The 103,298-nt window shown below is 42.8% G+C and overlaps 5 protein-coding genes and 1 non-coding gene across 37 annotated transcripts; 3 read left to right on the top strand and 3 right to left on the bottom strand.

The window, feature by feature from the left end:
• Positions 1 to 3,597: 3,597 nt before the first annotated feature.
• CEP95 (centrosomal protein 95) lies at positions 3,598 to 35,221 on the bottom strand. Of its 2 annotated transcripts, none has more exons than XM_055256930.2 (20): positions 34,841 to 35,221; positions 33,248 to 33,376; positions 31,734 to 31,841; positions 27,651 to 27,761; positions 25,211 to 25,316; positions 22,608 to 22,723; positions 20,507 to 20,632; positions 19,148 to 19,341; positions 16,167 to 16,279; positions 15,849 to 15,978; positions 14,785 to 14,938; positions 12,622 to 12,761; positions 11,047 to 11,139; positions 10,066 to 10,198; positions 8,840 to 9,009; positions 8,658 to 8,732; positions 7,117 to 7,269; positions 4,797 to 4,943; positions 4,431 to 4,502; positions 3,598 to 3,942 (listed from the first exon to the last, which is right to left on the bottom strand). In XM_055256930.2, exons 1-20 carry the CDS (start codon positions 34,857 to 34,859, stop codon positions 3,766 to 3,768), a joined length of 2,466 nt encoding a protein of 821 aa, XP_055112905.1. In that variant the 5' UTR covers positions 34,860 to 35,221; the 3' UTR covers positions 3,598 to 3,765. The 2 variants fall into 2 exon arrangements, with proteins under 2 accessions (XP_055112905.1, XP_055112906.1); XM_055256931.2 differs by having other exon boundaries at positions 19,148 to 19,338; positions 34,841 to 35,209.
• Positions 11,192 to 11,265, top strand: TRNAT-AGU (transfer RNA threonine (anticodon AGU)). Its single transcript has one exon. It is a non-coding gene; the product is annotated as a tRNA-Thr (tRNA).
• Positions 35,044 to 42,354, top strand: DDX5 (DEAD-box helicase 5). 4 transcript variants are annotated; one of them, XM_055256939.2, is made up of 14 exons: positions 35,052 to 35,375; positions 35,718 to 35,904; positions 37,134 to 37,299; positions 37,649 to 37,745; positions 37,853 to 37,986; positions 38,101 to 38,166; positions 38,402 to 38,543; positions 38,625 to 38,785; positions 38,874 to 39,046; positions 39,422 to 39,532; positions 39,751 to 39,812; positions 39,906 to 39,965; positions 41,202 to 41,426; positions 41,648 to 42,354. In XM_055256939.2, the coding sequence occupies exons 2-14, from the start codon at positions 35,861 to 35,863 to the stop codon at positions 42,049 to 42,051; spliced, it is 1,845 nt and encodes a 614-aa protein (XP_055112914.1). In that variant the 5' UTR covers positions 35,052 to 35,375; positions 35,718 to 35,860; the 3' UTR covers positions 42,052 to 42,354. The 4 variants fall into 4 exon arrangements, with proteins under 4 accessions (XP_063485427.1, XP_055112914.1, XP_055112911.1 ...); XM_055256936.2 differs by having other exon boundaries at positions 35,306 to 35,466; XM_063629357.1 differs by lacking the exon at positions 41,202 to 41,426 and having other exon boundaries at positions 35,044 to 35,375.
• Positions 42,355 to 43,908: 1,554 nt separating this feature from the next.
• On the top strand, positions 43,909 to 65,221 carry POLG2 (DNA polymerase gamma 2, accessory subunit). Of its 3 annotated transcripts, XM_055256941.2 has the most exons (8): positions 43,909 to 45,582; positions 49,033 to 49,159; positions 49,282 to 49,387; positions 51,073 to 51,246; positions 56,431 to 56,571; positions 59,630 to 59,710; positions 62,524 to 62,624; positions 64,941 to 65,221. In XM_055256941.2, the coding sequence occupies exons 1-8, from the start codon at positions 45,021 to 45,023 to the stop codon at positions 65,104 to 65,106; spliced, it is 1,458 nt and encodes a 485-aa protein (XP_055112916.1). In that variant the 5' UTR covers positions 43,909 to 45,020; the 3' UTR covers positions 65,107 to 65,221. The 3 variants fall into 3 exon arrangements, with proteins under 3 accessions (XP_055112916.1, XP_055112918.1, XP_055112917.1); XM_055256943.2 differs by lacking the exon at positions 62,524 to 62,624; XM_055256942.2 differs by lacking the exons at positions 62,524 to 62,624; positions 64,941 to 65,221 and adding an exon at positions 60,314 to 61,969.
• LOC129469833 (ATP synthase subunit f, mitochondrial-like) lies at positions 50,234 to 50,518 on the bottom strand. Of its 2 annotated transcripts, XM_055256965.1 has the most exons (2): positions 50,396 to 50,518; positions 50,253 to 50,281 (listed from the first exon to the last, which is right to left on the bottom strand). In XM_055256965.1, the coding sequence occupies exons 1-2, from the start codon at positions 50,514 to 50,516 to the stop codon at positions 50,253 to 50,255; spliced, it is 150 nt and encodes a 49-aa protein (XP_055112940.1). In that variant the 5' UTR covers positions 50,517 to 50,518. The 2 variants fall into 2 exon arrangements, with proteins under 2 accessions (XP_055112939.1, XP_055112940.1); XM_055256964.2 differs by having other exon boundaries at positions 50,234 to 50,518.
• Positions 65,222 to 68,896: 3,675 nt separating the features above from the next.
• Positions 68,897 to 101,354, bottom strand: MILR1 (mast cell immunoglobulin like receptor 1). Of its 25 annotated transcripts, none has more exons than XM_063629373.1 (11): positions 101,132 to 101,323; positions 100,998 to 101,039; positions 97,447 to 97,716; positions 92,307 to 92,591; positions 89,013 to 89,144; positions 88,743 to 88,853; positions 84,141 to 84,230; positions 83,186 to 83,242; positions 83,022 to 83,090; positions 81,987 to 82,067; positions 68,897 to 69,500 (listed from the first exon to the last, which is right to left on the bottom strand). In XM_063629373.1, the coding sequence occupies exons 1-10, from the start codon at positions 101,184 to 101,186 to the stop codon at positions 82,015 to 82,017; spliced, it is 1,164 nt and encodes a 387-aa protein (XP_063485443.1). In that variant the 5' UTR covers positions 101,187 to 101,323; the 3' UTR covers positions 68,897 to 69,500; positions 81,987 to 82,014. The 25 variants fall into 25 exon arrangements, with proteins under 25 accessions (XP_063485443.1, XP_063485447.1, XP_063485448.1 ...); XM_063629367.1 differs by lacking the exons at positions 68,897 to 69,500; positions 81,987 to 82,067 and adding exons at positions 70,616 to 71,611; positions 99,030 to 99,146 and having other exon boundaries at positions 101,132 to 101,319; XM_063629368.1 differs by lacking the exons at positions 68,897 to 69,500; positions 81,987 to 82,067 and adding exons at positions 70,616 to 71,611; positions 99,030 to 99,150 and having other exon boundaries at positions 101,132 to 101,184.
• Between the last annotated feature and the right edge of the window lie 1,944 nt (positions 101,355 to 103,298).

Here is a 103,298-nt window from a genome sequence, read left to right as displayed (position 1 = left end):
TTATATTCTTTTGAATATTTTTGTCTTGCTTTGTCCCTCATTGCTGTGTTTACTGGTTTTATCTAAAATTTATAAAGTTTTAGTACATTAAAGATTTTTGGCCGGGTGCAGTGGCCATGCCTGTAATCCCAGCACTCTGGGAGGCCAAGATGGGCGGATCACGACGTCAGGAGTTCGAGACCAGCCTGGCCAACATGGTGAAACCCCGTCTCTTTACTAAAAATACAAAAATTAGCCGGGTGTGGTAGCGGACGGCTGTAATCCCAGCTACTCGGGAGGCTGAGGCAGGAGAATCGCTTGAACCCAGGAGGCAGAGGTTGCAGTGAGCTAAAATCGTGCCACTGCATTCCAGCCTGGACAACAGAGCAAGACTGTCTCAGGGAAAAAAAAAAAAAAAATTTAGGCTGGGTGCTGTGGCTTGCGCTTGTAATCCCAGCACTTTGGGAAGCCAAAGCAGGTCAATCTCTTGAGCCTAGCTTGAGACCAGCCTGGGCAACATGGCGAAACCCCATCTCTACAAACAATATAAAAACTAGTGGGGGGCATAGTGGCACATGCCTGATAGTCCCAGCTACTGGGGGGGGGACCATTTGAGCCCTGGAGGCTGAGGCTGCAGTGAGCCATGATTGAGCCACCGTACTCCAACCTGGGCAACAGACTGAAACCCTGTCTCAAAAACAAATTTTTATTTGTTTTTTAGTATTATAATAGTCTACAAATTATCCAAAAGTTTGATTTGACTAATGATCAGAAGTTTAACCTGAAAAGTTTGTCCCTTCATTGTAATGAAGGTTAACCATGTTACCTACTGTATTGATTTGTACTTTATATACCAAATGCTTACAATACATATATATACAATAGGATATATGCAACAGAACAAGAGCCTAATAACAGGATAGAGGAGGTAATCACACAGGCAAAGTGTTACTTTACATTCCTGTGTTAACATTTGTAGCAAACTAGAAATACCTGATTTTAAATTTTACTTAAAAGGTATCTGCCCTAAATGTGACTTGTCTGCTGCTCATTCAACAAATATTTACTGTGCTCCTGACTACATGCCAGGCTCTGTACTAGCTGATAGCCATATAGCTTTGCATGGTGGTTAGAAAGTGAACATCTAAAGTAATGCTTCTAGCCTGTGTCTCACCGTGGGCCAAGTTCAAACTTAAGCGCTCAAAACTCAATTTATGTACAGCAAAGAAGTCAGTCATGATGGGAGCACATGAGTAAATAAATTTCCCACCTCAGCAAGGCCCTGAATCCGACTTGGGTGTGTGTTTGTGGTCTGTGTTGCCCAGGCTGGAGTGCAGTAGCTATTTCACAGGCGCAGTCATGGTGCACTGTAGCCTCAAACTCTTGGGCTCACGTTGATCCTCCTATGCCAGCCTCCCAAGTGGCAGGGACTACAGGTGGGCACCACCACGCTGTGGTGCAGTCTATGGGATGGGCAAGGGAACCTAAGATGTTTCTCCTCCCCACTTGAGTATTCTTAATTTTTTTTTTTTTTTTTTTTGGTAGGAGTCTTGCTCTGTTGCCCAGGCTGGAGTGCAGTGGTACAATTTCAGCTCACTGCAATCTCCACCTCCCAGGTTCAAGCGATTCTCATGCCTCAGCCTCCCAAGTAGCTGGGATTACAGGGTATTTACCACCATGCCCGGCTAATTTTTGTATTTTTAGTAGAGATGGGGTTTCCCTATGTTGGCCGGGCTGGGCTTTTCATTAATTTTAAATATTGTCTGGTTAGTCCCTTATGATAGATGAGGCATTTAGTTCTAATACCAAGCACCTCACTCTGTTACACCCCCCACAGGACTTTCCAAATGGATGATTGTGATGAACCTTTCCTGGGCTGCTCCAAGCTGACTGGCTTGATGCACACGATCCACAGCACTTGAATCGCACCATCCTCTGCTTGCTAAGCTCATCTGGTGAAGTGATCTTTATTTGCTTTTGACTTTTCAAAAATATGTTGTCTCCTATTTTCTGATCTTTGCTGAGCAATCCTATTCCTTTCCTGACCAATTCTCTCATAAATTCTTTTTTTTGTTGTTTATTCCTGGTTACTTTTTAGCTTTGTAAAGAGCACCAGTTCCCACCAATCACCAGAACTAGCAACTTCAGTCTTCCTATAATATTTTACATTTAAAAAAAATCATAATAAAAGCATTGTTAGGCTTGTGCTGACAGATCTAATGGTATATAATCTACCCCTCAAAGTCACACCTGCTATGCTTCTGGATCTTTTCTATGTCATATTTATATTGCATCATATGTATAATACCCGCTCATACCATGGTTTTTTCTATAAAACTGCATATTTTGTAGCCTAAAATTTTTTTATGCAGTATTTTATAGCTATCTAGATCTACTTTATCCTCTGCTTAACATTTTTTAGAACTTATGTTCCAGCTCTTATCTAGCCTCATCTTGTGCATTTCCTGTCCTTTCCATTCACCTGTGCTTGCGGAATTGTCACAACATATCACAGGTGTCTGCATGTCATTTACCATGCTCCAAACACACCCAGTCCATCAAGCCTTTCCCCGCTGGAAGCTCTCGCCTGCTTGGTTGCCCACCCTTCTGCCAGTTTCCATTCCAAGAGCTCAGCACTTGGAATCACAGCAGTTGATCCAGATGTCTCTTCTCTCTAGGTCAGTTTTCACTGCTTCATGCCTCCTGGCCTCTCATCATACATATACTCATCCCCACAGCACTCTCTATGCTCTAACGGAAGCCTCTCTCTGCCACTCCCTGGCTTCCAAGTCCCCACATCCTCAACTGCTCTGAGACTTCCTCTAGCTTAAGTGTAGCCTTTCCTCTTCATTGACGATGCCACCGCCAAGCGGGTTTTTTTTCCTCGTATTCCTCCATACCAGAGATGAGGCTGGTGCACTCTTGCCCACTTGAAGCCCATCATGCCTCCTTCTCACCTGCAGTCACTAATGTGTCTTTGAATGATAGCCTGGCTTTCCACCCTTTATCTCTTCTCACTGCTATCTTCTGCCAACCAACAGAAACCATAATGCATTTTTTATTTTTTATTTTTTTGAGAAAGAGTCTCACTTTTGTTGCCCAGGCTGGAGTGCAGTGGTGCAATCTCGGCTCACTGCAACCTCCGCCTCCCAAGTTCAAGCGATTCTCATGCCTCAGCTGAGTGCCACCATGCCTAATTTTTGTATTTTTAGTACAGACAGGGTTTCACCATGTTGACCAGGCTGGTTTCGAACTCCTGACCTCAAGTGATCCGCCCGCCTCAGCCTCCCAAAGTGCTGGGATTATAGGCATGAGCCTCCGCACCCAACCACCATAATGCATATTCTCTCATCTTCCAGCCATGTTATGGAAAGTCTACACAGACATGGTACTGTCAAGGTTCTCTGAGGCCCACCTCTGATAACCACCCACCTTTCTTCTCTAATGAATCAGAAATATGGTTTTTTTGTCCTCAAGTGCTAATTCTTAATTATTTTTGTTAAAGCAACAAACTTCAGGAGCTGGCTGCTCACACAAGGCTTGTTAATTGCTTTGGCACAAATACGACTAATGAAGATTTCCCCCTTTTCAGATGTTAGGTCATAAATTCAAAAGCAGTAAGCTTTTAGAAAAAATTTTTATTTAAAAAATCACTAAAAGTACTAGAATGAAAATACAAGTAAAGCATTTGAAAATTATTTTTCTGGCTTAGACTGTTTACTGGCTCAATTCTAGCTCTGTCCTGGTAAAGGCCTCCAGAACCTTCACCTATTATCAAGTCTGGCCTCACAGGGAGGGACTTTTACTGTACTGAAAGGAAGCCAGCTGAAGCCGAGATCTGAAGCGCTCAGCTTCCAGTTCCCGGAAGAAAACATCATCATCATTCTGTGTTATCATGTCCTGCAGCTGCTGAATTTCCTTCTCCATCTTAGATCTCAGCTCCCTCTTCACCTTATGTAATGTCTGAAAAAAGAAGGCATGTCATCCTGCTGTTCACAGCATTTATCCAGGCCCTCATCTATTGTTCCCTCTCCATCTTCAGCTAATCAAACCCCTCCAAAATTTTCAATAATCTAGCAGCAGCAGCTCTTACAGAGACCTAACTAAAGTTAAAATCATAGGACAAAAATGTCTTGCGTCATACATGGATTGCCTTATTAGTCTTCTCTCCATTCCCTTTATAGGTATAATACATTTGGTTTTCTACTTCCTAAAAATGTAAATTAGTCATGTGTCACTTAATGTGGAGATATGTTCCAAGAAATGCATCAAGTGATTTTGTTATTGTGCAAAATGTCAGTGTACTTACACAAACCTAGATGGTACAGTCTGCTGCATACCGGGGCTATATGGTACAGCCTATTGCTCCAACCACCAATGTACGAGGTCCCTTGCTGAAAGAAACATTGCCATGCAGTGCATGACTTGGCTTCTATCTTGTTAATTATTACCTGGGCCTGAGATTTCTCTCTGGCTTTAAGTTCTTGATGTTCCTGTGATATGGCTTCTGCCAGCAATGAAAACTGTTTATAGGAAGAAAAAACCAAATATTGTATTTAATGTTTGTAGTCCAAATGTAACATTTCTTAATGTTCACAGGCATAAAATCATTTTAATGGAAATAATAGGGCAATATACTGTACTATGGTCAGGTATTATTTGATCTTAAATTTCAATCTTGAAATGGGGTCCTCTAATCTGTAGAGTGCAAACTTTAGTTAACACAAGGTTTATTGTCAACAGACTAAGCAAGTTTTGCCACGAGGGCAAGTGGTCAGGACTAAGCACGACAGCGTAAGCAAGTGCCAGGAGCCCACCTGGTCCTTATAGTAGTTCTCCATGGAGTCCAGTTCATCCTGGTGGTGTCTCCTCTGTTCATCTCGCTTTTCTTTGGCATAGTTTCTTAGGTCTCGTAATCTTTGCTTTTGAATGTTTAAACCTTCTTCAAACAGTTTCTTAAATATCTGTCAGTTATTTAATCGTAAAAATAAAGTCATTGAGGAATATAATCATTTTGGCCAACTAGAGGTATATACTGATTGTATTTCACAAAGTTTTTTTTTTTGGAAATACTAGTTCTATTCGGAAATTTTGACATACCATAAAATTTACCTCCTTTTTCTGAGACAGGTTATGGTTCTGTCACCCAGGCTGGAGTGTACTGGGGCAGTCACAACTCACTGCAGCCTTGACCTCCCAGGCTCAAGCAATTCTCCCACCTTGGCTACCCAAGTAGCTGGGACTATAGGCATGTGCCACCACGCCTGGCTAAATTTTTAATTTTTTGGAGAGATGACATCTCACTATGTTGCCCAGGCTGGTCCCAAGCAATCCTTGCACCTCAGCTTCCCAAAGTGCTGGGATTACAGGCGTGAGCCACTGAGCCCAGCCTTACCCTTTTAAAATAAATAATTCAGTATGTTTTATTATACTCAGTTGTGCAACCACCACCACTACATAACATTTTTACCATCCCAAAAAGAAACCATATACTGACTAGTGCTCATTCCCCCGTCCCATCCTTAGCAGTCACCAGTCTGTCTACTTTCTGTCTCCATGGATTTGCATATTCTGGACACCTCCTAAAAATGGAATCATGTAATTCGTGGCCTTTCATATTTGGTTTCTTTCACTCCGCATGTTTTTGTTTTTTTTTTTTTTGAGACGGAGTCTCGCTCTGTGGCCCAGGCTGGAGTGCAGTGGCGCAATCTCGGCTCACTGCAAGCTCCGCCTCCTGGGTTCACGCCATTCTCCTGCCTCAGCCTCTCCGAGTAGCTGGGACTACAGGCGCCCGCCACCACGCCCGGCTAATTTTTTTGTATTTTTAGTAGAGACGGGGTTTCACTGTGGTCTCGATCTCCTGACCTCGTGATCCGCCCGCCTCGGCCTCCCAAAGTGCTGGGATTACAAGCGTGAGCCACCGCGCCCGGCCACTCCGCATGTTTTCAAGGTTCATCTATACTGCAGTATGTATGAATACTTCCTTTTTATTGCCAAGTAACATCCTACTGTATGAATGAATGCACACTATCCATTCATTAACTGATGGACACTTTGGGTTGTTTCCCCTTTTAGGCTATTACAAGTAATGCTATGAACATTTGTGTTTTTTGTGTGATTATATAGCTAGGAGTGAAATTGCTGGGTCATAGGGTAGCTCTGTATGACCTTTTGGTAACCTTCTGAGGAACTGCTGGATTCTTTTCCAAAGCAGCTGCACCATTTTACAGCCCCAAGGTCTCCACATCCTTGCCAACACTTGTCCTCTCACTGTGGTTCTGAGTCGTATTTCCCTAATGACTAAGGTGTTCATTATCTTTTCATGTATCACAGAGATTCTTTAGAGCCTTCAGAAAAGCAACATCAAGCAGCCATGTACACATAGGGAAAGAACGCCAAGAGCAGAAACATGCCACACCTACACATGTACATCACTGAGGAGGGGGAGTGATCATTTGGGGAGGCCACCAGAAAACCCACTGTTCAAAGGGCTTCGATATTCCCACTTGTCCTCCCTTCATCAGTGTAAATTCTGGATAGAAAAACTGGTTCTGATGGTGACGCACTCATAAGCTATAGAAAAGTTACTTACCCTCTCCTCAAAGCCTTACAAGTATCTTCCTCTAGAAATATGTCCAAGTCTTTAGTTAACTATAATTACTAAAATATTTTACAAACAAAATTTATTGCTAGCTTGGGATCTCAAAAGGTTAATCATTTCAGCCTGATTAGAATGACATAGCAAATACCTTGTGGAAAACCCCTCACAGCACAGCTGGACACTATTCCTGATTTTATGTGGAATGCGAGGTCATGTTATCACACTAAATTTCTGTCTCTCACATGTTCCCAAACCTCTAAAGTAGTTTTACTGGAGAAGTACCTGTTATGTGTAGGAGGCAGGGAGGAAGTAAGACTTCACATTAAGATGAGGGACACGGAGACTGAGAATGGACGGGAATGCACAATGGAGTAAGAAAAGAAAGTGTGGCCAAGCAGAACTCAGGGCCAGCACTATAGGACTTCGATTTAGATTTTGGATTCAAATTTGGACAAGAGTCACGAACAAAGAAGGTGGTCCTGAAAGGTAACAAAGTTCACCTTCTTAACAGGGCTGGACAGAAAAGTCAGACTTACCATTTCTTCCCGGGTCCTCATTCTCATCATTTTTGCACACAACTGAACTCTATAATCATCGTAATATTTTCGAGCACGAACAATTTGCTGTCGATTTTCTTTTATCTTTGATTGGGTCAACCTTTGCCTACGAATGCAGTCCTTGAAGTCTTGCTAAGAAAGGGAAAGGGGAAGGAAGAGAAGAGTAAGGACAAGAGGAATGCAGATTCCAGCGTTCTCATCTGCCCCACTCCCCATCACGATGTCTTCAGGCAGTATGCCACGTGTTGGGGGCCAGTGGCCTCAGAAGCCCTTCAGCCTTTGACAGCTTCATCACCTCAATCTGAAGAGCAGCTCCAATAACCTCCCGCTGCAGCAGAGGGCAGCAGTGATCCTGGGCACTCCTGTGGAACTGAGGGCTCACTTCCCATGCCACCAGGAGGCTAGGCTGGCCCAGATGCCACCTCACAAGGAGTAGGCAAATGGCACACCCAGACTTTCAAGCAGAGCCTGAGCTGCCAGGAGTATTTAATTAGGCAAAAACTAAGGAAATTAGACAATATCTGACAAAGGAGTGAAGATAAAATGGGGTCATGTATATAAAGCCTCTTACGTAGGTGTTTCAGATACTAGTGTTTTTTCCCCCATAGGAAAGTACCATCTGCAGTTCCTGAGATGTCTTTCTGGAACTGTTTAGTACTACAGTTCTCATGGCTTATCTCTACTCCACACTCAGGCAAAGGTTTTCAAATCTCTCCCTTTGGCAGATTGTTTCTGACCTCCATCCTCTCCCTTCATAATTCTCTAAGTACAATTCCTAGTCAAAATTATAACGGAGGCTGATAAATCCTGGAGCTCTCTACTTGGGACCTGAGAAGGATGGGAGAGGGCAAACAGCACTAAGTTCAGCTACTTGGCACCTAGATGGGTCCATGGAGTCCACAGACAGAACTGGATTAAAATCTCAGCTGTGTCCCTTGCTTATCAGTGAGACCCAGGGCAAGTTACTTAGTATCTCAAAGCTTCAGGGTTTTCATTTCATAGAAAACATCTCTAATACATTACTATAAAGACTAACTGAAACTGTGTATATAAAGTACCTAGCTCTTCCTCCTGCCTATTTTGGGTTTGTGTGTTTTGTTGTTGTTGAGACAGGGTCTCACTCTGGCACCCAGGCTGGAGTGCAGTGGCAAGATCATAGCTCACTGCAGCCTCACCCTCCCACGCTCAAGTGATCCTCCCACTTCAGCCTCCCAAGTAGCTGGGACCACAGGCAAATGCCACCATGCCAGGCTCATTTTTTCCACACCCATATATATATTTTTAAAGACAGGGTCCCACTATGTTGCTGAGGCTGGTCTCAAGTGATCCTCTCACCTCAGCCTCCCAAAGTGCCAGGATTACAGGCATGGGCTATCAATTTTGGTTGAAGACCTAGGCAACACTTCCACATGCAGGTGTTAGAGGTTAAGGGTCTGTGCGACTGTTGCCCAGCTAGCACAGATAAAGGCAATGAATATAACAAATTCAGAATTATAATACCCAACTTGCTCTTGACATACCAGTCTCTTGTTATGTTCATATTCTTTCTTGACAAGGGTAGTAAGGAGGTCATGCCTTCTTAGGGCTTCGTCTATCTTGAAGGGGGACATGAAGTTAAGGTTAATAATGCTGTTCACTCAATTCTCAAGGATAAGCTCTTCTCTCATTTAAATTCCTATGCTTAAGACTGACAGTAACTTACTTCATCTTGGAGTTTCTTCTTTGATTGATTTTCTCTACATGCCTCTTTCTTAAGCTGTTCAACCTGTGCAATTTGCTGTTTCCACATTTTGCTTAGTGTTGGGCCAGAAACATAGAGAAACGGAAACTGCTCCAGCATAAGGGGAAGGAGACTGTGTTCACTTACTTTCACTGCAAGGTAAAATAAGACGTTCTTAATTTGAGACTTGTGGACAAGAACTGTCATCCCCATCCTGGCTAACACGGTGAAACCCCGTCTCTACTAAAAATACAAAAAAAAATTAGCCAGGCGTGGTGGCGGGCGCCTGCAGTCCCAGCTACTCGGGAGGCTGAGGCAGGAGAATGGCGTGAACCCGGGAGGTAGAGCTTGCAGTGAGCCAAGATCACGCCACTGCACTCCAGCCTGGACGACAGAGCGAGACTCTGTCTCAAAAAAATGTCATCCAACATCCCTGGTAGATCAAAGCTTATGTAAGTGATGTGGTTTTGATCCTGAAAAGAACAATTCTAAATGTACTTATAATAATTTGCATTCCTCATCTGATTGGAGTAAGCCAACTACTGGTAAGGATAAAAATAAGCTCAATAGTTCTGAATTGATGCCATGCTGGTCCTGGGAAGTCCATCCTAATTGCTCAGCTGCTTCAGTGCCTGCAGGTAGATTCTCTATGTATGGTAAAACAGAAGACTCCTCAACCCTCCTGGTAGGTAAGTGCTTAGAAGAAAAAGTTTCTGGTCTAAAGGATATAGTAGGAGGGCCAGCAGTCTTTGGGTATAACAGGAAGCCTGGCATTTCTCATGACTTTGTTTCCTTGTAACAAGACTCTACACTCATTGGCACTGTCAATATATAGGAGGTGGACAGGCCATCTGCTTGCCTTGGAGCATCCCTTTCATTCTACCAACTTCCCAGAAATAGACAAAAAGGCAGTCAAAGTGAGTAAGCACAGGAGTGAGGCTAACGCTGGAGCAGCAGGTGGCAGTCCTGGCATTCCTTGGGTGCCAATATATATAGGCCTCCCTAAAGTACTCCCTTATTGAAGAGTTCTAGTCCTCTACGGAAAACCAGCCACATGGCAATGATTAAAAAAAAAAAAAAAAAAAAAAAAAAAACTTTCTTCGGCTGACTGTTGGTGGATGTTAGCTTTCAGTGCTGTGTCCTTGGAATACTGCACATGCTTTCAAAGGCTGCCAGTTTTCCATAAAGTACAATTCTGTGCTTCTTACTTGGAACTGCTTTATTTGGCTTTGGGAGGCCACCTCGTGGACTCTGAGTTGTGGTTTTTCTAGAGTAAATCTTCCAGGGCTGACTACATTCTGGAGTTCCTTTACGAACTGCTTCTCCTCTGTATATTTTTTCCTTAGAAGCAGATATAAAACAGAATAAAAATAAAAGGTCTAATAGTTCTTTCATACATCATCTTAAATATTACATATTGACAAAAACAGCTAACTACTCCCCAGCCAAACCACCTTACTTCAAATTTGTAAAATCTGGTTAATATTCATTTACTCTAAGTTAAAGGCATCTTTTGGCCTCTGGCATTCCCTGGAATTTGAAAAAGTACTGAATCTTTTTCAAGTTTCAGTCACCATAGTCCCACACCCTAAATACAACCCCTATTAATCTTTTTCTTAACTATTAATGTTTCGATGTACTTCTCTTTTTCCATGTAGATTAAAAAAATTCTCAGGCAACTATGCAGTATGCTTAATTGTAACCATACTGTACTTTATATCCTGTTTTGTTCATGAATATTTTAGCATAAGCATTTTCCCCATGATTTCACTTAGTTTCTGTAACCATTCTTTTGAAAGGCAGTGAAAACTTCTGTTTTGGGTTTCTTACAACCAGGTCTAGAGCAACTAGGATGTTCTGTCTTCTCTTACTCTTCTTTAATTTTGTCAGCCTAGACTAGTTTTTAAGCCCTTGGTGAACTGCTAAGTCAAATAAACCCTTAAAAACTGATGGAAAGTTTTAAGTAGGGGAAAAACACTAGTTTTCTTTGGTACCATGTCTTGTCATATTTTAGCAACCTGAATGCCTTATTAATAAGCAAGTCCTGTATCATGACATAAAATCCTGCCTTTTCCTAAAAAGCTCATGATTAAGGCCCTGTTGGCATCTTCTTCTTTTAAAAAGATCATCTTTGTACTTCTCATTCATCTGATCAAATGGCATTTATTACAATGGAGACTTTTACCCACTGTTTCCTCCTCCTTCTCATATATTCTTAGAGGTCCAATATTCTCTTGAACTTTATGTCTTCTTAGTTCCCTTTCAAATGCTTCAGTAAACGCCTAAAGGGGAAAAGGTCATATATTACAGTTATTAAAAACATACACAACGGGCAGCACCATGGCTTAGTTGGTTAAAGCACCTGTCTAGTAAACAGGAGATCCTGAGTTTGAATCCCAGTGGTGCCTCAACCGAGCATCCAAGCTCTTAGCCGCGTGCAGTGAGGCTGAGACAGGTGGATCACCTGAGGTCGGGAGTTCAAGACCAGCCTGACCAACATGGAGAAACCCCATCTCTACTACAAGTACAAAATTAGCCGGGCGTGGTGGCACATGCCTGTAATCCCAGCTACTCAGGAGGCTGAGGTAGGAGAATAGCTTAAACCCGGGAAGCGGAGGTTGAGGTAAGCCAAGATTGTGCCATTGTACTCCAGCCTGGGTGGCAAAAGTGAAACTCCGCCTTGAGAAAAAAAAAAAAAAAAAAAGGAAAAAAATTCACCTAGGATACCTGCCACCCCTAAAATATCAAGCTCACTTTTTAAAAAATTCCTTTCAGACTCTGTATCACAAATGTACGGTTTTTTTGTTTTTTGAGACAGAGTCTCACTCTTGCCCAGGCTGGAGGCAGTGGCACAAACTCGGATCACTGCAACCTCCACTTCCCGAGTTCAAGTGATTCTCCTGCCTCAGCCTCCCAAGTAGCTGGGACTACAGGTGTGCACTGCCATGTGTGGCTAATTTTTGTATTTTTAGTAGAGATGGGGTTTCACCATGTTGGCCAGGCTGGTCTCGAACTCCCGACCTCAGGTGGTCCACTTGTCTCAGCCTTCCGAAGTGCAGGGCCACTGCACCTGGCTCACAAATCTACATTACTTTAACATATATAATTGGGACATAAAATGAAATTTTACATCATCCGTTTTTTCTGTTCTCAAGTTTTTGCAATCATTTTGATACTCTCGAGTGGAAGTTACATGCTGAGTTACAAATGAGTGTAAGACGTCTGAATTAGTTTTAGTTTTTCACCATTATAAATCCTACTGCATTATAAAACCTACTACTGCAAATAAGTGTTCTAAATCCATGCTACATTTCAAAATCCACATTCCACAGTGGAAAGTCTTCCTAGGTAATCATACCAGTCTCTTTGTTGTTGAATCCCAACCACCTCCTCTCATTCCTGTCTTGGGTACTTGATCTTATCTTCTCTGTAACTCAAGTGGCCTGTCACGTTTAATCCACCTCAAATTCCCCTCATCTCTGAAGCTCACTCTGAAAATAACAACTCACACTGATCTCCTCTTTCTTAATCTACTGGAACACCAAGCTATGTCCGGCCAGGTTATTTTTTTTAAAGAGTTTCATGAGCATAATTTTATGCTAATGGGGACATAAGCTATGTCACATAGCTCTCTATCATCCACTCCGCTCAAGAATATTAAATGTATTTTAAGCCTTAAATCAACAGTATGTTCATGGTAGCATGTGGCTGAGGGGAAATGGTACTGGCTGCTGCTTAATGGTAGTCAAGAGATGGGGAAGAACCTGTGCTCGGAGTTGGCGGATATCTGTTTCTCTTGGCTTGCGCTGCCTTTTTCTCTCCACGTGGAACTGTTTGTGTTTGTTAACTGGAGATGGAGAGAGCGAATGGGATCTGTAGGGTGGCTTTCTACGCATGTAAAGTCCTGCAACAGAGAAAAGACATATAACATTAGTTCCGGATAGCCAGAATGTTATGCTGGAAACCAAAGTTGGTTTTTACTAAATCCAAAGAGACTGACGAGTGAATGTGCTAAAGGGACTCTCTCCTGTAACTAACTTGTATTGGTATGATAACACCAAGTAAACAGACAAATGCATACAAATGTGTACTGTCTCAAATACTTAGCTTCTACATTCAACTCTGGATATTCAACATGTGGAATGCTCCTATGCACAAAGGACTATGGAGAGTGCTCTTGGTGATAGGGGGAGATGCGAAGAGAGAAAAGGCAAATTATCTGAGCCACGCATCTGCTATCCTTTTACTCTATCTGGGTCCTGAGGAGGTGGGATGTAAGCATACATATCTATCTTATTATATATGCTTATAGGCAAAGTTAATGTATTAAGTATTGTCTAAGCAGTCTCAATTTTTCCCTACTTAGCTATCTAGCCCTCCTAATTGCACACTGCCAAAGAGATCTAATAAACCATTTCTTTCTACAAACCTTTTTATCCCATTGTCTATAGGTGTGTCTGGGGATCTGCGAGTTGTGAAGAGGGTGACTCCGGTGGGAAAAGCACTTCAAGATAGCCTTAAGACCAAGGAAGCTAGTTTAGTACCTTTATAAATAAATTTTCCGAGCTTGTTCTTTTTTTCACATGCTTTTCATTCAAATCTTTCACATTTCAAATTCTAAGATGTATTTTTAAAAACTGACTTGCATAATCTATTTTAAATGATAGCTGCTCATGATGTATTTTTCTCTAGAAACTGAAGACACGCCTGAAATAATAATTTATAACCTGTTTTCACAAGAGGATACCATGTGTATGTACATAATAAGGAAAAGGAAGAGGTTCCTGGATGAGGGTACCTAGAAATTAGCTGAGTCCTTTTAAAGGGAAGAGAGAGGAAATAATCAAGAGAAGGAAAAAGCATTCTTGAAGGAGTAAAAAACAACTAAAAAAGTTAAGGAAGTTGGGTCAGAAAAAGACTATTTCTGAAGAAACAATGGATGACCAAAGTAGATAAAACTAAATGTAAAATATGCAGGATTTCAGTTGGTGGAACACAGGATAATTGGATTTGAACAATGGCATATCAAACAGTAGGAAGTGGCAAACCAGAAACTGCTGATATGAGTATAAAGCAGTGCAATCACTTTGGTGGGCAAGTTGGCAGTGGTGAAGAAATGTAGGCCCTATGATCCAGCAATCCTACTAGATGGAAATACCACAGAAACTCTTGCACATATTATAGGCTGTTCATTGCAGAATTTTTATAGTAATGAAAACTGGAAACAATCAACATGTCCAGCAATAGGGGAAATAGATAGTGCTATATACACACACACACACACACACACACACACACACACATATATACACACACACACACACACATATATATACATATCTCCACACATAAGTGGCACACTGTAAGAACTCAGTCATGTCCAGCAGTAGGGGAAATGGATACTGCTATATATATACCCACACAAAAGTGACACACTGTAAGAACTCAGTTACACTGCAGTTAAAATGAATGAGCTGGATCTGTAAGTATCAACATAAACAGATTTCTAAGACAATGTCAGAAAAAAATGCAAGTTGCAGAATAATATAGGATGTAAATTTTTAAACAACATAAAACAATACTATGTTTAGACAAGTAATGCATGAGCTGTTAAAGTATAAAAACAAGGATCAGAAGAAAAGATGCCAACTTTAAGACAGTGGTTGCACTGAGGGTGGGGAAAAGAGATCTGTGGGGAGAGCAGAAGGGGTTTCTACTGTTTTATTTCTTAAACACAAAGGGGCTAAAGCAAATATAATTGTTAACACCTGCTACTTCTAGTTGGGTAAGATCCAGGTGTTTGATATTACTTTTGATCCTTTTATTTCTCAACTATTTAAAATTAGAATATAAGTTATTAAGAACAGATGGAACTGCCTAAGTAGTTCACATGGATGTCCCCTTCTCAGTCTCTCCGGGGTAAGTACCTGGCCTTGAGTTCTTTGGCCCATACTCCACGATGCCATCACTGTGCTGAGACAGTGTCTCCTCAGTTCCATCCTCTACCTCTTCATTTCCAATATTTTCTTCTTTATGGTCAGTCTTTTCTTTAATCCGATCACCCAGGGCACTTTTTAACATCTATTGAGAAAATTCTTTTCAACATCTTTCACTGATTTCAGCAGAACGTAAATTCGTAGGAGTAGGCAGACCTTTAAAAAAGCTTCCTTTGACAGTCACTAATAACAAGTTTTCAGACGCTTATGCATGTTTAATTATTTACTTTTATTTTAAGACAGGATCTCACTCTGTCACCCAGGCTGGAGTGCAGTGGTGCCAGCTGGGCTCACTGCAACCTCTGCCTGCTGGGTTCAAGTGATCCTCCCATCTCAGCCACTTGAGTAGCTGGGATTACAGGCATATGCCACCAAGCCCAGCTAATCTTTCATTTTTTGTAGAGATGGGGTTTCGCCATGTTGCCCAGGCTGGTCTTAAACTCCTGGGCTTAAGTGATCTGCCTGCCTCAGCCTCTCAAAGTGTTGGAATTATAGTTGTGAGCCACTGCACCTGGCATACATGTTTAGTTTTAAAAAGGTGTATATCAGTGCTATGGATCACTAAGTTTCAATAAACTTTAGACTAAGTCACATAGGGATTTAAAACATTCATTCAATGATACCTTAAAACTGTAATATTGTATTTTGTGAGAATCAGTGATCCATCCAATTTTATACCAGATCTGTCTTTAGTGGCAAAGGGGAACTATAAAGACATATTTAAAGAAAAATGGCTTAACATAATCGTTTATGTTAAATAATTTTGTTTTCATCAGAATTCAATACAATTTGGATAAATCTGCACCAAATTTAGTTAGATCATGAAAGGCTGAGAGATCACTTCCTGTTCTACCTGCTTGACTTACGGAACATTTTCACAGTATCTATTAATAAGACACAACTAATTTTCTAATACCTCACTTTCAATTGAGAGATTACTTAAATGCTCACTTAACCCATGGGAATCTCAATATAGATGAAAAAACAAGACTTGCCCAATCTAGTTCAGAGAGCCGCTGAGAGAGTTCTTCTGATACATCATGTAATTCTTGTTCTGTTAATCTCTTTCTTGGCCTCTGGGGGAAAGGTGAATTGCAGGATGAGGCTGTAGCTCTGTTTTCATTTCTGTAATAAAAGTGACCGTTTGACAGTAAAATAGCTAGGTGTCTATTATTTAGTTTAAAATAACTGTAATACATACTTTAACAAATATTTCATTCTGGTCTTCACAGCTAAATTTGGAGACCATGCCCCTGCATTTTCAAATTCCTTTGCAAACAGACTGTAAACACTGAAGTCTGCAGTAATGTTACCTTTTTCCTTTGGGAGACTTCCTTGTCCTAGGCCCTTGGACCTGAGCTGGATATACTTCCCGTTTGCTGTCTTTAGGCAACTTGGAAATTAAGAAAACTCTATCATCTAGATCCTATTAAAAACAGAAAAAAAGTTGATTTGAATAAACTACAAATAAGAAACATGAACTTTCTGGGGGTGAGGAAGGGAGGAACTGTGGCACAAAGCTACGTGCCTTCAATCTCCCTGTTTTGAAGTGCATTTGTCAAAAGACCCTATTGACACCCAATGCACCAAAGGACTGGCGCAATGTCTAGAAACTTGTGCTCAGAGAACAAGTGTGGCTCAGGATGCCTTTCAAATAAAAACACAGGCCAGGTGTTCTCTAAATATGCAATTTCAGGGATTACCACTACCTGGGCAACCAAAAAATTATCACTAGTACAAAGTATTCAAGTGGTTATCTTTTGTATTGATGTCAATAAAGGCTGTCCAAAATTGAAACAGTTAAAACAAAGACAACACCTCCCAAAATATGAATATAAACCCTTAACATTTTAAATTTCTTTTTTTTTTTTTTTAGACAGAGTTTCGCTCTGTTGCCTAGGCTAGAGTGCAATGGCTCGTTCCGCCTCCCAGGTTCAAGCGATTCTCCTGCCTCAGCCTCCCTAGCAGCTGGGATTACAGGCATGTGCCACAACACCCGGCTAATTTTTTTGTGTATTTTTAGTAAAGACGGTGTTTCGCATGTTGGCCAGGCTGGTCTCGAACTCCTGACCTCCGGTGATCCACCCGCCTCAGCCTCTCAAAGTGCTGGGATTACACGCATGACCTACCGTGTCTGGCTAAATTTATTTCTTGGTCTTAGAGATAATCTTTTAGAAAATACTTCTTGTGATGAAGAAACATTTAATGTGTTTTTGTTTTTTGGGATGGAGTCTTACTCTGTCACCCAGGCTGGAGTGCAGTGGTGCAATCTCGGCTCACTGCAACCTCCTCCTCCTGGGTTCAAGCGATTCTCCTGCCTCAGCCTCCAAAGTAGCTGGGATTACAGGCACCTGCCACCACGCCTGGCTAATTTTTGTATTTTCAGTAGAGACAGGGTTTCACCATCTTGGCCAGGCTGGTCTTGAACTCCTGACCTCGTGATCCACCCACCTCAGCCTCTCAAAGTGCTGGGATTACAGGCGTGAGCCACCGCACCCGGCCATTTATTTAATGTTTAATGATATCTTTACTTTCACTTCATTATTTTTCTATTAAAGTAAAATTAAATACCTTTTAGTAGGCTGGGTGTGATGATTCATGCCTATAATCTCAGCACTCTGGGAGGCAGAGGCAGGCGGATGAGGCCAGGAGTTTGAGACTAGCCTGGCCAACGTGGCAAAACCCTGTCTCTACTAAAAATATTAAAAAAAAAAATCAGCCAGGTGTGGTGGCATGTGTGCCTGTAGTCCCAGCTAGTTGGGAGGCTGAGGCAGGAGAATCACTTGCCTAGGAGGTGGAGGTTGCAGTGGGTGCAGACTGCACCACTACACTCCAGCCTGGGCGACAGAACGACACTCTGTCTCAAAAAAAAAAACAACAACAACAAAAAAAAAACAACCTTTTACTAAATAGCAACTAAAATATAATCATATTTTTATAAAACTTTTAAAATAAAGTATTTCTAGCTCAATGAATTATTTGAAAATAAACACTCCCCTTTAACTGCCACCCAGGTCAAGCAACAGAATATTACCAATTCAGAACCATCTCCAAAACCCCCACTGTGATTCCCCCAAAAGTAAACATTATCTTATGACTCCATTTTAACACCTCTTTTTATCTAATCAGTCTCCTGTTTAGATGCATAGAATGTTAAGAATGTGGTCACCTAATGTTAATAATGCTTATTTCATCTCTGTACTTTTAATGCATTGCTTGAATGTTTACATAATGAGAATGTATCACTGTTTATATATCTACCCTGTGTACATACCTGCCTGTTGTTTTTCTTATTTTTTTCTTTTAGAGACAGGGTCTTGCTCCGCTGCCCAGGCTGGAATGCAGTGGTGTGGTCACAGCTCACTGCAGCTCCTGGGCTCAAGTGATCCTCCTGCCTCAGCCTACTAAGTAGCTAAGATCACAGGCATGCACCACCACTCCAGGCTAATTTTCTATTTTTAGTAGAGACAAAGTCTCACTATGTTTCCCAGGGTGGTCTCAAACTCTGGCACTCACGTGAGCCTCCCAAAGTGCTGGGATTATGGGTGTGAACCACTGAACCCAGTCCTGTTCTTTTTAGAAAGATAAGGACAGGATGACTATATAAAAAGGGTTTTTTCTTTCTTTTTTTTTTTTTTGAGATGAAGTCTCACTCTGTCACCCAGGCTGGAGTGCAATGGCACGATCTGCAACTGAAGCAAATAGGCCAATATGTTAACAGTGGTTCATGCTGGATAATGAGAATATGCATGGATGGTTATTTTCTTTTCCACTCTGTGTTTTCTAAATTTGAAATTATTAAATTACGGACACAATATGGACTCTGAAGCCAGAATGCCCAAGTTCAAATCCTGACTCTGTAATTGCTGTGTAACCCTGCCCTCTCTACATCAACTTCCCAACAATAAAATATAGTAGCTACTCCAGAGTTGTTTATGGGCAGTAAATTATTCAACACCCCTAAAGTATCCAGAACTGCGCCTGGCACAAAATAAACATTCACTATGTGTTGGCTCTTATTATTTCCCTTTATATGCATTCGTTTTTCTTCCTAGAAGAAGAATGTGCAGGTGTATACAGAGGCAAATTTTTAAGGAGTGCAATGCTTTGACTAGTGCAATATGCTTGATAATTCTAGCAGAGACTTCTTTAAATACAGGGGCTTCCTTGACAAAGAATAAAGACTTCACCAATACACATACACACACACAGGCTTCTAATCAATTACCAACACACACACAGACACACATACATGTGTACTTCTAGCCAACTGAAAGTAAGCCTTTCCACTTACCCCAGAAAATTCCGTATGCTCTCCAGTAGAATTTACGGCTGGGGAGCAGTGACTTGAATGCAAGTATTCTTTTCCTATGGGGCAGGGTGCTCGAGGCTCTGAAGGGTGGTAGGGTGGATGTAAAGGAATAGCTGCTCGGATAGGCTCCCCTAGCTTCCTAGCATTTGGAATCCCACTCACAGAAAGGGTTTCTGCTAGTAAGACAAATTAAAATGGATATTACGATGCAATTCTAAGAAATAAACCATTTTATATACATACATACATACCTATATAAACATGTTCACATACATCAGAAATATTTTTTAAACTTAAGACAAAGCACGTAAGAAAATAATTAAACCACGGATGTAGCCTCAGCACACAGGGATCTAATTAAATTAGGATGTAATTTTTTTTTTAATTTTTTAATTTTTTAAAAAAGTAGAGATGAGGTCTCGCTATGTTGCCTCATCTCGAACTGGTCTCGAACTCCTAGGCTCAAGTGATCCTCCTGCCTCAGCCTCCCAAAGTGCTGGGATTACAAGTGTGAGCTACCATGCCTGGCCCCAGATGTAATTTTAATGTTATTATCATAAAACTGTTTCCTGAAAGTTACTTTAAAATAAAAAACTGGAAGCAACTTAAATGGCTTGAAGAATGTTATGTTATGTGAATTATAGTTCATCCACGTTACAAAACTAGTTAGGCAGAAATATTTTTATGTATTACTACCATATGAAAATTCCAGAGATGATAATAAGAAACAAGAATGATTCTTCCAGGCCGGGTGTGGTAGCTCACGCTTGTAATCTCAGCACTTTGGGAGGCTGAGGCAGGCGGATCACGAGGACAAGAGTTCGAGACCAGCCTGGCCAACATGGTGAAACCCCGTCTCTACTAAAAATACAAAAATTAGCTGGGCATGGTGGCAAGCGCCTATAATCCCAGCTACTTGGGAGGCTGAGGCAGGAGAATCGCTTGAACCCAGGAGGCAGAGGTTGCAGTGAGCTGAGCTAGACTCTGTCTCAAAACAACAAAAAAAGAATGTTTTTCCAGTTACTATACTTTGTTATTTACCAATAATGTGAAGACCACCAATAGATGTACTAATGTATCAGAAACTCTGCCTCATTTAAAAAAAAAAAAGGTGAGTGGTGAGAATTTAGATAATAAAATAGTGGATGCAAAAATATGCAACCAAAGACCATGTTAAGCAGAATTCAGATATCATAATTAATAACAAACATTTACAAGTAAGATCATGTAAGACCAAAAAGGATCTCATATACAGCAATAAAAGTAAAAAGGCTAATAGCAACAACAATTGCCCCAACAATGATCATCAGCAGTAAAGAACTAACATCCATTACAACTCACTGTCTTCAAGAAAGGATGTCCTATTCTTGGACAAAACACTAGGAGGGTACAACATATCTTCATGTGATTTAGAACTTGGTGAGGCTAAGGCGTTTTTAGACAGCATTTCATTAGGACATTGAGCACCTAGGAAAGAAAATATTAACGGTAAAATTTTTAACTATCAAAATAGTTTGCTGAACATTATACTAAAAGCCAAGAGTTTTGTACTCAGGAAATAGAAATATTAAATAATGTTGAAAGAAATAATGTTGGTCCAACTGCTCAAAATACCAATTATCATTATTATTTTTTTCAGACAGCGTTTCCCTCGTCGCCAGGCTGGAGTCCAATGGCGCGATTTCGCTGCACTGCAAACCTCCACCTTCCAGGTTCAAGCAATTCTCCTGCCTCAGCCTCCAGAGTAGCTGGGACTACAGGCACCCGCCACCATGCCTGGCTAATTTTTTGTACTGTTAGTAGTGACAGGGTTTCACTATGTGGGCCAGGCTGGTCTGGAACTCCTGACGTCAGGTGATCCGCCCACCTCAGCCTCCCAAAGTACTGGGATTACAGGCGTGAGCCACTGTGACCGGCTGTAATATCAATTATTTTTAATTGCTATCAAAAAGTAAGATGCCATTTTGTAACCCAGAATCATTTATATAATTTAAGAGCAAAGTTTCATACAATGTTTCATTATTTTGCTTTAGAAAAATAGATGCCAGGGTTATGGAAATGCTGGCTGTTTTATGGGCATGTCTTGGTATGAATAGACACCAGAGTTAGGGTCTTAGCTAGTACCTGAAACATGGACTCATGGTCCAGGCCAGGCGCAGTGGCTCATACCTGTAATCTCAGTATTTTGAGAGGCCAAGGCAGGCAGATCACTTGAGGTTAGAAGTTCGAGACCAGCTTAGCCAACATGGCGAAACCCCATCTCTACTAAAAATACAAAAATCAGCCGGGCATGTGGCACATACTTGTAATCACAGCTGCTTGAGAGGCTGAGGCAGAGGTTGCAGTGAGCCGAGATTGCGCCACCGCACTCCACCCTGGGTGACAGAGCAAGACCTGGTGTCAAAAAAAAAAAAAAAAAAAAAGACTATGGTCCATATATTGAAGCTTAAATTAGATGCCTGTGAATGTATATGATAGTTATCTGACACTTTAAATCTCAATATAAAAGGAAGCTGCCATAAGCCCTTTTATCACATCAAACCCAAACACCTTGGCCAGGCATCTCTCTGAATCTTTTTTCCTTTGCTTTAATTGCATTACTCTTAAACACAATTCCCCTCTCTACTTATAATGCTAAAATAACTAATTCATTTTACAGTAACATCTTTTTTACATAGCACTTGACATCACAGAACCTGTTTCTGCAATCACCATCCCTTCCATTCCCAATCAATCCATCTGACTCTCTTCAAGAAACATTCTTGTAATATCCACACTTGACTCTGGTCCTTCTGTTTCTGCACCTATCCCAATGGCAAGCATAGCTTTTTGGTCTACTGGAGGGTGAGTTTGCCAGGAACCGAAAGTAAGGGAGAACATTCCAAGACTTATGGTCCATATACTGGTTTAGTAATTTATGAAGCCAAGGTGGGCAGGATGGAGTAGGATGATTGGAGGAGGGCAAGGTTGGAGGCTCAAAATTGGGGCTTGAAAGATATCCAGGTCTACTATGTGTGCAAGCAATAGGCTGTTGGAAATCTGGCCTGAAGCCTAGAAGAAAAATTGCCACTGCATATACGAACTTATTGGTGAAACAATGAAAAAAGTGAGTCAATCACTAGTTCAGGAAACTACAATTAAGGAATACCCTGAAAGCGTGACCAGACTATAAGCAGCATCCATAATTCTCTTCCCATGGTATCAGGAACCACAAATTGCCTGATAACCTTGCATACACTTATTTGCCTTGGACTTATCTGCCCATATGCCTGTGACTTCAGATAAGTGTTCATATTTAATGGGTAGTGGGATATTCTGGAATTTCAAATCCCATGTCCAGTTAGCGCTCTATCCTTCTCAATTTTAAACACTCCTACATGCCATTTACATTTTTATAGTTGTAGGTTGAATAATAACTGATACTTAAGGTTTAACTACTCACCATTACTTCTTAGAGAAAAGGTGTGTGCTGTGTCTCCAAGTCTAATGATTTCACCAGTGGATTCTGCTTCATCTCCATCCCAAGGGGGGCCCAACGTCTCAGAAGACAAGGAGCACCTGAAAAAGTTCCCTCCTTCACTCGGGGCCCAGCCTGACCAGAGGGCCCTTCCCCTGAGGACCTGGAGAGCTGCTGGGTGCAGAAAAAGGAAAAGACTCTCCCTTTTGCTGCTTAGCATGTCTTGCTGCTTATGTTTTGTTTTGACTGATATATGAATGGTAGAAATAGCTGTATATAAAGTGTCAACGATTAAATGTATAGGAGAACAGCAAATACTGGTGACTCTACGGTGTGGGAGTGAAGGGGGTGGGATGCTAATTTTGCATTAAATATCCTTCAATTGTTTCACTTTTGCGCTTATTTTGTTACTTTAAAAATCTTATGGAAAGAAGTTCATCAGGCCGGGCATGGTAGCTCACGCCTGTAATCCCAGCACTTTGGGAGTCAGACATAGGTGGATTGCCTGAGGTCAGGAGTTCGCGACCAGCCTGGCCAACATAGTGAAACCCCGTCTCTACTAAAAATACAAAAAATTAGCTGGACGTGGTGGCAGGCGCCTGTAATCCCAGCTACTTTGGAGGCTGAGGCAGAAGAACCACTTGAACCTGGGAGGCAGAGGTTGCAGAGAGCCGAGATTGCAACACTGCACTCCAGCCTGGGCAACAAGAGCAAAACTCTGTCTCAAAAAAAAAAAAAAAAGATGTTCATCTTATGATGGTCTCCTCTGAGACACATTTTTTACAATGTACTATACCTAAAAAATAAGGCATTGCCTGTGCTCTTCGAACCATGAAGACATAGCATTATGTTCAACCTCTAGTTAGCAAGAAGTGCAATCAAACCTGTCATGACAATACATTTTTCTCTATGAAAGAAGCACAAGTTTAAAAACTGTGAAAATGATCAATGATATTGGCTCATGAGGGTCCTGTAACCCAGCATTTCTATACTGTTGGTAAATGTACGGTCATGGCCTTTTTGGAAAACAGTCTGGCAACTTTTATTAGCCTTAAAACATTTATACTGTCTTACTCTGAATCTAGCCTCAAGATATAAGGAGGAAAAAAAGAATAAACATTAAGTATCACATTTTTGACAATATTAAAAAAAACTCTCTACTTTAGAGGAATGGCTTAGTAATTTATGAAGCATCCACATGAATGATGTTATACAGTGATTACAAATTATTACAAAGAATTTAACAACTTGAGGCCGGGTGCAGTGGCTCTTGCCTGTAATCCCACCACTTTGGGAGGCTGAGGCGGGCGGATCACTTGAGGTCAGGAGTTCAAGACCAGCCTTGCCAACACGGTGAAACCTCATCTTTACTAAAGATACAAGAATTAGCCAGCCGTGGCGGCGTACACCTGTAGTCCCACCTTGAACTCAGGAGGCTGAGGCACAAGAATCACTTGAAACCGGGAGGCAGAGGTTGCAGTAAGCTGAGATTGTGCCACTGCACACTCCAGCCTGTGTGACACAGCAAGACTCTGTCTCAAAAAAAAAAATTTAACAACTTGAGAACACTTAATGTTAAGTTTAAAAATGCAGGAAACGAGCCTGGTGAGGTGGGTCATGCCTATAATCCCAGCAATCTGGGAGGTTGCAGCAGTAGGATCGCTTGAGGCCAGGAATTCAAGACCAGCCTGGTCAACATAGCAAGATGCCATCTCTGTTAAAAAAAAAAAAAGAGAAAAATTAGCCAGGTGTGGTGGCACACACCTGTGGTCCCAGCTACTTGGGCTTAAGCCCAGGAGTTCAAGGCTACAGTGAACTCTGATCATGCCACTGTACTCCACCATGGGTGTCAGAGCAAGACCCTGTCTCTTTATTAAAAAAGCAGGGGTGAGGGGTAGGCAACAAAATTATACAGACATATGACTAAATCCAAAAAAGAAAAAAACATAGTAAAAAGGACTAAAAAATTTAACAAAATGTTAACAGCAGTTATTTAGTTAGGAATAGATTTTTTTCCTTTTTCTATTTTGCAAGTTTTTTGCAAAGATGATGACCTACTTTAACGATTAAGAGAAAAACAGGGACCAGGCACGGTGGCTTGTGCCTGTAGTCCCAGCACTTTGGGAGGCCAAGGCAGGTGTATCACCTGAGGTCAGGAGTTCGAGACCAGCCTGACCAACATGGTGAAACCCCATCTCTACTAAAAATATAAAAATTAGCCGGCCATGGTGGTGCGTGCCTGTAATCCCAGCTACTCAGGAGGCTGAGGCAGGAGAATTGCTTGAACCCGGGAAGCAGTTTGCAGTGAGCCGAGATCATGCCACTGCACTCCAGCCTGGGCGACAGAATGAGACTCCATCTCAAAAAAGAAAAATATAAAAATGAGCAGGTAGTTGATACTAAGACTTAGGTATTATATGTAACTCAAGGTTCTTAAAACTCCCCCAGGAAAGTTTAAAATATGAGAAGTTAGTAGAAGTTTCACATTAGCTTTTTTTGGTGCCATCTTGGTATATTATGTGCGATTTTAATTCTTAGTCCAAAAAGCGTAACTTATTTTCATTAAATTCAGAGACACTCAGTGCTACCTCCCAAAAGAAACTCTTTTCCATGATGATTTAGATTCTTTAGTACTTTCTGGCTCTTCCAAACGTTCTCCTCGATCGGATTCTTTAAAATACTGTTCAGTTTCACCTGTTCAGAACAGATAAAAACAATACCAAAAAACCCCTAAGTGAATACTACTTTTTCTTTATAAGAGGCAGGGAGAGGTAAGGACAGTGAGGCACCCCTAACTTGCCATGGTAAACAGGGTTCTTGTGAAAGTGAAATCAGAAAGAATCAAATCTTCACCTGTAATGAGCATGTATTATTCGAGTAACAAAGAAACAAGAATGTTGCTTTAAAAACAGAGTCTACAGTTGTATGAGCAATGTTTTATTTTTTAAGTTAGTGGCAGGTCCATTTAATATTTTCATACCTCTCCATCTGTAAAGGATGTCTGAGGTATATCAAGATGACAGAAAACATGATTGTGTCAACGTAATGCAAGCTCCAAGATAATCATGCCTTAGGCTGAGTCAGGCTGCATCAGGGCTTGGGTGAAATTTTTCTTAAGACCATCAGTCTTTTTTCCACCCCACCATACTTGAAGAATACATACTTTCACCAGTAGCTATAACTCACTAGGGAAATGATTTCAAAATATACGCAGGTGAAACCTCCCATGATTCAGATTTACCCCTTTGGATATTCTCATGCCCATGTCTAGAGATTCACTATTCAAACACCCACCTTCATTTTTTTCTATTTCCATATTCACCAAGCAACATTTCAATAACATCAATTAACATTTATTATGCATTTACTCTGAGCTAGGCTGGGTGCTCAACTGTTTACACATATCTACTTACTTAACTTTCACAACAACCATGAAAGAATTTCAGATGAGAAAACAGGCTTAAGAGAGCTGCCGTCATATAGTGAGAGGCAGAACCCAGCACTGAACCCATGGTCTTCCTTCGAACCCCTCCTTCTTCAGTGGTAAATGATAATGCTAGCTCAGGTCCCAGGTAGAAGCTGCCCTGCACAGCTGATATGATTAGTGATAATAAAGATTTGTTTCCCATTACTGTTAACTGGCATTTTGAAGAATCTGATCAGCTCTAGGTAATACTGCCAGGTAAGTATATATTAGACCTGCAAAGATGAGAAGCAGACTGTAAGAAAATGCTGTCCAGCTAAAGTACTGTCATATAGGGAAGCCTATCTGAGCAACTTCCCCAGTAGCTCACCACATACTGCTGATCTCCCCTGCGAATATCCTTCAGTCTTTCACCACCACCAGACTCACATAAAAGTATCTCTCAGTTGCCCCCTCCTCTCTTCATCCCCACTGCCATATCATTAGCCAGGCACTACCATCCCTCCCCTTCCTGCCAGCAAGCACTAAACTGTAAAAAACTGCTGCTCTCTTTACATTTCAAATTAATCTCAATCTCTTTACTTAGAGGTTGTTTTCTACCTCTTAACCCTGTTACTAAAAAGACTGAAAAGGTACACAGCATACAAATACCTACTGGTAGCCTTGAATTAGGTGAGTTCCACCTGTCAATACTCTCCCCTAGTTCTAATTTCCCCTTTATGCTTTTATTGTATGTATTTATGGCTGTCTCCCTGACTCAAGTACAGGTGTGAGAGCATCAACATGACAAGCAGCTTGGAATCCTTCCAGAGTACCCAGACGCGTATAAAACACTCAATTTTTGAAACAAAGAAATGTCCAGTGTGGCAGACTTTTCAATTTTCCCTCCCAGCTTTTAAACAGTTTAGTAACAATGATTAAAGGTAGGAAACTATCTCTAACTAAAGACTTTAAGATTAATTTCAAATGTTATAATCACGGGTCTCACTATAAACAAAGTGAGAATGGAGGATGAGCCTACCCCAATTTTTTGTCTTAATTTGTATTCGAATTTATGTAAATTGTAGTTGCTGAAAATTTATTTTTGATAACTTTTCAACATAAGAACAGGTAATATATTATTCCATTCACGACCAACAGCATTATTTACTTAATCTCAAATTATTAAGACAGTTAAGTTCTTTTACTTTTTGCAATGACAAATATTTAGGCTGTCACAAATGTTAAGTGCAGGCTAAAGACACAAATGCACCAATTCTTCCTGTTGATGCCTCAGTAACATCCAAATATTTACCATAAATGGCAGTTCTGAAACACAAAATTTTGGAGTAAGAAATTTTATGCAATCATAGGACAATAAATAATTTAGCCAGAAATTTACCTTTCTAGCATAAATTAGTTTTAAAGTAATTTATAAGCAACATCCAAGTTGATAAAGAACATGATGACAATCTAAGACAGTTTCCAACCAGCTGGAACAATAAGAATTTGAAATTTACAACTATGAATCTGATTCCTATGAAGAAAAATACACAAAAAGATAAAAGGCAAAAGGGGCATATCATAAAAGGTAAACCAAACCAAATATCCATTCTTAAACTTACTTTTCTCATGAGATGTTTCACTGATGCGTTCTGTAAGATACTCCAACAAACCATCAAATATTTCCAGGAGATTCTTAATAGATTCTTTATCTCCTTTCACTATATTTTCTCCTGGAGACAGAATATAGAGCTATTAAAAAATTTAACCATGAAATCTGAAAGCTTCATAATCTTGAAACTTGGATATAACATTGTGAAAATGCCATTTAAGAATACAGGCAACATATACCAACTTACAGCTCCTTGGAGATTAAATAAAAAAAAAAAAGAACACAGGTGAAACAACTATAAATATTAAAAACACCAATTTCCTGCTGCCTGATTATATTTGGAGAAAAAAAGGGGGAAGCTTTAAATATGGTGTCTAACAATTCACTGGCATATTCCTTCCTTTTCTGGAGAAGCAAAATAATTGGACTTAAGAAAACACCTCTAGTAAGATTTATACCAAAATATATTACAGCTAAACAGAACTTCACCAGATTGGTGGGAAAAAGTGGCAGGAGAGAACAGTTTCAGATTGTGGTATCCTATTCTAAACGGTGGTTTGTTCAGAAGATTATAGCAGCAGAGTAACATCAAAACAACAACAAAAAAAAACAATCAACTTGTTGGGATACTTTCATCGGGAATTCCTGAATTCTCCACCATAACCCCCCATATTTGTTAACTCCTCATTTTGTGTAGATCATACCATTTTTCTGATTAAAATCCTTTCCCTGGCTCCCTTTCTGAAATATAAGCCCTGCATATAAAACCTTTTTAAATCTCACCCCATCTTCAGTGTCTCCAGCTACATCTCCTACCATATCCACTTCATACTCATAACTTACACTCATAGATTATAGCACAGTCCCTAGCACAGTACCTGCTCCATAAGAGATTTTTAATATAAATGTTTAGGTTGAAATGTTGAATAGAAATGGGTTGGCAAAAAGCATGGAAACTTGACATATTTAATGTCACCTGAAATGGACTCCAAATCAACCTCAAGTATAGATAGTACTTAACTCTTGTGATACTGATTGTCCTTTGGGAGATCATGCCTGGCATTCTCATGAGTTCACACCAATATGGGAAAAGCAGTGTAGAAATTTGACATTTGGGAGAATCCAGCCATTCGTAACCTCAGCCATGATGCAAAACAAACCTAAACCAGAAATTTGACGTTTTATACTGCTACTAGTAATGACAACGTTTGACAGTTTTTTCGTTTAAAACAATGAACCAGAACTCTTGGTTTTGGACATGTTTTTCTGGCTTAAAAATACCTAAGTATATCCCAAGAGCATCCTCAAAACTTTTCAGTTTCTAGGATGGGGAGTATACTGACAACCTAGCAACTAAGACTGCCAGCCAGAATGCAGTGCTTCATGCTGCAGGAGAAACTGTTTTACAATTTTTCATGGGGTGGGTGTAATCTGTCAAAAACAGCTCTGCATTAAAGAGTTTTACAAACATATATGTTTATAACCCTGCTATAATATGTTTAACAAGCACAAATACCAGAACTTGTCCTACTTGGGTGATAAAGCAATTACAAATTGAAAAAAAAGAAAAAAGAGGGAAACTATGGGAGTATCCCTCAAATTATCTCCAAACTGATTTACCCATTGACTCACCTAGAACTGCATTAAAAAACTTAAGACAGAAGAGCATTTTATTCTCTTCGCAAAAATTTGTTCTTGTCAGTCTCAAATTAAGAGATGTAAATCAGGACTTATCCTGATTAACATTTATCTCCTTTTACAACTATCAAAGAATAAATCAACAGTATAAATCCTCTTTTTGTGATTATAGTTTCACATCGTCAATATTCCCTCTATTCATAAGCTTGAAATAACTTACTGGAATAATCTTTCATTTCTAAACATAAATGAAATACACATAATATAGTGATTTATAAATATATTTGGTATGCTTGGTTTTAGAATACAGCATAGTATACTTTATTTTGGAGATTTAATTACAGTAAAAAATTTCTGAGTAGATATGGCTCAAAATTCAGAAAGTACAAAAAGTATACAGTGAAAGTTCTTGTCCCTTTGTCCTGCAACCCTGAGGTTCCCTTTCTTGGAGGCAATCAGTATTAAGAGTTTCTTGTATATGCTTCTAGAGTTCTTCTGATTGCAAACAACTGCAAATATCTTCTGCACACCTTTGTTTTTACAAACACTAGCATACTACCCTGCACATTACCATTATAATTGTACTACATTTTTCTCGCATCACATATGCTAAAGAGTGTTCCCCTAACACGGAACATTGTGCAAAAAGAGCATATTCAATCATCTTTTACAGCCACAGAGCAGTCCACTGTATGCAGCTATCATGATTTATTTAACCAACCCCTACTAATGGACATTTAGGTGCTTCTAATTTTTAGCTATCACAAACAAATAGCATTAGCATGCTTTAAAATAAAACAATATGGCCAGGTGTTGTGGGAAGTCAGGGACCCCAAACGGAGGGACCGGCTGAAGCCATGGCAGAAGAACGTGGATTGTGGAGATTTCATGGACATTTATTAGTTCCCCAAATTAATACTTTTATAATTTCTTATGCCTGTCTTTACTGCAACCTCTAAACATAAATTGTAAAGATTTCATGGACACTTATCACTTCCCCAATCAATACCCTTGTGTGATTTCCTAGGCCTGTGTTTAATCTCTTAATCCTGTCATCTCATAAGCCGAGGAGGATGTATGTCACCTCAGGACCATGTGATAATTGCGTTAACTGCACAAATTGTAGAGCATGTGTGTTTTGAACAATATGAAATCTGGGCACCTTGAAGAAAAGAACAGGATAACAGCAATTGTTCAGGGAATAAGATGAGATAACCTTAAACTCTGACCACTGGTGAGCCGGGCGGAACACAGCCATATTTCTCTTTCAAAAGCAAATGGGAGAAATATCGCTGAATTCTTTTTCTCAGCAAGGAACATCCCTGGGAAAGAGAATATGCGCCCAGGGGTAGGTCTATAGATGGCCCCCCAGGCATGGCCGTCTTTTATGGTCTGTAGACTGGTAGGGGTGAAATAGACCCCAGTCTCCCATAGCGCTCCCAGGCTTATTAGGAAGAAGAAATTCCCGCCTAATAAATTTTGGTCAGACGGGTTGCTCTCAAAACCCTGTCTCCTGGTAAGATGTTATCAATGACAATGGTGCCCAAAACTTCATTAGCAATTTTAATTTCGCCCTGGTCCTGTGGTCTTGTGATCTCGCCCTGCCTCCATTTGCCTTGTGATATTCTATTACCTTGTGAAGTACTTGATGTCTGTGACCCACACCCTATTCGTATACTCCCTCCCCTTTTGAAAATCCCTAACAAAAACTTGCTGGTTTTTGCAGCTTGTGGGGCATCACGGAACCTACCGAAATGTGATGTCTCCCCTAGACGCCCAGCTTTAAAATTTCTCTCTTTTGTACTCTGTCCCTTTATTTCTCAAACCAGCCGACGCTTAGAGAAAATAGAAAAGAAACTACGTGACTATTGGGGCAGGTTCCCCAATAGCCAGGTACAGTGATTCAGGCCTGTAATCCCAGCAATTTCAGGAGCGGAGCCAGGTGGATCGCCTGAGCCCAAGAGTTCCAGACTAGCCTGGGCAACTGGCGAAACTCTGTCTTTACAAAAAATAGAAAAAATTAGCCAGGCATGGTAATGCACACCTGTAGTCCCAGCTACCAGGGAGGCTGAGGTGAGAGGATCACCTGAGCTTAGGAGGTTAAGGCTGCAGTGAGCTGTGATTGTGCCACCGCACTCCAGCCTGGGCAACAGAGACACTGAATCAAAAAATAAAAATAAATAAAACAACATAACATAAAAACAAAAAACACACCTCAAATTACCAGCTAGGATATTTACATTTCAGACCCAGATTAATTGCAAAATCAATGTTCAGCTCTCCTGGAAAAGTTCTCATGTATGGACCTGACCTCTATCAGTTGATTGTCTTAGCTCAATCTTACAATTTGGTCTACTCCATAAGCTCACTCATCTGGTTAAGTAAACAATGTCTATGGTTGTAAAATTACTTTTACTAAAATGCATAATTATGTGATAGTTATATATATACCAACCTGTTATGTGAGACAAGCTGACCTGCAAGTAATCCAAGGCCAGTGAATCAATTACAGCTTGTACATTGTGTGCATCATCCTCTTGACTCCTAGGAATAGCTATGAGGTCTGCGGGGGGAAAAAAATCACATAATTTTGCATCCACGAGAGGTCAAGTTTTCATCTCATTGTCTCTCAATAGGATACTGAATATGCTCAACTGCTGTAAAGGCTCTGCCCAAACAGAACATGCTGTAAAGTACAGATAAAGTTAATAAACCCTGAACTCTACACAGCAGAATCTTTATTGGTTGAGTATTTATTGATTGAACCGATTTATCAATATTGGACTGGTTGAATACGGTTGAATATTACACCATATATATGAACATGCTCTACAAGAAGCACCATGTTAAGGAAGATAAAGTGGTCCCTAAATTCAAAGACAGCTAATAGTCTAATAAAGGAGCCAAGACATGATACTTTAACCTGTAACTATGGGCTACTTTCTAAAAAAAAAAAAAAAAACACAGCAGGCATTCAAGGAGGGTTTATATATATATATATATGTTTGTTTATTATTTATTGAGACAGGGTCTCGCTCTATTGCCCCGACTGGAATGCAGTGGCATGATCTTCGCTCACTACAACCTCTGCTTCCCCGGCTCAAGCAATTCTCTTGCCTCAGCCTCCTAAGTAGTAGCTCGGATTATAGGCGTGCACCACTATGCCTGGGTAATTTTTGTATTTTTAGCAGAGATGGCGTTTTGCCATGTTGGCCAGGCTGGTCTTGAACTCCTGGCCTCAAGTGATCAGCCTCCCAAAGCAATGGAATTATAGGCGCGAGCCACCCCGCCCGGCCCTTATATGTCCTTTTGAACAGCCAACTAGAATTATTGGTATAAAGATTTAAAAGGTCAGCACAGGCTGGGCATGGTGGCTCATGCTTGTAATCCTATCACTTTGGGAGGTAGACGGGATGATCACTTAAGCTGAGTTGGTACCACCCTGGTCTTAAACATAGTGAGATGTGAGCAAGATGAAAGGACATACGCGCTTACTAACTGTCTTGGTAAATTAGGTTCATCAACTACAAATATCAATTCTTATCCCTAGCACTGGTTAAGTAACAGGATCCAATAAATTCCCAAGCTCCACTCAATTTTACAACCTTTGAAGGTATATTTACAGAAAGGATGCAACTTTCACAAGGCAATAGCCATGATTAGGTTAAGCCGTGATCATCAGGAGCCCTCAAACTGATCTGCTTAAGGCCATTATTATGAGTGGCTTCCACAGGGTATTCCTTAAGGAATACAATATTATAATTATACAATATGCAATACTAAATACAATTTAATACACAATATTTATTTTAATATTGTATATTAATATAGAATTCAATATGCAATATTAAAAAAAGATATAGGCAAAGAGAAAATGAAATTTTATAAATGCCAAAGAATCTAACTAAAGGACTAAAAACTTCTGGCCTAAGATACAGGCAAAATTACTCCTGCTTTTAGTATTCTTACCTGGTACCTTTTCTCCCAAAATAGACTGATAAAGAGCAATAAAAACATTAGCATCACAGTCTTGAAGTTCATGTATTCTCAGATGTATATGACACTTAAAAAGAAGGTTATTGGCAATGGTTACCCACTCTGTTGGGATAAAGGGGGAAAGATCAGTCTTAAAATACCACCAGAAAAAAATCACACACACATTTAAAAAATCCAACAACCTCCCCCCCAACAAAAACAGACATTGAACTTTGTAGAAGATAAGGAATTTGATTGTTATGGAATTTCAAAGACCCTTTAGGCATGATTTTTAAAAAGATGTATTTAATTTCTTGGGATGATTTCCAGAGTGCTGTAATTTCTATACAGTTAAAACTATACTGCAAATTCAATTGTTACTGTTGCAGCCTAAAATCTTAAGTTACTTATATAAGCCTCACATGGGTGTTTTTAGTTAAAACATATTTACAAGTAAACAGGAATGTTATGTCATAAACAACAGTTTAATGATAATCCCAGGTTAGTAGAAACTCATTAATGGATGTTGCTTCGAACTCCCAATAGTATTGGTCTTGTGTTTACTCAATTATCTTGAGCAAGTCAGGATTTCTCTGGTGCCGGAAAAAGTGGTGATTAAACTTAGGCTATTAAGAACTGGTATAATGACAACATCAACGCTAATGCATTTGTTAGTTTTTCTTTTTTATTATATCGATCTATATGAAAGAAAATATGGGAAGTACATGAAGCTCAGAATTAGCAATACTGTTGACGTTTCCTGCGTTCCACATTCTCCTCTCCCCTAGATATTGCTGGGATTTGCAAAGTTTAACGGTTTCTCTACCAAAAGTAACTTAGAAAGCTTAAAATACTTGTTCCTTGAAATGCCTGGCGATTGATAGGAAAGCACTTTCAATCGGTATTAGAAACAAACATCTCCACTATGTTCTGGACACATAACGTTCTGGAAACGAATGAGAGTGTGTTTTCCACGCACATAATCCCCCTCTCCACGCCCATTTCTCACAGCTGGCCAAACCATGACAACTGGTTTGTACGCAGTCCTTGTGAAAAGGATGAAAGCGTCCTAGACAACCAAATTAATTAGCTCTTCAAAAGCGGTGCTAGACAAAGCCCATGACTCTAGAGGGCACTGAAGAGAAAAAAGCACCACTATTCTACTGTGGCAGGGGCATGAATAAATCGTAAGAATGCTGTTCCTTTAAAGACCAATACAAAAGCAGGTACGACCTCAGGGCCCATAGTGCAAGGGCGGAGGGCACACAGACAGCGGCTAGACGCCCCACAAAAAGACAAGTCCGGGGACCATCCTTCTGACCGCTCCTTTTGCAGCCAGGACCCGAGTGTCCTACCGGCCTCGCCCCAGTGCCTCTCTCTCTCCCACAGCATACTGCTGTTCCACGGCCTCGAAGGGAAGAGGGGGTGAAGCTGAGAGACCCTATCCAGGGAACCCGCCACCGCGACGCGGCGTCTGAAGGTCACGAGAACCGCCGACAGCCCAGACCCAGTCTAGGCTATCCCGAGGCCTCCCTGGAGGTGGACGGTTTCAGTCCACACATACTGGGACCCCAGGGAGACACTCACCAGCCTCCGAGCCGGCCATGTCTCGGAGGCAGGTCGCCACCACACTCCGACGCGGCCTGGCAGGCGACGGTGTCCTGGAAGGGCCGATCCACGCAGACCCGACGCTGGGGGGCGGGCGCACGAACCAAAGCGCGGGGAAGGAGGCGTGAAAGAGGGAGGGACGTTAAAAGAGTTTCTCGCCGCTGATTGGTCATCAGAGGAGCACTTCCTTTCACAACACGTGCCACGGGAGCGGTTTGGGAAGTTTAGAGACCATTCTCCGCCGGCCAAAACCCGTCACACAATTGTCAGACCTGTGGGTCGGACTGTCCAAATCAGCCTGCAGCCCGGGCGGGTCCCGGGGCGCGGGCAGCGCACTTCCGGCGAGCTATTTCGTTGTGTATCCCTCCGCCGACGTCAACGTGGAAGTAGTGCCGCCCGCTCTCCCGGTGGTTCGCAGTGATACGGTCACGTGACAACGCCAGGCCCCGCCTTCCCCCTCTCGGTTACAGGCGTGAGGACTCTTTGGAGACGTAAACATCTCCGAGTGGCTAGGGTGGGTGGGCTTGGGCTGGCTGTTTTATCGTCTGGCTGGGCTTGGGAAAGGGCGGGGTGGCTTGCTCGAGGTGTGGAAAGACGAGAAGAAGGTGAGGTCAAGAGAGTGCAGAATGAGGCATTCCAATGGTGGGTGGGCCCTGACCTGAGAGAGCGGCGCGGGGAGGGGTGAAAGCGCAGCGATCCCGGAACGCCGGCGGGCGTTGCGGCCTATGCGCGAGGGGCGGGGAGATTAGGTCATGGAGCGGCTCCCAGCGTTCCTTGCGGCGTAGGAGGCGGTCCAGAATATAAAAGCGGCTGCCGGAAAGCGGCCGGCACCTCATTCATTTCTACCGGTCTTTAGTTGTGCAGCTTTGGCTGTTGTCATCGCCCTCCCTCCTCCGCTGCCGCCCCCGCAAGGCTTCGCCGTCGTCGAGGCCATTTCCAGCGATTCGTCGCACGCTTTTCTGTATACTTCGTTCCCCCACAACCGCAACCATTGACGCCATGTCGGGTTATTCGAGTGACCGAGACCGCGGCCGGGATCGAGGGTGAGTTTGGGAGCCAAGCTGTCAGGCCTGGCCGGTGGGGGGATGGGAGGGCGGGTCAGGGTGGCGGCGGGCGGGGGTTTGCGGCTTGGACTCGGCCTTTCCGGGCTATCTTGGGATCTCCTTTCCCGAAGGCTTGCGCCATTTTGATATTCACGTAACGGTGATTTGAAGAGATTTGACGGTGTAGTGTTTTCAAGCTTGCTTTTTGTGTGGGGGTCGGGGAGCCGTCGGGGCGGCTGCCATTTGGTAGCTGTTGAGGGAATTCAGAGGGAGCGTATTGTGCGGATGAAAGCGCGACGCTTCGAGGCAGACTAAGGAGCATCTGTTGGGTGCGGCCTTTCGGGAGGTGTTTTTGGGGTGGCCGGGCATTCTGTGGGAGCGAGGGGACCACTTCCAAAGCCACTAGCGCTGTGGAGGTAGGAGGGCGGCCGGCATCAGCCATGTGGCTGAGTCGCGGGTACAAAATGCCGGCCTCGGACATGGCGGCGGCGCCTTTGTTACCCCGCCCGGCGGAGGAGCTCAAAATGGCAGCGTCGAGAAAATGTGGCGCAGAGAGAAATGCGAGACAAAGGGGGAAGCGCCGCCCCAGCGGGAACGCCGCCCGGCCGGCTCCGCCCGGGCCGGGACTCCTCCCCCGGTAGTCGCCGGCTCCTCCTTTTCTTTTTTCTTGCGTTATATAATTTTGATTCGTTGATCCGGAGCTCTACCGCGGCGTCCCGCCAGCTCGGTTTGCTAGCAGAAGTGTTTCTGAGAAAATCCTTGTTGTGTTATCGATGTCTGTACTGTCTAGGTTCTTACCACTAAAGCTGTTTGGCTTGAAAACGGCCATATGAGTAACATCGTTGTGATGCTCTTCGGTTCATGTAGCCTTGTTCTCCCTGATAGTGAATTGCTAGACTGGTGGGGAAGATTATAGTAACCACAAGAAGTGGTGTCTAATCCCAAATTCTGCCATCTGGGTGACAAGTTTCCGACATGATAAATCCCCGGCTTCCGACATGATAAATCCCAGGCTGTTTACATGACCTAAGTAGTGTGTACTTGGGACTACGGGAAATGTTAACTGTGGCTGTTGAGAGAGAGATTTTCACTAAGGACAGTGCTAGGTTTACCTCTCGAAGTCTGTTTTCAGTGGTCTTTAGCTTGTGCCAATGGATGGCAAACAAATCTATACAGAAGCCTAGGTATAGCCATTTGAAAATGTGAATAACGTTTTTTCTTCATTCCAGGTTTGGTGCACCCCGATTTGGAGGAAGTAGGGCAGGGCCCTTATCTGGAAAGAAGTTTGGAAACCCTGGGGAGAAATTAGTTAAAAAGAAGTGGAATCTTGATGAGCTGCCCAAATTTGAGAAGAATTTTTATCAAGAGCACCCTGATTTGGCGAGGCGCACAGCAGTGAGTAAATTCATGTGGTTTTATCAGGCTGTAACTCGATCATGGATTCTAGTAAATGAAATTCTGACAGGTGTTTTGCAAATAACTCAATTTTGGTAGAGTTATATTTTCTGACTTAATAATTGGGAAAGGTGTGACTCACTTTTGGAAATAGGTGGCTTTGGGATTTTACTTAGGTTGAGTATAACAATAAATTTTTTTTGTCATAATAGGGTGTTCATAGGTGGGTCCAGATTAAAATGAAGGCTACTTTAAACTAGTTACTAAATTATGAAGTTAGGGGTTTATCAGTTAGTATTTAGCTAGGGGTGGTTGTCATGAATTTTAAGACTTATAATTTGTTTTGCAGCAAGAGGTGGAAACATATAGAAGAAGCAAGGAAATTACAGTTAGAGGTCACAACTGCCCGAAGCCAGTTCTAAATTTTTATGAAGCCAATTTCCCTGGTAAGTGCTACTTTTCAGTTCTACCTACTCCTGTGTTTTTGTTTCCACCTACCCCCTCTTTTTCATGGCATCACTAATTTTTACTAAATATCTGTCACTAATTATAGCAAATGTCATGGATGTTATTGCAAGACAGAATTTCACTGAACCCACTGCTATTCAAGCTCAGGGATGGCCAGTTGCTCTAAGTGGATTGGATATGGTTGGAGTGGCACAGACTGGATCTGGGAAAACATTGTCTGTAAGTTTGGGAGAACTCTTGAGTTGATCTGATATATGCAGGAAAATGTAATGGTAATTTAAAAACGAGTATTTTAATGTGATTTCTGTTTGTCCCCACCTTCACCCCAAATAGTATTTGCTTCCTGCCATTGTCCACATCAATCATCAGCCATTCCTAGAGAGAGGCGATGGGCCTATTGTAAGTATATGTTTATAACTTTTTATTAGAAGCATAATGTACAGATGTTAGATTACATAGCTAAAGATGTAATCATTTGTGGTGGTTTGATATAGAGGTTAGCTCACCCTATTCAGCTGGAGCTGCTTTGGGTATTGGACAACACATGAAGAAAGGATCTGCTAGCATAACTAATAAGTTAGCAGTTTAAAACTAGTATCCAGGTTTGTGCTGAAAGCTGTTTTTCTTTCCTTAGTGTTTGGTGCTGGCACCAACTCGGGAACTGGCCCAACAGGTGCAGCAAGTAGCTGCTGAATATTGTAGAGCATGTCGCTTGAAGTCTACTTGTATCTACGGTGGTGCTCCCAAGGGACCACAAATACGTGATTTGGAGAGAGGTATGTAATGAAAAGGGTTTTATTTGTCATTGGTGCTAAATATCCTAGGTATTGTAGTTACGCTTATGTGTTTAATTAAAGGTGTGGAAATCTGTATTGCAACACCTGGAAGACTGATTGACTTTTTAGAGTGTGGGAAAACCAATCTGAGAAGAACAACCTACCTTGTCCTTGATGAAGCAGATAGAATGCTTGATATGGGCTTTGAACCCCAAATAAGGAAGATTGTGGATCAAATAAGAGTAAGTGTCCTTCGAAATATGTGATCAAACTGAATTCTGTTTTCACTCTTAGAGTCTGGTACTAATTTTTCCCCCCAAAATCCATTAGCCTGATAGGCAAACTCTAATGTGGAGTGCGACTTGGCCAAAAGAAGTAAGACAGCTTGCTGAAGATTTCCTGAAAGACTATATTCATATAAACATTGGTGCACTTGAACTGAGTGCAAACCACAACATTCTTCAGATTGTGGATGTGTGTCATGACGTAGAAAAGGATGAAAAGTAAGTTTTATTAACTCTGTTATATTCGCTTCCTAACAACTTTGCTGTAAAATTGAGGGATCATTGTTTGGTGAGTTGTTTTAGGTTATTTCAGTTGGTGTGATTTCGTTTAGTTAGCCTATTAGTCCTGAAAATTTCTTGAATCCTTCAAACAATGGCTGTCACCATTTGTAGCTTTCCTATAGAAGGAATTCATGTGTCCCCTGGTTGACTTAAGGACCAAGGGTCAAACTGCTCAATAAGTGGATTAGCAGGTGTTTCGTCTTTGACTTCCAGCCATGTAAATTGAACTTAATGTTTTGCTGACCATAAATGTGTGGCCCTAGCAATGGTCTTTTAAAACTCAGGATTTTTCTTTCTCTCTCCTATTACTAGACTTATTCGTCTAATGGAAGAGATCATGAGTGAGAAGGAGAATAAAACCATTGTTTTTGTGGAAACCAAAAGAAGATGTGATGAGCTTACCAGAAAAATGAGGAGAGATGGGTATGTGTGAGCTCCTCCATTGAAGCAGATTTATTAGAACTGAGCTTAGGAAAGGGCAAACTTGGATCACAAGCAGTGGATTTTTTCATATCTGATAGTGAATTTAACTCTTTTTCATTTCTGGCGAAATTAAAGAGATCTGTGACCAAAAGTGGTCAAGCACTGGAGTCTGAGGCTTTCAATGTGAGTTTAATAATACAACTTGTCTTTTAACTTAGGTGGCCTGCCATGGGTATCCATGGTGACAAGAGTCAACAAGAGCGTGACTGGGTTCTAAATGGTAAATATTTCAAATGAAGTATTTTTTCCCCCTTTCTTAACCTAGCTAGAATTCTGCTCAGATAATTGATCATGTATATGCCTTCCTTTGTAGAATTCAAACATGGAAAAGCTCCTATTCTGATTGCTACAGATGTGGCCTCCAGAGGGCTAGGTTAGTACAAACTCGCATTCATGGCTTGGTTTCCCAGAAGACGTCCATTTAACTTTTTTAAAGAAAGTTTATTGCTTTCTTTAACCTGCATTTTTTCTAAGTTTTTTTCACATAAAGGTGCTGTCTTTGTGGCAAGGCCTAGGCATGACAATCGGAGGACTCGAGGGGGATGGAGGACTAGTGATCGGCTGGCTGCTTCCAGTCGATTAGAGAGGTGAAAAAGCTGAACGTGTGCCAGTAATCTTCAAAAGGCAGAACATACCACCTCTGCCCCGTAAACTGTTCTCTCCGAGGGAAAATATGGAAGTTATCCTCACAGTTCACTGCCGTGGTATTTCTTCTGTCCCATGCTTTGCATGACTGCCATGGTACAGCCTTGTTTCAAACCGTTCACTGTGATCTGTGGGTCTTTGAGTTTCAGTGAGTTTGCTGAAATGTCGAAGAAATATTTCCAAACTTCAATGTTCAATGAAATTTTTGTTCAAGTTTGAAATGGAGAGAGCAGCTTTAAAAGGTACTAAGTCTTTTACAAATTGGTGAGTACTGGCACATGAGATGTAGGGCAGGAGCAACTTCTCACACATAGTAAGTGGGAAAAGAAAGTGCTTTGAAAGTTCCTCCCTCACCTACACAGTAGTCGTCATGTCGAGACCTGCCAGAGAGAGACACATTCTCAAGTGAATCCTGGCTTCTTGGAAGCGCTTGCCTAGACGAGACACAGTGCATAAAAACAACTTTTGGGGGACAGGTATGTTTTCTTGCAGCTGCGGTTGTAAGGTCTTGGCAAGACAAGCAGTGTGGCCAGAATTTTGAACTTCTGATGAATGTGTAATGCAAAGGACCTTGTACATTTTTTTGTTTCAAGGTCCTCAAAATGAGCACATGAAGAGGTTGCTGTGAAACTTTAAGTGGCCCTACTGCGCAGAAGCATTCAGATGTCACTTGATGATCTGTAAGGGGAACTTGCTGATTTGGGAATGTGCTAGGGAATACACATTCCTTTTGACAGAGTCTGTCACTGGGTGGGTGATGAATTATACAGATGACATGTGCTTTTTTTTTCTTTTTTCAATCTCAATGGTATTCCTACAGGAAATGGATAACCATTTTAACTGTATTTTTTGCAGCCCGTACCTTCTTGGGAATACAATTGTCTAACTTTTTATTTTTGGTCTGGCTGTTGTGGTGTGCAAAACTCCGTACATTGCTATTTTGCCACACTGCAACACCTTACAGATGTGGAAGATGTGAAATTTGTCATCAATTATGACTACCCTAACTCCTCAGAGGATTATATTCATCGAATTGGAAGAACTGCTCGCAGTACCAAAACAGGCACAGCATACACTTTCTTTACACCTAATAACATAAAGCAAGTGAGCGACCTTATCTCTGTGCTTCGTGAAGCTAATCAAGCAATTAATCCCAAGTTGCTTCAGTTGGTCGAAGACAGAGGTTCAGGTAAGGATGACTGATAGGAAATGTTGGTAGTTATGAGTCACATCGTTGTCTACAAATCCATTTAAATGGTATTGGAGGGTGAGTAAAACCTTGAATGTGAAAACTTAAGCTGAAAAATTGTAAAAACGTTTCACGCCTACCATGAATAGATCTGTTTCTGTCCACAATGATTTGTGTCATAGACATAATTGATCAATTTGCAATTATTATTTTCTTAACAGGTCGTTCCAGGGGTAGAGGAGGCATGAAGGATGACCGTCGGGACAGATACTCTGCGGGCAAAAGGGGTGGATTTAATACCTTTAGAGACAGGGAAAATTATGACAGAGGTTACTCTAGCCTGCTTAAAAGAGATTTTGGGGCAAAAACTCAGAATGGTGTTTACAGTGCTGCAAATTACACCAATGGGAGCTTTGGAAGTAATTTTGTGTCTGCTGGTATACAGACCAGTTTTAGGACTGGTAATCCAACAGGGACTTACCAGAATGGTTATGATAGCACTCAGCAATACGGAAGTAATGTTCCAAATATGCACAATGGTATGAACCAACAGGCATATGCATATCCTGCTACTGCAGCTGCACCTATGATTGGTTATCCAATGCCAACAGGATATTCTCAATAAGACTTTAGAAGTATATGTAAATGTCTGTTTTTCATAATTGCTCTTTATATTGTGTGTTATCTGACAAGATAGTTATTTAAGAAACATGGGAATTGCAGAAATGACTGCAGTGCAGCAGTAATTATGGTGCACTTTTTCGCTATTTAAGTTGGATATTTCTCTACATTCCTGAAACAATTTTTAGGTTTTTTTTGTACTAGAAAATGCAGGCAGTGTTTTCACAAAAGTAAATGTACAGTGATTTGAAATACAATAAATGAAGGCAATGCATGGCCTTCCAATAAAAAATATTTGAAGACTGAATTAAGTGGAAATTGTACTTTATTTTATATATATAATGTCATGTAAAACTGCTTAGATGGTCTGGTTTTTGTTTTTGTTTTTTCCATGAAAACAAATGACTGCTCCTTTTTATTTGGGAGGCAGGGGGAATCAGAAGGCCCTTCTTTATAATGAGCTATTCATATTGCAGGAGTCAGAATGAATTGATACAGGTGAATTTCTAGTTACAGGCTAAATTGCGTAAAAGCTTTGTCAGCTCCCAACATCGGGAGTCATTTAATAGCCTTTTTCCTTATTTGCTAGTATGGTTAAATGAGAAGATAGTAAAATAGCTACAAGGTCATCTATATAATGTGAGAACGTGGGTGACTTTGTTTTGCAAAGTTTATAATTTAAAAAGCTCCAAATAAATGGCTTTTTCAAGAGATTTATACTCACGCTCTTGGCTATACTGTGAATTACTGAAATGAACAAACCTGTGAAAGACATACATTAGCCCTTTAAGATGGCCAGGAGCTAAGCTTGAGTCTCCTTAACTGAATTTGCACAACGTTCTTAGTGCAGGTTACTTGTAGATTCTAGTCTTCACAAGCTCCCTGGGGCTCTTAACTAGTCACACTGGGAGTCATGAATGTCTTTCCAATAATTCAGGGAATTCTAGAGATCCTCAAACTGTAAGGTCTATTCATACTCAACACAAGGAAAAAACCTCATTAAAACTAATGACTAATCAGGAGGCAACATAACCAAAAGCACAGTGAATAAAAGTTTTCATGGTAGGTAACATGGGTTTATTGCTAGAAAGATCCAGGGGGTAGCTTTAGGTTTAACTGGCTCACCAATGTAACTTTCTAATCATTTATTTCAGTAATAGCTAGAAGTGGGTCTGAATGTTTGGTTCCCAGAGTCCGATACGTGTGTTTTTGCCAGAAGAGAGGTCTTCAGGAGACTTCATTTAAATTCTGATTATTAAACTGAGGCTTTAATTGATGTTAATGCCTTATGTCAAATGTAAAATTAGAATTTGCTAGGGCTGGGATAGGGAGTGATATTTCTAGGACTTAGGACATTGAAAACTAATTCAGCCTGTAGTAACCTGGATGGTTTTCAATGGCATGGTTAGTCAAATTAATGGTTTTAAACTTAGAAGCAGCTTTCAGGGGAGAGGGTAGGTTGGAGCATTTATTACATATTTTACTGTTTAATGTCTTAACTGTGGGCCTTTTAATTTGTAAACACTGAAATGATTGTGGGGCTGTGGAAAACATTTACCTATTTACCTTGGAAGTTTTAAAAGACAGTCCACTTTTTAGCATGTGTGTTGTGTCCAGCCTGTGGTCGTCTTAACTAATAAATGTGATTTTTCTCCCCATTCTCTCTTTTTATTTATTTGCGTATAGGCCTTTTACCTGGTGTGAGTTCCTGAATGTGGAAAACACCTGGCAGTAGTACCCAGCTTTGCAGCTAATTACTGTATTTGCTTTCCAGCAATACTGTTGGACTTTCTAGCTGGCCTTTTTTTAAACCCTTATATACACTTGTAAAGAAGAACTATTTCCTGAACCTGGTACAGCACTTTACTAATGATAAAAAAAAATTACTCCTAAATTACATTAACTGAATTGCTAAGCTGTTACCCTCTCTTAATCAGGTGGTAGTTTGGTAGTCTCACAGTGAAACGTAGATTGTTCCTTTCTCCTGAACCTCTTTAAAGGTTTGCGTAACTGAGGCTGGTATAAGAAATCATGGGCTTTGGAATCAAACTCTTCCTCAGTCTGGGTATACCACTTTTCCACTTTCTGGGCGGTTCTTTAGGTCTCGACCTATTTAAATAGAAATTGTAAAATCAGAAACCTGCGATGTAATCATGAGTCTCCTAATAAAACAGTCACAAGTCTCATTGTTTTGATGAACCCATAGAAGGGGCCCCTGGAAGAAATTGCACGTATGTGGTTTTCTCTGTCACCAGCAGGGCTTAAGACGTGTCTGGGCCCTGTGGTTTATTTCCAGTGCACTCCCAGGTGAGGCAGATGCTGCTGGCTGGGGACTGCCATTTGGAAGGCATTGCAGTATTTAAAGTGACTGTAACACTACCCTAGTTACAAAGCCTACCGCCCCCCTCCCGGGAGCTTAAGCGTCAAGACCGGCTCGGGTTAGGCCTAGGCCACCTGGCGGCAGCATTTGCCTAAAGTTAAGGCGGCCTGGGCTTACCACCGTAATGGACTAAAACTGTTTAAATGGAAACCAAATAACAAATTTAGTATAAAAGTGCTTGATTGAGGTGTATATAGAAGGTGATTTGGATAATACTGAAATATTTTAATTTTCTGGACTGCAAAAACAGTGGCAGAAGGAAGTGACTCAAGTGGCTACAGCACGGTTATAAATAGGTGGGAATAACCTTTACTGGTGCTTACGAGTAAAGAAAAAGATCAATGTGAGGGGAGGGGCGCGACGCGAACGTCAAGCTAGTAGAGAACCATCCGAGCCGGCGTCCGCCATGGTGGGCGGGGGACGGCTGCGGCCGGAACGCAGACATGCCCTTCCGGGGTGGGGCATGCGGCCCGCAAGCACGCTCACCTCCGTTGCGCCTGCGCCCTGGCCTTCCCGGATTTTGTTAACGGTAGTGGCGGCTTGTTGGGATCCGCTGAGTGATGGGAGAGTGTGCTCTTTAACTTCGGGGAGAGATGCGCTCTCGTGTAGCCGTCAGGGCCTGCCATAAGGTCTGCAGGTGCCTGTTGTCTGGGTTTGGGGGTCGAGTAGATGCGGGGCAGCCGGAGCTGTTGACGGAAAGGAGTAGCCCCAAAGGAGGGCACGTGAAGTCGCACGCGGAGCTCGAGGGAAACGGCGAGCACCCAGAAGCCCCCGGGTCTGGAGAGGGAAGCGAGGCGCTGTTAGAGATCTGTCAGAGAAGGCATTTCCTAAGTGGAAGCAAGCAGCAGCTTAGCCGGGATTCTCTTCTGAGTGGGTGCCACCCCGGCTTCGGACCCTTGGGCGTAGAGTTGCGGAAGAACCTGGCGGCAGAATGGTGGACCTCGGTAGTGGTGTTCCGGGAGCAGGTATTCCCGGTGGACGCCCTCCACCACGAACCAGGCCCTTTGCTACCAGGGGACAGTGCCTTCAGGTTAGTTTCTGCAGAAACTCTACGCGAAATCTTGCAAGACAAAGAGCTGAGTAAGGAACAGCTAGTAGCATTTCTTGAGAACGTATTAAAAACTTCTGGGAAACTACGGGAGAACCTTCTTCACGGTATGCTTCACGATTTCATGCTTCAAAACAGGTGTCGGGTGGAAAGGCGAGGCAGTCTTGCTTGATCTTGGGGATTGCAACTGGCCGTTTATTCCCATGCAAAGAAGTTAGCTAGTCCTCATCTTTTTGAAGTAGTCGAGTATATTAACAGTGCTCTACCCTGGAGAAAACTGGTCCATGGAATCATTGCTGTTCCTTAAAGAATCTGTCCGAAGGACCTGAGAACGCTCTCAATTTCACGGGGCAACTTTTGAACACGGTGCTGTCATTTAGTGCAATGTAGTCTAAGTGCATAAGGAACTACAAAGACATTTTGAACTTAGATTTATTCTAAGTAGAAATGTTGAAATTATAATTCTGAAACTACTTCATGTATATCATAGGATAAATCAAGGCCGGGCGCAGTGGCTCACGCCTGTAATCCCAGCATTTTGGAAGGCAGAGGCGGGTGGATCACCTGAGGTCAGGAGTTCGAGACCAGCCTGGCCAACATGGTGAAACCCCGTCTCTACTAAAAAGACAAAAATTAGCCGGCCGTGACGGCGAGCGCCTGTAATCCCAGCTGCTTGGGAGGCTGAGGCAGGAGAATCGCTTGAACCCAGGAGGCAGAGGTTGCAGTGAGCCGAGATCACGCCACTGCACTCCAGCTTGGGTGACAGAGCGAGACTCCGTCTCAAAAAAAAAAAAAAAAAAAAAAAATTCAAATAGTTGGGTTAGTTGTTATTAGGAACCAAGATTTTCATTGTAAAAGAAGAGATAATATGTAAAAGAAGGTACGTATAAACTAATGTTAAATATGGATTGGTAAATATGAATTGGTAAATTAAAATTGAATATGAGTAAATTAAAATTGAATATGGATCTCACTCTGTCACCCAGACTTGAATGCAGTGGTGTGATCATGGCTCACTGCAGCCTCGACCTCTGGGGCTCAAGTGAACCTCCCACCTCAAACCTCCCAAGTAGCTGGGACTACAGGCGCATGCCACCACACCCAGCTAATTTTTGTGTTTTTCGTAGAGATGAGGTTTTGCCATGTTGTCCAGGCTGGTCTTGAACTCCTGAGCTTAAGCAATCCGCCCATCTTGGCCCCCCAAAGTGCGGGGATTACAGGTGTGAGCCACAGTGCCCAGCCTCAGGATTTTTAAAAATATATTTCCTAACTTTCTTCGTTGAAAGTTCCTAGAAGCAATGACTCTCAGTAGCAATGAGCACACCTAGTGCCCAGATCCTGGTTCCTTTTTTTTTTTTTTTTTTTTTTTTTTGAGACAGAGTCTCGCTCTGCCGCCCAGGCTGGAGTGCAGTGGCGCAGTCTCGGCTTACTGCAAGCTCCATCTCCTGCCTCAGCCTCCCGAATAGCTGGGACTAGACAGACTACAGGTGCCTGCCACCACGCCTGGCTAATTTTTTGTATTTTTAGTAGAGACGAGGTTTCACCTTGTTAGCCAGGATGCTCTCGATCTCCTGACCTTGTGATCCGCCCGCCTCGGCCTCCCAAAGTGCTGGGATTACAGGTGTGAGCCACTGCGCCCGGCCTCCCGATCTTAGTTTCTAAGATGAACCAGTACTGGGAGAAATGGCTGATTCCAGGTCTGGAATTAGGGAAAGTACAAGGTGAGTTTGAAACACTTTATGGTGCTAAAAAGCAAAGAATTGCTTGAATACTAATGGGTCATATAAAAAGGTCACAGATGCTGGCTTGAGGAGGGTTGTCACTGGCCACATCTAGGACAAATTGAACATTAAGATAAATATTAATGGTAATGGTTCATAACACATTGACTAAAATCTAAGAGTCAATAGTATTAATCAAAAACAAATAATTGAGCCTAGAGGTCGGGGGCCGGGGGGAAGAGGTAGAGAAAGCTTATGTTTTTACAGAAGCTATGGAATAAATGTAGAAGGAAAGATACATTAGAAAATTCACCATTTCATGATATTGCAATCCCCGATATCATAGATTCAAGCAACAGTCATCAATGGATTCTAAAATATTGGGTGAAATACTGTTGGGGAGCAGGATATTATTGGGAAGTGGATATTTACTACTTTACCAAGTAATCAAATTTGTTGTCACCAGTAGTGGAATAATTTGATAACATGTTCCTCATGTTATGATGCAATAAGATACACACATCTACTATGTAGTATTTTGCTAAAAATGATTAGCCGAAATTAAATCATAAGGAAACAATCGGACAAATCCCAAATGTGAGACAATCTATGACTAACCTGGACTCACATCAAAAGTCAGTGTCACTAATAGCAAAATTAAGGGGGAAAGGAGGCAGGGGAAATGTTCTAGATTCAAAGAGATGAAAGAAACCTACTCAGAATGCAGTATATGAGTCTTAACTGGAAAGAAAGAGAACAGTAAAAGATATTTGGGGTGAAAATTGGAACAAATAAAATATCTGCCATATGTTAGATTATATTGTGGTATTATGGTTAACTTTTTATGGTGTTATAATGGTATATAGGAAATATTTTTATTTTTAGAAGATGTATGCTGCAGTATTTGGGAGTGAACAAGAAAAAAATGTGGCAAAATGTTGATGAATCTAGGTAAAGGGTATACAAGTGTTCATTGTATATGGATGTTTATTATTTTTTCAACTTTCTTATAGATTTGAAAATCTTCGTCGGGCGCGGTGGCTCACGCCTGTAATCCCAGCACTTTGGGAGGCCGAGGCGGGCAGATCATGAGGTCAGGAGATCGAGACCAACCTGGCTAACCTGGTGAAACCCTGTCTCTACTAAAAATACAAAAAAAATTAGCTGGGTGTGGTGGCGGGCGCCTGTAGTCCCACCTACTCGGGAGGCTGAGGCAGGAGAATGGTGTGAACCCGGGAGGTGGAGGTTGCAATGAGCCGAGACCGTGCCACTGCACTCCAGCCTGGGCGACAGAGCAAGACTCCATCTCAAAAAAAAAAAAAAAAGAAAAGAAAATCTTCAAACTAAAAAGTCGGGGTGAAACTACCTAGAATTAAGTGGTGATCAATAAGATCTGTCTTTTTTTTTTTTTTTTTTTTTCTTTAAGACAGGGTCTCACTCTTGCCCAGGCTGGAGCACAGTGGCACCATCCCAGCTTACTGCAACCTTGGCCTCCCAGACTAAAGTGATCCACCTCCCAGCTTTCCAAGTAGCTAGGACTACAAGGCACACACCACCATGCTTGGCTTATTTTTGTATATTTTTAGAGATGGGGTTTTGCTGTGTTGCCCAGTCTGGTCTCAGAACTCCTGAGCTCAAGCAATCTGCCCACCTCGACCTCCCAAAGTGCTGGGATTATAGGCATGAGCCACCAAGCTCGGCCAAGATCTGTCTTTATAGCTCCATGATATTTGTATTGCTGTGTTAACATTATTACTACTATTAATGTGTCTATTGACAAAAATGATTTGGGTTTGTGGACTAGATGTATACAATGATTGATTTATCTTTTGACAGGTGCCTTGGAACACTATGTTAATTGCCTGGATCTGGTAAACAAGAGGCTACCTTATGGCCTTGCTCAGATTGGAGTGTGTTTTCATCCTGTTTTTGACACTAAGCAGTTACCAAATGGTGTTAAAAGGTATAAAAAGTGACAAATAACTTGACCTTGTATTTAAATAGTCAAAAGCCAGTCATTTCCACTTGAGATAAATTATATAATTTTCAGATAAGCTAACTTCCTGATATGTTTTATATCTAAAGAATTGGTGAGAAGACTGAAGCTTCATTAGTATGGTTTACTCCTGCGAGAACTTCAAACCAGTGGCTTGATTTCTGGTTACGTCATCGACTCCAGTGGTGGAGAAAGGTACTGCAATAATTACCTTTAATTTAATAGTTAATAGATAAATTGTCTTAATGTGTCAGTGGTAATTCTTCTGACATACAGGAAATTTTATTTGATGTATGTAGCTATTAATGTATTATACAAATAAGAAAACTCTTTGTAATGATTTTCATTGTTCTAGATTACAAAGTTACTTTGGTAAAAACATTTGTTGGGCTCAGATGTGTTTGTTAATTAGCCTTTCTGTATAAAGTAAAATTCAAAGCCCTCACCTAGCATTCCTGGCTGATGTAGAGTTTGACCCTTGACCATTGTCACAGCTTCAGCCTTTGCTACCTACCTCCATGAACTTTCCATATTAGTCAAAATGGCTCTGTAATTGATGATCAAGTTTTAGTACTCACTGAAAAAAAAAAGAGTTGAAGTAAGCATTTTTGTCTTGCCATGTGTTATGTTACCATTTCGCAACTCAAACATCCCCAAATACCCATTTAAACTGTATGAAATAATCACGAGTCATCAAGAACTTCACAGAAGGGTAAGAATGAGGACTATGTGATACTTTCTTCTTTATCCCACTTTAGTCGTGGTTAACTTCCCCTCTTCTTCATTGGCCATAAAAGGCTGGATAACATCAACAGTTTTTTCTCTGTAGTTCTTTCCTACTAAAAAACAATATTTTAAGCAATATACTCAGTATTTTCACTTTTTATTTTATTTTATTTTTGTTGTCTTTTTTTTTTTTTTTCCACAAGTACCAGTCATCTTTTATTTGGAGGTTAATTCCCATTAGGATATGAAAGGATTCAGCAACAATCGAGATTGTGTTCCTTATGGAGGGGCTCCAGCCAGGAAGGTTGCTGGGGGAATGCAGAGCGTGTCTTCTTCAGTGGTACTTGCGTAGCCGCTCGTGCTTGAGCTCCTTGTAGGAAAGGCAGTAGGTGAAGAGCATGTACCCTGCCAGCACCATGGTAAACCCCGAGATGCTCCCCTTCTTCACGTTGAAGTACCAGTAGTACCAGTAGTAACCTCTTTGAAACGCTCCATCAAGGCCACTAGGGCTGAAGTCCCACATCAAGATCCGGCTTGGCAGCTCCCCTAGTTTGACCTCCAGAAGTTTCTTGTCCTTCACTGGTACAACTGACTCCATCTCGGTTTTTTTAGAGACATAGTCTCACTCTTTTGCCCTGGCTGGACTGCAGTTGCACAATCACCGCTCACTGCAACTTCTTTTATTATTTGTAGAGATGAAGTCTTGCTCTGTTACCCAGGTTGGTGTCGAAGTCCTAAGCTCAAGCAATCCCCCTGCCTCAGCCTCCCAAAGAGCTAGGATAACAGGCGTGAGCCACTGCGCCTGGCCAGTATTTTCACTTTTTAAAAATTAAATTTCAGCAACCTGTGGTCCCAGCTACTCTGAATCCTGAGGCAGGAGGATTGCTTGAGGCCAGCAGTAGGAGGCAGCAGTGAGCTATGATTGTACCTGTGACTAGCCACTGCACTCTAACCTGGGCAACAGAACGAGACACGTCTCAAAAAATATATATATAAATTAGAATAAATTTTAAAATTCGTATTCGGGACTTGACTAGTTTCGCATATTTGCTGAATAAAAAGTATCAGACAATTTAAATTCTTACAGATAATTATGGGAGTTAAATTAGCATTTATTTAAATATGTTAAGACAAACTTAAATTTTCTTTTCCAGTTTGCCATGAGTCCATCTAACTTCAGCAGCAGTGACTGCCAGGATGAAGAAGGCCGGAAAGGAAACAAACTTTACTACGATTTTCCCTGGGGAAAGGAGCTAATAGAAACCCTGTGGAACCTAGGAGATCATGAACTTTTACACATGTATCCTGGCAATGTGTCTAAATTACATGTATGTTTTACCTGGAGCTCCTATGTATTTTTTACTCAGATTCTCTATAATCATTTCCGAACCATTTGAGAATAAGGTGCAAACATGGTGTCTTAATACTTCATTGTGTATTTTTCAGATGCAGAGGCACTCACCTACATAACTACAATCCAACCATCAAAATCAGGAAATTAACAGTAATCCACTATTGCCACAGAGCCCTACAAATTGAACTGATTATCTCAATAATGGCCTTTATAGGTCCAAGATCTTATCTTTCATCTAGTTGTCATATGCCTTTACACTCCTTCAAATGAACAATTCCTCTTGTCTTGCATGACCTTCACATTTTTGAAGAGTACAGTCTAGTTAATCTATAGAATATGCCCTGGCTGGGATCTGTCTGCTGTTTCCACGTGATTTATGTATTTTTGTCGGGAGTACTACAGAAGTGGTAGTACTGAGAAGCTCTCTTCTCAGTGTGTCATATGAGGAGTGTTACTGGTGATGTTAACTTTTATCATTTAGTTAAGATGGTGTCTACTAGATTTCTCCAGTGTAAAGCTAATAAATAGTTTGTACTTATTAATTAACGGCTAGGCACGGTGGCTCACACCTGTAATCCCAGCACTTTGGGAGGCCGAGGTGGGAGGATCATGAGGTCAAGAGATTGAGACCATCCTGGCCAATGTGGTGAAACCCCATCTCTACTAAAAATACAAAAATTAGCTGGATGTGGTGGCTTGCCCTTATAGTCTCAGCTTCTTGGGAGGCTGAGGCAGGAGAATCGCTTGAACCCGGGAGGTGGAGGTTGCAGTGAGCCAAGATCGTGCCACTGCACTCTAGCCTGGCGACAGAACGAGATGCTGTCTCAAAAAAAAAAAAACAAAAAAATTAACTAGTAATTAATAAGTGTTGTGGACAGATACTTTAAGATGATGCAGATAATTTCTTTGTCACCAAATTTTGCCTTACTGGTTGCAGCATCCATTGATGACTCTTGCCCAGATCAGTTATTAATGTGAGGTTTGCCAAATGGTGATTTTTTTTCTTTATTTGAGACAGGATCTCACTCTATCACTCAGGCTGAAACACAGTGGTGTGGTGATAGCTCACTGCAACCTCAAACTCTTGAGCTCAAGCAATCTTGCCTCAGCCTCCCAAGTAGCTAGGACTACAAGCATGTATCACCATGCCCGACTAATGGTTTAATATTTGTAGAGAGGGGGTCTAGCTTTGTTGCCCGGGCTGGTCTCGAACTCCTGGGATGAAGCAATCCTCCTGCCTCAGCCTCCCAAAATGCTTGGATTATAAGAATGAGTCACCATGTTTGGCCATGTCACCAAATTTTGCCTTACTGATTGCAGCATCCCTTGATGATTCTTGCTCAAATCAGTTACTACAATGAGGTTTGCCAATGGTGTTTTTTCCCCTTCCCTTTTTTTTTTAAGAAAAAACAAATTCCATCATTCCTTCTAGATTTACTGGTCAGCAATGTACTGTAGAGCTTTTCCTTCTCCCCTATTTTTTTTTAAATTGGTATTTCACAGATTACTTTCTCAGAGGGTTACAGTGTGTTACTGTCATTATATATTTTGATGGTCAAATTGTCCTAGACTTGGCCAGTGTCCTTTTGACATATTTCCATCATTGTCTTGACGAGCATTTCCTTACCTTTTGTAGCAATATATTGTTCCAGGATCATCAGTGAGCCAAGACTGTGCTACTGCACTCCAGCCTGTGCAACAGGATGAGACCATGTCTCCAAAAAAAAAAAAAGAAAAAATATATAGCAAAAACATAGGAGTTCATATATAATGAGTAGAAAGTAGATTAATTTTTATTTTTTGAGACAGCATCTCACTCTGTCGCCCAGGCTGGAGTGCAGTGTCGCGATTCCCAGGTTCAAGTGGTTCTTCTGCCTCAGCCTCCTGAGTAGCTGGGCCTATAGGTGTGCGCCACCACGCCCGGTTAATTTTTGTATTTTTAGTAGAGACAGGGTTTCACCATATTGACCAGGCTGGAATTTTTAAATATGAATAACTAATGAAAAACTAGGAGGCTTAATTGGTGAATATTTTCCTTTAACTCCACCACCATCGCACTTCATTTTGGGGTATTCAGCTCTCAAATGAAACTTATTGGTTAATTGTCATAGTTAAAGCACAGCTCAACTTTGTGACTAGCGATTTAAAGATGTGGCTATTAGTCTCTTATTTTGTTCTTTTCTTTCTTTCTTTTGTATGAAGAATGGGGTCTCACTATGTTGCCCAGTCTGGTCTTGAACTCCTGGGCTCAAGCTGTTCTCCTGCTTCTGCCTTTCTAAGTGCTAAGATTACAGGTGTGAGCCACCATGCCCAGATTATTTTGTTCTTTTATTGGTATCGTTTTCACTAATGAAGAGTTTTCCTATTGCAGAAATTTTTCTCTTCCATGACATTGTTCCTTTTCTGTTTCCAGAGTTCACAAAATTATTAATCATTAGTTGAACACGTTATAAAATATTAAGTAGAATTTCTGTCATTTAGTATGCTTTCTTGAAATGTTTCTGAGGCCATTTCTTTCTCTTTTTAAAATTATTTAATAGAGATGGGGTCTCTCTGTGTTGCTCAGGCTGGTCTTGAATTCCTGGGCTCAAGCGATCCTCCTGCCTCAGCCTCCCAAAGTGCTGGGATTATAGGTGTGAACCACTGCACCCAGCCTCTTAGGCCATTTTGTATCTGTTTTTAGTTGATTTTATAGTTAATGTCCAAATATATTTTTTAGAGAACAGTGAAGCAGACCAATAAAGGCTGAAGAACAGTTAGGATAGAAAAGAATTTATTCTGGATGGTGTGAGAAATCAGATATTGTTGGAAGAGTTCCCACCAGATATCCTGACATTGTTGGATATCCAATTTTCAAAAACTTAGAAAACATTAAACAATCGCCGGGCGCGGTGGCTCAAGCCTGTAATCCCAGCACTTTGGGAGGCCGAGGCGGGCGGATCACGAGGTCAGGAGATCGAGACCATCCTGGCTGACCTGGTGAAACCCCGTCTCTACTAAAAATACAAAAAATTAGCCGGGCGTGTTGGCGGGCGCCTGTAGTCCCAGCTACTCGGGAGGCTGAGGCAGGAGAATGGCGTGAACCCGGGAGGCGGAGCTTGCAGTGAGCCGAGATCGCGCCACTGCACTCCAGCCTGGGCGACAGAGCGAGACTCCATCTCAAAAAAAAAAAAAAAACATTAAACAATCTTTTTTGTTTGTTTTAAATAGGGATGGGGTCTTGCCATGTTGCTCAGGCTAGTCTCAAACTCCTGGGCTCAAGTGATCCTCCTGCCCTGGTCTCCCAAAGTACTAGGATTACAGGAGTGAGTCACTGTGCCCAGCCTAAAGCATTCTTCATAAATATTCAGATTTAGATTTTGTTTGATTCAAATCGCACCACAGAATCTTTCAGTACTTGAGTTTGTCTTTTTTTTTTTTTTTTGAGATGGTGTCTCACTCTGTCACCCAGGCTGGAGTGTAGTGGCACAATGTCTGCTCACTGCAGCCTCCACCTCCTGGGTTCAAGTGATTCTTATGCCTCAGCCTGCCGAGTAGCTGGGATTACAAGCATGCACCACCACGCCCAGCTAATTTTTGTCTTTTTAGTAGAGATGGGGTTTCACCATGTTGGCCAGGCTGGTCTCGAACTCCTGAACTCAAGTGATTCGTCCACCGTGGCCTCCCAATGTGCTGGGATTACAGGCATGAGCCACTGCTCCCAGCCCAGTTTATCTTATTAACTATCAGTTCTATAACTGTGAAATACAGCTGGTAGAATAGAGTCCCAGGTATCAGAAAGTTTACTGCCTTTGAGGGCAAATTCTTGTGAATCTTTAAAGTATCATATGCAATTCAAATAGGTTTAAAATGTCAGTACATACATGTATCAATGAAGACTGTGGTTGATCATGAATAATTAACAAGCTGAGGATTTAAATTTGTGGGGTTTTCTCTTTTTCTTTTTTTGTTCTGTGACTCTAGCCAAAGGTGGTTATTTAAGTATTTTTAAAAATTACGTGAATATCCAGGTGAACAATGATTTACAAAAAAAGAAAGAAGAAAGTGGAACTGTTTTTATCCAAAACTTTAAAAATTTCTAGGATTGAAATTTTTAAGAAATTTGAAATGATTCCTCTTCAGTTTAGAGGAGAAGTAAGTCTGTTTATCAATACTTAATTCATATCATGTACTATGATGTAGTTTGTTTTCATAATTATGGCTTTAATGCAAAAAGTAAGTTTTTAAAAGATTTTTTTTTTATGAAAATAACTTTACATTTCAGAAAATTATACTCCAAACCCCTTTCCCTAAAGCACACCATTTTTTTCCCTAAGGCCTCTTCTGAATAATCAGCAAACAATTTTTATTTAAAAGTGTTACCTTTCTAGGCCGGGCGCAGTGGCTCACGCCTGTAATCCCAGCACTTTGGGAGGCTGAGGTGGGCAGATCACCTGAGGTGAGGAGTTTGAGAACAACCTGGCCAACATGGTGAAACCCCGTCTCTACTAAAAATAGGAAAAAATTAGCCAGATGTGGTGGTGTGCGCCTGTAGTCCTAGCTACTCAGGAGACTGAGGCAAGAGAATCACTTGAACCCGGGTGGCAGAGGTTGGCAGTGAGGCGAGATCGCACCATTGCGCTCCAGCCTGGGTGACAGAGCGAGACTCCGTCTCCAAAAAAAAAAAAAAGTGTTACCTTTCTGAATACTAACTCTCAGCTCGGAAGCATAAAAAAAATAGTCTGCAGGGCTATTGAAAAAATTGATGCCTAGGTCCCACTCCAGTTGAGTTCGTTCAGAATCTCTGTGATAGAGTCCAACCAAGCACCGTAGTTTTAAAATTCACATTTGGGCCTCGCTGATGAAACACTGAGCTCACTGAGAGCAGAGAATGCATCTTTATCGCCTTCATGGGCCCAGTGCCTACCACAGGCCTGGTACAGAGTGGGTGCTTTGTAAAGTAAAACTTTACTTTCATATTCTGATTGTGTAAGTCTAAAATATGTAATCGGGAGGCTGAGGCAGGAGAATCACTTGAACCTGGGAGGCAGAGGTCGCAGTGAGCTGAGATCATGCCACTGCACTCCAGCCTGGCCAGGTGACAGAGTGAGACTCTGTCTCAAAAACAAACGAAAAAAGTTCTGTGAAATGATTATTTTTCTTCTGTTTTTCTGTGAAGGGCCGAGATGGACGAAAAAACGTGGTTCCTTGTGTTCTGTCTGTAAATGGGGACCTAGACCGAGGCATGCTAGCCTACCTCTATGATTCTCTCCAGCTGACGGAGAACTCCTTTACAAGAAAGAAAAATCTTCATAGAAAGGTGCTGTTGATATTTCAGAGATAGACTTGGGAAAGTAAAAATATGGGTTTGTTTTTTTTTTCTTAATGTTAGTGTGCTTGGTTTCTAACATAAACTCTGAATAATAAATTTAGTGCATGTAGTCTAAGTATTTTTCAGTTTTTTTAGAATCTGGCCACAGGAATAAGAATCAGGTTCTCACAGAATACAATAAGGCATACCTAATAAGTAATCCCAAAGGCATTTCTGTTTAATTGTGAACAGACAGCTGTCTCTATGACTCCTAGCCCCTGAACCTTTCCACTGGGGGCTTCCATTTGTATCAGAAGCTGAAGCATTGGTACATAGGAGGAAGAAAGACCTGGATCAGGGAGACCTGTACTATTGACCTCCCTGCCCCAGGTATCTGGCTTCTGGTCATGTGCCACATGGCTGGTTCCTGGATCAGAGGAGCTAGATGTGGGCCTGGAAAGGCTGATTTTGGTGCATGAACATGCGCTTGGAGCATGTTTATGGGTCAAAGAAAATCGAGAGGAGAAGTTGAAGTTATAGTAGAGAAAAGAAATGATTAATGGGGCAAGATGAAGGAAACAGGAGGGGTCAGGATGGGATCAGGAGCCCAAGTAGAAGAATGTGTCTTGAAAAGGAGATATTTGAAACAGGGAAGAAAAAAAGGATAGTGAGATATAAAGAGGCTACTGGGCTTTTTGGCCTTTGAAGGACATTTTACTGATACCCTCTATTTTCTCAGGGAGTTAGGAGGCACTATTAGTTTAAATGTGGAAGAGTGGGGGTTTAAATGGCACAAGTGGGGAATAGTCATATATCCTTTGAACATAAAAGGAAGCTGCCCCAAATCAAAAGTTTTAACAAGTAATGTTGAGTTGAGTGTTCAGCTGGGATTGGGAACCATGAGTTTGTAGGAAACCACTCTGCTTAGTTAAGTGATTTATTATGCAGTGTTCATTTAACCTGCTATAGCCATAGAGAAGTCTGATCATAGAATTGTTCTGGGGAATGGGGTTTATAAATGGTGTGTAGCTAGCAAAGAAAGGAATCCTTTCTTTTTCTTACACTCCACTTCCAAACCATCAGCAAATCCTGTTTGACTCTAACTTCAAAACATATCCTGAGTCTGACCACTTCCTAGCCTGTCTACTGCTACCACCCTGCTATAAGCCACCGCCACCCCTCCTCCCCCGATAGAGTGGCCCTGTTAAAAGGTGCATGTTGTGTTGCTCCTCTGCTCAGAACACTTCAGGAAAGCTTCTCATCTCTCTCAGGAAAAACTGAAGCCCTCTTTTTGATCTGCTATTCTCCACCTCACTCAGTCTGCTCCAGCAGCACTGACCTTGCTATTTCTAGAACATGCCGGAGATGCTACCAGCTCAGAGCCCTGTCATTTGTATTCCCCATTGCCTAGAGTGCTCTTTCTCCATCATCCACGTCTTGTCCCCCCACCTCCTTTTGAGTGTTTTCTCAAGTGTCACCATAGGGAGAGGACCTTCTCTGACCACCTTAAAGTTGCTGAAAACCTCCCCCAGCCTGCCCCTTGCCAGCATGTTCCATCTTCTTCCTTTTTTAGCACCTACCACCTCCACATATATTATTTACTTATTTTTATTGTGTCTCTCCCTGCCACGAGAGACAGAGATTTTTGCCCCTAGCACCTGGAACTGTTCCTGGTATCAGAGGTATTAAAATGTTTGTTGGATGGATTAATGAATGAGAAGAGCAGCCTGGGCTGAATGGCTCATGCCTATAATCCCAGCACATTGGGAAGCCAAGTTGGGTGGATCATTCAGGTCAGGAGTTCGAGACCAGTCTGTCTGGGCAACATGGCAAAACTTCGTCTCTACAAAAAAATACTAAAACTAGCTGGGCGTGGTGGCGTGCACCTGTAGTCCCTGCTACTTAGAAGGCTGAAGTGGGAGGATGGCTTGAGCCCAGAGGCGGGGGTTGCAGTGAGGCAGTGAGTGGAGCATTCTAGCCTGGGCAACACAGCCAGACCCTGTCTCCTAAACAAAACAAAACAAAAAAGCAAATTTCATTTAAAAATTTTTTAATTCAAAAATATATATATAAGGCCAGGCGCAGTGGCTCATGCTTGTAATCCCAGCACTTTGGGAGGCCGAGGTGGGTGGATCACAAGGTCAGGAGATTCGAGACCACAGTGAAACCCCGTCTCTACTAAAAATACAAAAAAATTAGCCGGGCGTGGTGGCGGGTGCCTGTAGTCCCACCTACTCGGAGAGGCTGAGGCAGGAGAATGGCGTGAACCCAGGAGGCGGAGCTTGCAGTGAGCCGAGATCACGCCACTGCACTCCAACCTGGGCGACAGAGCGAGACTCTGTCTCAAAAAAAAAAAAAAAAAAAAAAAAAAAGATATATATATAAAGAGCAGTAGGTTTTGACAAGAGAGAGAAAGTTGAAATAGTAAGCCATGTGGTCCAGGCTGGTAGGGTCCAAAATGCTTGGAAGAAGCATTTTGACTGAGGGAGTTGTCAGAAAATGGGAGGGTCTCAAGTTAATTTCTTTGTTTTTTTTTGTTTGTTTTGTTTTGTTTTTGAGACAGGATCTCACTCTGTCACCCAGACTGGAGTGCAGTGGCACAATCTTAGCTCACTGCAGCCTTGACCTCCCGGGTCAAGCATTCTTCCCACCTCAGCCGCCTGAGTAGCTGGGACTACAGGCATGCGCCACACCCAGCTAATTTTTTTGTAATTTTTTGGTAGAAGTTTTCACCGTGTTGCCCAGGCTGGTCTCGAACTCCTGAGCTCAAGGAATCCACCTGCCTCAGCCTCCCAAAGTGCTGGAATTACAGGCATGCACCACCATGCCTGGCCAAATTAATTTCTTTCTGCCAAACATCTAAGTGGAGAAATCTGGGGGGGCAGCTGAATATGTTACTACGTGGTTTTTTTGTGACCTCAGCTAACTTCTATTTTCACACAGAAAATTGTAACTGTTAAGAAACTGTTTGTTAATACTTGTGTTATATTTAAACTTGTGTTATATTTAAACAAACTATGCTTTTTCCCCTTTCCTGTCTTCTCCTTCCCCCATTTAATTGCCTTAGGTACTTAAACTTCACCCTTGTTTAGCCCCTATTAAGGTTGCTTTGGATGTAGGAAGAGGCCCCACATTGGAACTAAGACAGGTGAGTTAAATGAGTTTAAATGTCATGATTTTAATTACAGGTTGAGTATTATCCAAAATGCTTTGGACCAGGACCGTTTTGGATCTCTGATTTTTTTGGTATATTTGCATTTCTAATCCAAAAATCCAAAATCTTAAATGTTCTGATGAGCATTTCCTTTGAACTCAAGGTTTCAGGTTTTGGAGCATTTTGGATTTTGGATTTTCTGATTAGGGATGCTCAACCTAACCCTTACTCTAAGTAAACTTGATAGCTTGCCATTTAAAATTTTATTTTGACCAGGCGCAGTGGCTCACGCTTGTAATCCCAGCACTTTGGGAGGCCGAGGCGAGCGGATCACGAGGTCAGGAGATCGAGACCACGGTGAAACCCCATCTCTACTAAAAATACAAAAAAAAAATTAGCCGGGCGTGGTGGCGGGCGCCTATAGTCCCAGCTACTCGGAGAGGCTGAGGCAAGAGAATGGCATGAACCTGGGAGGCGGAGCTTGCAGTGAGCCGAGATTGCACCACTGCACTCCAGGCTGGGCGACAGAGCGAGACTCCGTCTCAAAAAAAAAAAAAAAATTTTATTTTGATTCATTTGCTTTTTAAAATGTTTTAGGTCGGGCGCGGTGGCTCACGCCTGTAATCCCAGCACTTCGGGAGGCCGAAGCAGGTGGATCACGAGGTGAAGAGCTCGAGACCATCCTGGCCAATATGGTGAAACCCCATCTACTAAAAATACAAAAATTAGCTGGGCGTGGTGGCACATGCCTCTAGTCCCAGCTACTCAGGAGGCTAAGGCTGGACGATCACTTGAACCTAGGAGGCGGAAGTTGCAGTGAGCTGAGATCGTGCCACTGCACTCCAGCCTGGGCGACAGAGAGGCTCCATCTCAAAAAAAAAAGTTTTAATTTGCCTGGCCAATATGGCAAAACCTGGTCTCTACTAAAAATACAAAAATTAGCTGGGCATAATGGTGTGTGCCTATAATTCCAGCTATTCAGGAGGCTGAGGCACAAGAATCACTTGAACCCGGGAGGTGGAGGTTGCAGTGAGCCGAGATCGCGCCACTGCACTCCAGCCTGGGTGACAGAGCAAGACCCTGTTTCAGGAAAAAGAAAAAAAAAAGCTTTAATTAAATAATGAACTGTGGGTAAGTACTATGATTATATATAATTTTGAAGTGTGTTAAAGAAGCTGAATACAATTCAGTGGGTTTGCTGTTCATGCCCATTCATAGTTTCATTTTTTTAGTGAGTGAGTAGACATAGTAATTAAAGTATTTGTACACACGTTACTGAATTATTTCTTTCCTCTTTGAACTTTTTATGTTTTTATTTATTTGCTTTGAGATGGAGTCTTGCTCTATCACCCAGGCTGGAGTGCAGTGGCACAATCTCGGCTCACTGTAACCTCTGCCTCCCACGTTCAAGCAATTCTGCCTCAGCCTCCCTAGTAGATGGGATTACAGGTACACACCACCACACCTGGCTAATTTTTTAGTATTTTTAGTAGAGACAGGGTTTCACCATGTTGGCCAGGCTGGTCTCGAACTCCTGACCTCAAATGATCTGCCCACCTCAGCCTCCCAACGTGCTGGGATTACAGGCGTGAGCCACCGTGCCATAGCCTTTCCCCTTTGAACTTACACTTTTGATAACTGACTATATTCAGATATTCTAGATCTATAATTTTATTTTGATTTTTCTAATTTGTCCTAATGATTAAATACTCTTAAGAAAGGCCATGGGGGGTGGCTTTCATTTCGTTCCAGAGACTCCTTCAGCAGTCGTCATTTCTGTCTGGGTGATTGAGACCCAGCCCAGACCTGAATGCGGAAAGTAAAAAGATTTAAAGACTTTGAGAGTCCCGCAGCTTTCTGACCCTGGCTTCTGTGGAGAGGTCTGGGAAGATGGGAGAGAGTGAACTCAAAGAAGGAGAAGATAATGGCTTATGTCCCACATTTTCTCCCAGAGTATGGCAGCCTCCCTAATACCCTTATAGCTAGGAAGCTCCTAGGATGCTGTAGCTCAGTCACCATTTAGTAATGTCGGGAGAGATTTTTGGTTGTCATAAGAGTGGGAGGGTGCTGCGGGCCTCTCCTGGAGGCCAGGAATGCTGCTAAACACCCTGGGTCAGCAGTGCCAGGGTGAGGAACCCTGCTCTGCACTGTTGGTGCTAGACTGTTAAGGGGGTTTTAAATTTTGTTTTGTTTTGCTTGCCTATTGCTTGTTAAGAAAACAATAAAGTTTACTATGTGATTTATTCATCATTACTTCTGTATTTCCAGTCAAGCTTTTGTCTCCAGCATTCCAGTGAAATTGGTCGATCAGTCTCTTCTTGAAACATTTTCCGTGGTTGGCTTCTGGAGTACCACTCTCCTTTTCCTCATCCTTTTTCTTTCCTGGCTCTTCTGCCTGTTCCTGACTTGGTGGTATAACCTAGAGCTCAGGTCTCACCTCTCAGATGAGGGCTCTGAGTTCATACAGCCCTTTGGATCTCCTGGTTTTTTTCTGACAGAATCTGTTTTGATTTTGTTTGTGTTTTGAATGATACTAAGGGTAATAAAAATTCTTATTTGGTATACAAATTTCTCAGAAGATTGGCATTTAGTACTCAGCTTTTCTATGCTTAATTACTTCATTTTCAGAAGAAGTATACGATTTATAAAGTATATGATATGGAAGTTATAAACATTAACATCACATAATTAAAGAAACATACCCATTTTAGAGATTGAAGAGGGTGATTTGTGGCTTCACAAAAATAGAATAATCACTCTAGCTACCATTTTTTTTTCATATTTGAAGTTTTTCTATTTCTTTCTAGGTTTGTCAAGGGCTATTTAATGAGTTACTAGAAAATGGGATTTCTGTGTGGCCTGGTTATTTGGAAACTGTGCAGTCCTCATTGGAACAACTTTATTCAAAGTAAGAATTGTATTTTCATTAAAGAGTTATTTATTCAAGAGTTTTTGATTATGTTTATGAATTGCAGAAACAAATCTCTTCTAAATTTATATATAAAATATAATTTTAAATTATTCCTCAGTTTCCCTTTTACAGAACTATGTGTACTTCGTTAATTGCCTCAGCAGGGAACAGTATTCAGCAAGTATGTTTGAGCACATGCTATGTGCAGTTCCAAGACTTAATGTCATGAAGTATGTATACATCAGCTTATCCACTTATGGATGAAAGTATGTATGTAGAGAGCATGTGTTGAATCAAGACTGAAGGAATATGAGTGGAATGCCTTTCTTTGCTGGCATTGTGGTCCATTCTGAGACTGAGTGAAAGGGAATTCTATTCTGGAGGGATAGTCTGTTCTAGTCTTCTAAGGGATTGGCACCTCTGTTCACCCAATTGCTCAAGACAGAGAAACTGGCTATCATCCTTAACCCCTCCCTCTTCCTTATTCTCCACATCTAGTCTATCACCAAATGCTGTCAGCTTGCTTCCTAAATGTATCTCAAATCCATCTCTGTCTTCGCTGCCACTACCCAAGTTAGAGTCACCAATATCTCTTGCCTGGATTATTGAAATCATCTCCTAATTGAGCTCTCTGTGTCTAGTCTCACTCCATGCTGTTTCATTAATTGTTGTTTTTAAATAAAGTAATCCATTCTTGTTATTTTTTTTAAGTTTTTTTGTGTTGAATATGTATCTTTTGGGTGAAAAGTTGTGAAGCATTGTGTTTTGATCTTCAGTTCTCTGAAAATTTGTTAAAATACACTTTCCAGGCCAGGTGCAGTGGCTCACACCTGTAATCCCAGCACTTTGGGAGGTCGAGGAGGGCGGATCACCTGAGGTCAGGAGTTCAAGACCAGCCTGGCCAACATAGCGAAACCCTGTCTCTACTAAAAATACAAAAAATTACCTGACCATGGTGGCTTGTGCCTGTAGTCCTAGCTACTTGGGAGGCTGAGGCAGGAGAATCACTTGAACCCAGGAGGCAGAGGTTGCAGTGAGCTGAGATCAAGCCACCGCACTCCAGCCTGGGCGACAGAGCAAGACTCCTTCTCAAAAAAAAACAAAAAACACCTTTCAGATGATGTCCAGAGAAAAGTAGTTTTCTATAATTAGAGCATCTAATGGTTTTATTATGTGTAAAATGAAGGGGCAGCACTTGAACTTTCTTGTCCTCTCAGGTTCTAAAATCTTATCCTTTGAGCCATGTGGACATTATCAAGTTGCAGTTGTTCTTTATGTGGTAAAGGTTTTATTGTCCCAGGATATTTTTATGAAAATATTATTAAACACGTACTGTGTTTTATGCACTTTGATATAGTGGTGAACAAGATAGAAAAATGTACTATTCTTTTTTTTTTTTTTTTTAAGACAGAATCTCGCACTGTTGCCTGGGCTGGTGCAATGGTGTGATCTCAGCTCACTGCAACCTCTGCCTCCCGGGTTCAAGTGATTCTCCTGCCTCAGCCTCCTGAGTAGCTGGGATTAGAGACGCCTGCCACCACACCCAGCTAATTTTTTGTAGTTTTGGTAGAGATGGGGTTTCACTATGTTGGCCAGGCTGGTCTCAAACTCCTGACCTCGTGATCCGCCCGCCTCAGCCTCCCAAAGTGCTGGGATTACAGGCATGAGCCACCGCGCCCAGCCATACTATTCTTGTTAAGCTTATATTCTAGTAGGACAAAATAGACAATAAATAAACAGAGAAATAAAAAGTTTCTGAGGGAGTCCTACAAAGGAAATAAACAGTAATGAGATAGTGTGACTTGACAAGCATACAGAAGGTCAGCCGTGCGTCTGTCTGTTTGGTTATTGCTGAACTAGAAGCTATAAGCTAGCATACTCAGTAATAAATGAAACATGATTTTGGTATAATTTGTTATACCAAATTGCATCTTTATTATAATATTGTTTATTGTAAGAGACTTCAGTTAAAATAATTGTTCTTGGATTGCATCCAAGAACCAAAAGGCTGAGGTTATTATGAGGTTCATCTGTGATATCACCCCAAATGATGTGTTGAGGTACCAGTGTTTATTCTCAGATTTTATTTTCTTTTATGACTTTTCAGCTCTAGCGATAAGTTAGAAACTGTCTGAAAATTTTACTTTAAATACGATTCAGAAACTTTAAAAATGTTGGGTTTTTTTGGTCCACCCTCAAGCCCTGAGTTTGTGACTCTTGAGAGTGCATGGACACTGAATTACAGCTGGCAATGTGGAGGAATTTTTCATTTACATTTGTGCTCATGTGTCTGTTTAACTACTTTTTTCTTAGGTATGATGAAATGAGTATCCTCTTCACAGTTTTGATTACTGAAACTACTTTGGAGAATGGATTAATACATCTGAGAAGCAGAGACACCACAATGAAGGAAATGATGCATATATCCAAATTAAAAGACTTTTTGATTAAGTATATATCATCAGCTAAGAATGTATAGATTTTTATATTTGTATAATGAATCTTCTCTCCTAATTTGGTTATCTTATGTTCACTTAGATTTATTTGTAGCCCCTTTGCACTTATAAAGTGGACATTTGTGGTGCTTGCTTTCATTCAGTGTTTATATTTTTTATGTCTTTCATTGTATCAGGAATATGTTCAGCTACAAGAAACAAAAATCTACTATACTGGATTAAGCAAATTGGGGTTTGTTTTTCTCACATACAAGAACTCTAGCGGGTAGACTGTCCAAAGCTAGTATTACTGTTTCTATAGTTAGGGACCCAGGCACTTCCCTTCTGTTCTGCCATGTTTAGTACGCTGGTGTTTATAATTGTTGCTTCAGGATCATAGGTGGCTGCTGTATTTCCAGCCTAATTATCATTTTAGTTAGGAGAAAAGTTAAAGAGACAAGAGCTAGTCAGCCAACACTCTTCCCTTTTAAATTAGGAAAGTAAAAACTTTTCCCGACATCCCAGTCAGAAGATGTTTTTACATCTCTTTGGTCAGAACTAAATCACATGATAATTTCTAGACAAGTCACTATCCAAGAGAATGAAAATGATCTGATTTAGATTAAACGCAATTTATCCCTTGAGGCTGCAATAGTATCTTACTCTCTTAGAAATGGGCTTTGTTACCAGGAAGGAAAAGGTCTTTATGGAATCTGCCACATCTATACTGTCAGATATCAAAAATTAACCTAAAACTAAACTTTTAAAACTTAGAGTATTTATGGATTTTTGAAAAGCAACTAAAATATATGTTAGATGTCATCTGTTGCAGTTTGTTTCCTATCTAATATCTATGTTTATAAGAAATCTTTTAACTTTTAATGTTGATATGATTGTGTAAAATATCCCATTGTTACCAACTTGACAAAAATTCCAACTGATAGTGCCTGTAAAATATTTCAAAATTTGGCTAACTTAATTGATTTTACTTCGTAGGTTTTTCTCTTTTTTTTTTTTTTTAATTTTAATTTTAATTTTTTTTGTAGAGACAGGGTCTCACTATGTTGGCTAAGCTGGTCTTTCACTCCGAGCCTCAAGTAGTCCTCCTGCTTTGACCTCCTAAAGTGGCGGGATAACCATTTTGAGCCACTGCACCTAGGCTTGTTTTGGTTATTTTACGCTTTTTTTTATTATGGAGAATTTTAAAAGCAGACATATAATTGTACTAATCCTATGTACTGATCATCTAGCACCACCAACAATCAACCTCTGGCCAGTCCCACCTCATCCGCTAATACCACCCTTCCATTTATTTAAATTTATTTATTAAGAGACAGGGTCTTACTGTGTGGCCCAGGCTGGTCTCAAACTCCTAGGCTCAAGTGATCCTCCTGTCTCAGCCTCCCAAAATATGGGGATTACAGGCATGAACCACCTCGCCTGGCCTCCTTGAATATTATTTCAAGGCAGATAGCAGATACCATTTAATCTGGAAATATTTTATTTAAGGATCTTTTGTTAATAACCACACTATTATCACATTAAAAAAATAATGCTACATGATATCAAGGAATTATTTACAGTTTTCTTGGGTGTGATAATGGTAGTATGTTTATATTTTTCTTTTTAAAAAAATCCTTGTCTGACAGATACATACGTTTGTGGTATCTGAGACTTGCTTTATAATTCTCCCGTTTAAAAAAAACTTTTTTAAGTGGTGGGAGATGAAATAAGAATAGCACTGAGTTGGCCAGTGGCTGACGCTTGTAATCCCAACCTTTTGGGAGGCCGAGGCAGGTGGATTACCTGAGGTCAGGAGTTCGAGACCAGCCTGGCCAACACGGTGAAACTACTAAAAATACAAAAAATTAGCTGGGCGTGGTGGCGGGCGCCTGTAATCCCAGCTACTTGGGAGGCTGAGGCAGGAGAATCGCTTGAATCCAGGAGGCAGAGGTTGCAGTGAGCTGAGATCGCGCCATTGTACTCCAGCCTGGGTGACACAGTGAGACGCCATCTCAAAAAAAAAAAAGGAAGTGGTAGTAGTGTCTGGTTGTTTCTTTTTTGGGGTTGCCAGCAACCATTGATTAATACCTCAAGTGGTGAGTTCATTAAAGCTTGCAAAATGGTGATATTCTATCTTCCTTCTTTGTTTGCTAGAATACTTTTTTTTTTTGAGATGGAGTTTTGCCCTTGTTGCCCAGGCTGGAGTACAATGGCGCAATCTCAGCTCACTGCAACCTCCGCCTCCCAGGTTCAAGTGATTCTCCTGCCTCAGCCTTTCTGAGTAGCTGGGATTACAGGCATGTGCCACCATGCCCTGCTAATTTTGTATTTTTAGTAGAGATGGGGTTTTTCCATGTTGGTCAGTCTGGTCTTGAACTCCCGACCTCAGGTGATCCGCCTGCCTCGGCCTCCCAAAGTGCTGGGATTACAGGCATGAGCCACCGCACCCAGCCGTTTGCTAGAGTACTTCTATGAAGAAAAGCTTCTCACCGAATATTTGCTTAGCTAGAGGTATGGGAATGGTAGGATAAATGCTAGATTATTTAAAGTTGTTATTCCTTTTGATGCTCAAATTGTCCCATCTTTGGCCAATGGGAACCTCTTCAAGTTGGCCTCAAGTCTTTTTTTTTTTTTTTTTTTTTCTTGAGACAGTCTTGCTCTGTCACATGGTATGGAGTGCAGTGGTGCAATCTTGGCCTACTGCAACCTCTGCCTCCCGGGTTTAAGCCTCCCTGCCTCAGCCTCCTGAGTAGCTGGGATTACAGGCACCTGCTACCACACCTGGTTAATTTTTTGTATTTTTAGTAAAGTTTCACCATATTGGCCAGGCTGGTCTCGAACTCCTGACCTCAGGTGATCTGCCCGCCTCAGCCTCCCAAAATGTTGGAATTACAAGTGTGAGCCACTGTGCCTGGCCAGCCTCAAGTCTTTTTGACACGCCTTACTAGTCTTTGATAATTTCCTTGCTATCTAATAACTACTGTAGAGATTGTATATTTCCATGTTATTCCAAGGAGCTTGGGGTTTTTTTAATTGGAAAAAAGTGGACACCATACTTTGGATACTAGGAATGCTCATTGATAGAAGGCAGTCTTTGTTTCTAGGCCTTTCCAGTATTAAGAGCTAGCAAATATAGGAGAGTGTGTATTTCCTCCCTGAAAAAAAAATTGGCCAGATGTGGTGGCTCACACCTGTAATCCCAATACTTTGGGAGGCTGAGGCAGGAGGATCACTTGAGCCCTGGAGTTCGAGACTGGCCTAGGCAACATAGACCACATCTCTAAAAAAAAAAGCTTTGAAAATTAGCCAGGCATAGTGGCTCAGGCCTATAGTCCCAGCTACTTGGGGAGCTGATGGGGGTGGACGGCTTGAGCCCGGGGGGTTGAAGCTGCAGGAAGCCTGGATCATACCACTGTACTCCTGCCTGGGCAACAGAGCAAGACCCTGTCTCAAAAAAAATTAAAAATAAGGCCGGGCACGGTGGCTCACGCCGGTAATCCCAGCATTTTGGGAGACCGAGGCGGGTGGATCATTTGAGGTGAAGAGTTCGAGATCAGCCTGGCCAACACGCTGAAACCCCATTTCTTCTACAAATAAAAAATTTAGCTGGGCATGGTAGCAGGTGCCTGTAATCCCAGCTACTTGGGAGGTTGAAGCAGGAGAATTGCTTGGACCTGGGAGGCAGAGGTTGCAGTGAGCCAAGGTTGCGCCACTGCACTCCAGCCTGGGCAACAGGATGCGATTCCATTTCGAAAATAATAATAATAAATAAAAAATAAATTATGAGTTCACACCAATATTTTCCATTCAAATTCAGGACTGCAGAGCATCTGGGGTTTGTATGTCTGTTTTAATCAGTTTTATTAAGATACAATTTACATACAATAAATTTACCTCTTTTAAATATACAAATTGATGAGTATTGACAAATGTATAACCATCTCCACAAAGGCAATGTAGAAAATTTTCATCACCCCTTAAAGCCCTCTTATGCTTTTTTTTGAGACTACCTCAGTAGTAACCACTGCTAAATTTATCAGAGAACTGCACACCTGGATTGTATTTTGACAGAACTTCCTTCCAACCCAATTGCTTTTAATAATTTTTTGTGATAAATTTTTACCCAAAATTTTATAGAATTTATTTACAAAGAAATTTCGTAAGCTGTATTTCTCCTACTGGTGTGGTATTATGCTAAGGAAACAGGTCTGGAGTCATGAAATCCTTAGGTGTCTAATTTTTCTAACCTGTAAGTTTCTGTGCTACTGCAGATCTCAGTTACTGTCTCTGGTGGTGGGTGTGTGCTGCGGAAGAGTCAGAGGTAAGGCACTAGTCCATTTCCTTCCAGGACAGTTAAGGAGAAAGAAGGAAATGAGCTCCAGGCATCACAAATCCACTGTTGATCATTCCTCTGGCCAGGTCTCCCCTTTAAATCCTTAGGGAGAAGCAACACAGAAAAGACAACTTCTTTAGGTCGTAATCCCCCATCCCTGAGAGTAGAAGAGGCAGAAGGCCAAAAAGTCGACCACACATGTTTGCAACTCCTCATCCCAGTAAGATTTCTGTGCTGCCCTGGTGTTACCCTGCAGATGCCACCTTTTCCCAGTTTTCTACTGGATTATTGGTCTTTCTCTTAATGATTTGTAAAAGCTCATAATATTATGAAACTCCATACAGTATCTGAGACCTGGGCTCAAAATACAGTCATGCATCACTTAACAGTGGAGGTTACTGTTTGAACAGCATAGAGTGTACTCACACAAACCTAGATGGCATAGCTTGCTACACGCCTAGGGGGGTGTGTGGGATAGTCTGTTCTTCCTAGGGATAAACCTGTACAGCATGCTACTGAACACTAGGCAACTGTAGCACAATGGTAAGTATTTGTGTATCTAAATGTGTCTAAACATAGAAAAGGTACAGTAAAAACATGGTATTATAGTTTTATGGGACCCCTGTTTTATATTTGGTCCACGAATGACTGAAATGTTATTATGCAACACATCATGGTGTTTTCTCCCTATTCTTTTTTTTTTTTTTTTTTTTTTTTTTTGAGATGGAGTCTTGCTCTGTTGCCCAGGCTGGAATGCAGTGGCACGATCTTGGCTCACTGCAACCTCCGCCTCCCAGGTTCAAGCAATTCTCATGCCTCAGCCTCCCCAGTAGCAGGGACTACAGGTATGTGCCACCGCACCAGCTAATTTTTGTATTTTTAGTAGAGACGGGGTTTCACCGTGTCGGCCAGGGTGGTCTCAACCTCCCAACCTCAGGTGATCCACCTGCCCCGTGGGATTACAGATGTGAGCCACTGCGCCTGGCCCCTAGTTATCCTTTGGATTTAGTTTATGATTTCTAAATGTAATTTTTAAATGTTTCATCTAATTAAATGATTTATCTAATTAAATTTAACAATCCTTTATGTCTTCTGGGTTGTGAGTCATACCTATAAAACTCCTCCCCACTTCAAGATTATTTTTAAATCCCCCGCGTATTCTTCTAGCTCTTCTGTGACTACATCTATCAGAATTAATTTTGTTGTAAAGAATGAGGTAGGGGTCCAACTTTTTTAATGTGATTCTCAAGTTTTTACAATATGTTGAATAATCCATCTTTTCCCCATTGATTTAAGATGCCATATTTATCCTACACTAAGTTACTGTATATATTTAGAACTACATCTGTACTTTCCGTTCCATTGTTCTACTTGTTCAATCATATACAAATACCATGCCTTTTTTTTTCTTTCTTTTTTTTTGACACAGGGTTTTGCTCTGTCACCCAGGTTGGAGTGCAGTGGTGCAATCTCAGCTCACTGCAGCCTCTGCTTCCTAGGCTCAAGTGATCCTCACACCTCAGCCTCCTGCATAGCTGGGACTACAGGCATGCACCAGCACACCTAGCCAATTTTTTTTTTTTTTTTTAATAGAGACAGGGTTGCCCAGATCTCCTGTGCTCAAGTGATCCATCAGCCTCGGCCTCCCAAAGTGTTGGGATTACAGGCATTAGCCACCATGCCCAGCCCACATTTTTAAAATAATGATAAATTTATAATGTTTCTGAACCTTATGCAACTCTCTCATTTATGTTTCCTCATATGCTTCTTGAATCCTACACACTTTTTCTGTATTCAGTTTCCTTCTTCATAAAGTACATCATTTAGTTCTTAGTAGTTCTTTCAGTGAGAATGTGTGATTGGATAACCTTCTCAGTCTTTGCTTTAAAATGTATATTACCCTCATTCTTGATATTTTGGCTAGTGTGGTAGATATTTTAATGAGCTCTTTCATGCCACATCTTAACCTTCCTCCTATTTGGTGGGGTCGGAAACCGAAAAAATTATAGTCACTGTATTCCTGGGATCAGGGATGTGAGTATCTTCCACCAATGAGGTGTCCAGGCTGGGGTTCGGAGCAAAATGTTGTGGCTGAGAAGCAAGTGTCTGCAGTGGCAAAGCTCTCCTCCACTGTGGGCTCGTTTCTGGGTGTGAGGCAGCTGTGGCAGAGGCAACAACACAACAGTCACAACAGTAGTTTCCTGGTCTCCAGACTGTAAGAAAATATACAGATAGAGAGTATTAAAATTGAATTTAGCAAGGATGCAGGACACAGAATCAACCAAAAAGATTATTTCTTTTTTTTTTTTTTTCAGACTCTCAGCACATTTATTATTTGACTAACTCTTTTTTTTTTTTTTTAGAAAAGAACTGTTTTTTATTTAATCTGAAAAAGCATTCTTCATTGTGAACTTTTTTTTTTTTTTAATTATACTTTAGGTTTTAGGGTACGTGTGCACAATGTGCAGGTTTGTTACATATGTATCCATGTGCCATGTTGATTTCCTGCACCCATTAACTCGTCATTTAGCATTAGGTATATCTCCTAATGCTGTCCCTCCCCCCTCCCCCCTCCCCCCACCCCACAACAGTCCCCGGAGTGTGATGTTCCCCTTCCTGTGTCCATGAGTTCTCATTGTTCAATTCCCACCTATGAGTGAGAACATGCGGTGTTTGGTTTTTTGTCCTTGCGACAGTTTACTGAGAATGATGTTTTCCAGTTTCATCCATGTCCCTACAAAGGACATGAACTCATCATTTTTTATGGCTGCATAGTATTACATGGTGTATATGTGCCACATTTTCTTAATCCAGTCTATTGTTGTTGGACATTTGGGTTGGTTCCAACTCTTTGCTATTGTGAATAGTGCCGCAATAAACATACATGTGCATGTGTCTTTATAGCAGCATGATTTATAGGCCTTTGGGTATATACCCAGTAATGGGATGGCTGGGTCAAATGGTATTTCTAGTTCTAGATCCCTGAGGAATCGCCACACTGACTTCCACAATGGTTGAACTAGTTTACAGTCCCACCAACAGTGTAAAAGTGTTCCTATTTCTCCACATCCTCTCCAGCACCTGTTGTTTCCTGCTTTTTTAATGATGGCCATTCTAACTGGTGTGAGATGGTATCTCACTATGGTTTTGATTTGCATTTCTCTGATGGCCAGTGATGATGAGCATTTCTTCATGTGTTTTTTGGCTGCATAAATGTCTTCTTTTGAGAAATGTCTGTTCATGTCCTTTGCCCACTTTTTGATGGGGTTGTTTGTTTTTTTCTTGTAAATTTGTTTGAGTTCATTGTAGATTCTGGATATTAGCCCTTTGTCAGATGAGTAGGTTGCAAAAATTTTTTCCCATTCTGTAGGTTGCCTGTTCACTCTGATGGTAGTTTCTTTTGCTGTGCAGAAGCTCTTTAGTTTAATTAGATCCCATTTGTCAATTTTGGCTTTTGTTGCCATTGCTTTTGGTGTTTTAGACATGAAGTCCTTGCCCACGCCTATGTCCTGAATGGTATTGCCTAGGTTTTCTTGTAGGATTTTAATGGTTTTAGGTCTAACATTTAAGTCTTTAATCCATCTTGAATTAATTTTTGTATAAGGTGTAAGGAAGGGATCCAGTTTCAGCTTTCTACATATGGCTAGCCAGTTTTCCCAGCACCATTTATTAAATAGGGAATCCTTTCCCCATTTCTTGTTTTTGCCAGGTTTGTCAAAGATCAGATAGTTGTAGATATGCGGCATCATTTCTGAGGGCTCTGTTCTGTTCCATTGATCTATGTCTCTGTTGTGGTACCAGTACCATGCTGTTTTGGTTACTGTAGCCTTGTAGTATAGTTTAAAGTCAGGTAGCGTGATGCCTCCAGCTTTGTTCTTTTGGCTTAGGATTGACTTGGCAATGCGGGCTCTTTTTTGGTTCCATATGAACTTTAAAGTAGTTTTTTCCAATTCTTTGAAGAAAGTCATTGGTAGCTTGATGGGGATGGCATTGAATCTATAAATTACCTTGGGCAGTATGGCCATTTTCACGATATTGATTCTTCCAACCCATGAGCATGGAATGTTCTTCCATTTGTTTGTATCCTCTTTTATTTCATTGAGCAGTGGTTTGTAGTTCTCCTTGAAGAGGTCCTTCACATCCCTTGTAAGTTGGATTCTTAGGTATTTTATTCTCTTTGAAGAAATTGTGAATGGGAGTTCACTCATGATTTGGCTCTCTGTTTGTCTGTTATTGGTGTACAAGAATGCTTGTGATTTTTGTACATTGATTTTGTATCCTGAGACTTTGCTGAAGTTGCTAATCAGCTTAAGGAGATTTTGGGCTGAGACAATGGGGTTTTCTAGATATACAATCATGTCATCTGCAAACAGGGACAATTTGACTTCCTCTTTTCCTAATTGAATACCCTTTACTTCCTTCTCCTGCCTGATTGCTCTGGCCAGAACTTCCAGCACTATGTTGAATAGGAGTGGTGAGAGAGGGCATCCCTGTCTTGTGCCAGTTTTCAGAGGGAATGCTTCCAGTTTTTGCCCATTCAGTATGATATTGGCTGTGGGTTTGTCGTAGATAGCTCTTATTATTTTGAGATACGTCCCATCAATACCTAATTTATTGAGAGTTTTTAGCATGAAGGGTTGTTGAATTTTGTCAAAGGCCTTTTCTGCATCTATTGAGATAATCATGTGGTTTTTGTCTTTGGTTCTGTTTATATGCTGGATTACATTTATTGATTTGCATATGTTGAACCAGCCGTGCATCCCAGGGATGAAGCCCACTTGATTATGGTGGATAAGCTTTTTGATGTGCTGCTGGATTCGGTTTGCCAGTATTTTATTGAGGATTTTTGCATCAATGTTCATCCAAGGATATTGGTCTGAAATTCTCTTTTTTGGTTATGTCTCTGCCAGGCTTTGGTATCAGGACGATGCTGGCTTCATAAAATGTGTTAGGGAGGATTCCCTCTTTTTCTATCGATTGGAATAGTTTCAGAAGGAATGGTACCAGTTCCTCCTTGTACCTCTGGTAGAATTCAGCTGTGAATCCATCAGGTCCTGGACTCTTCCAAAAAGATTATTTCTACATATCAACAACATAAAATCAAAATACAATTTACGAGTTCAAGACCAGCCTAGCCAACATGGTGAAACCCCGTCTCTACCAAAAAATACAAAATTTAGTTGGGCATTGTGGTGCGCACCTTTAGTCCCAGCTACTCTTGGGAGGCTGAGGTGGGAGATTTGCTTGAACCCGGAAGGCAGAGGTTGCAGTGAGCCAAGATCGCACTCAGGCCCCAGTTTCTAAATACGGAGCTCTTCTTAAAGGAAGCAGAGCTCCCTGGAAATACAGCTGACACCAGAGCCGGGTCAAGACAAGGACAAGATGAACCTGGAATATATTGTTGGGCCAGAAAGTAAAGAAACACTCAACCGGGCACAGTGGCTCAGGCCTGTAATCCCAGCACTTTAGGAGCCTGAGGCAGGTGGATCATCTAAGGACAGGAGTTCGAGACCAGCCTGGCCAACATGGTGAAACCCCCAATCCCCTAAACCACAGGGCTGGGAGGGCTTTCGGGCTGGTGAATGCATCTGCATGCCCTGAGGGTGGCACTCCCCATGCCACAGGAACAGAAGTGCCTGTGCTTGAGACCCTTCTGGACTTCGCCCTGGGCACCTCCTCATCTGCATCCTTTATGCCTTTTTTTTTTGAGATGGGGTCTCACTGTCACCCAGGCCAGAGTGCAGTGGCAGGATCACGACTCACTGTAGCCTCGACTGCCTGGGCTCCAGTGATCCTCTCACCTCAGCCACCCGAGTAGCTGGGACCATAGATGTGCACCATCACGCCTGGCTAATTTTTGTATTTTTAGTAGAGACAGGGTTTCACCATGTTGCCCAGGCTGGTCTCAAACTCATGAACTCAAGTGATCCACCTGCCTCGGACTTCCAAAGTGCTCGGATTATAGACGTAAGCCATCACACCCGGTCTTCTTTACATTTTTGTAATAAACCAGTAGTAGTAATGAAACTGGTTTCCTGAGTTCTGCAAGCCATTCGAGCAAGTTATCCAGCCTGAGGAGGGGGTGGTAGGTCAGAAGTATGTGAGGCCTCGACTTGTGATTGGCATATGAGTTGGGGGGCAGTCTTATAGGACTGAGCTGTTAACCTATGGGGTCTGATAGTAACTCCTGATAGATAATGTCAGGATTGAATTATTGGTGTCCAGAGAGTTGGAGAATTGATTTTCGGTGTGGAAAAAACCCACACATTTGGTGTCAAAAGTGTGAATGGAGAAAGCTTACCTTTAAAATGCTAAATATTATTTCAAGGATATGATATTTTATTTCTTTTGTCAGAACTCTCTTGGAGTCAAGATTCTGCCACTTGGCCGGGTGCAGTGGCTCACACCTGTAATCCCAGCACTTTGGGAGGCCAAGGTGGGTGGATCACTTGAGGACAAGATTTCGAGACCAGTCTGGCCAACATGGTGAAACCCCATCTCTATCAAAAAATACAAAAATTAGCCGGGTGTGGTGGTGCATGCCTGTAATACCAGCTATTCGGAAGCCTGGGAGGCAGAGGTTTCAGTGAGCCGAGATCACGCCACTGCACTCTCCAGCCTGGGCGGCGACAGAGAGAGACTCTGTCTCAAAAAAAAAAAAAAAAAAGATTCTACCACCTGGCCAGGGCCTGTGTGTGCCAACATATGTTCTTGTGCCTGCCTGGACGTCCCCTGGCCTCACGCAATCATGAATCCTGCCCACAGGCCTGAACACCCACATAATCTACCTCCTTGCGCAGTCACACACTGCATAGCAATGTTTCAGTCAACCACAAACCAGGTATGTGACAGTGGCCCCTAAAATAATAACATATTTTTACTGCACCTTTTCTGTTTAGATACAAAAATATCATTGTGCTGCAATTGCCTCCAGTATTCAGTACAGTAACATGCCTTCAGGTGTGTAGACTAGAAGCAATAGGTTACCATATACCCAGGTGTGGAGTAGTGGATACCAACTAGGTTTGTGTAAATACACTGATGTGCACACAGTGAAATTGCCTAATGACACGCATTTATTAGACCCTATCTCTGTCATTAAGCAACGCATGACGATGCTTCCTTCTGCCTGTTTGGCTGATCTCTCTCCCACTTTCCTCCCATTGGCTTTGCCCCTTGACAAAGGGGCATCTTCAGTGAGCATGTGTGGGCCCCAGGTCCCTGCATCCTTGCTGATCTTGATAATTCTGATCTGATGACTTTTCTGATCCGATAAGCCCTCAATATCCAGGTGTCCATCCTGGAATGTTAACAAGGTAGTGGTTGGAAGTGTGGGCTTAGCCCGGCATGGTGGCTCATACCTGTAATCTCAACACTTTGGGAGGCTGAGATGGGAGGATTAGTTGAGCCCAGTAGCTTAAGCCTGGGCTTAAGGCTGAGGTGGGAGGATTGGCCAACATGGCAAAACCCATCTCTACAGAAATACAAAAATTAGCCAGGCATCGTGGCATGCATCTGTGGTCCCAGTTACTCAGGAGGCTGAGGTGGGAGAACTGCTTGAGCCTGGAAGGTCAAGGCTGCAGTGAGCTATGATCCCATCACTGCACTCCAGCCTGGGCAAGAGAGTGAACCCCTGTCTCACAAAAAAAAAAAAAGAAGAAAAGAAGTGTGGGCTCTGGTGTCACTCAGCTCTGAGTCCCTTTCCTGTTTCGACAGGTGTTAGCTAAATGACCTTGTGCATCAGTTTCTTTTTGTATGAAAAGAGGGAAATAAGAGTACCTGCCCCAGGCCAGGTGCAGTGGCTCACACCTGTAATCCCAGCAATTTGGGAGGCCGAGGCAGGTGGATCTCCTGAGGTCAGGAGTTTGAGATCAGCCTGGCCAACATGGTGAAACTCTGTCTCTACTAAAAATACAAAATTAGCCAGGTGTGGTGGTATGTGTCTGTAATCCCAGCTACTCAGGAGGCTGAGGCAGGAGAATTACTTGAACTCAGGAGGCAGAGATTGCAGTGAGCCAAGATTGCGCCATTTCACTCCAGCCTGGGGAACAAGAGTGAGACTCCGTCTCAAAAAAAAAAAAAAAGAAAAAAAAAGAGTACCTGCCCCAAAGAAGTATTGTGGGACTATATGAGGACAAGTACACAAAGCACTTAATAATAGTACCTGGAACATGCTATAATCTCAATACATATTAGATATTATTGTTGTCATTTTTAATTAATTAATGTGTTTATTTATCTACTGAGACAGGGCCTCACTCTCTTGCCTAGGCTGGAGTGCAGTGGTACAGTCACGGTTCACTGCAGCCTCGACCTCCCAGGCTCAAGCAGTCCTCCCACCTCAGCCTCCTGAGTAGTTGGGCCTACAGACATGCTAATTTTAGTGGCAGTGACGCCTGGCTAATTTTTGTATTGTTTGTAGAGACAGGGTTTCGCCACATTGCCCAGGCTAGTCTTGAACTCCTGGGCTCAAGCAATCCTTCTGCCTTGGCCTCCCAGGGTATTGGGATTATAGGCGTGAGCCACCACACCCACCCCATTGTTGCCATTGTTCTAGTTGTTGTGATAGAGGAAATGTTGGGAGGTGGTGTATCAGCCACCTCTGTGTCCTGTGTCATATCCCTGGGCCTTCCCTCTGACCCAGCAGCATCCGAGGGTCTGCTCACTTTGCACTGACAGTGTCTCGCTTCAGTTGTACAATACACATGTTCAGTTTCTGTCCTGGGGTGTTTGCAGTGCCTGGGGTGAGACACTGAGGTAAGCCTGCTTGGAATACCCACATGCTAGTCTAGAAGTGGGGGAGGTGTCGCTTCCTGGGGTGATCCTCAACCAGTGAGGGTTGGACACCAATGGATAAATGCCTCTCACTATCATTCCTCAAGTGGACAAAACTGAGAAGAGGCTCTTGGCTCTTCAGAAGATTCCAGTGGGCTCACGTCCAGCTGTCCACCACAGTGCTCAACTCAGCAAAACACCCTGGCACTGGTTTTTCTCGTGGCACATTGGGCCTGCTTCCTAGGGCCACCTCCTACATAAATGATTTGCATAGAAGGCCTTATTTCAGGCTCTGCTTTCAGGTCTAGTCCAGGATAAAACAAGAGACCAGAAGGCCCTAGAAAGCAGCCTCAGGGAACAAAATTACCCCCTAGGGATGGATGGCAACAAGGACTCCCTTGCTGGTGATAGGTAGGCAGTGAGAACCCTTAGCACGCCACAGCTCCACAATTCCTAAGACCTTCCCTTGCCATGTGGAATGAGGTTTAGAAAGAAATGAGGCACTAGTGGACGCCAGCATTCCAGCACTTGGGAGTTTGGGGCAATGCTAATTATGTGGATTGTGAAGTTAGTTGGCTTCTCTTAGCTGCCTTAGAAGCTTTGCGAGGAGAAAATGAGAGGCTGCGGGTTCAGGGCAAGCTGTGAAACCCTGAGGACAGGGTTTAAGCCACTCTCATTTATCACAGCCGGCCGGAAGGCTGTGCTGAAAGCCAATTCCAGGATCTGATCAAAAGGGTGGGGCGACCATGGAGGAGATGGAATGAGCACATCTAGCAGTTCTGCTCTGCTAACTTCTGACACTGACAGGGGCGGGGTGGGCCTTGGGATGTGGACATTTGAGAATATGAAACTCCCAATGCCCGCAAGCTCTCTTGAGAAGGAGAACAGCCCCTCTTATTAGAAGACCTCACATGAGGCAGGCGCTTCACAATATTTTTTAAATTATTGTGGTAAGTTATACATAACACAAAATTTACCATTTTACCATTTTAACCAATTTTAGGTGTGTAATTCAATGGTATTAAAAACATTCATTCATATTGCCGGGTGCAATAGCTCATGCCTGTAATCCCAGCACTTTGGGAGGCCAAGGCAGGCGAATCACTTGAGGTCAGGAGTTTGAGACCAGCCTGGCCGACATGGTGAAACCTCATCTCTACTAAAAATACAAAAATTAGCTGGGCATGGTGGTGAGTGCCTGTAATCCCAGCTACTTGGGAGGCTGAGGCACAAGAATCACTTGAACCTGGGAGGCAGAGGTTGCAGTGAGCCAAGATCATGCCACTGCACTCCAGCCTGAGCAACAGAGACTCTGTCTCAAACAACAAAAACAAAACTCATATTATTGTGCAACCATCACCACCTTCCATCTTTTTTCCAGAACTTTTTTGTCTTCCCAAACTGAAATGCTGTACCCGTTAGCCAGTCACTCCTCATAGTCCCCTGCCCCAGCCCCTGGGAGCCACCATTCTATTTGCTTCACTACATTTTGCTTGTCTTCTTTAAGATCCATCCTTGTCTCCCCTATAGCTTAATAACCGGGGCCGGGTCTCAGCGGAGCCTGACGGGAAAGGCAGTTCCTGATGTGCGCGGCAATTGCTGAGCCACACAAAGACTGCAGCGTCTGCGGGTGCACTCCTCCAGGAGCCAGAGGAGCCCACAGCAGCGTGGGTCTGAGCGTGCTGAGGTGGTGAGCATGGATATAAGACTAGATCAGGAAATGGAGGGCCAGGCGAGGCAGCTCACGCCTGTAATCCCAGCACTTTGGGAGGCCGAGGTGGGTGGATCACTTGAGGTCAGGAGTTGAAGACCAGCCTGGCTAACATGGCAAAACCCTGTCTCTATTACAAAATACAAAAATTATCCGGGCATGGTGGCACATGCCTATAATCCCAGCTACTTGAGAGGCTGAGGCAGGAGAATCGCTTGAACCCGGGAGGCGGAGGTTGCAGTGAGCCAAGATCGCACCACTACACTCCAGCCTGGGTGACAGAGCCAGACTCCATCTCCAAAAAAAAGGAAATGGAGGTTTAGTGTCATATCAAGGACACCTGGAACTGGCCCTAAACATGCATGATGGGTCTCCTTGAAGCTTGGATCCCACAGGACTCTACAGCTGAGTGGTCCAATACAGGATCCACAGCAAACCAGAGGCAGTGCTACATTCTGAGGGAAATAGGGCAGTTGTACTTGTTAAAATGATAGGATTTTGCATATGCTGGGTTAAATAAAATATATTATTCCAATTCATTTCACCTGTTTCTCTTCTTTTTCTTTCTTCCTTCCTTCCTTTTCTTTTCTTCTTTTCTCTTTTCTTTTCTTTTTTTAACACAGGGTCTCACTCTGTTGCCCAGGCTGGAGTTCTGTGGCACAATCTCGGCTCACTGCAACCTCTACCTCCCAGATTCAAGCAACTCTTGTGCCTCAGCCTCCTAAGTAGACGGAATTACAGGTGCCCGCCACTACGCCCAGCTAATTTTTTTGTATTTTTAGTACAGACGGGGTTTCACCATGTTGGCCAAGCTGGTCTTGAACTCCTGACCTGAAGTGATCCACCCACCTCGGCCTCCCAAAGTGCTGGGATTATAGGCGTGAGCCACCGTACCTGGCAATCTTTTCATTTTTTTGTGTGTGTCTACTAGAAGGAGTGAAAAGTGCCCATGTGGCTGACATTATATTTCTATTGGACAGTGCTGACCAGAGGAAAATATCATGGAGATGCCAGACAGGTGTCAGCAGAATATTGAAGAGTCAGAAGAATCAGAGAAGGATGCATGTTTGGATGAATTTATTCTGGGAGATCCTTTGTTTACTAAAGAGATTCAGGGCCGGGCACAGTGGCTCAGGCTTGTAATTCCAGCAGTTTGGGAGGCCGAGGCAGGCAGATCATCTGAGGTCAGGAGTTTGAGACCAGCCTGGCCACCATGGTGAAACCCCATCTCTACTAAAAATACAAAAATTAGCTGGGCGTGGTAGCGGGTGCCTGTAATCCCAGCTACTTGGGAGGTTGAGGCATGAGAATCACTTGAACTGGGGAGGTGGAGATTGAAGTGAGCCAAGATCACACTACTGAACTCCAGCCTGGGCAACAGAGTGAGACTCCATCTCAAAAAAAAAAAAAAAAAGAGACAAGAGAGAATATAAAAGGCCACATGAAGACAAAGGCAGAAGTTGAAGGGAGGCAACCACAAGCAATGTCTGGAGCCCCAGAAGCTGGAAGAGGCAAGGAGGGTCCTCCCCACAACTTTTGGAGGGAGCACGGCTCTACAGACACCTTGGTTTTGGACTTCTGGCCTCCAGAACTGCGAAATGGTTGCTCTAAGCCACTAACTTGTGGTCATTTGTGGCAGCAGCCCTAGGGGACTAAAACATTCTCCCTCCCCACAACTCAACTCCGTGGGCTGTCTCCCTGGAACATGACTGGGAAAGGCAGCACATCAAGGCACACCTTTGGCATTAGCTAAATCTGGAGGGCTAGCTAAATCATTAACATCAATATCTACTTCTTTTTTTTTTGTTTTTTGAGATGGAGTCTTGCTCTTGTCGCCCAGGCTGTGGTGCAGTAGCACGATCTTGGCTCACTGCAACCTCTGCCTCTTAGGCTCAAGTGATTCTCCTGCCTCAGCCTCCCGAGTAGCTGGGACTACACACACGCACCACCACACCCAGCTAATTTTTGTATATTTAGTAGAGACAGGGTTTTTGCCATGTTGGCCAGGCTGGTCTCGAACTCCTGACCTCAAGTGACCTACCTGCCTTGGCCTCAAGTTTGCTTTTTGTTCATGGAAATCAGCTTCATAAAAAGCATCTTACCCTGAGATGTAGTTTGTTTTTGTAAATTTCAGAAGTTGAGTTCAGAATAGACATATCCAGATTTATAAGAATCACAGGCTTCTGAAATATAAGAGGGAAAATAATTTACTTAGGATATGTGACCAGCAAGGCTGTTTTTAAAAAGCCTATTTCTAGCAGCTGGGTGGCCTGACAGAACCAGGTATTAACTAATTTTTTCCTGGACTGTGTTAAATAATTTATTCTTGAAAATGTTAGCTGGGCATAATGCCTCATGCCTGTAATCCCAACACTTTGGGAGGCCGAGGCAGGAAGATTGGTTGAGCCCAGGAGTTCAAGACCAGCTTGGGCAATATAGCAAGATACGTGTCTCTACCAAAAAAAAAAAAAAAATTAGTCAGACATGGTGGTGCACACCTGTAGTCCCAGCTACTCAGGAGGCTGAGGTGGGAGGACTGCTTCAGCCCAAGAGGTAGAGGGTGCAGTGAGCTGAGATTGTGCCACTGCACTCTAGCCTGGGTGACAGAGTGAGAGTCTCAAAAAAAAAGGAGAAAGGCAGGAAAGAAAGAAAGAGAAAGAGAGAAAGAAAAGAAAGAAAAAGAAGAAAGAAAGAAAAAGAAAGAAAGAAAGAAAGAGAAGAAAGAAAGAAAAAAAGAAAGAAAGAGAAAGAGAAAAAGAAAAAGAGGGAGGGAGGGAAGGAAAGAAGGAAGGAAGAAAGAAAGGAAAGGAAAGGAAAGGAAGGAAGGAAGGAAGGAAGGAAGGAAGGAAGGAAGGAAGGAAGGAAGGAAGGAAATGTTTGAGTAGCGATCCTGTATCCTCCTCTCTGGGTTTTTTTCTATGACATTCTCCCACCACATCTTTTCCTCTTCCTCACCCTCCATCTCCTGATGAGATTTTTTAGGAGCTGGGGTGCTGGTTGCCATTGGTTCCTTGCGGTGTGCCTGCGTTGCTCCCATCCACCCCATTAATGGGCTCCTGAAGCCCCTGAATATAATGACATCAGAGGGACCACCTGTCTCATTTCACCAGTACCTCTTATCCCAACCTGTGGCTCACCTTGCTCTCTTGGTGCCACCTCCTGGAACACAGGGGTGGCATACTGTAGCTCCTGGGAGTGTTCGGCCTCTGGGCAAAAGATAAGGAATAGGAGTTATTGGGCCAATTATCTGAATTTCTAAGTGCATGAGGGCAGTGGGATAGACTCTGCAGAACATGCTCACCATCTTGGGCTGTGGAAACACACGGCCTGGATCCCACTTCTGGCACAGATTCCTCCTCTGTAAAATGAGAATGACATAAACTGGGGGTTGTGGTGTTTGTGTTAGAAAAGGTGGGTAAATTGCTCAGCAATGCATCTGGAATGTGGCCGTGTTGGCTGAGATTGTTCCATTGTCAGCTGATGATAGGGTTTGGCTGTGTCCTCACCCAAATCACATCTTGAATTGTAGTCCCCATAATCCCCATGTGTCATGGGAGGGACCAGGTGGAGATAATTAAATCCTGGGGGTGGTTTCTATTATACTCTTCTAGTGATAGTGAGTTAGTTCTCACAAGATCTGATGGTTTTATAAGGGGTTTCCCCCTTCCCTTGGCTCTCATTCTTCTCTCTCCTGCCGCCTTGTGAAGAAGGATGTGTTTGCTTCACCTTCCACCATGATTGTAAGTTTCCCGAGGCCTCCCAAGCCCTGCGGAACTGTGAGTCAATTAAACCTCTTTCCTTTATCAATTACCCCATCTCAGGTATGTCCTTATAGCAGCATGAGAATGGACTAATACATCAGCCAAGGTGCTGGGTCTTGTTGACTGCAAAGCAATGTGCAATGCCTGCTTTGAGAGGTGACCATGAAAGACTGTGAAACACAGTGTGGATCATTCTGAACAGATGTGAAAAATCTCCAAGATATGTTGTTACATGAAAAAAAACAAAATCATGGTGTAGAAAGTCATACCTACAATATGCTACAATCACTACCATTTGTTTATTATACACACAGAATATCTGTGGAAGGATTTAAAAAACCAGTTATTACCCCTAGAAAGTGGGACTGGGCATCAATAGACATTGAACTCTATCCCTTTTGCTCCACCCCCCACTCCCGTATGTCTGTACAACCTTAACAAAATAAAAAGACAAAAACCTGAAACCACCCAAAACATGCAACAAAGTTCTCTTACTTGCTTGTTTTTCAAGGATATTTGCATAGATTCCAACTTCCACGGCTGGGCCTCCACAGTCCCTGGGCACATTATTTCTCATAGCTTTTCCTACGTAAATTGGTACAGAATCATCAAATTAAACCAATTCAGCCACATTTTTCTCATCTCCTCAGCCAAGGAGCAGAATTCCCCCAAAGTTCTGAAACGAAGAGTGATTTGCTCCAATGGCCCAAACTGTTGTCTAACAAAGGAAAACTACAGACTCAACAGGCAGTCTAGACATGGCTTCTCCAAGCCAGGGGCCGTTCTGATTTATTTTCCTGGCTTTCAGAGGAACGTGCTTTGCCTATCAGATTATGCCTGAACTAGCCAGACTTATTTTCTTTCCTTCGCTGAAGAGAATAGTCTGTGGAAGCTTTGTAATATCTTCAAGAGAGTGTAAATGGCCTACTGAGTTTGTTTTTTTTTTTTAAGATGGAGTCTCGCTCTGTCGCCTGGGCTGGAGTGCAGTGGCACCATCGTGATCTCGGCTCACTGCAACCTCCACCTCCCGGGTTCAAGCGATTCTCCTGCCTCAGCCTCCCGAGTAGCTGGGATTACAGTTGTGCACCACCATGCCCGGCTAATTTTTGTATTTTTTTGAGACGGAGTCTTGCTCTGTTGCCCAGGCTGGAGTGCCATGGTGCAATCTCCGCTCACCACAACCTACGCCTCCTGGTTTCAAGTGATTCTCCTGCCTCAGCCTCCCGAGTAGCTGGGATTACAGGCATGCGCCACAACACCTGGCTAATTTTTTGTATTTTTAGTAGAGGCGGGGCTTCACCATGTTGGCCAGGCTGGTCTCAAACTCCTGACTTCAGGTGATCAAAGTGCTGGGATTACAGGCATGAGCCACTGTGCCTGGCCAGCCTCGCTGAATTCTATTGTAGCTCCAGCCAGTAACCAAAAATATTAATGCCACTTTTGCAAGAACCTGGACTTTTTATAAGAAGGAGAAATATGTTTTTAAGACATATGAGATGTGGGCCAGGGTGCAGTGGCTCACGCCTGTAATCCCAGTGCTTTGGGAAGCTGAGGTGGGAGGATCACTTGAGGCCAGGAATTCAAGACCAGCCTGGGGAACATAGTGAGACCTTGTCTCTAAAAAGAATTTTGTAATTAAAAAAAAAAAACAACTGTAATCCCAGCACTTTGGGAGACTGAGGCAGGAGGATGGTTTGAGTCCAGGAGTTCAAGACTAGCCTGGGAAACATGGTGAAACCTACAAAAAAAAAAAAAAAAAAATTAGCCGGGCATGGTGGTGCGTGCCCGTGGTCCCACCTACTCAGATAGCTGAGGCAGGAGGAGGCCTGGGAAGTCGAGGCTGCAGTGAGCCATGATTGCGCCACCGCACTCCAGCCTTGGGTGATGGAAGGGAGATCCTGTCTCAAAAAAAATAAAAAATGTTGGGCGCGGTGGCTCACCAGCCCCAGCACTTTGGGAGGCCAAGGTGGGCAGATCACGAGGTCAGGAGTTCAAGAGCAGCCTGGCCAACATAGTGAAACCCCATCTCTACTAAAAATACAAAAATTAGCCTAACGTGGTGGCAGGCGCCTGTAATCCCAGCTACTCGGGATGCTGAGGCAGGAGAAACGCTTGAACCTGGGAGGCGGAGGTTGCAGTGAGCAGAGATTGTGCCACTGCACTCCAGCCTGGGCAACAGAGGGAGACTCTGCCTCAAAAAAAAAAAAAAAAAAATTAGCCAAGAGTTGTGGTGCATACTTGTATTCCCAGCTACTAGGGAGGCTAAGCTGGGAGGTTACAGTGAGCTATGATGGCACTACTGCACTCCAGCCTGGGCAACAGAGTGAAGCCCCATCTCTAAAAAAATGAAATGAAATGAAATAAAATCTTAAAGATGCATCAGATGTATAACTTGTGACCTCTGTGTTCAAGTTTTATGTCAACTGAGTCCCTGACTTCTCTGAGTTGTGACTCTCTGGAGATGGTTCTCAATTGGTTCTCTTGCCAGTTCTAACAATATCTCCATGGCCCATTCCACAACTCAGAACACTGAGGCTCAGAAGCAACAGCCTGAGGGGCTTGTCCAACAGCCCTCAGCTTGCTGATGGGCGCCAGTGCTGAGACACAAACTGTCTTTTGTGTAAATCTTCATATCCTTCTGCACTCGTGTGCCAAATGAAAAAACACTTTGAAGTCTTAACCAGCTGTGGCCATAAGATGTGAGGAATGAAAAGCAGAAACTGGGCTGAGTGCAGTGGCTCACACCTGTAATCCCAGCACTTTGGGAGGCTGAGGTGGGAGGATCACCTGAGTCCAGGAGTTCAAGACCAGCCTAGTCAACATAGTGAGACCCCATCTCTAAAAAACATTTTTTTAAAAAAGCTGTAACTGAGGCTTCTAATAACAATGACAAGTTTTCTGCTGGATGTAGCACTTAAGGTGGGGAAGAGAGAAATGATGCTTTTTTGTTTCTGTTCTTGTTTTTTTGAGTCTGATGTGTTTAATAAAGTTTTTTTTAAAAAATCTTATAGTAGAATAGATTATACTTTTACATTGAAAATCTAGAAAGCACAGAAATGTAGAAAGAAAAAATACATATATATTAGGTTGGTGCAAGAATAACTGTGGGCCGGGCATAATGGCTCACATCTGTAATCCCAGCACTTTGGGAGGCTGAGGCGAGCAGATCACCTGAGGTCAGGAGTTCAAGACCAACCTGACCAACATGGTGAAACCCTGTCTTTACTAAAAATACATGGTGGTGGGTGCCTGTAATCCCAGTTACTCAGGAGGCTGAGGCAGGAGAATCGCTTGAACCAGGGAGACAGAGGCTGCTGTGAGCCGAGATTGCACCACTGCACTCCAGCCTGGGCAACAGAGCAAGACTCCATTTCAAAAAAAAAAAGTAATTGTGGGTTTTGCCATAAAAGTAATGGCAAAAATTGCAATTACTTATGCACCAACCTAATATTTTTAATACTTCCAGCTCCAAACAATTGTAAACCTTTTGAAGGTGTCTTTTGTGCTAATGAGATGACGCTCGTTTGTCCTCATGCACTGAGGCTCCCCTACGCATGTGGCAGATCTAGAGTCACTCAAGGCAAAGCTCTCGCTTGAGGCACTTGCAGTCAGGAGCAGCCACACCACTTGTAGCGCCCAGTGCGAAACGAACACTATTCACAGGCCTTAAACTTGTGTTTAATTAAGAACACAAGTTCTTGGCCTGGCACAGTGGCTCACGCCTATAATCCCAACACTTTGGGAGGCCGAGGTGGGAGGATCATTTGAGCCCAAGTGTTCGAGACCAGCCTGGGCAACATAGTGAGGCCCCGTCTCTATTTAATATAGAATAAAAAAGAAGAGAGAGAGAGAAAAAAGAAAAAGGAACACAAGTTCTTAAAGTCATGACCAAGTACATCTTTCACAAGCAGTCATACAAGGAAGAGAAAAGGGCCTCTTGTTTAAAAACATTAATAATTGCACACCCACGTTCCTAGCATTATTAAACAATAGACAAAAGGTGGAAGCAACCCGGGTACCCATGAGGGATAAATGGATAAACAAAGTATGGTGTATTTATGTACAATGGGGCATTCTTCAGTCTTATCAAGGAAGGAAATTCTGACACATATGACAACATGGATGAATCTTGAGGACATTAATCGAAGTGAAATAAGCCAGTTATGAAAGGACAAATGCTTCCACTTCTATGAGGTGCCTAGAGGAGTCAAACTAATAGAGATAGAAAGCATAATGCTGGTTGGCAGAGCCTGGGGGAAGAGGGGATGGGGAGCTAGTGTGTAATAGGGACAGAGTTTCAATTTGGGAAGATGAAAAAGTTCTGGACATGGATGGTGGAGAAGTGTGCATGACAATGGGAATGTACTTAATGCCACTGAACTATGCATTTAAGCATGGTTAAAGTGGCCAATTTAGTGTTATGTATATTTTACCACCATTAACAATTTTTAAAAGAGTGTTCAAAAAATTATTAAGACTTTCAAGATGCGGCCAGGAGCAGTGGCTCACGCCTGTAATCCCAGCACTTTGGGAAACTGAGGCAGGCGGATCACCTGAGGCTAGGAGTTCGAGACCAGCCTAGCCAACATGGCGAAACCCTATCTCTACTAAAAATACAAAAAATTAGCTGGGTGTGGTGGCAGACACCTGTAATCCCAGCTTCTTGGGAGGCTGAGGCAGGAGAATTGCTTGAACCCAGGAGGCGGAAGCTGCAGTGAGCCGAGATCGCACCACTGCACTCCAGCCTGGGGAACAAGAGCAAAACTTTGTCTCAAAAATAAATAAATAAATAAATACCAAATGTGGAGTTCTTCTTGGCACAGGGCCATGTGTGACTGCACAGGCTGCACGTCTGTGAAGCCAGCTCTGCTTGCCCTCAATCAGAAAAGGCTTTCCCTGGAGAAAGAATTACCCTCTGCATGAACCGTTCAGGAAGTCTATTCCATTCCCGCCCCCCTTTCTCATCTTTTCCTCCTATTTTCATTTTCTCCCTATTCTAGTTCCAATCCCCTTTTCTCTTTCTCCTCACCCTCTGTCCTGCTGTCTGTATCCCAAACCCATGGGAAAACGGGTGGTAAAGCAACTAAAAGAACTTACTTGCTTTGTACTTGGGCAGTACCCAAAAAGCCAGAATTAGGATTATCACCACCAGCAGCAGTAATAACCCCGGAAGTAGTAGCTTCAGACAGAAAGGACAGCTGTCTCCGCCTGGAAGAAGACAGCATCCATTGGTGACCATAGCATTTTCTTTTCCAATGACATTAAGCCAGTAAGTGTTTTAGAAAAGGTGATGTCTCCCAAGTTAACCAATGTACTATGCACCCAGGTTCCCAAGTGGTCATGACATCTAAAACTCATGGGACTTACTAGTCAATAAAGTTCTTGACCAGGCGTGGTGGCTCACACCTGTAATCCCAGCACTTTCGGAGATCAAGGTGGGAGGATCGCCTGAGGCCAGGAGTTTGAGACCGGCCTGGGCAACATAGTGAGGCCCTGTTTCTACAAAATAAATACATAAATAAAAATTAGCCAGCGGTGATGGCATGTGCCTATGATCCCAGCTACTCAGGAGGCTGAGGCAGGGGGATCGCTTGAGCCCAGGAGGTGGAGACTGCACTGAGCTATGATTGTGCCACTGCACTCCAGCCTGAGTGACAGAACCAGACCCTGTCTCAATAAATAAATAAGTTAATAAATAAATAAAAATAGGTTGAGCTCAGTGGCTCACACCTGTAATCCTAGCACTTTGGGAGGCCAAAGTGGGTAGATTACCTGAGGTCAGGAGTCCGAGACCAGCCTGGCCAACATGGTGAAACCCCGTCTCTCCCCAAAATATAAAAATTAGCTGGGCCTGGTGGCGCGTGCCTGTATTTCCAGCTACTTGGGAGGCTGAGGCATGAGAATCGCTTGAACCCAGGAGGCGGAGGTTGCAATGAGCTGAGATCGTGCCATTGCACTCCAGACTGGGTGAGACTCCATCTCAAATAAATAAATAAATAAATAAATAAATAAATAAAAATAATAAAGTTTAAAAAGTCATGACCCAGCACATCTTCCATAGGGGCCACCAAAGAAGAGAAAAGCAGCAAAGCATTTAACAGGACGAACACCAGCAACATTTCTGGGGTCATGAGCACCAGAAAAGCCTGGGTGTTTACTGGGCAAGGCCCTGAGCCCTGGCAGCATGTTTCGTGTCATCCAAACAACCGCCAGTTGTTGAGTTTTAGCTGCAGGCCAGACAATGTGTCAGGCACTTCGCCTGTGTTGCCTTTTTTATCCCATTGGCATCACTCCCATTTTATAGATGAGGTGAGTAAGGCTCAGAGAGGTAAAATGACTTTCCTAAGGTCACACAGCCAGTGAATGGAAGGGCTGTGACTCATAGCCAAGTGCCTGACTCCAGCAGGCTGCCTCACTTGTTAGACCACACTCACTGAATACCAGGGTGTGGGCTCTGTTCTGAGGATGTGGCTGGGTGAATTGGTCAATGTCCAAGTGTGCCTTGTGCCTTTGCTAACCTAGTTTTTCTTTTCTTTCTTCTTCTTTATCTTTTTTCTTTGAGACAGGGTCTCGCTCTGTTGCGCAGGCTGGAATGCAGGGCACGACGATCACAGCTCACTGCAGCCTCAACCTCTCAGGCTCAAGCAATCCTCCTACCTCATCCTCCGAGTAGCTGAGACCACAGGCATGCACCACCACATTCGGCTAATTTTTTTTATTTTCTGTAGAGACAGGGGTTTTGCCATGTTGCCCAGGCTGGTCTCAAACTCCTGGGCTCAAGTGATCTGCCAGCCACAACCTTCCAAAGTGATGGGATTACAGGTGTGAGCCACTGCACACGACCTAGTTTTCCTTCTATCCTTCTACCTTGACAAATGCACCTTCAGAAGGACCTGGAATGTCAGGTTTGAATCTGGAATTCTCAGACTTTCCGGAGTTTGGCATCAGGACGTGGCAGCATGGACAGAACCCACTGAAGTCCCGGGCTGCCCCGCTCCCCACCTGGGCTCTGACCTGCACCCTAAGGGGCCTTGCATGCACATGGATGCCCCAGCCCACATGTGCAAACTCCATCCACACCCCCCATAAACAGCTCCCTTGGCTCAGGTCCAGGGATACTCATACCCTCACTGTGGGCCACTCTCAGGAGGATGAGCTGGGGGAGAGACTGGTACAGGCCCTGGAAATGGGTTCTGATCTGATTGGGCAGGGGATTTGGGTTCAGGTACCCAGAGTGTGGAGCAGAAAAGTGGGAGTATAGGGTCCAGGTGGGTGCATCCCCATGGCTCCCTGAACCCCTCAGCCTAGGGGAAGGTGCATAGCTCAGAGGTACCAGACCAGAGCCCACCAAACGCAGGGCTTGGCCAAAGGCCTCTCTTGCCCTGAGCCAAGGGTGGTGCAGGAATCTGGAGTCACCATCATTAGCAGTGGAGCAATAAACAGCCAAGCAGGAGGGCATGGTATTAGAAATCAGTACAAGATGGCCAGGCACAGTGGCTCACACCTGTTATCCCAGCATTTTGGGAGGCCGAGGTGGGCAGATTGCTTGGGGCCAGGAGTTCGAGACCAGCCTGGCCAACATGGTACAAACCCGTCTCTACTGAAAATACAGAAATTAGCCAAGTGTGGTGGGCCGGTGTCTGTAGTCCCAGCTACTGAGGAGGCTGAAGCATGAGAATCTCTAGAACCTGGGAGGCAAAGGTTGCAATGAGCTGAGATCGCACCACTGCACTCCAGCCTGGGCAACAGAGTGACACTCTGTCAAAAAAGAAAGAAAGAAAGAAGAAAGAGAGAAAGGAAGGAAGGAAGGAAGGAAGGAAGGAAGGAAGGAAGGAAGAAGAAAGAAAGAAAGAAAGAAAGAAAGAAAGAGAGAAAGAGAGAAAGAGAGAAAGAGAGAAAGAAAGAAAGAAAGAAAGAAAGAAAGAAAGAAAGAAAGAAAGAAAGAAAAAGAAAGAGAGAGAGAGAGAGAAAGAAAGGAAGGAAGGAAGGAAGGAAGGAAGGAAGGAAGGAAGGAAGGAAGGAAGAAAGAAAGAGAAAGAAAGAAAGAAAGGCATACAAGATGACGAATAAAGAAAACCAGGCTGGGCGCGGTGGCTCACGCTTGTAATCCCAGCACTTTGGGAGGCCGAAGCGGGCGGATCACGAGGTCAGGAGATCGAGACCACGGTGAAATCCCGTCTTTACTAAAAATACAAAAAATTAGCCGGGTGTGGTGGCGGGCGCCTGTAGTCCCAGCTACTCCAAGAGGCTGAGGCAGGAGAATGGCGTGAACCCGGGAGGCGGAGCTTGCAGTGAGCTGAGATTGCACCACTGCACTCCAGCCTGGGCGACAGAGAGAGACTCCGTCTCAAAAAAAAACAAAAAAACAAAAAAAAACAAACAAAAAAAGAAAACCAAAACACCTGGCAGTTCCAAGAGAGATGCAAATTGGAAGGGCAGGGCAGAAAGTTTTGCCACAAGTCCCCTCCTGTTCCAGCTTCTAGGATTTTCTATGGTTCCTTTATGGCAGAAAGCAACCCCATGAGAGTTTCCGTGGACTCTATCAAAGGGACCCTTCATGTGGAAACAGGTGGCCACAGTGGGAAATGGGCGGGCAGAGGAGCAGCTGCAGTTTCTGGAAGCGAGTTCAGATCTGGCTGAAAGAACTCAGGTCGCTCTTACCTGTTGAGGGCATGGTGACAGGTTGACTGTATGTTGCATAGTTAGGCAATCTGTTTTTAGCTTCACACCTATACTCTTCCTTTTCTCCAGGATTCTTCTTGGTTAAGTTAAATTCAGCAGGCTCCCTGTCGTACTTGGAAATAGCTGGTGATATGGCAACATGATTTTCAAAGAAAGTGTAATTGATGGGCAGCGAGCCATTGACTGAGAGGCAATGTAATGTTATATGTCGGTCTGTTTCTATTTGCATGACCATAATGTTCAGCACTGGGGCAGTCACTGGGTCTGGAAGAATGAAAGTGAACATGAAAAGGATAAACAGACTGGGTGCGCTCACTCAGACCACAAATATGGGTGGAACCCTTACTCCATTCCAGGCTGTGGAACCAAAATGAACGACCCCCTTCCTGAGAAGTCAAGAAGCTCACGGCCCACTGAGAAAGGCCAATGGGCATGTGGCCAACCCCGTGCAGTGTGTTGTTAGCCGAGGTTCTCAGCCCGGTGCTGAGAAAACCAGAGAGTGGAGGGCATCTCTCTGCTTTGAGGAACTGGGGTGCAAGCTTGCCCTTCCTAGAATTCACAATCTATTTATTGTTAATAATGAATATAATTCTGTCAATGATCCAGTTCTAAGTATGAAGTTGAGAAGTGGTTTTTTATGTTTATTTTTTGTAAACATGGGGTCTTACCATGTTGGCCAGGTTGGTCTTGAACTCCTGGCCTCAAGTGATCCTCCCACCTTGAATTCCCAAAGTGCTGCGGTTACAGGCAGGAGCCACCACACCCGGCCGAAGAAGTGCTTTTATTCTCAATCCTTGTAAATTTGTAGTGGGTTTTTTTTTTAATCCAAAAATATCATTTTATTTTCAATGTATTTATTTATTCAGAGACAGAGTTTTTGCTCTTTCAACCATGCTGGAGTGAAGTGGCACAATTATAGCTCACTGTAACCTCAAACTCCCAGGCTCGACCGATCCTCTGCCTCAGCCTCCCCTGAGGCTGGCAGGTGCACACTGCTGGCTAATTTTTAAATGTTTTGTAGAGACAGGGTCTCGCTATGTTGCCCGGGCTGGTCTCAAACTCATGGCTTCAAGTGATTTTCCCTCCTCAGCCTCCCAAAGTGCTGGGATTTCAGGTGTGAGCCACCATGCCCAGCCCCAAAAATATCGTTTACTCTAACTGTGCTTTTATTTATAGAACTCAGCTGCACAATTATCTTTCACTTCCTCTAAAGAGAAGGCAGTAACCCTGCTAACTAGATTCAAGAGAAATTCTCAACAGGAAATGGGTCTGCTACACTCTGTTAGATGATAGCCTATTCTATGACCTAACAGAAAAACCCAGCTATACATGTTATTATACATATATAAAATGCATTAATAAGGCAGTATTATAGGAAAGGAAGAAAACTTAAGTATCTATCATGTGCCAGGCATGCCATTCACATGATCTCATTTGACCTTCATGACAGTCCTGCAGTATGGATAGTATCATGCCCATTCCACAGATGAACCAACTGTGCTTCAGACAGATTGAGAAATTTGCCCAAGGTCACACAGCTAGTAAATGGCCGAGTCAAGACTGACTTCAAGGGTCCACACTTAAAAACAATTTTTTTTTTAATTTACTTTCTTTTCTGTTTTGAGACGGAGTCTCACTGTGTCACCCAAGCTGGAGTGCAGTGACACGATCTCAGCTCATTGCAACCTCTACCTCCCAGGTTCAAGTAATTCTCCTGCCTCAGCCTCCCAAGTAGCTGGGGATTACAGGTTCCCACCACCATGCTTGGCTAATTTTTGTATTTTTAGTACAGAGAGGGTTCCACCACGTTGGCCAGACTGGTCTTGAACTACTGACCTCAAGTGATCTGCCCCCACTCGACCTCCCAAAGTGCTGGGATTACAGGCGTGAGCCACCACAGCCGGCCCTGTGTTCTCTTTAAACATTTGATGAGTGAGCACTTTGGGAGGCCGAGGCGGGCAGATCACGAGGTCAGGAGATTGAGACCATCCTGGCTAACATGGTGAAACCCCGTCTCTACTAAAAATACAAAAAAAAAAAAAAAATTATCCAGGCGTGGTGGCAGGCGCCTGTAGTCCCAGCTACTCGGGAGGCTGAGGCAGGAGAATGGCGTGAACCTGGGAGGCGGAGCTCGCAGTGAGCCGAGATGGTGCCACTGCGCTCCAGCCTGGGCAACAGGGCAAGATCCATCTCAAAAAAAAAAAAAAATTTGATGAGTGAATGAGTGATTAATGAATTTGTGTTTGTGGCTCATAGTTTCAACCCTTACTGGGTTGGGGACAACACTATGTTTCAGGCCTCATTAAAAGCCCAGTAGTACAATTGCTTGCATGGAGTAGGTACTCAGTAGTGCCTATTGATCTGGCCTAACTGAAGATAATACAGTTTTATAATCTACCAAGATAGTTTTATTACCGGACTGTGTAAGTACCCTAACAAATTGCAGGAAGGTCGTGCACAGAAAACCTATGAATTGATGGGCTTATTGCCGAGCACAGCAGGAGTCTGACCACTAGAGAATGCCATCAACTCTGTTCCTGCCTTCACATATCCATCGTATTCCAGTACCATGTTTGCAGGGATTTTCCCCCTCCTTCTTCCTTTTCCTTTCACAAGGAATATACTCAGTTTATGTCCAAAGATCATTGGGATTTTTTTTTTTCTTGAGACAGGGTGTCTGTCACCCAGGCTGCAGTGCAGTGCTGCAATCACAGCACACTGCAGCCTTGAACTCCTGGGCTGAGGCAATCCTCCCAACTCAGCCTTCTGAGTAGTTGGCACTATAGGCATGCCACCACGCTCAGCTACATATATATATTTTTTAACTTTTTGTAGACACACGGTCTCCATATAGTTCCCAGGCTGGTCTCAAATTCCTGGGCTCAGGTGATCCGCCTCAGCCTCCCAAAGTGCTGGGATTATACCTGTGAGACACTGCACCTGGCCAAGATAATTGGTTCTAACCTGGAGTCCGTAGCATTCTCTAAAACCTTATGCAGAAATTTGTATATGTAGTTTTATGAGCATTTCTCTGGAGAAGATATTCATTGCTGTCATTAGATTATTAAGACAGTTATAACCTAAACAGCTAAGAATCACTGAGCTACAGCAATGTCACCCAGAGAACTTTCTGTGATGATGGGAATGGTCTACATCTGTGTTGTCCAATGTGGCAGCCACCAGCTACAGGTGTGGCTACCAAGCCTTGAAATGTAACTGAGACTGTGGAGTGAAATTTTTTATTTCATCTAATTTTAATTAACTTGATTTTAATTATGGCACGTGCTTGTAATCCAAGCTATTCAGGATGCTGAGGTGGGAGGATCTCTTAAGAACAGGAGTTTGAGGCTGCAATGGGCTTTGATTGCCTGTGAGTAGCCTCTGCACTCCAGCCTGGGTGACATAGGCTATTAAATAAATAAACTTTGGCCAGGAGCAGTGGCACACGCCTGTAATCCCAGCACTTTGGGAGGCTGAGGTGGGTGGATCACCTGAGGTCAGGAGTTCAAGACCAGCCTGGTCAACATGGTGAAACCCCATCTCTATTAAAAATACAAAAATTAGCTGGGCATGGTGGTGCATGCCTGTAATCCTAGCTACTCAGGAGGCTGAGGTGGGAGAATTGCTTGAACTTGAAAGGCGGAGGTTGCAGTGAGCTGAGATCATGCCACTGCACTACAGCCTGGGTGACAGGGCAAGACTCCATCTCAAAAAAATAAATAAATAAATAAATAAAATAAAACAAAATAAATAAATAAAACAAAATAAACAAATAAATTTAAACAGTACCGTACTGGATAACATAGACATAGAGGACCACTCAAGAGAGTTATCAGGAAGTCAGGGTCCCTACGCTTTGAAGACTCCAGGTATAACATACATGTGTTACCTAGAAGCCTTCTCTCCTCTCACAGGAGTCCATTATCAAGGTCACCTTCACGGATGAGGCCCTTAAAGCTAGGCAGTAACAGGCTTGGGGTGGGAAAACAGGACAGAAAAACACAGAAGTAGTGAGATGTGGCTGGGCAGGAAGAGTGCTAGCGGATGGGGCCCCTGACACTAAGGAAGTGGTGGGAAAGGCCTGGGGCTTTGAAGACCCTCTCCAAGGGGCCCAGGGCTTCAGAAAAAAAAAAAAAAAAAGTGGTTTTTGCCCACACAGTGGGAATCACAGAATAAAGTTTCTAGAAAAGACCTCAACAATTATTGTTGAGATATAAGACTTTTGCCTAAAGATATAAGACTATTATCTGACATGGTCGAAAGTCTTTGAAAGAGAAGGTGAAATGGAATGATTAAGAATAGAGAACTCGGCCGGGCGCGGTGGCTCACGCTTGTAATCCCAGCACTTTGGGAGGCCGAGGCGGGCGGATCATGAGGTCAGGAGATCGAGACCATGGTGAAACCCCGTCTCTACTAAAAAATAGAAAAAATTAGCCAGGCGTGGTGGCGGGCGCCTGTAGTCCCAGCTACTCGGAGAGGCTGAGGCAGGAGAATGGCGTGAACCCGGGAGGCGGAGCTTGCAGTGAGCCGAGATTGCGCCACTGCACTCCAGCCTGGGCGACAGAGCGAGACTCCGTCTCAAAAAAAAAAAAAAAAAGAATAGAGAACTCACTGGGCGCGGTGGCTCACCACTGTAATCCCAGCACTTCGGGAGGCTGAGGCAGGCAGATCACCTGAGTCAGGAGTTCGAGACCAGCCTGACCAACATGGTGAAACCTCGTCTCAAATAAAAATACAAAAATTAGCCAGGTGTGGTGATGGATGGGTGCCTGTAATCCCAGCTACTCGGGAGGCTGAGGCAGGAGAATGGCGTGAACCCGGGAGGTGGAGTTTGCAGTGGACCATGATTGCACCACTGTACTCCAGCCTGGGCAACTGAGTGAGACTGTTTCAAAAAAAAAAAAAAAAAGAATAGAGATCTCAAAAATTAAAAAATTAAAAGATACTTCCAGTTGACCAGGTCTAAAAATAACTAAAAATAAAAATAAAAAAAGAATAAAACTCACAGTAACATAATTTCCAGGTTTTAAGTGTTCACAAGGATCATGGAGAGCCCCTCAGAGAACCAGAAACGACCCTATAAATGATAGCGGCTCCAAGGAACAGGCACTCTACTTACCTACAATTGTGAAGCTGAAGTCACGACTGTATTTTGAACAGCTGGTAACTTGGGCTTTGCATTTGTAGGGGCCTGATTCATGGGCTTCTGTGATGCTTAGGTTAAAAATCGCAGGTTCACCTTTTCCATCCTGGGTTCCCAGGTGTGTCTTATGTCGAAACAATGAATAGGTGATCTGCAGTGATTTGTTCTTATGGGAACAAAACATGGATACATTTTGACCCTTCATAACCACATTAGTCTTTGAGTCCAAACATGGAGAAGGGAATTCTGAAAAACAAAATGACACAAGAAAAAGTCCCTGTTAAGATCCTGGCTGGGCAAGGTGGCTCACGCCTGTAATCCCAGCATTTTGAGCGGCCAAGGCAGGTGGATCACTTGAGGCCATGAGTTCGAGACCAGCCTGGGCAACATGGCAAAACCCTGTCTCTACTGAAAATACAAAAATTAGCCAGCATGGTGGCGGGCATCTGTAATCCCAGCTACTCAGGAGGCTGAGGCAGGAGAATTGCTGGAACCCGGGAGGCGGAGGTTGCAGTGAGCCAAGATCATGCCACTGCACTCCAGGCTAGGTGACAGAGTGAGACTACCTCAAAAAATAAAAATAAAAATAATAATAAAAAGTTCTTGAAGCTAGGTGTGGTGGTTGACGCCTATAATCCTAGCACTTTGGGAGGCTGTGGTGGGAGGATCACTTGAGGTCAGGAGTTCGAGAACAGCCTGGGCAACAAGTGAGACCTCATCTCTAATTTTTAAAAAACAAAACAGAACAAAAAAAACATAGCTGGGACCAATGGATGGCTTGGGTGGAAGACAGATTTAGACTCTTCAAAAATGCTTTTAAAAATGCAATAAACTCTCCTCCCACTCTTTGATCCAGACAATTAACATTTTCTCAGTCTTATATAAACTCAACTTTTTTTTTTTTTTTTTTTGAGACAGAGTCTCACTCTGTTGGCCAGGCTGGAGTGCAGTGGCACCATCTTGACTCACCACAGCCCCCACCTTCCAGGCTCAACTGATCCTCCTGCCTCAGACTCCTGAGTGGCTGAACTATAGGCACACACCACCATGCCCAGCTAATTTTTGTAGTTTTGGTAGAGACAGGGTTTCACCATGTTGTCCAGGCTGGTCTTGAACTCCTGACCTCAAGTGACTGCCTGCCTCAGGCTCCCAAAGTGCGGGGATTACAGGTGTGAGTCACTGTGCCCCGCCATATAAACTCAACTTTAAGACAAGAGCTAAACTACCTTTCCAACCAAATAGCCATCCCTAAGGTTTTTTTTATATAGGAATGCTAGAGCATTTGTGGCCAGTAAACATGAAAAAGATGCTCAACTTCACAAGTAATGAGGCAACTGCAAATTAAAACAACACTGAGATATCATTTTTCACTCATCAGATTGGCACAAATTTTAAAAATGATTGGCGAGGCATGGTGGCTCACGCCTGTAATCCCAGCAATTTGGGAGGCTGAGGCAGGCAGATCTCTTGAGTCCAGGAGTTCTAGACCAGCCCGGGAAAATGGTGAAACCCTGTCTCTACTAAAAATACAAAAATTAGCTGGGCATGGTGGTGCGTACCTATATGGCACTACTCAGGAGGCTGAGGTGGGAGGATCAATTGAGCTTGGAAGGTCGAGGCTGTGGAAAGCTAAGATCGCGCCACTGCACTCCAGCCTGGGCGACACAGCAGAGACTCTGTCTCAAAGAAAGAAAAAAAAAAAAAGCCCTAAATAACATTTAAAAGTAAAAGTGATTATATCCACCACTGGGGAGTGGGTGGGGAAACTCACCCACCGTTGGTGACTGATAGGATACGATCAGCCTAGTTGGGAGGGCAACTTAGCAGGGTCTGTAACAATTTAAATGTGTATGCCCTCTGACCTTGCAATTTCAATTCTAGAATTTCATTCTACAGAGATGCTTTCAAGCTCTCATGCATCCACAAAGGACGTTTTGTACAAGGATGTTTATTGTAGCATTGTTTATATTGCCCCCAAAAAGCGGAACGATAAATAAGCATGGTTAAATGAATCATGGCTGAGTCTTAAAATACCATGCAGTTGTTGAAAAAGAGAAGCTAAGGCTGGTGTGGTGGCTCATGCCTGTAACCCCAGTACTTTGGGAGGCCGAGGCAGGAGGATCACGAGGTCAAGAGTTCAAGAACAGCCCGGCCAACATGGTGAAACCCCGTCTCTACCAAAAAACAATACAAAAATTACCCAGGCATGGTGGCACGTGCCTGTAATCCCAGCTACTCGGGAGGCTGAGGCAGGAGGTTCCCTTGAACCCAGGAGGCGGAGGTTGCAGTGAGCCGAGATTGCACCACTGTACTCCAGCCTGGGCAACGAGAGTGAAACTCTGTCTCAAAAACAAACAAACAAAAAAAGATAATGAATACAAAATGACTGTTGATAACGGCTGCTTCTGGAAGTAGGAAGGGGAGAAGGATTGGAGGAGGACTGTAACAGAACTTTTACATTTTATACAGTAACAACAACCACCTTGGCTATCACTTATGGATGGTTTATCACATGCCTGCCACTGTGACGAGGAGCAGGGATTGTCTCATTTGATCTGCACACTAGCCTACCAGGTAGATGCTTTTATTAGCCCACTTCACAGATGAAAGAAATTACGGTGTCTCACGCCTGTAATCCCAGCACTTTGGGAGGCCAAGGCGGGCGGATCACAAGGTCAGGAGATCGAGACCATCCTGGCTAACGATGTGAAACCCCGTCTCTACAAAAAATACAAAAAATTAGCCAGGCTTCGTGGCACACGCCTGTAGTCCCAGCTACTGGGGAGGCTGAGGCAGGAGAATCACTTGAACCTGGGAGGCGGAGGTTGCAGTGAGCCGGGATTGCACCACTGACTCCAGCCTGGGCGACAGATTGAGACTCCATCTCAAAAAAGAAAGAAAAGAAGGCAGGGCAGGGCAGGGCAGGGCAGAGCAAGGCAAGGCAAGGCAGGAAGAAAATTAAGGTCAAACTGGGTGTGTCATGAGCTCAGGCTGCTGGCTGGTAACTAGTAGAACCAGAGTTAGACCACTTCCCAATATATATTTCTAGTGTTGCTTGAATTATTTCACAATAATCCTGTGGGTTTTTTTTTTTATTTTGTTTTGTTTTTTTAAGAAACGAGGTATCACTATGTTGTTCAGGCTGGCCTCAAACTCCTGAGCTCAAGCAATCCTACCCCATTAGCCTCCCAAAGTGCTGGGATTACAGGCCTGAGGCACCACGCCCAGCCTGTGTGTTGCCTTTCTAGTTAAAACTCAACAACCATAAAACAACAATAACAAGGAAAGTTAGAAAACTTTCATTGTGAAAACAATTTCAATATTTTTCTCACTGAGTCTCAGAAAAAAACACTGCAATTCCCTCTCTAAAATCATTTTATTTTAAATGATAGATAATTGAAAAGACTGTTCTTTGGTTGTTCATAAAAGCTCAGAAACACTTTTGAATGGAGGCTTATGTTGCAATCAGACTGTCTCACCACTTCAATGAAAATGGTTTCAATAAGAAAGAAGTAAATGAAACTTACCATTTGTTTTCATTGCCTCACAGTCCAATACAGCTTTTTTACCTGAAAGAGAGAAAAGGAACACGATAAAGTTCACTTTCCACATGACGCGTTGGCTTGGAGGTTCGAGCCTCAGAATGATAAGGGGGGCTTACATGTGACAGACGAAAATATGCTCCAGAAAAGGAGCCTGTTCAAATGGCTCCACATTCTCCCAAATGAAGTCCAAGACGGGGTCAGAAGGCATAGTAGCACCACAGTCGTGAGTCACTCAGAGAACTTCCTCTTTTTCTTAGCCAAGTTAAGGAAATCAGAGGGTTTGGACGAGCTTTGCATAATACTGGTTCGTTTGACCAATCTGTCTTCCTCTGTGAGTTCCTGTAAGAAGAGAGATATTTGGTAAATTGCCACTCCCCTGCACCCCCCGCCGAACCCCCCCACACCCCCATACCGTCCCATGCTGGCTGGGAAAGAGAAGACGTAAACCTGACTGTTACATTGTCTATGTAAACCCATCTGATCTCCTTGCTCTGGACTCAGTCTATGCCAAAAGGAGTTTGGTGGAAGTTTGATTTCGTCTTTGGAAGCAAACCGACCGTCTTAAGCAGATACATACAAATATTGTATCAAAAATGCCTGCTTTTTTTTTTTTTTTTTTTTTGAGACTGGCCTCACTCTCTCACCCAGGTTGGAGTGGAGTGCTGTGATCATAGCTCATTGCAGCCTCAAACTCCTGGGCTCAAGTGATCCTCCCACCTCAGCCTCCTGAGTAGCTGGGACCACAGGTGTGCACCACCAGGCCTGGCTAATTATTTTTATTTGTAAAAACAGGGGTCTAGTTGCCCAGGCTGGTGTTAAACTCCTGAGCTCAAGTGATCCTCCCACCTCAGCCTCCCAAAGTGCTGGGATTACAGGTGTGAGCTACTGTGCCTGGCCAAAAATGCCTGTTTTTGTTAAATGTTGATTCCTAGACCCCGCTGCAGACTTACTGGGTTTGAAGTCCGGGACTCTGATTTTTTTTTTTTTTTTTTTTTTTTTTTTTAACAAGGGCCCTGAGCAATTCTTACGCACAGTGAAGTCTGAGAAATATTTATACAAAGTGCTGCTGCCTCAGTGATTTCCGAATCAAGGGAGCCTTGGGGACTTGTTATTACCGCAAGCCCTCCAGTGCCAGGAGATCTGAGATAGGAGTTAACTTAGATCAGCCTTTGAAATAGAACGTGCAGGCCAGGTGCGGTGGCTCATGCCTGTAATCCTAGCGCTTTGGGAGGCTGAGGCAGGCGGATCACCCGAGGTCAGGTGTTTGAGACCAGCCTGGCCAACACAGCAAAATCCCATCTCTAGTAAAAATACAAAAAACTTAGCTGGGCGTGGTGGTGCGTGCCTGTAATCCCAGCTACTTGGGGGGCTGAGGCAGAAGAATCATTTGAACCCGGGAGGTGGAGGTTGCAGTGAGCCAAGATTGCACCACTGCACTCCATCCTGGGTGACAGAGCGAAACTCTGTCTAAAAAAAAAAATGTCAATTGAAATAGAATGTGCAGAGTCACTTCTTGATGGAGTGGAGATCACCAAAAGGATAGAAAGGTATGACTATGGGGCTATGTGGGCAAGACAGCTGGTTGACACGTGCAAGAATTGACAGGTCCACCAAGAGAGGAAGCAAGGAGTTAAATGGCTGGGGCGGCCTTGAGCTGGGACATTCATCTCTGTGCCTTAGGTCCCAAGGTGTAACCAAATCCCTCCTTATTGACTCAGGGTCACCTAGCTAGCATCCTCTAGCTAGGGGGTTTGATACTGAATCTTGCTCTGTCTCCCAAGCTAGAGCACAGTGGCACCATCTTGGCTCACTGCAACCTCCACTTACCAGAATCAAACTATCCTTCCACCTCAGCCTCTCTAGTAGCTGGGACCACAGGCACAAACCACCATACACTACTAGGTTTTTAAATTTTGGAGAGATGAAGTCTCACTATATTGCCCAGGCTGGTTTTGAACTCCTGGGCTCAAGTGATTCTCCTGTGTGTGGCCTCCCAAAGTGCTAGGATTACAGGCACGAGCCACCATGCCCAACCCTTACTACAACAACTTTACAGCACTTTATAAAAGTTTGGATGGGCCAACTGTCAGATACATGTGCAAAATTCCATCAACTTTTTCTTTTCTTCATGTCTGCAATGTTTTTCATCAGCATCCTGTCACTTTTTGGCTACCACTGCTGGCCAGCTGGAAAGGAACAGACAACCATAGAATCATTCCCCGCACCCACATTTTCTTTCTGTCTCTCTTTTTTTTTTTTTTTTTGAGATGGAGTCTCGCTCTG

The sequence above is a fragment of the Symphalangus syndactylus genome, chromosome 20 (genome assembly GCF_028878055.3).
Source record: "Symphalangus syndactylus isolate Jambi chromosome 20, NHGRI_mSymSyn1-v2.1_pri, whole genome shotgun sequence".
NCBI classification, from domain to species: domain Eukaryota; kingdom Metazoa; phylum Chordata; class Mammalia; order Primates; family Hylobatidae; genus Symphalangus; species Symphalangus syndactylus.
This window is presented reverse-complemented; position numbering and strand designations above follow the sequence as displayed.

Coding starts and splice junctions, on each gene's coding strand:
- DDX5 (XM_055256939.2), top strand. CDS start 35,861: ATGTCGGGTTATTCGAGTGACCGAGACCGCGGCCGGGATCGAGG. Junction 35,905..37,133: donor GACCGCGGCCGGGATCGAGG/GTGAGTTTGGGA, acceptor TCTTCATTCCAG/GTTTGGTGCACCCCGATTTG. Junction 37,987..38,100: donor GATCTGGGAAAACATTGTCT/GTAAGTTTGGGA, acceptor CACCCCAAATAG/TATTTGCTTCCTGCCATTGT.
- POLG2 (XM_055256941.2), top strand. CDS start 45,021: ATGCGCTCTCGTGTAGCCGTCAGGGCCTGCCATAAGGTCTGCAGGTGC. Junction 51,247..56,430: donor GCAATGTGTCTAAATTACAT/GTATGTTTTACC, acceptor TTTTCTGTGAAG/GGCCGAGATGGACGAAAAAA. Junction 56,572..59,629: donor AGAAAAATCTTCATAGAAAG/GTGCTGTTGATA, acceptor TAATTGCCTTAG/GTACTTAAACTTCACCCTTG.
- LOC129469833 (XM_055256964.2), bottom strand. CDS start 50,516: ATGGAGTCAGTTGTACCAGTGAAGGACAAGAAACTTCTGGAGGTCAAA.
- MILR1 (XM_063629364.1), bottom strand. CDS start 101,186: ATGTGGAGCCATTTGAACAGGCTCCTTTTCTGGAGCATATTTTCGTCT. Junction 89,145..92,306: donor TGTCACCATGCCCTCAACAG/GTAAGAGCGACC, acceptor TTTATTTTGTAG/AAACAGGGCCTCACTATGTT. Junction 83,243..84,140: donor TATCCTTGAAAAACAAGCAA/GTAAGAGAACTT, acceptor CTCATTTTACAG/AGGAGGAATCTGTGCCAGAA.
- CEP95 (XM_055256930.2), bottom strand. Junction 14,939..15,848: donor GGCTCTCTGAACTAGATTGG/GCAAGTCTTGTT, acceptor TTTTCTCAATAG/ATGTTAAAAAGTGCCCTGGG. Junction 7,270..8,657: donor ATGAACATAACAAGAGACTG/GTATGTCAAGAG, acceptor TCCCTTTCTTAG/CAAGACTTCAAGGACTGCAT.